The 144179-nt window shown below is 44.5% G+C and overlaps 1 pseudogene; it reads right to left on the bottom strand.

Annotated features, from left to right (window-relative positions):
* Nucleotides 1-33409: 33409 nt before the first annotated feature.
* Nucleotides 33410-117346, bottom strand: LOC125085569 (serine/threonine-protein kinase ULK2-like; annotated as a pseudogene).
* Nucleotides 117347-144179: the final 26833 nt, after the last annotated feature.

The following is a 144179-nucleotide window of genomic DNA, read 5'->3' as shown; positions in this document are numbered from 1 at the left end:
GGAGCAGCACATCACGATGTGTGTAGGTGGGTATGGGTGCAATCGAACCAATTGAATCTTTTCATTCGAGTCTAGAAACCTTTGACCTTTCATGAAATGACTGAGCTCCTCAATTTTTGTCCGCGATCTTGCCATTTGTTTGCCTCATCCCTTTGTAGATCCCTTCTTACAAATACATTTTTCGCGTTCAAGGTATTTAATTTACATTTTAAATTTTAAATGTAAATTAAATGTACTTAAATTAAATTAATTTAAATTTAATTTAAATGTTTTTCTTTTAAATGCTGATCAATGCTGTCAGTCCCCAAATCTCGGGGCACTTTACATACGTACAAAATGAGAAAAAGGGATGTAGACGTACAAAGAACCATGTCGCTTTGAGAGGTCCTTCTTTTAAAGGACTAGAGAATTTCCTTTCCCAAAAAGAAACAAATTCAGAAGGAAAGAGGAGGGTGAAAGTCACCTTCATCAGCCTATGAACAGATACTCAATACCAAAAAAACTGTAAACTCCAAAAAGATGCCAACTGTTTTTCAAAAAACGGCAGACGACTGTAGGTAACAATCACTTTTATGGAGATTGAGGAGGTAGAGGTGGTCGAATTGTTCCCCAGGCACCAAAAGCATGCGAATAACCTTGTAATGAAAGGAAGGAAGACTGAGATTCTGAACAAAAATATTTTATTATGGAAAAAACTTTAAATATATATATATATGTATATATGTATATATATATACACATATACATATATATACATGTATATATGTGTGTGTGTTTGTGTGTGTGTGTGTGCGCATTTAAAATATCCCATTCCTAAAGCCCAGGACCTGGGAGCGTGTCCTTATTTAGCAATAGGCTCCCTGGAGATTGAACTAGCTAGGATAAAGTCCTATTTAAATAGACTGGGCACCTAATTCGGGACGACTTGTTTCCTTTTAAGAGGGGAAACTGGTTATACACAGATCAGCACTGAGGGAAAAGTCCATATGAACAAGCCCAAACCGAAGGCAATCGTTGAAGCTGGGAGAGGGGCCTGGAACAGATCCTTCCTTAATACCTAAAAAAGGAGCATGGCCTACCAACATTGTAGCCTCTATAAATGTGACACTTTGCACTTTTCCTTTTTAACCCCCCTGCTTGTAGTATCTTATAAAAGCACCCTTAGAAAACAAATACAAACCTTATTAGGAGAAAAGAAACCAACCAGAAGCCCTTGGGGAATTGGAAAAAAAAATCTATCATTTAGATATAGATATAGATATAGTTATATCGAACTCTTTAAAACATTGAAAAGGAACACATATTTGTGAACCCTGTGAAAGGGAAAAAAAAAGGAACCGAAAAAAACTGATCCCCAGGATTCACTCTCCTTTTCACCTGGAAGAGTTCTGGATGGTGCGGATAGGGAGGAGATTTCAAGGAAATGATGGGAGTCTCACTGCTGTGAGGAAAGAGATATTGGATTTCAGGAAGTCTAGAGTGATGAAAAGGCCTTGGGTTCCAGAAAGCAGGAAGGCAAATAGAAAACAAGCACTTGGAAATCCACACTGAAGTCCTCTTGAGTCCTTGCTCAATACGAAGCAGTGTGTGTCTAAGAAAATTCCCCAGGTTCTAACAAAGTGTCAAGGCAACTGGAGCAGATGGCTGCCAAGACTCATACAAGCCTCCAGGTCATTGGAGTTCCCACCAGCCACGGGGAAGAGTTCTCTTTGCATAGTCAGAGTATTCAGTAGAGACCCATTAATGGTCGTGAGTTAGGAGCGGGATGAAATAATCCCTCCAAGAAAGCTTCCTCCACAGATTCCCTCAACCAGTAGGAGTACAATTTGAGAAAGAGTCCGAATTACCTACGACTATCTCACTGCCCGTGGGACAGCCAAGAAGAGAAGGCAGAGAGCAGCCTCCAAATGACTCAGGTCATCAAAAGGAAGGCAGTTGATATGGGAAGGAGGCAGAGACGGGAAAAAGAATACACGACTAGTAAGGGAGTAGACTTCAACTTCCACATTTCGACAAGGAACTTCCAAATGAACGACTAAAATTCTATTGAAAGCCTAGACCTAAATAGGTCAGTGAAAAATAAACTCTACCTAGAAGGATGCAGAGGAGAGTCTAGATTATGGGAAAAGCAAATTGACGACAAGGGCTAGACCTTCCCCAAACAAATCCTAAAAGGCTGCTTTTCCTAGGTCTTGACAAGAGACGATAGAAAGACACCCGATAGAATGAACAGAGAAAGGAGACATTTCAGAACCACCAAGGATCCATTGAGAAAGACATGACCATCCTCAAGTTGTCTGCATCCGCTGAGAAAACTCATGATTGAGATCACCCACACTCAAGCCCCTAAACCAAGGCTCAAGAAACTTCTTGGAAAGATTATCTTTCTTGATTGGAGAGAGAATGTGTGAAAGAGAGCATGAGAGAGGAGAAGGTCAGAGGGAGAAGCCGACTCCCCACGGAGCTGGGAGACTGAAGCGCGAGGAGATCCTGCAAGTCTCGGGTCATGACCTGAGCACAAGTCAGTCATTCAAACAACGGAGCCACGCAGGAGCACATCTCTGGAAATTGGTCAACAACAGCTGAGGGGCACCTGGGCGGCACACTCAGTGAAGTGCCCAAGTCTAGGTTCTGGCTCAGTTGGTGATCTCATCCTCTTGAGATTGAGCCCTGAGGCAAGCTCTGGGCTCAGGGCAGAGTCTACTAGGACTCTCTCTTGAGCCTGCCCTTCCCACCTCCCCGGATCCTGTGTGCTCTTTCCCTAAAACAAACAAGGAAAGCCCTTCCCAGAAATCAACAATGGTTGAGAGCGGGAGGGGTGAAGAGAGAAGCCACTAGCCCTGGGGCGAGGGGGAGGAGCCCGAGATGCTGCCAGCCCTCCAAGGGCCACACTCCCTCATCCGCCTTCTCAGCCGCCGCCGCCGCCACCATGGAAGGGACCAGCTGAGGCCGGGAAGCCCTGTGTCTAGCAGCGAGTAGCGACTCCAGTGCCAGCTGAGCCTGCTTGATTTTCGGTGTGGGGCGCGCAGATCAGTCCAAGGAGGAGGCAAGGGCGGTGCTCAGGCACCCGCCTTGGGGGGAGAGGCAGGCAGGATTTCAGGGAGATACTGTTGGGACTGTCATAGCTGCTGTAGGGCTTCACGGTGGATGTGGCGAGGCACCAGCCTGTGACCCAGCCTTGCATCTGGCTCTTGCCTCGAATGGAGCCTGTTTTCCCCTCTCTCTCTGCCTGCCTCTCCCTACCTACTTCTCATCTCTGTCTCTCAAAGGAAGAAATGAAATCTTAAAAAAATAATAAAACAACCCTCAATATTCTTGTCCTTCATGAGGACCCCATGTGTCAACATTTTATTTTTCCTTATTGAATTGAAGGAATTGGTTGATTGATTGACAGATTTGATAGAAAGAGAACGACAGTGATAAAGAGAGCCCAAGTAGAGAGGAGGGAGTCCAAGCAGGGCAAGTGGGAGAGGGAGAAACAGGCTTCCTGCTTAGCAGAGAGGTCTAGGCAGGGCTTGCTCCCAAGACCCTGGCATCAAGACCCTAGCAGAAAGCAAATGCTTCACCTAGAAGCCACCCAGGTGCCCCACTCCATGATTCAATCAATTGTTCACTATTCAATCTTTTGGATGAAGCAACACTGTTTAGGTACTGCCTTCCCTGTGTTAACACAAACACCTTGTGTTTTCCTTTGCTCTTTTCTGATCCCTGAGGATGTTAGGAATCTTTTAATTTGTTTCTTGGCTGATGGTTTTCTCTTTGGGATATTTCTGTTCCAGGTTTTTCATTGTTTTAAATTTACCTAGCTTTCTTTTTGATTCCTAGTTATCCTATATAGATTTGTATACAGTTTCTTAGCTGGTATCCCCATAGAGCCTTTCTTGGTGTTAGTCTTGTCATTTGGTGGGCAAGATTTTTTGTTTTGAAACTTGGAATGAGTAGAGTCCAACTTCACAAACTTTCTTGTGCTTCCCATTTTTGGGGTCCTGTTACACCCATCTCTGCCCCCTCCCCCAGATTCTACAAATATTTTCCTATTGTATCTTCCAGAAAACTTCGGATGTTCTCTTTCATATGTAGGCTACATCATTCTGGAATAGCGTTTGAGGCTCTTATGTTCCATGTGGATATTCACGTCGTTTAGCACCACTTTGTCAGAGTCTGCCCTTTTCTGTTTGTCTGTTTTCTCGGGTCATTTCAAGAGTCCTTTTGGAATCAATCCTATCCCGTCAGATTCTCCTCTCACTCTCTTTCTACCTCACTCTTGCTCTCGCTTCTTTCTTCAGATTTGCTGGGGAATGACTAGTCATTTTCATGTCCATGGAAATAGAAGAATTGGCTTATCCTCGTACACAGGCACTTGCTAGCTAGGAAACTGGGACTGCATTGAATCTCTCCATCAAGGTGTGGTCAATTGGAAACTTTACAATACCGATCATCCAATCTCTGGACCTGTTCTCTTAACCTAGGTAAAATATGATCCTATTGGACATCCCATTGATTTAGATCCTAAATTCCCCTTAGTCATCTTTGATGGTTTTCTGAGTGGAGACTTGCTGGGTAGAGACTGTATAAAGTCTTTGGATAGATGAAGTCCTCGTTTTGGTGCTCTCATCAATAGGATTTTCAAACTTTGTTCATGGGTAACAGAATTCCAATGAATTTTTCTGAATTTTTAACTTCTATCCAATGACTTGGAGGAATTCACTTCCTGATTCTAAGCCTTTGTACATTCTCTTAGAATACCTTTCCATACAAATTTCACTCATTTTTTCCAGCTGTTATACTTTCCATGTTTCCTCCTTCACTTCTTAGACTCGCTAGGACTTCCCCTTCTAGGTTGGTAGAAGAGTTGTTCCATTTTAGCTGTTCAATACGACCGAATTTGGTGAGCTGATTCTGTATCTCGTAGAAGCAGCACATCATTATGTGTGTATGTGGGTATCGATGCAATCTAACCAATTTAATCTTTTCATTAGAGTCTAGAGACCATTGACCTTTTATGAAATGACTGAGCTCCTCCATGTTTGTCTGTTGTCTTGCAATTTCTTTGCTTCATCCCTTTTTAGATCCCTTCCAAAAATGCATTTGTATTCTTTAAAAGTATTTAATTTAAATTTTTAATTTTACATTTAAATTTAAATGAAATGTATTTAATTTAAATTAATTTAAATTTCATTTAAATCTTTTTCTTTTAAATGCTGATAAATGCCTTCATCCCCCAAATCTCTGGTCACTTAAAGTACATACAAAATGAAGAAAAGGAATGTAGACTTACAAAGAAGAACCATTTAGCTTTTATAGGTCCTTCTTTTAAAGGACTAGAGAATTTACCTTCCCAAAAAGAAACAAATTCAGAAAGAAAGAATAGGATGAAAGTCACCTTCATCAGCCTATAAAAAGTTAGTCAATACCAAAAAAGCTGTAAGCTCCAAAAAGATGCCAACTGGTTTTAAAATATATGGCAGACGACTTTAGGTAACAATAACTTTCATGGAGATTGAAGAGGTAGAGGTGGTCGAATTATTCAGGAGGCACAAAAAGCATGCGAATAACCTTGTAATGAAGGGAAGGAAGACTGAGGTTCTGGACAGAAATGTTTTATTTAGCAAAAATAAAATAAAAATTAAAAAATAATATATATATATAGTATATATATATATATATATATATATATATATATGTGTGTGTGTGTGTGTGTGTGTGTGTGTGTGTGTGTGTGTGTATGCATATAAACCATCCCAGTTCTAAACCGCAGCACCTGGGACCGTGACCTTATTTGGAAATAGGGTTCCTAGAGATGTAACTAGCTAGGAAAATGTCATAGTAGAATAGACTGGGCCCCGAATTCAGGAGGACTTGTGTCCTTCTAAGAGGGGAAACTGGGGATACACAGATAGGCACTGAGGGAGAAGGCCATATGAAGAAATCCAAAGCCAGGGCAATCCTTCAAACTGGGAGAGGGGCCTGGAACAGATCCTTCCTTAATACCTACAAAAGGAACGTTGCCTACAAACATTGTAGCCTCTATAACTGCAATACTGTCCATTTCTGTTGTTTCAGCCACTAGGCTTGTGGTATCTTGTAATAGCACCCCTAGAAAACAAATACAAACCTAAAAAAAAAAATTAAAAAAAAAAAAAGAAAACAAATACAAACCTTCTTAGAGGAAAAGAAACCAACCAGAAGCCCATGGGGAATTGGAAAAGAAAAGATATATATCTATCAATATATATAGATATCTATATAGTTATCTATCTATCTATCTATATCTATATATATATATATATATCTAACTCTTTAAAACATTGAAAAGGAATGCACATTTGTGATCCCTGTGAAAAGGAAAACAAGCAACCAAAAAAAAAAAAAAAAAAAGAAAGAAAGAAAGAAAGAAAGAAAGAAAGAAAACTGAGCGCCAGGATTCACTCTGCTTTTCACCTGGAGGAGTTCTGGATGGTGGGGGTAGGGAGGAGATTCCAAGGAAGAGATGGGAGTCTCACTGCTGTGAGGAAAGAGAGATTGGAATTCAGGAAGGCTAGAGTGATGAAAAGGCCATGGGTTCCAGAAAGAAGGAAGGCAAGTAGAAAACACGCTCTTGGAAATCCACACTGGAATCCTCTTGAGTCCTTGCACAATAGGAAGAAATGTGTGTCTAAGAAAATTCCCCAGGTTCTAACAAAGTGTCAAGGCAACTGAACCAGATGGTTGCCAAGACTCACACAAGGCTCGAGGTCATTGGAGTTCCAACCAGCCAGAGGGAAGAGTTCTTTTGCCTAAGTCAGAATATTCAGTAGAGACCCAGTAAGGATCATGAGTTAGGAATGGAATGAAATGATCCCTCAAAGAAAGCTTCCTCTACAGACTCCCTCAACAAGTAGGAGTACAATTTGAGAAAGAGTCAGAATTACCTACTAATATCTCACTGCCCGTGTGACAGCCAGTAAGGATGGGGCTGGCCTCAGTGGTAGCATGAAGGTTTCTCTCCATCCGAGCCTTGTCCATTTCACAGAAATGCACCATTGGCGCCGGGGTAGGAGGGGGAGGCGTGGTGCTGGACACCAGGTTCCCCTGCTTGAGGGCCCAAGGGCAGTACCCTCAAATCAGAAGAATGGCGAATCAGGCCTGGGTTCGTTCCTGGGCCTCGGGTCAAGTCCGGCCCCTTTGGACAGCGTCAAGGAGGGGACCCCTGGAGGCTGAGGAGCAGGAGGCATCGGTCTCACTGGAGCCTGCCTCCTGGAGGACTTTCTGTCCGGGTTTGGACGCCACCGCTCATGCTGCCGGCCAGGCCCAGGGGTCGGGCCTGTGGACATGAGTTGTCCAAGCACGTTCATCGTGTGATTTTCAGCCTATTCTCACGAGCGTTGTGCCCAAACCGGGATCAGTTTAGGCTGAACACTCGTGAGAATTTGCCAGCGTTTGGCAGCCCTAGTGACCGCCCTGCTCCTTGTGGCCGAGGGCCCTTTCTCACTAGGGTCATGTCAAGGCCACCTGGGAAAATGCTCCAATACGACGTGGCCCAACTGTGGGCCCTGGGAAGCATTACTGGAGCAGAGTTGAGGGACAGGTTGTGGCCGGGCATCCGCCTCCAAATTTTCAGGTGGCTGGGGTGCCCAATGATGGGGCTGACCTCAGTGGGGTCACGAAGATACTCTTGCATCGAGGGTTGTCCGAAGCGCGGAAAGGCACCGTTTGCACCGGGGTGGGAGGGGAGGCGTGGCGCAGGAATCAGGGTTCCCCAATTGGAGGCCCCGAGGGACAGGACCTTGGAAACAGAAGGCTGGGGAAGCAGACGAGGGATGGTTCCCGGGCCTCAGGTCAGGCCCGGCCCCATCGGAAAGCACCAGGGAGGGGACCTGCATAGGATGAGGAACAGGAAGCGTCAGCCTCACAAGAGCCTGCCTCCCGAAAGGCTTTCTGGCGGGGTTTGGACCCGAACGCTCGCGATGCCAGGCCAGGCCCACGAGGTGGCCCTGCAGATGTGCGGTGCTCAAAGAGGTTTTGCCGGGCGTCTTCCGGCTAATTCTCATGAGCGTTCTGACCAAACTGGGATCGGTTTGGGCAGAATGCTCGTTAGAATTGGCCGGCATTTGGAAACCCTGCAGACCGCCCTGCTCCACGTGGCCAAGGGCCCATTCTCACTCGGGGCATGTCCCAGCCACCCGGAAAACGCACTGAGACGATGCGGCCCTCCCGGGGACCCTGGTGCACTGGAGAGTTCCCAGAGCAGTGTTGAGGAATGGGTTGCGGCCAGGGATCGTCCTCCAACTTTTCGGGCATCTGGGGTGCCAAAGGATGGAGCTGGCCTTAGTGGAGGCCCGAAGGTTTCTCTCGCTCAGCGGCGTGTCCGAAGCACCGAAAGGCACCGTTGGCTCCAGGGTGGGAATGGGATGCGTGGTGTGGGACAGAGGTTTCCTCAGTTGGAGGCCCCGAGGTACAGAACCCTGGCATCGGAAGGCTGGCAAAGCAAGCGAGGGTTCGGCCCGGGCCTCGGGTTAGGCACAGCCTCATTGGACAGTGACAGATTTGGGACCCCCAGAGGCTGAGGAGCAGGAGGCGTTGGCCTTACCAGAACCTGCTTCCCAGAGGCCTTTCTGGTGGGGTTCAAACGCGACTGCTCTCGATGCCGGGCCAGGCCCAGGGGGCAGCCCTGTCAAAGTGCGGTGCCCCAAGCGGGTTCGCCAGATGTTTTCCGGCAAATTTTCTAAAGTGTTGTGCCCTAACCGGGATCAGATAGGGCAGAACGTCCATGAGAATTGGCTGGCTTTGGGCCACCCTGCGGACCGCCCTGCTCCCCGTGGCCGAGGGCCCTTGCTCCTTCGGAGTGTGTCGTGGCCAACCGGAAAAAGCGCCACAACTACGCAGCCCACCCTGGTGCTTCTCTGCAGGGAAGCATTCCCGGATTAGAGTTGAGGGACAGGTTGTGGCTAGGCGTCTGCCTCCATCTTTTCGGGCGGCTGGGATGCCGAAGGATGTGGCTGTCCTCAGCGGGGACATGAAGGTTTATCTCGCTCCGAGGATTCTCTGAAGGGCCGAAAGGTACCGTTTGCGCCAGGTGGAAGGGGGAGGTGTGGCGCGGGCCTCAGGGTTCCCCAGTTGGAGGCCCCAAAGGAAAGGACCCTGGAAACAGAATGCCAGGGAAGCTGGCTATCTTTTGTGCCCAGGTCTCAGAGCAAGTCCGACTCCATCGGATAGCGCCAGGTAGGGGACCCCCAGAGGCTGAGGAACATGAGGCATCAGCCTCGCTGGAGCCTGCCACCCGGAGGGCTTTGTGGTGGCGTTTGGTCGCGACAGCTCGCAATGCTGGGGCAGGCCCAGGGGGCGAGACTGCAAACGTGGGGCACCCGAAGCGAGTTTGCCATGCCTTTTTCGCCCAATTCTCACAAGCATTGTGCCCAAACTGGGATCGGTTTGGGCAGAATGCTCGTGAGAATTCGCCGGCGTTGGGCATGCCAGAGCTCTGTCTGGCTCCCTGTGCCCGAGGGCTCTTTCTAGCACGGGGCATGTCACGGCCACCCGCAAAACGCACCGAGATGACGCGGCCCACCCAGGTGCCCCGGCAGAGGGGAGCGTTTCTGCAACAGAGTTGAGGGACGTGTTGTGGCTGAACGTCCGCCTCTGACTTTACAGGCGGCTGGGGCGACCAATGATGGGGCTGACCTCAGTGGGGGCATGAAGTTTTCTCTCACTCCGAGGCTTGTCCTAAGAACCAAAAGGCACCGTTTGCACCGGGTTAGGAGGGGGAGTTGTGGCTCCGGATCAGGGTTCCCCAGTTGGAGGCCACGAGGGACAGGACCCTGGAAATGGAAGGTTGGGGAAGCAGGACAGGGTTCGTGCCCGGGCCTCAGGGCAGGCCTGGCCTCATTGGACAGCGCCAGTGTAGGGACACTGGGAGGCTGTGGAGCAGGAGGCATTGTCGTCAATGGAGCCTGCCTCCTGGAGGGTTTTCTGGCGGGGTTCAGACGCGACCACTCGCGATAACGGGCCAGGTCCAGAGGGTGGCCCTGCAGACGTGTGGCTCCCGAGGCAAGTTCGCCGGGTGTTTTCCGTCCAATTCTTACGAGCGTTCTGCCCAAACCGGGATTGGTTGGTGCAGAACGCTCTTGAGAATGGGCCGGCATTGGGGAGCCCTGAGAACTGGCCTGTTCCCCGTAGCCAAGGGCCCTTTCTCGCTCAGGGCCTGTCTTGGCCATGTGGAAAAAGCGCCAAGACCATGCGGCCCACCTGGAGGCCCCGGCGATGGGGCGCATTCCCGGAGCAGTGCTCAGGGACCTTGGGGCCGGTCATCTGTCTCCGATTTTTTGGACCGCGGGGGTGCTGATATTTGGGTGTGGCCTCAGGTGGGTCATGAATGTTTCTCTAGTTCTCAGGCTTTTACCCAGCTCTGGAAGGCACCGCTTCCGCTTGGGTGGCCTTTGGACTCTTCAGGTTGGCCTAGAATTCCCATTCTGGAGGAACTCTGTTAGTGTGGCTTTAGAACTAGAGAGGGTTTTCAGAGCTGCATTAGGTGTCTCTGGAATGCTCGGCAGTACCGATTCATGCCACTGGAGGGCGTGGTGAGCTGTGATGCCCAAGAGCACGGTAGGGTGCAATGCTGCTTGCCACCACTGGAGGCAGCGGCGAGCTGCCGTGGCAAACACACCAGAAGAGGTGACTGTGATGCCTGCTGGTTCTGAGAGCAGTGGTGAGGTGCTGCAGGAAACGTGAGGTCCTGCAGCTTGTTTTTCCAGGACAGAGTGTTGGGCTGAAGACTTTGTTTCCCCAGGCTCAAGAATGGTGGTAAGAATTGCTAGAATCAGGCCCCCACTCAGTCAGCACTGTGAACCGTTGCCCCAGGTTGATGGGAATGTGCTGTAGGATGGCTCAGGAGGGTCCTCCCGGGGGAGGTCTGGAGCCAGGGGAACCAAATTCAACCCATGGTGCCTTTGGAACCGAGGAGTTGAGCGTCTGTTTGGAAGAGTCTATTTGCTTCTCCAAAAAAGGACAAGGGCATTGGCCGGCTTGAGAAGGAAGTGGATGATCACTTAAGAAACAAGCATGTGTCTCTCCTTCTCCCAGGAATCAGAGCAGGTGTGTAGGCTTTAGGTGGGAGGCCCCTCCATATCCGCACCTGACAACCCTTCTTCACCTTGGCTCCACGAGACCTGAAGTTTGGAAAACAGCATCTGAATCCGTCTGCAGCTTGTCCCAGGATGTCTGCATTCAAAGAAAACAGCAGGCCTGTGGGGCACAGTGGCACATCCATGCCAGCATGGGAGGTAAAACTTCTCTTTCACCCCAAACATCCTGGGTATTCTCTCATCTCCAGTGGAGCCAAAAAGTCCCACAAACGCAGCTGTCAGCCATGGAGCATGGGTGCTAGGATTCCTGAGTTTCCTTGCAGGGAGCACCTGGCAGGTGATCTCATTTTCTCTGCTTCTTTCTGGCTCACAGAGGTATTTGGAACATCTATTTCCTAGGCAATCCCTTGGATTCGAAAAGGAAGATGAGATGGACTTGGTGTGTGTTTGGGACCTAGAATGCATCCCTTCATCGAACACTGTTGATTCCATGGGTCCTAGGCTGTGGTGGAATGGCCAGCATCTAGAGTGAAGAGGCTGTTTGTGGTCAGATAGAGGCTTGGAGGATGGCTTCTCCTTTGTCCAAGGGGATGGATCTTAATGGATTTGTCTTTTTTATCCAAAGAGTTCTGAAGAGGGCAGAGGGAACATTCAAAAGGATTCCAAGGAGCCTTGGACGATTGAAAAGGGAAGCTTGACTTTCTAGTTTAACTCAGTGGACCCTCTAGAGGGTTGGCCATGGCATCTTTTCTCTGCAGTTCCATGGGTGGTGAAGTCAGAAGGAGAGACGTTGGGAATTCCACAGGATAGAGACATTCTGATGGCTTCCCAGGGCATGGCATCAGGAACCCTGGGGTGAATATCTGGGGCTGCTTGCCGGACGCTGTCTGAGTCATGTTATCCCCCAGGTTTTCTGTTTTCTCCTTAGGAAATTGTGGGCAGGGAATATTCTGCATCCAGAGGAACACACCTGCACTGTCGGTGGGCGTGCAGGTTGTTGCAGCCACTCTGGAAAAGAGCACGGTGGTTCCTCCGAATGCTAAAAACTGAACAACCCTTGGATACAGCAGTTGCCCTCCTAAGAATTTCCCTCAAGGGCACAAAACTGCACATTCAATGAGGTACAAGCACCGTGATATGGACACCAGCATTATCAACCATAGCAAAACAAAGGAGGTGGTCCCAATGTCCATTAGCTGATGAGCGATATATATATATATATATATATGTATATATATATATATATATATATATATATATATACATATATATATATATATATGAATGTATCTACTCTCCCACATATTCTCAATGGAATAGGAGCCAGGTTCAAAAAGAATGAAATCTTACCATTTGCAATTATGTGGATGGATCTAGAGTGGATTTAGTGAAGGCATTTCAGTAAGAAATGACCAATAGCCTATAATTTGACTTCTATGTAATTTCAGAAAGAAAACATGAACATAGTGAGGGGAGAAAATAGGTCAATAGGAAGGAGACTCAAACATAGAGCACCAACCGAGGGCAGCTAGAGAGCAGGGGTGTGGAGGGGAAGGATTCAATGGGTGATGGCTCTTAGGGAGGGCAATCGTTGTGATGAGTTCTGGGTGTTCTGTGCAGGTGAGGAATCATGAAATCCTACCCCTGAAGCAAAGGAACGAACACTGCATGGAAACGAATTGGAACTGAAGTGAAGGAAGGAAAGAAGACCATGTTCTACTTCATGAAGAGGGAGGTAAAAATGGAGTGATTTTCGCTCTCTTGTTCTCTTGATGAACATTTCCAAACACACTGTGTTATGATACACTAGATTCTGTTTGCATAAGGAGCCCTCAAAAAGCTGCCAGGAAGATTCAGATGTCAGAGCATGTCCATGTTCCATGGATATGTTCCTTCCAGTGTGCCCAGGTCCAAAGGTAAGTTGAGAGATAAGGAAGAAGAGGAAAGGAGGTGTTAAGCAGTAAAGAGGTAGCCTTCCCCCTTTGTCAAGGAAGCCTTGGGCCGATGTCCATCGAGAAGAAGGAGAGGGGATCCCAGAGATTTTCGGCAGGCAGGGGAATTCCAGGTCTGCCTAGAGCTGACAGGGGTCCCTGAAGAGAGCTGAGGTAGGGGTGTGTCATGCCTGAACAGCTTATCTGGAGGTTGGATCTCCGAGAAGCGGAGTTGAGGATGGTGGTCAGGTGTCGCATCATGCTCCAGGGGGCAGCAGAACGTGGGGGAGTACTCATGGGGACACGCAATTTTTCACTGGCTCTGATGGCCCCGTGCAGATCCAAACAGGTTTCCTGCTAGGTGGCAGGCAGACTCCTACGGTGTGACTTCAGGGTTCCCACCCAGAGAGTTCACGGGACAGGTCTCTGTAGAAGGAAGCCTGAAAATGCAACTTAGGGTTAGGGTTATGGACTTGGGGAATGGCTGCTTCGATCTACCAGCACCAAGAGGGCTCCCCTTGGGGTTGAATTCAGGAAACGGGTCCTGCAGTGCAGCAGAATCTGGGTTTCCTTGCAGGGAGACCAACGATTGTGATGGTGGTTTACAAGAAAGACCAGGTTAGTTCCGCTCCAAAATCGGGATCAACATGGAGAGGAAGCTCGTGAGAATTGGCCAGTTTGGCAGCCCTGAGGACTGCCCTGTCCCCCATGGCCCAGGTCGCTTATTAAATTGGGGCATGTAGTGTCCAAGGGGAAAATGCGCCGAGATGAAGGCGCAAGGGAGCTTTCCAGGAGCACAGTTGAAGGAGGGGATGTGGCCAGGCATCCTACACGGACTGTCTGGGCCGCTGGGGCACCCGAGTATAGGTTTGCCTCAGTGAGGTCACGAAAGATCCTCTCACTCCGAGGACTTTTCCAATCTCCAAAAGGCACCATTTCCACCGGGTTGGAAGCGGAAGTAGAGGAGCGGGACTCAGGATACCCCAGTTGGCCGGCGTTTGTGCATCCCTGCGGACCACCCTACTACCCGTGACCAATGGCCTTTCTCGCTCGGGGCATGTCGCGGCCACCCGGAAAAAATGCCGAGATGACGTGGCCCACCCGGGGGCCCCATCGCAGGAGAGAGTTCCCGGAGCAGAGTTGAGGGATGGTTTTCGACCGGGTATTCGTCTCCATCTTTTCGAGAGGCTGGGGTGCACAAGGATTTATCTGGCTCTGAGGTTTGTCTGAAGCGCCGAAAGCCACCATTATCGCCAGGTTGGGAGGGGGAGTCGTGACACGGGACTCACAGTTTCGCATTTAGAGGCCCCGAGGGACAGGACCCTAGAAAAGGAAGGCTGAGGAAGCAGGCGAGGGTTCATGCCTGGGCCTCGGAGCAGGCCCGGCCCCCTCGGACATCACCAGGCAGGGGACCCCGGAGGATGAGGAGCAGGAGGCATCAGCCTCTCCGGAGCCTGCCTCCCAGAGGGCTTTCTAGCGGGCTTCGGATGCGACCACTCGCGATGCCGGGCCCAGCCCAGAGGGCGGCACTGCAGATGTGGGGCACCCAAAGTGAGTTCTCTGGGCATTTTCAGGCCAATTCTCACAACCGTACTGCCAAAACCATGATCTGTTAGGGCAGAATGCTTGTGAGAATTGGCCGGCGTTGGGTAGCCCAGTGGACAGCCCTGTTCCCTGTGGCCGAGGGCCCTTTCTTCCTCAGGGCACATCGTGGCCACCCAGAAAATGCGATGAGATGACGCGGCCCACCCGGGGGCCCCCTCACAGAAAAGCGTTCCTGGAGCAGAGTTGAGGGACGGTTTGCGACCAATTGTCCACCAACACCTTTTTGGGCTGTTTGGGTGGGCAAGGATGGGGATGGACTCAGTGGTGGCATGAAGGTTTCTCTCGCTCCAAGGCTTGTCCGAATGGCCGAAAGGCACTGTTTGCATCAAGGTGCGAGGGGAAGGTGTGGCGCAGGACTCAGGGTTCCCCAGTTGGAGGCCCTGAGGGACAGAACCCTGGAAAAAAAGGCTGGGGAAGCAGGTGAGCTTTCGAGCCTGGGCCTGGGGTATGCCCGGCCCCATTGGACAGTGCCAGGGAGGGAACCCCAGGAGGATGAAGAGCAGGAGGCATTGGACTCACTGGAGTCTGCCTCCTGGAGGGCATTGTAGCCTGGTATGGACGCGACAGCTCGAGTTGCCAGGCCAGGATCTGGAGGCAGCCCTGCAGATGTGTGGCACCCAAAGCAAGTTCGCCGGGTATTTTCCGGCCAATTCTCCCGAGAGTTCTGCCCAAACCGGGATCAGTTTGGGCAGAATGCTCGTGAGAATTGGCTGGCGTTTGGCAGCCCTGCAGAACACCCTGCTCCCCGTGGCCAAGGGCCCTTTCTCGCTCGGGGCTTATCGCGGCCACCCAGAAAACGTGCCGAGACGACACGGCCCACCCGGGGGCCCGGTGCAGGGGAGCGTTCCCAGGGCAGAGTTGAGGGATGGGTTGCGGACGGACGTCCGCCTCCAACCTTCGGGCGGCTAGGGCGCCCAATGGTCGGGCTGATCTTAGTTGGGGAACGAATTTTTCTCTCCCTCTGAGTCTTGTCCAAAGAGCCAAAATGCATGGTTTGCACCGGGGTGGGAGGCAGAGTCGTGGTGCATGACTCAGGGTTCCCAGTAGGAGGCCCCGAGGGACAGTACCCTGGAAGCCGAAGGCTGAGGAAGCAGGCGAATGTTCGTGTATGGGGCTCATGGCAGACCCGGCCGCAAAAGACAGGGCCAGGTAGTGACAACCACAGGCTGAGCAGCAGGAGGCATCACCTTTGCCGGATCCCGACTCCCAGAGGGCTTCATGGCGGGGTAAGATGCGACCACTCGCGAGGCCGGGTGAGGCCCAGGGGGCGGCACTGCAGACGTGCGGCACCCAAAGAGAGTTTGCTGGGTGTTTTCCGGCTAATCTCACAATAATTCTGTCCAAACCGGAATCGGTTTGGGCAGAACGCTTGTGAGAATTGGCCGGCGTTGGACAGCCCTGCGGACCGCCCTGCTCTCTCTGGACAAAGGCCCTTACTCAATTGGGGCCTGTCACGGCCACCTCAAAAACGCGCCGAGATAATGCAGCCCACACGGGGGCACCGGCGCAGGGCATTGTTCCTGGAGCAGAGTTGAGGGCCGGGTTGCCGCTGGGCGTCTGCCTCCGACTTTCGGGCGGCTGGGGCGCCCAAGGGTGGGGACGACATCAGTTGGGGAACGAAGGTTTCTCTCCCTCTGAGTCTTGTCCAAAGCGCCGAAAGGTACAGTTTGTGCCGGAAGGGTAGTAGGAGTCGTGGCACGGGACTGAGGGTCCCCCAGTTGGAGGTGCCGAGGGACAGGACCCTGGAAATGGAAGACTGAGGAAGCAGGCGAGGGTTCGTGTCCGGGGCTCGGGGCAGGCCAGGCCCCAACGGACAGGGACAGGTAGGGGACCACCAAAGTCTGAGAATCAGGAGGTGCCGCCCTCGCCGATGCCAGACTCCCGGAGGGCTTCCTGGCAGGGTATGGACACGACCACTCCCGAAGCCGTACCAGGACCCGGGGGCGGCCCGGCAGATGTGCAGCGCCCAAAGCGAGTTGAACGAGTGTTTTCCAGGCAATTCTCACGAGTGTTCTTCCCAAACTGATTCCCGTTTGGGCAGAACGCTCGTGAGAATTGGCTGGCATTGGGCGGCCCTGCGGACTGCCCTGCTCCCCGTGGCCCAGGGCCATTTCTAACTCGGGGCCTGTAACGGTCCCCGGGAAAACGCGCTGAGACGTCACGGCCCACACACGGACCCGGCGCAGGGGAGCATTCCCGGTGCCAAGTTGAGGGACAGGTTACGGCGGCGCGTCCGCCACCGACTTTCAGGTGGCTGAGGCGCCCAAGGGTGGGTCTGACCTCAGTTGGGGAACAAAGATTTCTCTCCCTCTGATGGTTGCCTGAAGCTCCAAAAGCACGGTTTGAGCCAGAGTGTGAGGGGGAGTCGTGGTGTGGGACTCAGTGTTCCCCAGTTGGAGGCCCCGAGGGACAGGACCCTGGAAACAGAAGGCTGAGGGAGCAGGTGAGGGTTCGTGTCTGGGGCTTGGGGCAGGCTCGGTCTCAATGGACAGGGCCAGGTAGGGGACCACCACAGGATAAGGAGCAGGAGGCGTCACCCTTGCCAAAGCCTGACTCCCTGAGGGCTTCCTGCTGGGGTTCGGACGCCCACGGGGCGGCCTTGCAGACGTGCTGCACCTGAAGCCAGTTCGTCGGGCGTTTTCCAGCCAATTCTCATGAGCGTTCTGCCCAAACAGGTATTGGTTTGGGCAGAACGCTCGTGAGAATTGGCCGGTGTTGGGCAGCCCTGCAGACCGCCCTGCTCCCCGAGGCCGAGGGCCCTTTCTACCTCGGGGCCTGTCGCGGCCACCCGGAAAACGTGCTGAGATGACCCGGCCCCCACATGTGCCCCGGCGCCGTGGAGCATTCCCAGAGCAGAGTTGAGGGACCGGTTGCGGCCGGGCGACAGCCAAAAACATTTTGGGTGGCTGGAGCGCCCATGGGTCAGGCTGACCTCAGTTGGGGAACGAAGTTTTCTCTCCCTCTGTTTTTTCTCCGAAGTGCCAAAAGGGGGACGCAAATGCTCGTGAGGCCAGGCCACGCCCAGGTCGCAGCCCTGTAGATGTGCAGCACCAGAAGGCAGATTGCCAGGTGTTTTCTGGCCAATTCTCACAAGCGTTATGCCCAAACCGCTCGTGAGAAATGGCCGGTGGTGGCGGCCCTGCGGCCGCCCGGCTCCCCATGGCCGACTGCCCTTTCTCACTTGGGGCCTGTTGTGGCAACCCAGAAAACACCCCGAATCACTTGGCCCACCTGGGGTCCCCGGCATAGGGGAGCGTTCACAGAGGAGAGTTGAGCGACAGGTTGCGGCCGGGCGTCCACCTCCGACTTTCGGGTGGCAGGGGCTCCCAAGTTTGGGGTTGACTACAGTTGGGGAATGAAGGTTTTTCTCCCTCTAGTCTTGTCCGAAGCGATGAAAGGCACGGTTTGTGAAGGGGTGGGATAGGGAGTCGTAGCGCAGGACTCAGGTTTCCCCAGTTGGAAGCCCCGAGGGACAGGACCCTGGAAATGGAAGGCTGAGGAAGCAGGAGAGGGATCTTATCCGGGGCTTGGGGCAGGCCCGGCCCCAACGGATATGGCCAGGTAGGGGACCACCATAGGCTGAGGAGCAGGTGGCGTCGCCCTTGCCTGAGCCTGCTTCCTGGAGGACTTCCTGGCGGTTTTCGGACACGACCGAATGCAAGGCCAGTCCCGGCCCAGGGGGGACCCTGCAGATGGCAGCTCCCAAAGCGAGTTCGCCGGGCATTTTCTGGCCAAATATCACAAACTTTCTGCCTAAAATGGGATCAGTTTGGACAGAACGCTCATGGGTATTGGCTGGCGTTGGGCAACCCTGCGGACCGCCCTGCTCCCCGTGGCCGAGGGCCATTTCTCGCTCGGGGCCTTTGGCTGCCACACGGAAAACGCGCCGAGAAGATGCAGCCCACCCGGGGACCCAGCACAATCGAGTGTTACTGGAGCAGAATTGAGGGACGGGTTGGGGCCAGGCGTCGGCCTCCGATTTTTCGGGTGGCTAGGGCTCCCAATGGTGGGGCTGAACTCAGTTGGCGAACGAAATTTTCTCTCCCTCTGAGTCTTGTCCGAAGCACTGAAAGGCACGTATTGTGATGGGGTGGGATGGGAAGTCATGTTGCGGGACTCAGGTATCCCCAGTTGGAGGCCCCGAGGTACAAGACCCTGGAAACAGAATGCTGAGGAAGCAGGTGAGGGTTCGTGTCCGTGGGTCATGGCAGGCCTGACCCCAACGGACAGGGCCAGGTAGGGGAACACCACAGGCTGAGGAGCAGGAGGCTTCGCCCTCGCCAGAGGCTGACTCCCGGAAGGCTTGCTGCTGGGGTTCGGACGCGACCGATCGCGAGGCCGGTCCTGGCCCAGGGGCCGGCCCTGCAGACGTGCGGCTCCTAAAGTGAGTTCGCTGGGCGTTTTCCGGCCAATTCTCACGAGCGTTCTGCCCAATCCAGGATTGGTTTGGGCAGAACGCTCGTGAGAATTGGCCGGCGTTGGGCAGCCCTGCCCTCTGCCCAGCTCCCCAAGGCCTAAGGCCATTTCACAATCGGTTCCTGTCATGGCCACCTGGAAATCGTGCCAAGAAGACGTGGCCAACTGGGGGGCCCCAGAGCCGTCGCACCTTCACGGATCAGGGTTGAGGGACGGGTTGCTGTCGGGCATCCTCCTTGGACTTATGGGCGGCTGGGGCGCCCAAGGGTGTTGCTGACCTCAGTTGTGGAACAAAGGTTTCTCTCCCTCTGATGTTTGTATGAATCACCAAAAGGCACGTTTTGCACCGGGGTGGGAGGGGGAGTAGTGGCACGGGACTCAGGGTTCTCCAGTTGGAGGCCCGAGGGACAGGACCCTGGAAATGGAAGGCTGAGGAAGCAGGTGAGGGTTCGTGTCCCTGGGTCGGGGCAGGCCCGGCCCCAACGGACAGGGCCAGATAGGGGACCACCACAGGCTGAGGAGCAGGAGGCTTGGCCCTCATCAAAACCTGTATCCCTGGGTGGTTCCTGCTGGGTTTCAGACGTGACCACTCGCAAGGCCGGGCCAGGCCCAGGGGGCTGCCCTGCAGACGTTCAGCGCGCGAAGCAAGTTCGCCGGGTGTTTTCCGACCAATTCTCATGAGCGTTCTCACCAAACCAGAGAGGTTTGGACACAACGCTCATGAGAAATGGCCGGCATTGGGCAGCCCTGCGGACCGCTTGGCTCCCCGTGGCCGAAGGACCCTTTCTCTTTCGGGGCCTTTTCGGACACACGGAAAACACGCCGAGGATTTCCAGCCCACACGGAAACCCCAGCGCAGGGGAGGGTTCCCAGAGCAGAGTTGAGGTTCGGGTTGTGACCGGGCGTCCACCTCCGTCATTTCGGGCGGCTGGGGCGCCCAAGAGTGGGGCTGAGCTCAGTTGGAGAACAAGTTTCTCTCCCTCTGAGTCTTGTCCAAAGCGCTGAAAGGCACGGTTTGCACCGGGGTGGGAGGAGAGTTGTGGCGCGGGACTCAGGTTTCCCCGTTTGGAGGCTCCCAACAACAGGACACTGGGAATGGAAGGCTGAGGAAACAGGTGAGGGTTCATATCCGGGGCTCGGGGCAGGCCCGGACCCAACAGATAGGGCTTGGTAGGGGACCACCACAGGCTGAGGAGCAGGAAGCGTCGCCCTCGCCCTCACCTGACTCCTGGAGGGCTTCCTGGCGGTGTTCGAATGCGACCGCTCACGAGGCGGGCCAGGCCCAGGGGGCGGCCATGCATACATGCGGCGCCTGAAGCAAGTTCGCCGGGGGTTTTCCAGCCAATTCTCACGAGCGTTCTACCCAAAACGGGATCGGTTTGGGAAGAACGCTCGTGAGAATAGGCCGGCATTGGGCAGCCCTGCGGACCGCCCTGCCCCCCGTGACCCAGGGCCATTTCTCGCTCTGGGACTGTCGCGGCCGCTGGGAAAATGCTCCATTAGGACGTGGCCCACCCAGGGTCCCATCGCAGTCGAGTGTTCCTGGAGCAGAGTTGAGGGACGGGTTGCGGCCACTGACATTTTGGGTGGCAGGGGCGCCCAACAGTGGGGCTGAACTCAGTTGTGGAATGAAGATTTCTCTCCCTCTGAGTCTTGTACGAAGTGCCGAAAGGTATAGTTTGCTCCAGTGTGGGAGGGAGAGTCGTGTCGTGGGACACAGTTTTCCCCAGTTGGAGGCCCCGAGGGATAGGACCCTAAATCGGAAGACTGAGGAAGCAGGCGAGGATTCGTGTCCAGGGCTCGGGGCAGGCTCGGCCCCAACGGACAGGGCCACGTAGGTTCCACCAAAGGCTGAGCAGCAGGAGGCATCGCCCTCGCTGGAGCGTGACTCTCGGAGGGCTTCCTGGTGGGGTTTGTACGTGACCGATCGCGAGGCCGGTCCCGGCCCAGGGGGTGGCCCTGCAGACGTGCAGCTCCCGAAGCGAGTTCACCAGGTGTTTTCTGGCCAATTCTCACGAGCGTTCTGCCCAAACTGGGATCGGTTTGGGCAGAACGCTCGTGAGAATTGGCCGGCGTTGTGCAGCCCTACCCACCGCCCTGCTCCCCGTGGCCAAAGGTCCTTTCTCATTTGGGGCCTGTCGTGGCCACCTGGAAAACGTGCCAAGACAACATGACCCACCGGGGGGCCCCAGAGCAGTCGAGCTTTCCCGGAGCAGAGTTGAGGGACGGGTTGCGGCTGGGCGTCCACCTCTGACCTTTCAGATGACTGGGACTCCCAAGGGTGGGTCTGACATCAGTTGGGGAACGAAGGCTTCTCTCACTCTGAAGCTTGTCTGAAGCACCGAAAGGCACAGTTTGCGCTGGTGTGGGAGGCGGAGTCGTGTGCAGGACACATGTTTCCCCAAATGGAGGCCCCGAGGGACAGGAACCTGGAAACGGAAGGCTGAGGAAGCAGGCGAGGTTTCGTGTCCGGGTCTCGGGGCAGGCCCAGCCCCAATAGACAGGGCCAGGTAGGGGACCACCACAGGCTGAGGAGCAGGAGTCGTTGGAGATTGACTCCCAGAAGCCTTTTTGGTGGGGTTCGGACGCAACCGCTCGAGAGGTCAGGCCAGGCCCAGGGGGCAGCGCTGGAGACGTGGGGCACATGAAGCCAATTTGCCGGACATTTACCGGCCAATTCTGACGAGCGTTCTTCCCAAACCGGGATTGGTTTGGGAAGAATGCTCCTGAAAATTGGCCAGCATTTGACAGCCCTGCTGACAGCCCGGCTCTCCGTGGCCGAAAGCCCTTTCTCGCTCGGGACCTGTCACGGCCACCCGTAAAACATACTGAGGCGATGCAGCCTACCTGGGGACCCCAGCGCAGGGGAGCGTTCCCAGAGAAGATTTGAGGGACACGCTACGGCCAGGCGTCCCACTCCGAATTTTAAGGCGGCTGGGGCGCATAATGGTGGGGCTGACCTCAGTTGGGGAACAAAGGTTTCTCTCTCTATGAGTCTTGTCCAAAGTGCCGAAGGCATGGTTTGTGCCAGGGTGGGAGGGAGAGTCGTGGCTTGGGACTCAGGGTTCCCCAGTTGGAGGCCCCCAATGACAGGACCCTGGAAACGGAAGGCTGAGGAAACAGGTGAGGGTTCATGTCCGGGGCTCGGGGCAGGACCGGACCCAACAGACAGGGCCTGGTAGGGGACCACCACAGGCTGAGGTGTAGGAAGCGTAGCCTCGCCTGAGCCTGACTCCCAGAGGGCTTCCTGGCGGGGTTCAGACTAGGATCGGTTTGGGCAGAAAGCTCGTCAGAAATGGCCGGTGTCTGGCAGCCCTGTGGGCTGCCCTGTTCCCAGTAGCCAAGGGCTCCTTCTCGTTCGAGGCCTGTCTAGGCCATCAGGAAATGGGCCCCCGTCTCCCGGGGGTCGGTTTGGGCAGAGCGCTCGCGAGAATTGGCCGGGGTCGGGCAGCCTTGCGGACCACCCTGTTCCAAGTGCCCGAGAGCTCTTTCTCGCTCAGGGCCTGTCTCGGCCATTGGGAAATCACGCTGAGACGACGCGGCCCAACCGGTGGCCCCGGAGCAGGGGAGCTTTGCTGGAGCAGAGTGGAGGCTGGGGTTGTGGCCGGGCTTCTGGCTGTGACATTTTAGCCTGCTGAGGCGCCCCACGGTGGGACTGAAGTCATTGGGTGCAGGAAGGTTTCTCTTGCTCTGAGGCTTGTCCAAAGCACTAAAAGTCATCCCTTGGAACAGAGCAGTAGGGGGCGCCATGGCACGCCAGGGCGAGGGGGAGGAGCCCCAAATGCTGCCCTCCTTCCCAAGGCCAAGCTCCCTCAGCAGCTGGCGCCACCACCGCCAACTTCACCACAGGGAGCACTGAGACCCAGGAGCAGGACACAAGCAACCAGTAGCACCTCCACTGCCATCTGAGCACGCTCGCTTGGGGAGGGGGGCTTGGCCTAATATCGGTAAACGGTGGAGGCGAGGGTGGTACACAGGCGCCCGCCTGGGGAGGAGGGGCAAGCAGGATGTGCAGGAAGATCCTCAGGAGACTGTCTGAGCTGCTGCAGGGCTTCAGGGTGGACGTGGCGAGGCACCAGTCTGCGGACCCAACACTTCATCTGGCTCTTGGCTTAGCAGGGAGCCTGTTTTCCCCTCTCTCTCTGCCTGCCTCTGTCTACCTACTTCTCAGCTCTGTCTGTCAAAGGAAAAATAAAATCTTTAAAAAAATAATAAAACAACCCTCATTGTTCTTGTCATTCATTAGGACCCGATGCGTCAACATTTTACTATTCCTTATTGAATTGAAGGAATAGGTTGATTGATGGACGGATTTGACAAAAAGACAGAGACAGCGAGAGAGGGAGCCCAGGTAAAGAGGAGGGACTCCAAGCAGGGCAAGTGAGAGAGGGAGAAGCGGGCTTCATGCAGAGCAGAGAGCCCCAGGAAGGGATGGATCCGAAGTCCCTGACATCAGGACACTAGCAGAAAGCAGATGCTTCACAATGAGGCAACCAGGTGCCACACCCCAGGTTAAACCTGTTGTTCACTATTCAGAGCCTGTCTCGGCGACCCGGAAAACGCGCCGAGACGACGCGGCCCACCCGGGGGCCCCTGGGCACGTGAGCGTTGTCGGAATCAAGTTGAGGCAGCGGCTGTGGCCGCGCGTCCGCCTCCGACATTTATAGGCGACAGGGGCGCCCCATGATGGGGATGACCTGATCTGGGGCACGAAGGGTTCTCTCGCTCCGAGGCTTGTCCGAAGTGTCGAAAGGCACCGTTTGCACCGGCGCGGTAAGGGCGTCGTGGCCACGGGCTCAGGTTTCCCCAGTTGGAGGCCCCGGCTTTCAAGACCCTGGAAACGGAAAGCTGAAGAAGCTGGCGAGGCTTCAGCCGTGGGCCCCGGGGCAAGCCAGGGCCCATCGCATAGCGCCACGGAGGGGACCGCCAGAGGCTGCGGGCCAGGAGGCATCGGCCCCGCCGACGCCTGAATCCCAGAGGGTTTTGGGGGCGGGGTTGGACGCGACCACCTGCAAGGTCGGGTCTGCCCCGAGGGTGGCCTTGCCGACGTGCGGTGCCCGAAACGAGTTCGCCGGGCGTTTTCCGGCCAATTCTCACGAGCCTTCTGCCCAAACCGGTCCCGGCCCCTCGTGAGAATTGGCCGTTGTTGGGCAGCCCATCGGACCGCGCTGATCCCCCTGGCCCAGGGCTCTTTCTCACTCAGAGCCTGTCTCGGCGACCCGGAAAACGCATTCATATATATATATATATATTTCATCAGCGAATGGACATTGGGACCCCCTCCATCATTTAACTATGGTTGATAATGCTGGTGTCCATATCACGGTGCTTGTACCCCATTGAATGTGCATTTTTGTGCCCTTGAGGGAAATTCTTAGGAGGGCAACTGCTGTATCCTAGGGTTGTTCAGTTTTTAGCATTCGGAGGAACCACCGTGCTCATTTCCAGAGTGGCTGCACCAACTTGCATGCCCACCGACTCTGCAGGATTGTTCCTCTGGATGCAGAACCTTCCCTGCCAGCAATTTCCTAAGTAGGAAACAGAAAACCTGGGGGATAACATGACTCAGACAGCATTCGGCAAGCAGCCCCAGAAATTCACCCCAGGATGAATCCTGACGCCATGCCCTGGGAAGCCATCAGAATGCCTCTATCCTGTGGAATTCCCAAAGACTCCTTCTGACTTCACCACCCTTGGAACTGCAGAGAAAGGATGCCATGGCCAACTCTCTAGAGGGTCCTCTGAGTGAAACTAGAAAGTCAAGCTTCCCTTTTCAATCGCCCAAGTCTCCTTGGAATCCTTTTGAATGTTCCCTCTGCCCTCATTGGAACTCTGTGGATAAAAAAGAAAAATCCATTAGGATCCATCCCCTTGGACAAAGGAGAAGCCATCCTCCAAGCCTCAATCTGACCACAAACAGCCTCTTCACTCTGGATGCCGGCCATTCCACCACAGCCTAGGACCCATGGAATCAACAGTGTTCGATGAAGGGACGCATTCTAGGTCCCAAACACACACCGAGTCCATCTCATCTTCCTTTTCGAATCCAAGGGATTGCCTAGGAAGTAGATGTTCCAAATACCTCTGTGAGCCAGAAAGAAGCAGAGAAAATGAGATCACCTGCCAGGTGCTCCCTGCAAGGAAACTCAGGAACCCTAGCACCCATGCTCCATGGCTGACAGCTGCATTTGTGGGACTTTTTGGCTCCACTGGAGATAAGAGAAAACCCAGGATGTTTGGGGTGAGAGAGAAGTTTTACCTCCCACGCTGGCATGGATGTGCCACTGTGCCCCACGGGACTGTTGTTTTCTCTGAATGCCGACGTCCTGGGACAAGCTGCATGACAGATTCAGATGCTCATTTCCAAACTTCAGGTCTCATGGAGCCAGAGCAAAGAAGGGTTTTCAGGTGCGGATATGGAGGCGCCTCCCACCTAAAGCCTACACACCTTCTCCGATTCCTGGGAGAAGGAGAGACACATGCTTGTTTCTTAAGTGGTCATCCACTTCCTTCTCAAGCCGGCCAATGCCCTTGTCCTTTTTTGGAGAAGCAAATAGACTCTTCCAAACAGACGCTCAACTCCTCGGTTCCAAAGGCACCATGGGTTGAATTTGGTTCCCCCGGCTCCAGACCCCCACCAGGAGGACCCTGCTGAACCATCCTGACAGCACATTCCCATCAACCTGGGGCAACGGTTCACAGTGCTGACGGAGTGGGGGCCTGACTCCAGCAATTCTTATCACCATTCTTGAGCCTGGGGAAACAGAGTCTTCAGCCCAACACTCTGTCCTGGAAAAACAAGCTGCAGGACCTCACGTTTCCTGCAGCACCTCACCACTGCTCTCAGAACCAGCAGGCTGCACAGTCACCTCTTCTGGTGTGTTTGCCACAGCAACTCGCCGCTGCGCCCAGGGGTGGCAAGCAGCATAGCACCCTACCATGCTCTCGGGAACCACAGGTCACCACGCCCACCAGTGGCATGAATCGGTACTGCCGAGCATTCCACAGACTCCTAATGCAGCTCCGAAAACCCTCTGTAGGTCTAAAGCCACATTGACACTGTTCCTCCAGATTGGGATTACTAGGCCAACGTGACGAGTCCACAGGCCACACAAGCGGAAGCGATGCCTTCCAGAGTTGGGTAAAAGCCTCAGAACGAGAGAAACGTTCATGACCCACGTGAGAACACACCCAAATATTGCCGCCCCAATGGTCCAAAAAATCTGAGTTAGATGACCGGCCCCAAGGTACGTGAATTCTGCTCAGGGAATGCTCCCCTGTGTCGTGGCCCCCGGGTAGGGGGCGTCGTCTGGGAACATTTACTGAGTGACCGAGACAGGCCCCGAGCGAGAAAGGGCCTTCGGCCACGGGGAGAGGGGTGCTCCGCAGGGCTGCCTAACGCCGGCCAATTCTCACGAGCGTTCTTCCCAAACCGATCCCGGTTTGGGAAGAAGGCTCGTGAGAATTGGCCAGAAAATGCCCGGCGAACTCGCTTCTGGCGCCGCTCGTCTGCTGGGCCGCCCCCAGGGCCTGGCCCGGCCTCCCGAGGGGTCACGTCCGAACCCCGCCAGGAAGCCCTCCCGGAGTCAGGCTCCAGCGAGAGCGACACCTCCTGCTCCTCAGTCTGTGGTGGTCCCCTACCTGGCCCTGTCCGCTGGGGCCGGGCCTGTCACAAGCCCTGGACAGGGCCCTTGACCACGGGGAGCCGGGCGGTCTGCAGGGATGCCCAATGCCGGCCAATTCTCACGAGCGTTCAGCCCAAACCAATCCTGCCCCGAGCCCCGGACACAAACCCTTGCCTGCTCCCTCAGCCTTCCGTTTCCAGGGTCCTGTCCCTCGGGGCCTCCAAGTGGGGAACCCTGAGTCCTTCACCACACTTCCCCCTCCCACCCCGGCGCCAAGGGTTCCTTTTGGCACTTTGGACAAGCCTCGGAACGAGAGAAACTTCCCCCACTGAGGTCAGCCCCATCCTTGGGCACCCCAACTGCCCGAAAAGTCGGAGGCAGACGCCTGTCTGCAACCCTTCCCTCAACTCTGCTCTGGGAACGCTCCCCTGTGCTGGGGCCTCCAGGTGGGTGGCATCATCTTGGCGCATTTTCTGGGAGGCCACGACAGGTCCCAAGCTAGAATGGGCCCTCGGCCACAGAGAGCAGGGCATTCCCCAGGGCTGCTCAACACTGGCCAATTCTCACGAGCGTTCTGCCCAAACCGGAATCGGTTCATGAGAATTGGCCGTAAAATGCCCTGCAAACTCGCTTTGGGTGCCACACATCTGCAGGGCCACTCCCTGAGCCTGGCCCGGCATCGTGAGCAGTCGGTTATTTCATATTTTAAACCTTTCAAGAAAATAGAGCTAGAATGTTTTTGGATGACCAGCTCTGCAACAAGGAGTGGGGGGTTTATTTTTGTGGAATGAGCGTGCCCATGCTCCTTGCTGAGAGGAGGCAGGGGCCCAGGGACAGGCTCTCTGGCCTGTGTCCATGCTTGGATGCTAACTTTAGCAGTTAGAACAACTCTAAGCACCTGTTTCTAGGAATAAGGCCTCTAGCCCAGTCCAAGGGAGTATGGCATTGAATATTTTTAGTATGAAAAGCAAAACGACCCCCATTTATCGAACACTTGCTAAGTGCCAGTCATGGTGCAAAGCGCATTTTCCCCACAAAAACAGCTTTAGCAGGTACCCCTTGGCAGGCTCGGGAAGGTGAGGTAACTTGCCCAAGGCCACACAGCAAGACCAAGAAGCAGAAAACACCGTTTGTTGAAGAACCAAGAAAAACCAAATCGCTCCATGAGAATGTCCCAGAACTAAGAATCGTGCAAAACATTGTGCCTTCTGTATGTTTGCTGACGTTTCATGAATCGTTCTAAAGCAGCGGGGTCACCTGGGCTTGGCTTCCGACCCACGGAGATCAGTTCACATCCATGTGAGCTGGGTCCACCGGACACCACGGATTCGCGAGGAAAACTCATCCTTCGTTGGGCACCACGGGCGTCTCCCGGTCGTTATTCCTTGCCCGCCTCTTGTGCCATAAATCGACACGCCAGTGACCAACAAACTACTGCCTACGCATCAGGCCAATATGTTAAGAGTGCTTTTTATTTATTTTTTTTACATTTTTAAATGGATGGAAAATGTAAAAAAAAATTATGTAATCTATGAAAATTCCACAAGATTAAAGTTTCAACATCTGTATAGAAAGTTCTATCAGAACAGATCCGTGTCTGTGTGCGTATGGTCTGTGGCTGCTACTGGGGGAGGTAGGGTTGAGGAGCTGCAGGGGAGACCCCATTGTCCTCAAAGCCTGAAATCCTTACTCTCTGGTCCTATCCAGAAGGTTCGTGAATGCCTAGTATCTTGGACCACCCCGGCCCAGATCTAGATGTTTTTTGGACCCTGTGAGAGGAAACCGTGGTCTCTCCAACACGCTGCTTGTGTCCTAAACATCCCGTTTCCAGACGCGCCAGTTTTTGTATTCTGAGCTGACTTGCTCCTGTCCCCCACTGGCTTGTTTGCGGGTTAATGTTGGTGTTCTAGGTGGAGGGCAGGGCTCATGTCACCGAAACACAGACGTGCCGAAGAGAACACAGCACAGGACTGACAGGGGAAGAAAGAGAAGTGGCTTCGGGGATGGCCTTGTTGGTCCAAGGGGAAGGTGTAGCCAGGAGTTCTAATCCCACTGCAGCCCTGTACCCAAGGGAAGGAGGCAGAGAAACTAGCGTCCAGGGGAGAGGACACCAAGGGCTCTTGGATCCACTTCCCTCTTCAGAGCTGGGTGACTCGGAACATCTGTGCCCCCAGACGCCTCGGGCTCATTTATTCCGCTGCTCCCCGGCAGGCTCCTGACAGGTCACAGGGAGGGTGTGTGGTGGGTGCAAAGGGAATGTCCTTATTTCCCATTAGCCTTCCCCCCGCCTTATCCTCCCTGCACTCCTCCTGGTGCCCTGAGAGGCTTGCAAGGTGTGAACCGTACCCTGGACAGGGCCATGTTGAGTGTGTGAGGCCATGGTGGGGGGACACTAAGCAGTTCCTGGGGCAAGGGAGTGGAGCGGGAGTCCCCTGGGCAAGCCTGGGATCGAGGCTTCTCTCATCTGGGATGGGACCGATTCCCCACTGTCCATTCTCTCCGGCACATGTGGAAGTGAACAGGGAAACTGCAAAATGGGTCTAGCAGGACTGGTTTCTGAAACCTACTGCTCTCGTGCTTCAGCTCCAGGCCCAAGAGGGGCTGGCACAGAGCTGCGGGCTCACTGACTTCTTGCAATCTGCGGCCTCCTGTGACGCAGAAGATGTGTCCAAACCACACAGAAGCCTGCCTTTCCCCCTCCTCTTGGACATCAACGGAAAGGTGTTACAAGGACATGAGGGTGAGCAGGTCTGGGGCACTAGGCACATCACACAGGGAGGAGAGGCCCCTGCACACAGGCCCCCCATCCCAGCCCCCAGCCTGGCCGTCCAGCCCCTACCCCAGCCGTGGGGCCTTTCTGTTGGGCGGGGTTGGGTTACTCCCCAAGTCTGTTTTTTCATCTGAAAAATGAGGCAAGGGTTGATATGAGGATGGGATAAAGCAATAAATATTAGGTTGAAACAGACATTTACCTAAAATGACAGATTGCCAGATTTGCCAGATTGACCCAAAAGGGTAAATAAGGGACGTGTGAACGCAGCTTGCCCGGTGGGTCTGCTGGGGAAGGAGCCGCACCCTTTCAGAAGTCGTCCAGCTGGAGCAAATGTGGTTCTAGTGAGCCCTAAGGCCAGGCCTTGCCCCGAGCAAACACACTCCTCCCCAAAACCAAACGGCAAGGGGCTGTGGACCTCCAGCACTCACCCTAACATCTAGTGTTCCCAAGGGTAGGCACAGGCCCAGGGTGGCTCCAACTTCATGCTCAGGAACTTGTTCCATCCTCGCTGTGACTCCCTGAGCTCTGTGCCCTTGACCCCCCGCTTGCAGATAAAGACACATGAGCCCAATGGCACACGGCTGTGCACAAGGCAGCTGGAGGCCCAGGGCACCCCCACGCCCGGGGAGGTAGAGAGCCGTTTCCAATGAACAAGGGGCGAGCTGGCCTCTCCTAGAGACAGACGCCAACTCCAAAAGAGCAGGACAGTCCCAGAGCCGGATGGTGCCAGGTAGCCTCCCCGAGGGCAGACTTTGGGGAGCCTCTGTGCCAGGGTGGGAGGCGTGGGGCTCCAGGAAGCCCCAGTGTAGAGTCACCTCTGCAGGCTCCTCTGCTCAGACCCATTCCCGAGAGGGACCCTGGAAGCTGTTGAGAGGGACACCCTGAACAACGAGAAAGATCTTCAGGGCACACCGAACACTGAGCTAAAAGCAGAGGCCCTCTGGGGAAAGGGGGTCAGCCTCGGATGAGTTCCATCTGCAGGGCACGGATGTGGGAGCTCTTGCTCTGCTCAGCCCCTTTGGGGACAGCAGGAACTCTGCCTCCGTGCCTTCCTCTACCACAGTCAGCTCCTGATCACACCAACCCATCAGCTGTGTGGCTCTGCCTCTCTCACAGGAGCTGGGATTTTGGGGGCTGACTGCCCATTTCCCAAAGGAGTGTGGTGCTTTCCTAGGCGGATGGCTTCAGATGGGGCTCCCTCTGGTTCCGGCAAGGAAAGGACCATCTCCACACTCTCCCGGAGGTGTAATCTCACAAGGGATTGGGAGAACCAGGAAGGGGCATGAGTAGGTCCTGAGAGCTTCCTCGGCTGAAGATTCAAGGGTCCAGGCCCCAGGGGTAAGTTGTCCCTAGGCCCTGTAGAGGTCATGTTCCACTCAGCTTCTTCCTTCTCACCCTGGGGAGACTGAGGACGCCCCAGCCCTGACAGTAAACTCCTCTCCGGGACTCTGTTAGTCCTCTGGGCAGGGAGAAGGGAGTGGGACCGCAGGATGCACAGGGTCCGGTACTGGGCGCACTTTGGGCAAACCCTGACCGCACGGATACCCGGTCGGCTGATTCACCGGGCACTCCTCTCCTTACCTCTGTGTGGTCGCTGACTTCCTGTGTTCTGGCTCGAACCTGGGTGGCAAGCCATGAGTGTGCTTGTGAAATCGAGGCCCATTTCTGCCTTGTGAAATCGAGGATACGAAATTAAAAAGATACTCATGGAAACATAAAGCACTTATTATTACTATAGTCAAGGCAAAATCTCTAGAAACAATTGGCCTTGATAATGGGGGTAGAATCAGAACCACTATTCATGAGTTTACAGTCTGTTCTCTGCCGTCCACATGTCACAGTTTCACACACGGCATCTACCACAGGACAGACCTTTGTTACACAAGAGGGAGAAGAACGAACTTGGGAGTCACAAAGCATGGTTTACCTACCTCCCTTAGTTACATGACTTCAGACCATTCACTTGTGGTGAACCTGTTTCATCCTGTGCTGATAAAAAAAAAAAAAAAAAAAAAAAAAAAGATGGGACGGGGCAGAGGGGCCTGAATGAACCCAGCTGCTGGGAGGGCCTCTTGAGATAATGTAGGTGAGAACCAGGAGGACATAAATGAAGTTGCCCAGGATGCTTGAAAAAAATGATACAAAACAGAGTATTCCTAGTAACAGTGTTTGGAAGCCCTGCAGAGAAAGGTGGGAATCCCATCACGTAGCCTCTGAGCATGGCAGAGGGTGGGACAGTCACCGAGCATCCGAAATCTTGGGGCAGGACAAAGGACATTGATGCCCAAGCCTCCAGACTCACAGAGGAAGGAGATGGCTTGACAAGCCATGTAATATGGACCCAGCTTTACCCTAGAAAGACTTTGTCAGTTTTATTTTACCTTAATATACATCTGTACACGCAAGAATAAAAATGCTATTACACAACGATTCCATGAGTTTTACCTAGTTTCAAGAATAATGCATGCAGTTACAAATGAGAGGTAGAAACACTGTATTAAATACCTAAGAATACAAACATTGTATAAATAAATGTTCAAATTAACTGCTGGAATTTCGTACAGATAAATAAGGTAAAAATTACATTACTTCGTCAAAGTAAAGGAAAAACCATGTTTTTGTCTGTCTGCATCAGTATCCTAAAATTAGATTAATGCCAAAGAGCTTCTGTGCAATTTGTCAGAGTTTGGATTATGTTACCTAAAAGGGCAAAAATAAAAGGATTAAAACTGGAGAATGGTTTATTCAAGTATTCAAGCAGGTGTGGAAAAGAAACGAAACCATACATGATGCAGGAACCATTTCTGGAGGGAAGTGACCTGCCCGCGTTCTCCGTCACCAGACTTTGGTGGACGGTCAGGACGGACACAAACCATGCACGTTAGGCTTCAAAGAGCCCCCCGTCTTCCTAAGAGAAGACAAATCTCATTTGTCACTAACTTCATGGAGAAACCACATCACCAACAAGCCTTTAGGTCACCAACCTTGTTTTCGACCTATTAAAATTCTTGAGAGGATCCCGAGTTGGTATTTTTCTCTAATACTGCCCAAATAAACCTAGCCTTTAGAAAACCTAGAGATCATAGGCATCGATGCACACTCTGCATGCACAATAAAAAATACAAAGGAAGATGTGGTCCATATACACTATGGAGTATTATGCCTCCATCAGAAAGGATGAATACCCAACTTTTGTAGCAACATGTACGGGATTGGAAGAGATTATGCTGAGTGAAATAAGTCAAGCAGAGAGAGTCAATTATATGGTTTCACTTATTTGTGGAGCATAACAAATAACATGGAGGCCATGGGGAGTTAGGAGAAGGGAGTTGGGGGAAATTGGAAGAGGAGGTGAACAATGAGAGACTATGGACTCTGAAAAACAATCTGAAGGGTTTGAAGAGGTGGTGGGGTGGGAGGTTGGGGGAACAAGGTGGTGGGTATTAGAGAGGGCACGGATTGTATGGAGCACTGGGTGTGGTACAAAAACAATGAATACTGTTATGCTGAAAATAAATTAAAAAAATGTTTTTTAAAAAAATACAACTGAAAGCAAACAGCCAGCAACTCAAAAACACCACTGAGAAAATCTGTATGTGTAGATGGATAGGTTAACAAAATGCAAAGTTTCACATGAACACAAGTTTTTACCATTTAAAAGTCCACTAGAGGTTACATGTGAATTCTGGAAAGGGTGTGTGTATGTAACATAATCAAGTAAAATATTTTAAACAAGTCCATTGTGCCTCAGTTAGTTTTAAATTGCAAAATCCAATACATGGTTGTTTTAATAAATTAGTGCAATATGAAAGAGTTTGGAAGATGAACATGTGTCCATATTTGATCAAATGGAAGAGTTCACCACTTCTGCCAAGAGCCTTCTCTCAGCTCGTTCTCGAGCTCGATCTTCCTGGGCTGTCAACGGATGCGTGCTCAGGTTCAGACAAACTGACCCCAGTTATCACACTGCCTGGATGAGATGTCGATTTTTATTTTATTTTTACTTTATACCTCAGTAAACTCGTGGAATTTCACACACTGCCCTGGTGAACTGAGTACAGAGCCACCTATTTTGTTCTGTTCTTAATTATCCTTAGGAATAACTGCATTGATCATTCTATTTCTAATGTCCACTTATTGACCCCGTCAAAACTGAGAGCTAAGTGGAATACTTCTGCTTCTGCTTCTACAAAGAAAAGGGAAGGGCTGACGCCTCCAATAAGGCAGATTTCCTACAAGTCTGTAGTTTTTTGGGGTGGTTTTCCTTTTTGAAGTCATGCTTGTTCTTTGGGTGTCACCAGGTGGGAGACTAGGGTTTCCTGGGGTTGGGAAACAGAACCCAAGCTGTCATCCCAAAACTCTCTCCTCAGTCCCACTGCTGGTCCAGGGACGAGCCTGCAGCTACTCACAGGGTCGTGGAGCTCCAACAGAGTGCTGACAATCTTCTTTCAATACTGGTCTTATCTAGAAATAAAATAAATTCATAATGAAAATCATGTGTATTGTCAAAACCAAAGCAAGAAGAACTAATGGGGAAAAAAACCCAAACCTATCACCATTAATTCTCCATGTGAACCCTTGCCCCTGACCTTTCTTTGGCCCAAAGTTGGCCATTCTGAGTATTTTGTCTTCCTTCTGCCTGATAATTGTTTGGATGTAATTTCCAGCTCGGTGACACGCAGTGGCAAAACTTAGGCTGGCACATAAAACACAGGACATTTAGGTCTGAATGGCCAGCTTGCTCCCAAATGCAAGTCATTTCAGAACTGGCATCCCTTCGAGGCTGTGTGGTGTGAGCACATAAACTCCGAAGGGCCCACTCCTCAAAACCCAGGGCTTCTTTCTGATAATGATACCATCACCTAGCAGCCTATCGATCCCCACTCTGCTGTCTATCCTATATCTACCCTGGAGTCTTCATAAAAGTCTTCAGTCACCAATAAGCTCACGAGGCTTAGAATAGTTGCCTTTATTATTATTAACAATAAAACCAAAGCTCTCTACAGACACAAACACACATCTGCCAACACGGTCATGCAGTGTGAAAATCCGAAGCCACCAGGTTTTCACGTGCATTATCTCGAGCCCTCGAACAACTCTCCCATCTTCCAGAAGAAGAAACAGACCATGGGAAGGGTAAGGGATTGCCCAAAGCCAAGATCCAAACCCAGGCTGTATGGTGCCGAACTCTGCTCACTCCTCCTGCTGCACCTGTAGGAAACAACTAGGTTGTCTGTCTTCTAAGTCGACTTACATTTATGTACATTTTCGATGTTAGCAGGGTCCTGGAGAATCTTAGTGAGGCCTTCCAGACGAAGGGCTGCCTTATGGTAGCAATAAACGATGTCTTTGGTCTGCTGAAACATCTCATCCAGGGCAGCAGACTGAACCTGAAGCTAAGTCGGCAGAAATGAGAAGAGTCTCAACTTTTCCCAGAAAATATGAATCTATCTGGGCAATGCAGCTTTTAATGGAATCTATCTAAAATTAACACATTTTGACAAAATAATATCCTCTACCAAACTATATAAAACTCAAAAATTCATCAGAGAGGCAAAATAAAACAGGAGCTTCTTGATGAAAGAGTTCGTCTGCCCTCTCACGTCATCTCAGACTCAGACGCAGGACTCGCAAAACTTACGCTCCTGAACTAGCTCTTCTAGGACTGCACTAAGAAGCTTCTTTTACACATACACTTTCACACTAGTGCAGCCTGACACTTGATTAAAGTACATTTTGTAATAATAATGGGGCGTCTGGGTGGTTCAGTGGGTTAAATCCTCTGCCTTCAGCTCAGGTTGTGATCCCAGGGTCCTGGGATAGAGCCCTGTGTCGGGCTCTCTGCTCTGCAGGGAGCCTGCTTCCTCTTCTCTCTGCCTGCCTCTCTGCCTAATTGTGATCTCTCTCAGTCAAATAAATAAATAAAATCTTTTTTAAAAAAGTACATTTTGTAATAAGATAATTAAGTGGTGTTAAAAGTCATCTCTTTTTTTTTTTAAAGATTTTATTTATTTATTTGTCAGAGAGAGAGAGGGAGAGAGAGCGAGCTCAGGCAGACAGAGTGGCAGGCAGAGGCAGAGGGAGAAGCAGGCTCCCCGCTGAGCAAGGAGCACGATGCGGGACTCGATCCCAGGACGCCGGGATCACGACCCGAGCCGAAGGCAGCCGCCCAACCAACTGAGCCACCCAGGCGTCCCAAAAGTCATCTCTTAACTTGTTTTAACTAAAGCATTTTCAAAAGGGTGTAGTTGTTCATTCGTTCAGAGATGTGTGCTGAGCACCTTCCCGTGTTCCCGGTGCTCTGCACATGGTGAAGGAGAGCGCACCATCTAGAGGGACACGCGGGGCTGGGAAAAATGGCATTCTAATGCCAAGGGATACGTGGTACTAGAGAGGGAGCCCCGGAATGGTAGGGAATACACTCTGGGTGCGTCTAACCCAACCATGGATGGAGAGAAGATCAGGGAAAGCCTCCAGGAAGTGGTGTTTAGGTTGAGTCTGGAGGAGGAGAAGGAGATGGCCAGGTGATGGGAAAGGTGGGGAGGAGCTTTCCAGAAAGAAGGGACAGCAAAAGTATTCACATGTTGTGAGTATTCCATAAGTTTTCTCAACATTATTCTGAAATGAGGGCCCAGATGGCATCACTTAGGGTGAGTCAGCAAACCAGGACTTAATGCCCAACCTGAACGCAGTCTTGGTCACTCAGGAATGTGACGTTACCCAGTCAACATGGCATTTCCTAGTCAATGGACACATTCTGCTCCCCTGTAGGAGGGCAACTTTGCCTGAACAATGCACTTCTGACTAATAAATTCTGTTCTTCTTTTTTATGACCTCTCCTTCCCTTTTAAAAACCTTTGTTTTAGGGACGTCTACACTAAGAGCTACACTGCTCTTATTATCAGAAAAGAAAGAAGCGCCATAACTGCTTTGGAGAGAACATTTTTCCTGGCAAACTTCTAAAAATCATATACCATTGAAGTCTTAATTCAGTACAGAGTGACAGAATGCATATTATTCATAGCAATAGTTTAGAGCAAAATAATATCTGTTATTTTTATCAACAGTTTATATTCCAAAGTTATTTTCCTATGACTTGATAATGGCTTTCCAAATGAGGCCAAGGGTAATGTAACAGTACAATTCCAAGTGGACAAATTTGGAAGGGAGGTGGGAGAAAATAAGATTGGTCTATAATTCCCCCCACTTAATCACTTCTTTAAACAGTCCCTAATTTCATCTCTACCTCAGAGCAATTTCCCCCCCATGAGACAGAAACAATATTTCCAATAGTACAATACAGTTGGAAAAGCAGATTTTACTTTGCGTCTTTACTCAGGTAAGGTCAGTAAGCAGAGTCGGTGCACATGCGCTGGTGAACAGCAGGATTTCTCCTAATGTTTTACTCCCAAATTTCTGAAACAGTAGAAAATGCAGAAAATGCAGATCTAGCTAAAGCCTTTAGATGCAAAGTATAAAAAGATTAGACTGTGCCTAATGTGAGCAATTTTTAAGAGGTACAATAAAATGTCACCAGGTGTGGTAGCCAATGTCACTTAATGTGTTAACTTGGGCTAATGACATCCAATTACCCCTGTCGTCAAGAGGGAGTCACAATGTTTGGGGCTTGGGAATGGTTAAGGGCAAAAACTTTTTTTAAAAAGGATAACGTCAAAGGGTGCCTGGGTGGCGCAGTTGGTTAAGCCTCTGACTCTTGGTTTTGGCTCAGGCTGTGATCTCATGGTCGTGAGACTGCATCCTGCATCGAGCTCTGTGCTGAGCACAGAGTCTGCTTGCAACTCTCTCCCCCACCCCACTAGTGCGCTCTCTCTCAAAATAAGTACACCTTTAAAAAAATAATAAAGGGGGATGCCTGGGTGGCTCAGTTGGTTAAGCAGCTGCCTTCGGCTCAGGTCATGATCCCAGCGTCCTGGGATCGAGTCCCACATTGGGCTCCTTGCTTGGCAGGGAGCCTGCTTCTCCCTCTGCCTCTGCCTGCCACTCTGTCTGCCTGTGCTCACTCTCGCTTCTCTCTCTATGACAAATAAATAAACAAAATCTTAAAAAAAAAAACACACTAAAAAGTTTATCTAAAAAAAAAAATAATAAAGGGAAAATGCCAAGTAGGTATTCAACTCAGAAGATCGGCCTATATAATATTCAATATTTAAAAGTGTTACCATTTCGACAGCACAAGTATAGATGAGTTTTTCTTCAGTCACGCTGTTGATTTCATCAATAAGTCTCTGTCAGAGAAGAAGCGATTCAGCTTTTCTGTAAGTTTCTTGCACATGGTGATGCAGAATTTGTATCGTTCATTCAGATTTTTGACTACCAGAAAGAAGTTGAGATGAGAACTAATTTTAATTTTCCTCCCAAAATAAAAATAAAGTCACAGTGACATGCACCTTTTCTGCCAATTTAAGGAAAGTGGCACTAAATGATCCTTGGGGGGAAAAATGACCAGAAATCAGGTTCTTTCATGGGTTCTCTTCCAGTTAAGGAAAAGTTGAGAATAAAGTCCTTTTGGCTGTTCTCTGTATCAATTAAATGGCAAGAGCACCACCCAGAAAAGTCAGCATCTTTGCCCATCTAAGAGTTTTTACTAGCACAGACTCCACATCAAACTCTCTCTTGGTGTAAAGGGGAAGAGTGCGCGAGGGCGCGGGCGTGGGCGCAGGTACTGTCGCACACCCCCCGTACCTTGTTTCACAGCCTTGGACGGGATCAGCTTCCCGGACTTGATCTGGGCTTTGGTGAGATGCAGAGAGGCTGCTAAGAGCTGTGCAGCTTTCATGTATAACACCAGCTGCTCCACGTGCCTGCGCCAGAAGGAAGGCAGAGAGTGATATCTGCGAACCAATGCCCCCACTCCACTCTCTATGCATTGGGTCACCAGAGAGAATTTCTAAAGGAGTATCATCCTCCTTGACATTTTTTAAAAAAATATTTTATTTATTTATTTAACAGAGAGAGAGAGAGAGAGAGAGATCACAAGTAGGCAGAGAGAAAGGCAGAGAGAGAGGGGCAGGAGGCTCCCCACTGAGCTGAGAGCCCAATGTGGGGCTCGATCCCAGGATCCCGAGACCATGACCTGAGCCGAAGGCAGAGGCTTAACCCACTGAGCCACCCAGGTGCACCCCCCTTGACATTTTTAATGCATAAATAACTCCTGAAGGAAAATGTTCAGCACAGAAAAAAGCGTGTGTGAAAAGACTCAAGAACCAAAACAACCTCTTCATCATCAAATACCTTCAACAGTATAAGTCACAAGGAAGAGGCAATACTAAGGCTACAGAATCTTTGAGTCTTGGCTCAGAAGTGGAATCTAGGCCAGTGACATAACCAAGAGCTCCCTTGAAGCTCTTCATGAGACACAATCTCTAGTGTCTGACAGGACCTCCATCTCAGACACAAATTTACAGAAAGCAGACAGAATTTGGAAGCGAACAACAAAGGGGGCACGTACCCCCAGTCTTTGCTCAGCTGGCTGATCTGGTCCACGGCCACACTCTCCTGGATCTGGTACAAGGAGACAGCAGATGTGCACAGCTCCGGGTGGCCGCCCTGCACGGCCGTCAGGTCCAGCACTCACTCCGTGAACATCAGCATCACATTGAGGTGGCGTAAGGTGTCTGTTTGTTCTCTCTGTGGCAAAGCCAAATTGTCTTAGAAACTTAGAAACTAAGAAGGCGGGCATACTTGTTTCTGTATGTACACTGCGGCCAAAGCTACTGTGTTTTTATACTTACAAACATCAGAATGAGTAGAACAGACTACAATTTTTAAATTCCCCAAAACTAGTAGGAAAATAAGCACAGGTGAAACACAATGTGGGTGTGTGGGTGTGTGCATGCATTTGTGTGTATGGATGAGAGCAGCCACAAAATTAAGTTTCAAAGATATAATGTCACGTGCTTTTACTAGAAACAATAACGACAACAACAAAACTAAACAATAAAACCAATATCTGAGACAAAACGTGACAAAATAAATATCGGGATTGAAAGGCTATCCCGTACACTAAACCACACTTTTTGACAGTTCTGCAAATTCTACTGACTTATAGTTTGAGAGATGCTTTATTTTAATTTCCGGTGGGTTTTCAGTTCACAGTGATTCCTGACACCAAAGCTCTAAATCTTGGTGAGCTGCCCAATTAGTTAAAGAGGGGAGTAAGCATAGACATAATAGCATGCATTAAAAATGGGTAGTCTAAAATTAGTGTTTTTTGAGATCCGTTTTTAGCTATAAATGTTTCTCAAAATCTCAACTAAAACTAAGCTTCTCATTCTCCTTTTATGATTAAAAAAGGATGAGAATCATTTCCTCGAGAAAGGAGAATAAACCAATTAACTTCTGAAGATCTCCCTGCTCTCTTACAACATATAGCACTATATATTCTAATATACTGTTAAATGTACTAGAAAACAATTTGTGTCTAATTTGATTGAAAATACTCTGACAACTGCTTTTCCAATGTTAGCCCTGGGTTAAACATATGTTCAAAATTACGACTAAATTTACTAGGAAATCACTGATGTATTTTACATGCACCACTTTATAACTTCTATGTGAAATACCTAATTCTCATTCACACAAAACAGAAATGCTAGAGGTCCAGCATAGAGAGAGCATCTGTTCTCTGTTGGTCTGGAGAACTGATCATTTTAACTGGAAACGCAAGCCAAGTCAGCACTGTAATCAGCAGGAGGACACAGTGTGGGCTCCCGAATGCTGTCTTGGAGGCAGGACTGAGGAACTGAACTGGCACAGCCTTTGCAGTCACCGAATGAACCTCGCCTGTTCTCAGTCTGTGTTCGCATGATTCTGATGCGGGTCTCCCTGCACAACTGGCTCCAGGAGGGCAAGGGCTGGTCTACCAATGCGAGCATCTGCCTGCTAGGGTTATTTCTCTGGGTTAGTGATGCATCTAATTACACTTGATTACTTTTTAAGCCTAAGTGTGTTTCATTTTTATGTTATAAAGAAAAGCAAACACTGAAAATAAAAAGTTCTGGTTTCAGGACCAAGATTATGCTTTCCAAGTCCTATCGATGGAAAGAAACTAAACTTCAGATGAAAAATCTGTATCTGTCACTTCCTATCAACCAAAGCTTGTTCTGGTTGAGTGTCACTGTCCACATTATTCTGAAAACGTGTCAGCAGTGGTTTCCAAATAGAAAAGACAAGGCAAGATAAAGAAAAGAAAAACAACAACAACAAAAACAAAAACCATGGGCACTTCTGGGAGCAGTCTGCTCCTCGCTCTCCGGGGTTCTTCTCACCTCCATCAGCGTCTCCTCCAGCAGCTCCGGAGATTTGACAAGCCCCTCCAGGCTGGGGGGTGAAGCACTATATGGCATGTATCTCAGTCTGGGAGGGGCCTCGGCTCCCGGAGTGGAAGCCCCCCAACCAGCCCCGGCGGGGAGCCCACACACATGCGGCCTCTGGCAGAGCACAGGGAGGCCCCGGGGCTGCTGGACCGGGCTGCAAGGGGACAGGACGGTGAGCACGTGGGCAGGTGGGCTGCGTCCGCCCCTCCCAACAGCCCAGCAACAGTCACGGACCCCCCAGTGGAGCCTATGAAAGGTTTTATTTCTCCAAGGTCAACTTTATTCCTTGTTTTTACATCTATTTCATCAACATCATCATGGTTAGGTTGTTTTATTTTTTTAAAGATTTTATTTATTGATTCGAGAGCGAGTGAGCCAGAGAGAGAGAGAGAGAGAGAGCAAGAGCAGGGGAGGAGCAGAGGGAGAGGCTGACACCCCACGGAGGAGGGAGCTGGATGCAGGGATCCTTCCTGGGGCTCCAGGATCATGATCTGAGCTGAGGGCAGTGGTTTCAAGGACTGAGCCGCCCAGGCGCCCCTTCATGGCTTGTTTTAAACAAGTTTATAGTGTATACATTTCTCCCAGTAGCCCCATAGTCCTCCTCATCATAAAACGCAGCAGAGGCACAGCAGTTCCCTAAACTTCTGTATGTGATGACTGTCTGGAGAAGTTACACTACTTCCGGTTTTTTAAGCCACAGATAACACTGTAATAAAATCCAAAGTTTTCCCTTCTTTTGGATGATTCATTTATGATTAAGTACTCTGAAGTGGTATTATAAACAGGAATGGGGTTACCACAGGTCAAATGTTACATCTTCACAGCTCTTGTGACAACTGCCGCACTACTTTTGACCCCAGGTGTGAGCACACAGACCCTACCACACCTCAGCAACGCTGGGCACCTCCATCTTCTAGCGCTGGCTTAGCTAACAGGTATAAAATGTCACTTTCTGAAAATGACATTTTACTATTATTTAATACTTTCAATAATCTGAAGAACAAGATTATTGACTCTACTTCCTCTCTCGCTACCTGTTTATAATCCTTTGCTTATAAATCTCCCGACATTTTGATTGGTAACTTACATAGCAGAAGAAAATTTAAAGAACACAAGGCACAATACAGACGACAATGCTAAATGATAACTCATTTCCAGTCCAAGCTGAATACTTCCTTAATTTGGGGTATTAATAACCTATTTATAGAGAATGGATGATAAAACCAATTTACTGGTCTATCGAAATGCAGGTAGGGCTAAGTGCAAAGATTAGGACCCGAAGTATGAAAAAAGGTGAAACTTAGGTTTCTAAGAACAAAAGCAAAGATAAACAACCATCTACCATTTCAAAAAATTTACAGAGGTAATGAAATATGCCTTTAATATAAAGACATAATGAGCACGGCAGATGCGCTACTCCTTCATCATGGAGAAGTCACAGGTACATTATACCACTATAATACAGTGTTATCAACATGCAGTACTCTTATCTTACAAAGTTTCCCCCGTACAAATAACGTCCCATTTATGCCTTATAACCCCTTTAAGGTCAAGAAAGTGATGATCTCAATGTCACTGGTAAGGAAACTGAAGTCCAGAGAGGCTGAGGGACTCGCCCGAGTCGCATCATCAAGTCATCAACAGAACACTGCACTCCAAACACAAGCCAAAATGATAATAAGACAATTCTTAACCTGAGGTTGTTCTTGTTTGAAGGACCATATGGGTACAAGTGGGGGCCGTGACACTGTGTGGAAGAGATCCTACAGTGAACAAGACAGCTCTGGAACTTGCTGCTGTTCCTATAGGAGGTGCCAGTCCACCACCACAAGCTCCTGCAGGAGCTACAGCGAAAAGTTCACACAATGTTACGTCGCTTCCACGGTGTTTCGATTTGGGGATGGGGTTAAAGGGAGACCATTACTTTTATAGTTGGGTTTCTGGGGGCTTTTTTACATTAGGTACTTATTACTCTTAACATCAGAAAGTCAACACAGATCTGCATTAGTAGTATTTTAGAGTACTCTCTTTTCAGCTGTGAACCTTCCTTACACCAAAAGCCACCTACTCAGAGTCACTTCATAGACTTCTAAGGGACATGAGCTGCTGTCACACCTGTTAAGGATCATTTGAAAAAGTGGAAACCAAGAACTTAGGATAAAAATATGAGGGAAAGATGAAGGGAGATCAGGATTCTCCACAGTGTAAGAGCCAGAGAAAGTTGAGTCAAAGTACACATGGGCCTTGGAATTGCAGCCATACATCTGTCAGGAAGAAATGGGGTGGACCCAATGTTGGGGGCCCTGGTGGGCTGGTGTGGGTTAAAGGAAGTGAAGGTGGAAAGTCCCTCTCCACCAAACTACACAGAATCAATAAAAGTTGTCCAAAGCCTTTTCACTCTCAAGCATCTCAAAAACATTACATTTCTGAGGACACAGAATGGAGGTGGGAGTTAACAACACAAACCACAAATTTAAAACCAGATACAGAAAAAACCTACCACCAGTGTCCATCCTATCCACAATAGAGCAAAACAACTTGAAGCATCTAATTAACAGAACAGAGAGTTTATAAAAATCTTCTAGGAAGCCACGAAGAGTAAGTGGAAATTAATTAAACAGTATCTATTTGTAGGTATTCGTGTATTTAAATATGGTCATGGATGTATTTGAAGAGACAATGACCCATTTCTTTTAAGGTCTTAAGTTTTTCCTATTATCAGCAGTTTTTATTTTCAGAAATGGAGACTTCATGATTAGAAAGAGAAATCTGTGATTTCGAATGATGATAGTAAAGTTCATGTGGAAAAGAGAAGGGAAAAAGAGGATAAAAATGATCAAAGATGCATTTTATGCTTAAATGTTGTTTAGGGAGAAAAATCTGGTTTCATACACACAAACTTGGACTTAAATTACAACACATATTCATGTAGAACTTACAAACCCTATAAATTTAAATTAATTTGTAAAAGGGGATGAGACATAATACGGTTTTTCAAACAAGCTAATTCCAAAAACTGACTTTTTTGGAGTAGTAGAGTAGTGACTGACTTCTGGAAAACAGCAAACAGAACGACGACTTTCAGAATGGCAGTGTTAAGTGTGAGCAGCATCAGAGAACTGCTTCTCAGTGAAACAACTGTAACTGGTGAAAATTAATTTTCTTATTCATTTAAGGAAGAGAGTGGGGAGTAGGGGGTGAGAGACAGAGAGTCTTAAGCAGACTTGGCACTGAGCAGGGAGCCCAACAGGGGGCTCGATCTCACAACCCTGAGATCACAACTGAGCAGAAACCAAAAGTCAGATACTTAACTAACTGCATCACAGAGGCACTGTGGTAAAAATTCCTTTTTTAACAAACAACCACTTAGGGGCACCTGGATATATGCACCCTTATGTTCAATGCAGGATTATTTACAATAGCAAAGATATGGAAGCAACCTAACTCTCCATCAACAGATGAATGGATAAAGAAGATGTGGTGTAGGTGTTTTACATATACAGTGGAATATTACACAGCCATAAAAAGGGATGGAATCTTGCCCTTTGTGACAACATGGATGGACCTAGAGGGTATTATGCCCAAGTGAAATAACTCAGACTGAAAAAGACAAAACCATGTGAATTCACTCACATGTGGAACTGGAAAAACAAAATAAACAAAAAGCAGAATTAAACCTATAAATACAGAGAACAAATGGATGGTTGCCAGAGGGGAGGGGAGGGGAAGGGAAAAAGGCAAAATGGGTGAAGAGGAGTAGAAGATACAGGCTTGCAGTTAAGAAATGAGTAAATCATGGGAATAAAAGGTACAGCACAGGGAATACGGGCAATGATAGTGATGTATGGGGACAGATGGTAGCTACCCTTGTGGTGAGCACAGCGTAATGTATAGAAATGCTGAGTCACTATGTCGTACACCTAAAACTAATGTGAACTTGTATGTCAACTATACTCAAATAAGAAAAAAAAATTAAACTATGATTATAATGTCTCATCAAATAGAGAATATCATTAAAGAGAGAGATTATAAAAAAGAACCAAGTGCAAATTCAGGAGTTAAAAAGAACAATAACTGAAATTAAAAATTCACCACAGGGGTTCAAAAGCACATGTGAACTGGCAGAAGAAAGAAAATCCATGACCTTGAAGATAAATTGATAGAGACTGTACAATGTGCAGCACAGAGTGAAAAGAGAGCCTCAAAAGAACTAGGAGATACCACTAAGCGTACCTATGCATAATGTGGATTATAGGCATGCTAGGGGTGCCAGGAGGAGAGGAGAGGCAGAAAAAAGCAGAAAAGAATACCCAAATAAATAAGGGCTGAAAATTTCTCAAGTCTGATGAAAAATATTAATCTGTATATCCAGGAAGCACAAGAAACTCAACGGAAGATAAACTCAAAGAGAGCCACACCCAGAAACATCACAGTAAAACTGTAAAAGCCAAAGACTAGGAGACAAGCTTTGGAGCAGTAAGAGGAAAATCATGTGTCACATATAGAGGTTTCATTCAGTCTACAGCTCATTTGGAAAGTACAGCCAACTTAACAATATTAAGTCTTCTGATCTATACATACAGGGTTTCTTTCCATTTATTTATGTCTTTAATTTATCTCATCAGTGTTTTGTAGTTTCCAGAACCAAAGTTTTATAGTTTACAAGTATAAATTTGTTCCTAAGTATTTTATTATTTCTGATGGTATCTTACACAGAATTGTTTTCTTAATGTCACTTTCAGATTGTTTCTTGCCAGTGTATAAGAAATACAGTGGGTTTTTGGGTGCTGATCTTGTACTCTGCAATGCTTCTGAATTTATTAGTTCAAATAGTTTTTTAGTGGATTACCTAGGATTTTCTACATACAAAATCATGCCATCTGTGAAGAGAGGTAGTTTTACTTCTTCCTTTCCAAGCTGGGTGTTTTGTTTTTTGTTTTTGCTCCATTGACCTGGTTAGAGCCTCTGGTACAATGTAGAATAGAAGTGGTGAGAATGGGTATCTTTGTCTGTTTCGTGATCTTAGAGGGAAAATATTCAATCTTCCACCTTTAAATAAGATGTTAGTTGTGCATTTTTCATAGATGTTCTTTATCAGGTGAGTAAATTCTATTTCTAACATATTGAGTATTATGTATTACATTATCTGATTTTCATATGTGAAAGCAACTTAGCAGCCCAGGGAAAAATTTCACTTCATAAAATTTCCATTTCACAATGGAAACTCAAGGACCCAGAATAACCAAAACAATCTTGAAAATGAAGAACAAAGGACTCTCATTTCCTTGGTTACTATAAAGGTATAATAATCAAGGCAGTATGGTACCAACACAATAAAAGACATATAGATTGGTGAAATAGAATTAGGATCCAAAAATAAACACATTTATAGTCGACAGATTTTTCTGACAAGGCTAACAAAACAATGCAATATGGAAGAAAGAATAATCTTTGCAATAAACGGTGCTGGCACCACTGAATATCTACACACAAAAGAATGAAGGCAGACCCCTACATCACATCATCCACAAGAAAGTCAGTTAAAGTGGATCACAGGTCTACATGTAAGAGATAAGATACAAAACTCTCAGGAAAGAATACAGAGTTAGGCAAGGGTGTCAGATGTTATTTAAGAAGGGGTATCTAGGGAAACCCAAAAAGAACACAGAGAGGTTTAGCCTGACACCTACAGCTACTGCAAACACTAAGCATGGCCTAACTCCTAGCCAGGAAAACAAACAAACAAACAAACAAAAAAAAAACTTGTGATATTTAATTCAATTCCTTCTATCCAATATATCAGGTCAGGCTTTCAAAAAAAAAAATTTAAAGATATACTTAATGGTAAAAACAGTTTGATGAAACAGAGCAATCTTCATAACCAGACTCACATACAGCACAGACTGGAATTATCAGACTAAAAATTTAAAATAAATATGGTTAATATGCTAAGGGCTCATTAGGGAAAAGTAAACAACATGTAAGAAGAGATTGGTAACATAATCAGAGAGAACGGAAACTCTACAAAAGAATCAAAAGGAAACATTATAAATCAAAATCACTGAAACAGAAATGAATAATGCATTTGATGAGCTCCCCAGTAGATGGACATGGCTCAGGAGAGAAACAGCTTGAAGATGAGCCAATATCAACTTCCAAAACTGGAAAGCAAATACAAAGAAAAATGAAAACAAAGACGGAATAGTCAAGAACTGTGGGAAGCTACAGAAGTATAGCATATATGTAAAGGGAATATCAGAGGGGAAGAGAGAGAGAAAGGAACAGAAGAAATATTTGTAGTTGTAATGATCGAGAATTTTCCAAAATTACTGTCAGAACCAAACCACATATCCAGGAAACTCAGAGAACACCAACAAGGATGAATACCAAAAAAAAAAAAAAAAAAAAAAAAAAAAAAAAAAAAAAACTACACCTAGACATATATCAAACTGCACAGAATCAAAGACAAGGAAAAAATCTTGAAAGAAGCCAAAGAAAAAGTACCTCACCTATAGAAGAACAAGAGTAAGAATTACATTGGACTTCTCTTCAGAAACCATGCAAGCAAGAAAAGAGTGGAGTAGTCTCTTTGGATTAGAAACCATGTTCAATCAGATATTTGATGGTCCAGATTATTTCCTTCTTCAGATGCTAATGGGAGAGTCAGTAAAAAATTATAGAGAAAATGAGAAAAGATAACAATGGTGAATCCCAAATTTAAGTGTATATAATAATCATGGGGAGAGTATTTTTTTTTTGAGATTTTATTTATTTATTTGAGAGAGCATGAGTGGGGGTGGGGAGGGGCAGTGGGAGAGGGAGAAGGCGGCTCCCTGCTGAGTGGGGAGCCCAATGTGGGGCTCGATCCCAGAACCCTGTGAACATCATGTGAGCTGAAGGCAGACACTTAACCAACTGAGCCGTTCAGGAACACAGGAGCTGTTAAAAGTACTCATTCCCAGAATCCATTCCCTGAAAATTTGGTTAAATAAGTCTAGGTTATGGTCTGCAACCGGCCCTTTGTTTTACTTTTTGACAAGCAGTAATCCAATTAATCTAGTTGTGGATCTGTAGACATAACTGTCCCTGAAACAACTATGAAAAAGGCTAGGGGATCTCAGTGACCTATGGTGTTTTTTATAGGATCTACTCACTCACTGTATAAGAAATGCTCAAGACTACAAGTGTATTTAAGCTAACTTTGGTCAGTATTACCCGACCAATAAAAACCAGTCTTGGGTCAGAATTCCTCCTAACTCAGAACTGGTGGTGATTAAGACACCCCACAAGCATCTGTCTTGATGTGCTAAGAAAAAAGATGAAGTGGTAGGGAGTGGGTGAAGAAATCTCAGGGAGTGTGTGAACAGTCAGCAGAATCAGACAGGTAAAACAACGACTTTCTCCTGCCCTCCAACCCAGCCAAAAGATGTCCATGGATTAACGTCTGGAACCTGTAAATAGGCTACATTACATGGCATAAGGTAATTAAAGTTGCAGATGGAACTGGCTTAAATATAAAGAAATTATCCTAGATTATCCAGCGGGTCCAATGTAATCACAAGGATCCATTAAATGTAGAATAGGGAGGCAGGAGGTCAGAGTCTAGACCGGCCATCATTGGCTTTCAAGATGGAAGGGGACCCCAAGCCAAGGAATGAGGGCAGTCTCTAGATGCTGGAAAAGCCTAGGAAATGCATTCTCCCCTACAACCTCCAGAAGGAATGCAGCCTTGTCAACATACTGATTTTAGCCCAGAGAAACTCACTGCAGGCCTCTGACCTCTGAAACTGTACAATGCTATGTTTGTGTTGTTTTAAAAACAGCACACTTGTGCTAATCTGTGGCAGCAATAACAGTAAACCAATGCACATACTAGCAAATAACCTACCTAGAAAGAAACCCCATTTTCTTACCTGTATCCATTGGTCGCTCTGTATTTAAACTGTCTGTGCTGCCCTGGTGTCCACCTAAAGGTATCTTCGCTTGTTGGTCTGATAATTTCCCAGCACTGACAGATCTAGAAAGAAGGCATGATGTTCATAATGGAAAGTATACTTTATTTAATTTTATTTATTTATTTATTTATTTATTTACTTACTTACTTTCTTATTTGTCAGAGAAAGAGAGAGCACAAGCAGGCAGAGAGGCAGGCAGAGGCAGAGGGAGAAGCACACTCCCTGCTGAGCAAGGAGCCTAATGTGGAACTGGATTCCAGGACCCTGTGATCATGACCTGAGCTGAAGACAGAGGCCACCCAGGCATCCCTGGAAAGTATACTGTAAAAATCCCAATATTTAAAATAATAAGGGAGATTAAAGCCAAGCCACAAAAGGGTTAAAGGGAAGTCAGAGAATAAGGAGACAAAAAATAGGTATCAGACAATTCAGGGTAGAGATGAACTTCAATAACCCAAACAAACAAAAAGCATACATAGAACATTCAGGAAATTCAGTGAGGACTCTGTATTCAGTCACAGGAAGCACCTGTGGTTTTCACAGATTCTAAATGTATACAGTTCATATCATTACCCAATGGTGTAGACCAGCTACTAAACTAATTTGGTCTGGTTTGTCCTTATCATAGAAATAGATGTGCTATTGCAGTTTTCACACTGAAGGCTGGGAGGAAATGGTGTCTTTTACCTGCCAAACACCATTTTGTTCTGCTGCTCAGGCTTCTGCCTCTCGCCGCCTTGAGCTAGGAGACAATGAGGGTACTCCCGTGGCTCGCTCCTGTCTTTAGTCTGCCCTTCAGAGGGCCCGTGGTGAGTCACCATGGCTAGCTGGTTGGAAGACGCTTGCGTTTTAGGTATTTGAAAGGAGCTGTGGTCTGAGGAATCACATGCAAACTGGTTACTACCCTGCGTGCAGCATTCGGAATCGTCAGATCTAAGTCAGACCTCGATTCACATCCTGCCTCTTCCACTGACAGCCTCTGCGGCCATGGACAGCTCACTCGTTCTCTCTGGCCTCAACTTCCTTTCTTCAGGAATCAGTGGGATCATGTATAAAAAGCATTCGGCATGATGTACTTAGACTGTGCCTGGCTCATGGCAAGTCCTCCTTAAATGGTAGCTATTCAATATCACCATGAATCTTTTCTATCAAGCACAGTAGCCCCCATCGTAGCTTTGCTTTCTGTGGCTGACCCTGGTCTAGAAGCAGGTGATCCTCCTTCCGATACACCAGCAGAAGGTCAGTGGTAGGCTAACGCTGGGTCACATGCCTACATCACTCCCTCACTTCATCTCTCCACACAGGCCTGCTCCCACCTCACATCCTCTGCTTCTCCCTCTCCCAGTGCCCCTCCCGCCATCACTTGTGCTTTTTCTCTCTCTCAAATAAATAATTTTTTAAAGATGTTATTTATTTATTTATTTATTTATCACAAGCGGGCAGAGTGGGAGGCAGAGGGAGAGGGAGAAGCAGGCTCCTCACTGAGCAGGGAGCCTGATGTGGGGCTTGATCCCATGACCCCAGGATCATGACCTGAACTGAAGGCAGATGCTTAATCGACTAAGCACCCAGGCACCCCAATAAATGAAATCTTAAAAAAACCCTGCCCCATGATTATTATATATTATATATATTCTGGGTGTATTTTGAGAGAGAGAGACCACATTCACTTAACTTTCATTGTGGCCTATTATAACTGTTCTATTTTATTATCAGTTATGGTTATTAATCTCTCACCATGCCTAACTTATAAATTAAACTTTATCATACTATCTGTGGTTTCAGTCAACCGCGGAGAGTCTTGGAGCATATCCCCGGGGGACAAGGGGACTAGTGTCGTGAGCTCAGCTAAGCTACCCTACAGCACTGCGGACTCCGCATCACTCCATGTGGCCACGCAGCTGCAGGGCCTTAAACGGACACCGGCCCCACATGCAAGTGCAGGCCCTTGAGAGCAGACTGCGGTCACAAGTACATTTAAATTCTGGAGATGACTCCTTCAACACCCCTGGTGGTCTAGTTTCCCCCATCCCCCAGGCTTTCCCCTTGGATGTTGCACACACAAAGACTCCTGTGGAGCTTACTAGAATCCCATTATTTTTTGGCTCAAACTGACCAATCCTGCTTTAGCTCAGGAACCCCAAAGTCCTCCATCGCAGACCCTAATAAATGCATGTGCCTTGGGTCCTGTCTCTGTCTGCACCTGCCTGGACGTCCCCGTGTAGTCTCTTGAGGCATGCCAGGTACTTCTGCCAAGACACGTGAGCAACAGACTTCTCTGTTCCAGTCTCTCTGTGGTGGTCTGCTGCTGGACCTGAACTCACCACACAGCACCCCGTGCTCCATGTAACGAACGTTAACTGAACAAAGTCATCATGCCGACTAAAGAGCTTAACGAACACACCTTAGTAGCAGAGCCAGTGATGGTTGGTAAAGGAGTTTTAAAGAACCAGTCTGAACTGCAAGGAGAGGACCCCATGTGCTTGGTGGGAGAGGTTCCGAGGCTGCCGGGCCGACTGGGCTGAGGTGAATTGCTGTACCCAGCCCCGGCGTGGGATGGGCACATGGGGTCTGAGTGCTGCTTTCTGAGTTTCTGCTTGTTCTGGTAGATGTCAGTGAGGGTCGGGGTGTTCTGCAGCCTAGCGCTCGACAGGAGAGACTGTGGTGATGGAACCAGTGGCACTGGGGAACCTGCCACGGACACACATGCAGGTTAACCCAGAGCGCAGGCAAACACTGAAGAAGTCAGAGGACAGTACTTGAAATGGGAAGTCTAATGAATGTCATGTTCTTCAGGAGTTATTTTTAAAATTGTGTATTTGGCAAGAGATGATTTTGGGGATAGGTGGTAATGGTAGTGGGTACGTTAGCCGCTCTTAGCAGCAGCTAGCAGATAACTCTAATTAGCACAAGAGAACTACATCATAAATGATCAATGTCAATAAAAACTACAAAAACCTGGGTGCCTGGGTGCCTCCATTGGTTAAGTGACTGCCTTCAGCTCAGGTCATAATCCTGGAGTCCCGGGATTGAGTCCCACATCAGACTCCCTGCTCAGCAGGGAGTCTTCTTCTCTCACCGACCTCTCTCCTCTCTTGTTCTCTCTCTCTCTCTCTCAAATAAATACATATAATATTAAAAAAAAAAACTACGAAAACCTCTGTTGAACTGAAACCAAATGATTTCTACTTATGTGAATGCATACTTGGGGATATCAATGTATTACTCTCTTTTCTCACCTAGCAGCTAAAAGAAACTTTTCAAACCAATCCAGAATAACCGTTTATCTAATTAGATAATACACTTTTTTGGGATTTTATTTTACTTGCCTAAAAATCACAAGCATATATGGATAATTTAATTATTTTTATTAGTCTCATGAATGAAATTCATTTGCAACCTAAAGCGTCCCTGTTCTCCACAAAGAAAACCCTCGTCCACAGGAACCCTTGCCTCCTCAGGGGACACCGCAGTAAGAGCCTGAGAAATAGGGTCCTGATACGGTGAACAGCTGGAACGGCAAGAGGACTGCCCTGCACAGACCTTGTTGCCAACTTCAGGTCTACTAAGCCAGCCCGGAGCTCCAGATACAAATTCTTTTGAGCTTGTTGCAAGCCAAACTACCACCAATAATTTATAGGTATGGACCTATAACCATAATCTTCCCAAAAAGGAAACTGGAGTTTTTGCTACTGACCACTTCTAGCCTAATCTCATCCTAAATCTGGTATTTAATCTTTCAGAACTGGGTTCTGCCATCTCTGTGTGTGTGTGCATGTGTACGTGTATATATGCATAAGTATGCACATAGAAATAAATAAAATTAGTAGCAGAATGTTATAAATCTGGAGAAAGTCATCTAAGGTTTATTTTTAGGGAAACACAAAATATGAAAAACTGAAAAACTAAGAAAAGGTGCTTTTCTCAGTGACACAGGATTCCTTTAATTAGCCAACTCCTCAAATTCACATATAAAATTTGACTAATAAAAGTGTGATTTGCACATATCTTTTATATATTTTATATTAAAGCAAATAAACTATATTTCTTATTTATCTCATGCTAACTAGCAGCTGTTATCAAGAACAGTATTAAAGGAATGAAATTTCATTTTCTAGATTGGTTTTATTTCCTTTTTTTTCCCCCCAAAGATTTTATTATTTACTTGACAGAGAGAGAGAGACAGTGAGAGAGGGAACATAAGCCAGCAGGGTAGGTGGGAGGTGGGAGAAGGAGAAGCAGGCTTCCTACCGAGCAGGGAGCCCGACACAGAGCTCAATCCCAGGACCCTGGGATCAAGACCTGACCCGAAGACAGAAACCAACTGAGCCACCCAGGTGCCCCTATATTGGTTTTTATTATCTACACGACAATGACCAAAATTTTGCTCAGTTAATTAACTACTTGCAAGAGAAAAGATACCCAAAGGAGATACCTGATTAACTATATGATATGCTAAAGCCTATTAGACCAAGATCTTAGAAAGTAGGACAACAGATAGAGTATTTCCTATCAGTTCTATTCCTCTGGTAAGGCTAGAAAAACAACTCAAATCCACTTATAACAGGATTAAAATTATTAATATGCCAAGCAGATCTCCTACCTGATAAGTTTCTACTCCTGGATTTGTGACCCTGGGGATGCCCACAGCAGCACTGACTCAGCTGCTCCGGAATGGTTCCAACTGTGAGCAGGGAAACGGGGAAAGGAACAAGAGGTGATTCAAAACCAGTGCCGGAAGGAGCAGGTGAGCCATGCACCAGCTGCACCATGCATGACAGTTGACAAAGCCAGATGAGCAAAGCTTTATTTCAGCGGGCACTTACTGACCAGCGTGCTGGGTGCTGGGTGCTGGGCACACAACAATCTAAAGAACCGCAGAATCAGCCTTGAAACAAGAGCAGCAGGAAAGAGAGCCACGGGAACAAACCAATGCCTGCAACCGGTTGGTGACATCAGACCGAGAAGGAGCTCGTGGTGTTGGAGGCTGTGGAGCTGCATGGGTCCCAGCCAGTGGACAGCACAGCCGGCGGATGGCCCAGCTTCTGTCCTTCTGCATTCACCATGCTCCTGCCGCCCGTCCCAAGCCTTGCTCCCCGAGGCTGCACGCAGCCAACACCTGCACATGGACGCAGCATTCGTACAAGCTGGTTCAAGCAGGTCAGGAAATTTGGACTATCTAGAGCTTGGGGACACCCCTGGGGCCTGGCTAAAATGTCCTTAGAATTAATTCACTCTAGTCACTCTAGTCAAGGTTCCCTGACAGGGGTCAGGGCTGCAAGGAGGTCTGAAGGGGCTCCTCCAGAGCCCTCCTCTCCCTGCCCCCCGCACCCATCCCAGGCACCTCCCCCATCGTTCTGGCATGTCTCTGTGGCTCCCTTCTCTGCATCCACCTCTGAGAACCCAAACCAACCAGAGGAAGAGCTGGGAGAGCTCAGGGAGATGAAGCAGACAGGAGACGTAGGTCTGTAGCCAGGTGGTTACACAGGCAAGCAAGGTTAGAGCCCGAGGAGGGGCCTTTTCCTTGAGGGCAAGGACAAGGCTTGGCTCTTGTCTCAGGAGACCCTGAGGTGCCTCAGGAACTGCTGAGGGGGTGAGGGAGGGCCAGGATTTTGCTTGGGGAAGATTTTTCAGATAAACAGCAGCTTCGGAACCACTATAATAGGTGTGGTGATACACATTTTTTAAAACTATCATTATGGTGGTGTTTTTTTGAATCAGGTCTCCTGGGCATACTTCAATCCTTCGCACTCTGCCTCCTCTTGGAATTTCTTCCGTTCCCTACTCCTACCTCGGCAGTTTTGCCTGAGAGTTGAGCCCTATACAGGGGTATAAAAATTTACCTTTTAGAAGTAAATATATATATATATATATATATATATATATATATATATATATATATATTTATATGGGGCACCCAGTTTGAGACCTGCTGCCCCAGGGCCCTCTCTGCCCCCAACCCTGCTCTGCCCCACGACACTGATGCCATCTCCCTCAGATTCTGCAGTCTCAGCTGCTTTGGCCTGACTTGCATGTTTTCTGAAGTTGGAGCATTTTGTCTCTCAGTTCATGAAAATTGTGGTTTTAGGTTCGTTTTTCTCTTTGTTTGGGGTTTTGTTGCCTGGGCTGTGGGGCTGCTCATGCAGGGATCCCCCCTGTGCCTTGCAGACTTCCCAGGCGAGGTGGAAAGACCCAGGCTGAAGCTGCCACCATCTTCCTCCCAGAGCTGGAAGGCCCCCAGGGGACCCAAGCCAGCGCTGCTGTACACACGAGTGTCTCTTAATCCTCACAAATCTGAGTGGTCAGTAGGTTAGGTGTTTCATGCAATTATTATCTAGGGTTTCTGATTTTGTGCGTTTGGAGCCCAAACCCAGTGGAGATACTTTTTATCCATGAGATCCATTTTACATTTCCAACAGCGGTCCCGACAAAGACAAACGTATCTGGGGATGCTGACACAGGCCGGGGAGAAGGTAGAGAGTGGGCGGGGTATGATATGGCTCCCCGTCAGCTGAAACTCACTGCCATCATGAGCTCCTAAAGACAGTGTCATGTCAGATCTGTCTGTCAGATCAGGTGAAAACAACAGTTCCACTCTCCTTACCCAAAGGGGAAGGTGAGTAAGGCCTGGAAGACCAGTGGAGAGTCTTCATCCAACTGTCTGCACTGTGTCTGCAGGCACTGGGGAGCAGGATCCCAGCCGGAGGAAGCCCAGTGGGCTGGTGTTGGACCTTCGTACCAGTGCAGATCTGAAATGAAAAATAAAGTGACTCCCTCTCTGGCAGGTTCTGGGCTCTCCTTCCTTTTTTTCTAAAACTTCCTAACAACATGTCAGGGAGTAGAACTTTTAAAAATATGTAATATAATCACATGGAACAAATAGAAAATGTATAAAGTTATATGACATGAAGTCTCCCTCCCATCCTTATATTCTGTCTGCCTACTTCTCGACACTCCCTCAGTCCTACTCCAAAGGTTGCCACTATTTTTAGTTTCTAAGATATCCTTTCAGAATTCCTTAAGTCATATACAAGCAAACAAACTGAAAATATAATCTTATTTTCATCTTGTTTTAACAAAGGTAATGTATACCATACCAGCTATTTTTTTTTGTTTGTTGTTGGTTCCCTTTATACACTTAAAATTACTGAATAGCCCAGAATTTTTTTTTAAGAGAGGGAGAGAGAGGGGATTGCGGGTGGAGGGGCAGAGGTAAAGAGAGAATCTTAAGCAGGTTCCACACTCAGCACAGAGACCAACACAGGGCTTGATCTCACGACCATGAGATCATGACCTGAGCTGAAATCAAGAGTCAGATGCTTAAATGACTGAGCCACCCAGGTGCCCTTATCCCAGAGTTTTTATTTATAAAACTTGTATCTGTTGAAACTTACTGTATGAGAAGCTAAAACTGAAAAAACTGGTAATTAATAATTCATTAAAAGGAATAAACTTATTACATGTATTGTAAGATTATGAAAATTAATTATATTTTCCAAACAAAATAAATTTATGAGAAGCACGACACTGTTTTACATTTTTTAAAATCTCTAATGTCTGGCTCAGTAGTTGGGTTCTCAGAATTGTTTGTGCATTCAATCTTTTCTGTAGCACATATATGGTGGGACACACATAGAGAAAATCCAGCCTTACACAGACATGTAGCCAGAAAAGGGAGGAATATTTTGGTAGTCTTTTCAGATTTTTGTGAAGCTTGTCTTTGAGACTACACCAAAACTCACCCATTGGACTCCTGGATGATCTAAAAGAATCATTGCAATGTGGAATCTGAAACCATGCCAATGAAATTTTGTTTTATACTAGGATATCATGTGCTTGGACCAGATTTTTTATCCATGCAGGATTTTTAAACACTTGGCATTTTGAATGAGTATATGCAGATATTCCAAATGTTGACATATCACACAATATCAAAAAGTCACATCCATAACAAAATATCACCACAAATCTTAACAGAAGTGGCCATCAAGGCATAAGAGAAGATGTCAAGATCACAGTGGTGAATATGGTGAGTATATTTTAAAAAATTCTAATTCTTGCTCAAGAGCTCAAATTTTATGTCACTTGTTTTCTAGGAATGGCAGACTTCGTTCAACTGTTTTCAACAAAATGGCTGCCCAATGCCCACAACTGATAGCTTGTCAGCTGTTCTTCCATGAAAAAATGGTGTTCCATGAAAAACAGGGTGAGTTCAACTTGCAACTGAAACAATCATGCAAGTGCTTTTCCTTAAGAGAACTACTCCAATGTGCACCAAAAGTGCTTTATGCCCATAAGCTACTCAAGGTTGTGATTTTCAAAGAGAAATAGTAACTTTTACTGCTTCCTTAAAGACATTCTTTGGTACCACTACTGTGTGGTGGTAAAAGATATGAAATACCACAGTGCATTTGGGTGCCACTACCTTGATGCATTTTAAGGCACTAGCAGTTTGCACGTCATTGTTTCTGTATCATAAGTGCATATGTCAACATAGTGAAAAAAAGCCAATTGTGTCCCAGTATCTTTATGAAAATAGTCTTGACCTCATGAACCTTTCAAAAGGGAGTCACACACAAACCACACTTTGAAAACCACTGCTAATTCTGCTATCACTTTGCTTTTCTTATTTTATAATATATTTTGGAAATTTTTCTACCTCAGTACAGAGAGAGTTTCCTTCCTCTTCAAGGAAGGTTCTCCACTGTCAGACAGATGTTAAGGACTCAGTTGCTTACTGGTGGGCACTTGGCTTATTTCTCATCCTCTGCTATTATCAAATTAACAACCTGTATATGTGTAGCTTCATACACAGGCAAGGACTGTATATCTACAGAGCAAGTTATCAGAAGTTCAAGTGCTGGCTCAAAAGATACATGCATTAACAATTTTCACAGGTTTTGCTCCAAAACATCCTTTGTAGAAAGCTCTCATGAGTTTTCATCTCATCCTATGACAGCGTGAATCTTTTTCCATTCATTGAATTATGCATTTGGAGAGCCCTTTTAATCTAAAATCTTCTACTCTCCAATTCTAGAAAATTTTTCTTGATTATTTCCTGGAAATTTTCTTCTTCAACTTGTTCTTTCTGGAATGCCCACCTTCTCTAATGTTGAAAGAATATTTTTTATTCATAGTTTCCATCTTCTTTATTTAATTGATCTATTTCAGATACAGCCTCAACTTTGTCTTTCAACATTTATTTTTATTTTCTTCAGTTATATTTTGGAATGTCCAAGAGGTCTTTTTGACATTGATTGTTTTCAACAGCATTCTGTTCTAATTTACAAATGCAGTCTCTACCCTACTTCTCAGGGTACACATTTTCTAAATAAGTTTTCTTGTCTTTGCATTCTTGCTATTTAGTCCAGATTGCACTTTTTTGTCTTCAGCCTTATGCTTCACTTGCAGCCCTGCCTTCCCTGAGGTCTGGTGGCTGAGGTCTCGGGGGCACCACAGGGCACTCTGACACTGGCCCTACTATAGTGGGACCCCCTTTCATCTTGTTTCTGTTTTCCAGAAAGGTGCTGAAACCTCCCATCCACTGAGCATGTGTTCTTACCTGACTTACCTTTGTGGACTTAGACCTTTTCATTCTTCCTACCTTAGTGGGGTTTCAGGATGTAGAGGAAATAAATAATATGTAAATGATCTGTACAACCAGTGAGGTTTCATCTTTAATAAGTTCTTCCTTAATTCTTAAGAATTACTATATATACATATCCTACTATATCATCCAGCTAAGCTTAACCACCATTTAAATAGAATTATTATAGGGGCGCCTGGGTGGCTCAATGGGTTAAGCCTCTGCCTTTGGCTCAGTTCATGATCTCAGGGTCCTGGGATCAAGCCCCGCATTGGGCTCTCTACTCAGTGGGGAGCCTGCCTCCCCACCCCCACCGACTGCCACTCTGCCTACTTGTAATTTCTGTCTGTCAAATAAATAAATAAAATCTTAAAAAAAAATAGATTCATTACAGAAGATTTTTATTCTTCAGTTTTGTACACCTCCATGATACACACAGGTAAGAGATTATGTTAAACCATGGAAAGTAACAGATCTTTCAAAAACAACAAATTTTTTAAAAGAAAAAGAAGGAAAAAAAATACTCGCTTACCTTGGAGAACCATGTAGATTTGTGCCAGAGCTGGCAGGAGATGTGAGATTCTGTTCTATGCGCTGATAATTCCTTATCTGCGTAGGAACTGGAATTGGTGCTGTCTCACTCTTAGGCGACATAGTGGGCTGACACTGACTGCAACGATCATGGATTGAGAAAGGAAAGAAATCCAAGTGACTGTTTCTCTTTCATTTGACACCTTGGTGATATTTAGAGAAAATTCTAGAAGAGACCAAATGATCACATTCATGTGAATAAAAAATGACACTCTCAAAAATAAGGCAAAAAAAAATCACACTGGAACTCTTCAGGCATTTATAAGCATTTTGGGACTAACAATCATAATAAGAACTAGAAAAACATTCCTCTACAACAGTAGAAGTCTGTAGGCTGGCAAATTTCTATTTCATCTGCTCATGTTCTGCTATTCATTATTATGTGAGGAGAAAAAAAATATTTCTAGGAAAATATGCTGGGTAAAAGAACAGGAAGTTCAAGAGCAAAGATGACTAGAATGTTTACAAAAGTCATGAATGCAGTAAGCATTCCCAAAGAACTCTGACTTTTAAAAAGATGAAAATAACACTGTACAACTCTCAAAGCACATGACCGGTCTGAGGTCCAGATGCTGAAGTGTTAGTACTGGGTTTCTGTAATAGCCTCTCTCCTTGCTTTTCATAAATTTGGAAACAGTATGTCCTTTCAATTCAATCTACAACCTATCAAAACATCAGGGACAATACTGGACCTTAAAAAAGATGATTTATTTCATTCTTCTGTCTGTCTATAATACTAAAAAAGCCCCATGAATCTAAAATTTTTTTCTCAAATTACACTGCAGATACAAAGAGATCAGAGATCTAGTTAGCTAACAAACAGTATGATTATCTTTTAAAGTGTGACTTTAGGGCTTTCTGAACCATTAGAGTATCTCATACTTAAATAAAAAGAAAAAATCTCATCATAGAGATCATAGCTGCTTTCCCCAATAGCCATTCACCCACTCTTTCTTACTAGCAGAACTCAAATTTTATGGAAGGTGGTGATTTGCTCAGTGAAATTATAATACATCCCAGACTCCTTTGCAGCCATCTCTCTCTCTCCGTCAGTAAGGTCTAAGTAGAAGCCTTCTATCCATTCTTCCTCTTTCCTCCTACCCGGAACGTGGTACACTTGCTGGAGCTTCAGCAGCTACCTCTAAACCATGAAGAACTTGCCAAAAGAACTGGAGACAAATTCCTTGAGCCACAGAAACGAAGGCAACAACCATTTATTTTGACTTCTCATCTTGCGAGGAAACTACATCTTTGGTGTTAACCACGCTGTGGTCGGGACTGTTGTTTCTAGTTTTTAGTCTATCAGCTCTACTCTTCATTTAGGTAATTCCCATTAAGTATCATATATTTATTTATCCACCCATCCTTCGGTACTAAGGTACAGTCGGCACCCAATGTTATATTAGTGACAAGTGTAACATTAACTATCTTTTAAATACAATGATTTGTGCTTTTAATATTTATATACCTGATTGTGAAGTTGATCGATAACCTGAAAATTAAAAAAAAAAAAAAAAACAAAAAAAACAAAAAACTTCTACTACTGGAAACTAAACAGCATTACAAAACTTTACTCGCCAACCACAGTGCCTGCAACCCAGAGCACACAGGCCTTAGAGCCCAAGTTCCACTGAAAGGCCAACCAGTAAGACCATCAAGGATCAGAATGTGAAGGAAGAAATATCATCTTTCTACAGTCTCACTTCAATGAGTAAGTACACTGTTGGTGTACATTGAGGGCTTTTAAAAAATATATACATATTCAAGCTCTGATATTTTTCCTGTACTAGTTAATCACCAAAGGAAAATTAGAGTGGAATAAAACTACCCCAAGAAGTAAACTTAGCAACTTCATACATAATTCAAAGCCCCTGTCCAAGGGAATCTCAGGCAATCCTCCCCCAGCATGTGAGGATGTGAGCAGCCATGCCAGGTGTCCTATAAATCTGGTCTGTCCAGACAGAATCTCCAAGCAGACTTGCTCCATCTACACGGTCTTCCCTGGAGAAATTCCCAGAGCTCCAGCTAGCTAAGACCACTGCAGCCACTTTTCTGTCTAGCTTTATATTAATAAAACGATTCAACCACCACCTGACTCCCTAAGCCCAAGGTGAGGAGAGGGCAGGTCTATGTAGGCCCCGAGTCTCCAGCACGAGTGGAAAGTCATCTTTGACCTGCATTGAATACTAGAAAGACTAAGCAGTCTGCCCAAAATACAATATGCTGTTATTTTATTGAAATGAAGAATTTTTGTCTAGAGGTCAGACATTTTCCTAAAAGGAAATGCAGTGAAATATTTCAAAATAATTTCAGTAAAAGTGAGGTTCTAAGGGAAGAATGAGATATACTACCACTAACATTATAAAAACTGGCCTACAAGGTGATAGTTGTTGGGACATGGAGCTCCAGGATTTTAATGGCTCTGCAGAGAATATATCTTGTTCCTGCATCAGACCATTTTGATTTTGCATACAGCATAATTTTAATGTATTTGTAATAATCTGTTTCCACATGCACTTAATAGCCTGTGGTAGAGTGTATGATTTTTTTTCAAACTACTCACTACCTCTCTCTAAACCCCTTTCTACAGCCCCTAGTGTGTGTACTCCTGCCACAACCCCTGGGCAGCAGGCTGAGAGAGCAGCTCCCATGGGGGACATGCTGTTCCCTCTGCAGAACAGAAGCTGTCAGAGCCATTATACAGTTCTGCTATCACTATTGTTTCCCTCTCTTGGAAGACCGGTATGTCCCAATTCTTGTATAGAGTCTAAGACAAAAGTAACAAAAAAGCTATAGATCTGTGTGATTATTAGGAACACATAAACATGCAATTTGTGACATCAGGAACATAAGGGGGAAGGGGAAGTAAACTTCCATATTCTCTAGAATTTTTGTATGCAACTGAAGTTCAGCTTAAAATGGATTGTTGTAGCTTTTTTTTTTTAAGATTGTATTTAATTATTTGACAGAAAGACAGACAGAGAGTACAAGCTGGGGAGCAACAGGCAGAGGGAGAAGTAGACTCCCTGCTGAGCAGGGAGCCTGATGTGGGATTTGATCCCAGGACCCTGGGATCATGACCTGAGCCAAAGGCAGATGCTTAACCAGTGGAGCCACTCAGGACAGGTGCCCCATGGACTGCTATATCTTTTTTTTTTTTAAAGATTTTATTTATTTATTTGAGAGAGAGGGAGATCACAAGGAGGCAGAGAGGCAGACAGAGAGAGAGGGTAAAGCAGGCTCCCCGTTGAGCAGAGAGCCCAACTGGGACTCGATCCCAGGACCCTGAAATCATGACCTGAGCAGAAGGAAGAGGCTTTAACCCACTGAACCAACCAGGCGCCCCTTAATTTAAATTTTAAAAAATACTTTATTTATTTATTTGAGAGAGAAAGAGAGAGAGCATGAGGGGGTAAGGGTCAGAGGGAGAAGCAGACTCCCCACTGAGCTGGGAGCCGAGAGCAGGACTTGATCCTGGGACTCCAGGATCAAGACCTAAGCCAAAGGCAATCACTTTACTGAGCCACCCAGGCACCCAATAAATCTTAAAAAAAAAAAAAAGATATTCCATGCAAATAGTAACCAAAGGGCAACAGGAGTGGCAATATTAATATCAGACACTTTCAGCCAAACACTGTTACAAGAGACAAAAAAAGACATTACTAAAGGGTCAATTAATCAGGAAAATATAACAATTATAAATATTTATGCATCAAACATCAGTGCTCTGAAATATATGAAGCAAGTATCAACAGAATTGAAGGGAGAAATGCACAATTCCACATTAACAGCTGAACAATTCAATACTCTGCTTTCAATAATGGACAGAACAACCAGATGAATGAGCAATAAAGAAACAGGACTTGAACAATGCTCTAGACCCTGTAGACATATACAGAACACCCTTCCCACCACAAACAGAAGAATATACATTCTTCTCAAGTGCCCACGAAACATTTTCCAGGATAGATGACATATCAGGCCACAAAACAAATCTTAAAATTTTAAAAGACTGAAATCAACAAAGTATCTTTTCCAATCATTATAGATAGAAAGTAGAAATCAACAGAAGAAGGAAAACTAGAAAATCCACAAATACATAGAAACTAAACAACACACTCTTAAACAAACAAGAGGTCAAAGAAGAAATCACAAAATAAATCAGAAAATATCTTGAGAAAAATGAAAATATAAACACAATATACCAAAACTTATGGAATACAGCAAAAGCAGCACTAAGATAGATGTTTATGGCTGTAAATGCTAACATTTAAAAAAAAAAAAAAAAAAAAAACCTCAAGTCAAAAACTTAACTTTACCCCTCAAATTATAAAAAGTAAAAACTTGGAGCACCTGGGTGGCTCAGTCAGTTGGGCATCCAACTCTTGCTTTTGGCTCAGGTTGTTATCCCATGGGTTGTAAGATCAAGCCCCACGTTGGGCTCCATTCTCAGCAGGGAGTCTGCTTGAAGATTCTCTCCCTCTGCCGCTTCCCCCACTCACACACACTCACTCTCTCTCTCTCCCAAATAAATAAATCTTACAAAAAAAGTATAAACTTAACCCATTTCCTTAAAAAAAGGAAATCATGAAGATTAGAGCAGAGATAAACAAAACTGAGAAAGCAGAAAAATTAAACTAAGAGTTGGCACTTAAAAAAATCAACAAAACCAACACTTAGCTGGGTTAAGTAAGAAAAAGAGAAGACTCAAAATCAGAAATGAAAGAAGGAATGACGACTAATGCCACAGAAATAGAGAGGATTATAACAGAATACCATGAACAAACAAGTGCTTGCCAACAAGTTGGATAACCTACAAGAAACTGATAACTTTCTACAAACACACAGCCTACCAAGTTTGAATGATAAAGGAAGAGAAAATCTGAATGGACCATAACTAGTTAAGGAGATTGGATCAGTAATCAAAAGTTCCCATTACCAAAAAAAGCCCAAGACCAGATGTTTCACTGGTGAATTCTACCAAATATTTAAAGAATTAGCATCAACATATTTCAAAATCTTTCAAAATATTAGAGAGGAGGAAACACTCCTGAACTCCTTCTGAGTTCAGCATTACACTAGTACCAAAGCCACGCATAGATACTACCAAAAGACAAAAACAAAAACAAAAACAAAAAACCAGAACAGTTCCTCTGATGAAATTTGATGTAAAAATACTCAACAAAATACTAGCAAACCAAATTCAACAATACATTGAAAGTATCATGTATCATGACCAAATGTGATTTATAATATACCTACATTAATGGAACGAAGACAAAAACCATATGACCATGTCAATTCATGCAGAAAAAGCATTTGACAAAATTCCAACATCCTTTAATGATAAAAAGTATTCAGCAAACTAGGAATAAAAAAAATTACCTTGACATAAAAAAAACACCATATATAAAAAGCCCATAAGTAGGGGCACCTGGGTGGCTCAGTGGGTTAAAGCCTCTGCCTTTGGCTTGGGTCATGATCCCAGGGTCCTGGGATCGAGCTCTGCATTGGGCTCTCTGCTCAGTGGGGAGCCTGCTTCCCTTCGTCTCTTTCTGCCTGCCTTTCTGCCTACTTGTGATCTTTGTCTGTCAAATAAATAAATAAAACCTTAAAAAAAGCCCATAATTAATATCATATTCAATGGTTAAAGACTGAAAGCCTTCTCTCTATGATCAGGAATAAGACAAGGACGCCTGCTCTCACTGTTCCTACATAGAATTCCTAGGCAGAGCAATTAGGCAAGAGAAAGAAATAAAAGGCATTAGAACTGTAGTGGAAGAAGTAAAATTATTTCTGTTCATGGATAACATGATCTTAAATGCAGAAAGCCCAAATGATTTCACACAAAAAAAGCCATTAGAACTAATATATTCAGCAAAGTTGCAGTATATGAAATCAACAGACAGATATAAGTAGCATTTCTATACACTAACAATGAGCAATGAAAAAAGGAAATTAAGAAATCAGTGCTATTGGGACACCTGGGTGGCTCAGAGGGTTGAGCCTTTGCCTTTGGATCGGGTCATGATCTCAGGGTCCTGGGATCAAGCCCCACATCAGGCTCTCTGCTCAGCGAGGAGCCTGCTTCCCCCTCTCTCTCTGTCTGCCTCTCTGCCTACTTGTAATCTCTGTCTGTCAAATAAATAAATAAAATCTTTAAAAAAGTGCTATTTACAATAGTATCAAAAAGAATAAAATACACAGGAATAAATCTATTTACAATACTTTTTGTAATACTATTTTTTCACAATTTTTATAATACATTTTACAATGCAATACTATAATACTTTTTTGATACTATTTACAATAGTATCAAAAAGAATAAAATACAGAGGAATAAATCTAACCAAGGAAGAGAAAGTCTTGTATATTGGAAACTACAAAACACTGCTGGAAAAATTATAAATGACACCCTGTCTTCATTGACTAGAAGATTTAATACTGTAAAGATGTCAATAGCACCCAAAGTGATCTATACAGATCAATCCTATCCCTACCAAAATCTCAATGGCATTGTTTCGCAGAAATAGAAAAATCTATTCTGAAATTCATAAGTAATCTGCAGGGACCCTGAATAGTCAAAGCAATTTTGGAGAAGAAAAACAAAACTGGAGGTTTCATACTTCTTGATTTCAAATCTACAGTAATCAAAACAATATGGTTGGCATAACGACAGACACAGAGACCAACAGAATGGAATAGACATCCCAGAAACACACCCTTGCATATATGGACAAATGATCTTCAACAAGGATGCCAACATCACTGGATGGAGACACAAAAGACAGTCTCTTCAGAAAATGTGAAAACTAGGTATCCACAGGCAAATAATGTAGCTGGACCCTTACCTTATACAATATACAAAAATTAGTTCAAAGTGCATTAAAGAGCTAAATATAAGACCCAAAATTATATAACTTATAGAAGAAAATACACGAGAAATGATTCATGACACTGGATTAGGCAATGACACCAAAAACACAAGACAACAGAACAAAAAAATAGACAAATGAGACTACATCAAATCTAAAACTTCTATGCTCAAAGGACACATCAACAGAGTGGTTAGAATATCTTTGGGATGGGAGAAAACATCTGTAAATCATATATCTGGTAAAGGGTTAATATCCAACATATATAAAGAACTCCTACAACTCAACAACAAATGATAGACAAATGGCCAATAAGTATATGGAAAGACACTCAAAGACCACTAGAGAGAATAGCAAATTAAAACCACAATGAGATATCACCTCACACTCATTAAGATGGTTATTATAAAAAAAACAAACACTTGTTATACAAGTGTTGCTGAAGATGTAGAGAAACTGGAACACTTGCTCATTGTTGGTAGGAATGTAAAATGGTAAAACCACTATGGAGAACAGCATGGCAACTCCACAAAAAATTAAAAATAGAAATATCATATGATCCAGCAACTCCAGTGTTGGGTATATATGCAAAAAAATTGAAAGCAGGATCTCAAATAGATATTTACACATTCACATTTATAGCAGAATTACTCACAATAGCCAAGAGGGAGAAGAAATCCAATTGTCCATTGACAGATGAATGGATAAACAAAACACAGTATATACACAGAATGGACTATGGCTCAGCCTTAAAAGAAATTTTGACGAATGCTACAACATGGGCCAACCTTGAAGACATTATGATGACTGAACTAAGTCAGTCACAAGAAGATACATATTATGTATTCTACTTATGTGTGGTAGCTAAAGCAGTCAAATTCATAGAAAGAGAAAGTAGAACAGTGGTTACCAGCACCTAGAGGTGGGAGAAATGGGGAATGCTACTACATAATGAGTACTGAGTTTTAGTTTTGCAAGATGAAAAAGTTCTGGAGACTGGTTGTACAACATTGTGAATATACATAAAGCTACTGATGTGTAAACTTAAAAATGGGGAAGACAACAGATTTTATGTGCTTTTATCTATAATTTAAACTGTTTGAGCCCCAGACTGAGCTGGGGGCAGGGAAATACCCAACCCTAATGCCCTAGAGCCATCCTGTCCCACCTTCAGGCAGGAGAAAGAAACTGGAAACATGTGTGAAGCCCACAGACCAGAAACCTAGGCTCACTAAAGTACTGAGACCCAATCACAGAACACTTCCCCCTGCCCCCACAGCTCCCCATCACATTTCCATAAAACCTACTTACGGCAGTTCTTTTTACCCAGGACATCCTGTATGACGATCAAGAAAAAGTCACAAGGCATACCAAAAAGCAAAAAACGCAGATTGAAGAGACGGTGAGCCTCAGAATCAGATATGGAAGGTATGTTAGAATTATCAGACTGGAAATTTAAAACAACTATGATTAATACGCTAAGAGCCCTAATGGACGAGGTAGATCACGAGCAAGAAGAGATGAGTGATATAAAGAGAGAGACGGGAATCCTAACAAAGAACCAAAAAGAAATGCTAGAGATTAAAAAGCACTGTAAAGGAAATGAAGAATGCCTTTGGTAGCCTTATTAGTAGACCAGACACGGCTGAGGAAAGATGCTCTGATCTAGAGAACATTATTGACAAAATCCTCAAAAACTGGAAAACAAAGCTTTTTTTTTTTTTAAGATTTTATCCATTTATTTGACAGAAAGCACAAACAGGGGGCATGGAAAGGAGTGGGAGAAGCAGGCTTCCCAATGAGCCCCTGATGAGGGGCTCGGTCCCAGGTCATTGGGATCAGGACCTGAGCCAGATGCTTAACCCACTGAGCCACCCAGGTGCCCCAACAAAGATTTCCTTTAAAAAACAACAGAATATCCAAGGTCCGTGGGACAACCACAAAAGGTGTAACATGTGTAATGGGATTACTAGAAAGAGAAGAAAGGACAAAAGGAACAGAGGGAAATACTGGAAACAATGACTGAGAATTTCCCCCAAATGAATGGCAGGCACCAAACCACAGATTCACAGAGCTCAGAGAACTCCAGGCAGGATAAATGCCCAGAACAACTACACCTGAGCAGATCATTTTCAGATTAACAGAAAAACTAAAAGTAAAGAAAATTCTGAAAGAAGTAAAAAAAAAGAGAACACTATACTTTCAGAAAAACAAAGAACTGCATTAACTTCTCAGTAATTGCACAAGCAAGAATGAAATGAAGTATTAAAAGTGTTAAGAGAAGTAAACCACCAACTTAGAATTCCGAACCCTGCAAAATTATCTGTCAAAAGTTAAGGAAAAATAGACTTTCTCGGACAATAAAAATTGACGGGATTTGTTGCCAAAATAATAGCAATAGTATATTCAGTTGTGTATGCTTAATGTTTGTGTCTTATGTATACAGGGATAGGCTTATGTACTCTTATATTCAACTAGAATGAATGACAGCAATGATACAAGGGATGGCAGGAAGGAATTAGGATTTTGTTACTATAAGGTACTTGACACTACCATGAAGTAGTACAGTTTTGTTTGAAAGTGGACCTGGAGGGCATGTGGGTGGCTTAGTCAGTTAAGCGTCTGCCTTGGGCTCAGGTCATGAAGCCAGGGTCCTGGGATCGAGCCCTGCATTGGGCTCCTTGCTCAGCAGAGAACCTGCTTCTCCTTCTCCCTCTCCCTCTGCCTGCCATTCCCTTTGCCTATGCTCTCTCTCTCTCTTGCTGTCAAATAAATAAATAAATAAAATCTTTAAAGTGGACCTGGAATGGGGCGCCTGGGTGGGTTAGTTGGTTAAGTATCTGACTGCTGATTTTGGCTCAGGTCACGATCTCAGGGGTGTAAGACTGAGCCCCTTGTTGCACTCCACGCTTGGCTGGGGTCTCCTTGAGATTCTCTCACTCCCCCTCTGCTCCTCCCCACTGCTTGCACATGTCCCCTCTCTAAAATAAATAAATAAATCTTTTAAAAAATAATAAAGTGGATCTGGATTAGTTACAAATATATATTGCAAACTCTAGGACAACCAATAAAGAAAGAAAAAAAAGTGCAATTGATATGCTAAGAAAGAAAGAAAATAGAATCATAATAAATGGTCAGTTAAAACCACAAAAGGCAGAAAAAAAGTGGAAGACAAAAACAGGAACAAAGAACAAGGACAATGAAGAGAAAACAGTAACAAATGTTAGATATTAATTCAGGTTTATCAATAACACTTCTAATGTCTCCGGTCTAAATGCAACAATTAAAAGGCAGATTTCAGAGCGGATTAAAACACACACCCCAAATACATTTTGTCTATTAGAAAATTACTTTGAATATAAAGACACACAGATTAAAAGTAAACAGATGGAGAAAAATAGACCATGCTAACACTAACATGCTTACATTAATCAAAAGAAGGCCGGAATAGCTATATTGATTTCAGACACAGCAGACATCAGTGTAAGAAAAGTTAGGGATAAAGAAGGGCCTTATGTAATGATATATTTATATTTACATAAATATAAATTCTCCAAGAAGACATAGCCATTCTTCCTTAACATTATGCATGCCCCTAACAACAAGGCGCCAAACTATGCAAGGTAAAAACTTACAAGTAGAAACAAGTGAAACCACTAATGTGGCTGGAGACTTCAACACCCATCCCTCAAAAATGGACAGATCCAGCAGGCAGAAAACCAGTAAGGATACAGTTGAACTCAGTAACACCATCAACCACCAAGATATAATTGACATCTACAGACAGCTTCATCCAACAACAGCAGGATACACATTTTTCTCAAACTCACATGGAACATTTGCCAAGATAGACTACATTCTGGGCCATAAAACACATCTTAACAAACTTAAAAGAGGTGTGCCTGGGTGGCTTGCTCAGTTAAACGTCTGCCTTCAACTCAGAGCCGTGCATCAGGCTCACTGATCAGAGAGGAGTCTTCTTTTCCCTCTGCTCCTTTCCCTGCTTGTGCTCCTTCTCAAATAAATAAATAAGATCTTTTAAAAAGAAACAAAACAAAACAACCAAAAATTTTTTTTAAAAGAATAGAAATCAGTTTCTGCTTGCAGACGATAACGGAATTAAACCAGAAATCAGTAACAGAAAGGTAACTGAAAAATCCCAAAATAGAGGGGGACTGAAAACACACTTCTGAATAACAAATTGGCCGAAGAAGAAATCTCAAGAGAAATTTTTAAAGATTTTGAACTAAATGAATTTGAAAACACAACAATCAATAAGCTTCTAGCCAGGTTAACAAAAGGGGAAAAATAAAACAGAAAGGGAGATACAAATTACTAATACTACAAATGAAAGAAGAGACACCAGTAGAGATCTAACTGAAAAGGATAATAAAGGAATACTGTGAACAACTCTATGCCTACAAATTTGACACCGTAGATGAAGTAGACCAATTCTGTGAAAGACACATCTGCCAAAATTTACTCAGGAAGAAATAGGCAATTTGAATATAGGTCTTTATCTATTAAAGACCTTGAATCAGTAATTAATAGGCTTCTAAAACAGAAAGCATGAGGCCCAGATGAATTCTCTGGTGAATTCTATCAAACATTAAAGGAAGAAATTATACCAAGTATCTATTTTCAATCTCTTTCTGAGGATAGAAGCAGAGAGAATATTTCCTAATTCATTCTATGAGGTCATAATTACCCTCATACCAACACCAGAAAAAAGACATTACAAGAAGACTGCAGACCACCAGTATTTCTCATGAACACAGATGCAAAAATCTCCAACAAAATATTAGCAAACTGAATTCAGCAATGTATAAAAAGTATTATACACCATGACCAAATGGGATTTATCCCAGGTATACAAGGCTGGTTCGACATTCTAAAATTAATGTGATCTATCCTATTAATAGAACATCACAGAAAAAGCATTTGACAAATCCAACCACCATTCATGATAAAATCTCACAGTAAACTAGGAATGGAGGGGAACTGTCTCAACTTGATAAAGAATATCTACAAAAAGCTACCACGAACACCATACTAAATGGTAAGAAACTCCAAACTTTTCCACTAAGATTGGGTAAAAATATAAGGATGTCCTCTCTCATTTTTTCCTTCCAGTGACTTTTCTATTGGCTGTGGTTATTACAGTTTCATAATCTGAAGGAAGTCCTCTTTCTCTCGCTACTTCTTTTCAACACAGCTCTCGAAGTCCTTGCTAATACAGTAAGTTAAAAGGAAATGAAAGGGGGGTGCCTGGGTGGCTCAGTGGGTTAAGGCCTCTGCCTTCGGCTCCGGTCATGGTCCCGGGGTCCTGGGATCGAGCCCCACATCGGGCTCTCTGCTAAAGCGGGGAGCCTGCTTCCTCCTCTCTCTCTCTCTGCCTGCCTCTCTGCCTACTTGTGATCTCTCTCTGTCAAATAAATAAAAAAATCTTTAAAAAAAAAGGAAATGAAAGGTATACAGCTTGGAAAGGTAGACATGAAACTATTATTCGAAGATAACATGATTACCTATGTAAAAAAAAATCCAAAAGAATTGATCAAAAAAACCTCCTGGAACTAATAAGTGACTAAAGCAAGGTTGCAGTATACAAGGTTAATACTGAAAATTATATAGCTTTCCTATATCTCAATAATAAACAACTAAAATTTGAAATTAAAAATCACCATTTATATCAGGACCCAGCAAAATGAAATATTTAGGTATAAGTCTAACAAAAGTCATACAAGACCTGTATGAGGAGAGCTACAAAATTCTGATGAATGAAATCAAAGAACACATAAATGGAGAGATACTCTATGTTTTTGGATAGGAAGACTAAATATTGTCAACATGTCAGTTCTTCCCAACTCAATCTATAGATTCACTACAATCCTAATGACAATCCCAGCAAGTTATTTTATGGATATCAACAAACTAATTCTGAAGGCTCAATGGAGAGGCAAAGGACCCACAACAGCCGATAGAACACTGAAGGAGAAGGACAAGGGGCTGATACTACCCAACTTCAAGACTTACTATAAAACTACAGTAATCAAGACAGTGTTATGCTGGCAAAAGAAGAAAGGAATAGATCAATGGAACAGAATAGGGAGACCAGAATGAGACCTTCAAAAAATATAGTCAACTGATCTTTGACAGAGGAGCAAAGACAATACAATGGAACAAAGACAGTCTTTAAAAAATAATGCTATAAGTAGACATCCATAGAACAACAACAACAACAAATGCATCTAGATACAGACCTTTCAAAAATTAACTCAAGGGGCACCTGGGTGGCTTAGTCGTTAAGTTTCTGCTTTTGGCTCAGGTCATGACTCCAGGGTCCTGGGACTAAGCCCTGCTTTGGGCTCCCTGCTCCGTGGGAAACCTGCTTCTCCCTCTCCTACTCCCCCTACTTGCGTTCCCTTTCTTTTTCTGTGTCTCTCTCTGTCAAATAAATAAATAATGTCTTAAAAAAAAGTTAAAATGGGCCACAGACCTAAATATAAAAGAAAAAAATCGCAAATATTGTAGAAGACAACATAACCTAGAGGACCCTGGGTATTGTGATACCAACACCAAACACGCAATCCGTGAAAGAAATTCATTTAATGATTGAATTAATCATTAGTGATGAACTTATTGAAATTAAAAACAACTGCTCTGTGAAAGACCATATCAAGAAAATGGAATATAAGTTACAGACCGAACAAAGATATTTGCAAAAGACCCATCTGATAAAGGACTGTTATCCCAAATATACAGAGAACTCTTAAAGCTCAACAAGATAACAAACAATCCAACTGAAAAACAGGCCATAGATCTTAACAGACAGCAAAGAAGATATACGATGGTGAATAAGCACATGAAAAATGCTGAATATCAGATGTCATCAGAGAAATGCAAATTAAAACGAGACTCCACTGCACATCTACCAGAACAGCCCACCCCAAAGCACTGATATCACCAAATGCTGGTGAGGATGTGGAGCAACAGGAACTCCACTCGTTGTTGTTGGGAATGCAAAATGGTAGAGCCACTTGAAGAGTTTGGTGTTTTTTTTTTTTTTTACAAAACTAAACATGCTCTTACCATACCAGCCAGCAGTCATGCTCCTTGGTATATATCCAAAGGAGCTGCACACTATATGTCCACACAAAAACCTGCACACCGATGTTTGTAGTAGCTTTATTCTTAATTGTCAAAACTTGGAAGCAATCAAAGTGTCCTTCAATAGGTAAATGGACAAACTGTGGTACAGAAATATAGAGACAATAAAAATACTGGTGGTTTCCAAGGGACAGGTGGGGAGCACAGAGGATTTTTAGGGCAGTAAAAATGCTTTGTATATTATAATGATGGATAAATGTCATTATACCTTCCTCCCAACCCACAGAATGTTCAACACCAGGAATGAATTCTAAGTAGACTATGGACTTTGGGTGACTGTGATGTGTCAATGTACGTTTATCCTCAGCAACACATGTACTGTTCTGGTGAGTGATGCTGAGAATGGGGAGGCAAGGGATATGTGGAAACTTGTACCTTCCTCTCAGTTTTGTTGTAAACCTAAAACTGCTCTAAAAAAATAAAGTATTTGGGTCACCTGGGTGGCTTGGTCAGTTGAATGTCCAACTCTTGATTTCAGCTTGGATCATGATCTCGGTCATGAGATCGAGCCCCACGTTGGGCTCAGCACAGAGTCTCCTTCGGATTCCCTCTCTCTCCCTCCACTTGCTCTTACTCTCTCTAAATAAATAAAATGTTTTAAAAATATATGCATGATTTATTTTACAATAACAAATTTTTTAATAAAGAGAAGAGTGTGGAAACACCTGCCTTTGGCTCAGGTTGTGATCCCAGGGTCCTGGTATCCAGTTCTGCACTGGGATCTTTGCTTGGCAAGGAGACATTTCTCCCTCTGCCTGCCTCTCCCCCACTGCTTATGCTCTCACTTTCTTTTTCTCTTACAAATAAACAAAATCTTTTTTTAAAAAATAAAAAATATGTACCCTCTAGTTCCATCCAAGTCGTCGCAAATGGCAAGATTTCATTTCTTTTGATGGCTGCATAGTATTCCATTGTGTATATATACCACATCTTCTTTATCCATTCGTCTGTTGATGGACATCTAGGTTCTTTCCATATTTTGGCTATTGTAGACATTGCTGCTATAAACATTCGGGTGCACGTGCCCCTTCGGATCACTACGTTTGTCTCTTTAGGGTAAATACCCAGCAGTGCAATTGCTGGGTCATAGGGTAGTTCTATTTTCAACATTTTGAGGAACCTCCATGCTGTTTTCCAGAGTGGTTGCACCAGCTTGCATTCCCACCAACAGTGTAGGAGGGTTCCCCTTTCTCCGCATCCTCGCCAGCATCTGTCATTTCCTGACTTGTTAATTTTAGCCATTCTGAATGGTGTGAGGTGATATCTCATTGTGGTTTTGATTTGTATTTCCCTGATGCCGAGTGATATGGAGAACTTTTTCATATGTCTGTTGGCCATCTGGATGTCTTCTTTGCAGAAATGTCTGTTCATGTCCTCTGCCCATTTCTTGATTGGATTATTTGTTCTTTGGGTGTTGAGTTTGCTAAGTTCTTTATAGATTTTGGACACTAGCCCTTTATCTGATATGTCATTTGCAAATATCTTCTCCCATTCTGTCAGTTGTCTTTTGGTTTTGTTCACTGTTTCCTTTGCTGTGCAAAAGATTTTGATCTTGATAAAATCCCAATAGTTCATTTTTGCCCTTGCTTCCCTTGCCTTTGGGGATGTTCCTAGGAAGATGTTGCTGCGGCTGAGGTCGAAGAGGTTGCTGCCTGTGATCTCCCTGATATGAGGGAGAGGAGATGCAACATGGGGGGTTGAGGGGGTTGGAGAAGACTAAATGAAACAAGATGGGATTGGGAGGGAGAGAAACCATAAGTGACTCTTAATCTCACAAAACAAACTGAGGGTTGATGGGGGGAGGGGGGTTGGGAGAGGGGGGTGGGGTTATGGATATTGGGGAGGGTATGTGCTATGGTGAGTGCTGTGAAGTGTGTAAACCTGGCGATTCGCAGACCTGTACCCCTGGAGATAAAAATATATGTTTATAAAATAAAAAAAAAAAACTTAAAAAAATAAAAAATATAAAAAATATAAAATTTAAAAAGGGTTTGGCCAATGATAACAAATGCTGTAAATACATCAAAAAGCTGAAGACTGAGAAATGACCTGAGATTTGGAAGCACAGAGACCTCGACAGGAGTGGTTTCGAAAAAAAAAAAAAAATTATCAAATACAGTATTTACACAAGGGAAAAAAAACAAAGGTAACTAGAATAAGACAAAAGATGTGAATGTCCTTTATGTAGGAAAATATAAATATTTATCAAAACACATTAAGGAAACCTAGATAAGTAGAGAAACACATACGCTTTTTTATTATTTAAATTCAAATTACTTAATGTATAGTGTATTACTAGTTTCAGGGGTAGAATTTAGTGGTTTATCAGATGGATAAAAGACCCAGTGCTCATTCTATCAAGTCCCTTCCTTAATGCCCGTCACCCAATTACCCCATCCACACACCCATCTCCCCTCCAGGAGCTCTCAGTTTCTTGTCTAGAGTTAAGAGTCTCTTATGGTTTGCCTCCCTGTCTATTTTTATTTCATTTTTCCTTCTCTTCCCCTATGAACCCCTATGATTTTGTGAGAAACACATATTCTTGATTTGGCAATTTAATATTATAAAGATCATTAACTGTTCCTGTATAGGTCTAACAAAATCAACCAATCAAATTCACATCAAAATCCCCAAATGTTTTTTTGTAGGATTTGTCAAGCTGATATTAGACTACATGGGGGTAAAAGCAGTCAAGAGTAGCCAGGGTGATTCCAAAGAATACTAAAATGCTCTCTACCATCACCCCCCCCCTCTCTCTCACACACACACACACACACACACACACACAAATTTAAAAATGATTATAATACAGACAAATAGATTAACAGAATAGAACACCTTAAAACAAACCCAATTCTTTATATAAACCTAACAGGACAAATCTGGAATTGTCTATCAACAGAGAAAGGACAGAATATTCAATAATACGAAGATCCCTACCTTATTCCATCTTCAAAAGAGAATTCCAGGTAAAGTTAAAGATGAAAAAAAATCTTTAGAAGTCACCATTATTCCATTGGGGCAGCATGGCACAAACTACTGATTGCCTACAACTTGTCTGTACCAATATTTTATAGATCTGAAGTTGAAAATTTCTAGAGCATCCATGTGGAAGAAACTCTGATACAAGGACATCTGTTACACTTTGAACAGTGAAAAGATAGAAATTATCCAGGTCACCCTCAGCAAAAAATGGAAAAATGTGTGGTTTAGTTGTATTATAAAATACAGTTAAACTGTAAATTTCAGATATTAAAATAAACTGCATGCATATCTAGGTATGTATCTAGCAATGTAACAAAAACATGAATAAAAAACCAAGCTATAGAAACGTTCCTTATACCATTTACTTAAAACTGTAAAAACACAAGAACACCATAGTTATTTATAGATATAGGATATGCGGAAGTATAAAAAAATCTACAGTAAGAATTAACCTCTGGCAAGAGTGGAACAAGGAAAAAGACTTTGGCTGTACCTATATAGCATTTTTTATCCTTAAGAAAAGACATATAAAACAACATGGCTAAACACTGACATAAATAAAATTAGAATGGGGGTGGATTTGTGAATCTGCTGTATTATTTCCTGCTTGAAATACTGCATAATGTTTAAAGTCTTAATTCCTTTTTTAAAATAGAAGAAAACCACTGTATGTTCGATTTTTATAGGGAACTCCCAGCTGTTGGAGCACCGATGGTGAACCGACCCACCTTCTCCTGCAGCCTTGTCCCTGCTCCCCCCTCCCCAGTGGATACATCCCCAAAGCACATGCTCTGGGGATGATGGAATTCACACCTGGCATGATGCCTAACAGTTGCAGCTGTGCCATCAGTATCTGACAACTACACAGACCTCTGGACACGAACTTCTCCAACCATCTGCACACGGTCAACTTGATACTATTCAATTACCGAAGGAACCCAATTTCTAGGTTTTCTGATCCCATTCCTTCACCATGAAACCACAGTTCCTTCTTCTTGACAGTTTTGTCTAACTTCTTTTTTGTAGGTTTTCTGGTGCCCTTTGCTGCTCCTCACAGCCCTGACCATATTTAGTCAACTTGGATTCTGCTTCCTTTATAAAAATTCTCCCCATATATTTGTGAAACTCATTCCTGACCTCATGCCAGTCTCTTCTGAAGGGCATCCTGACTGGTTTTAAGTTCCCTTGACTCTTAAGGTGGTTTTTGCAACAGAGGTCTTCCTTTAATTCTGCTGACTTTTCTATTTCTTTCTGTGTGGATACAAACAGAATTTGAGATCATTTCCTGCAAACTTCTCATCTACCTTCAGAATCCAAAGTTACTGCTTCATGGAAGATGACTGAGCAGATTTTAGAATGGTAGGTATATAGTTCTGGGAATTCACACAACTAAATAAAGTACCCCTTTGAAAAGGTGCCCTGCACGAGCGAGCATGATATAAAAGTTAAAAATAAATGCTAGTCTAGTAAATTAAGGAATATAATGTGTACAAGTAGAAAAGATTCTCACATGAGTGGTCTGACGAGATGTTGTGTGGAACCAAAACAATGTCATCCGTGTCACAAGAAGAGTTCTTGCTACTAGTACTGGCAGAATCTTTGGACGCCTGTAGATAGTTGGGAGGAGCCAATGGTGGGGAGGATAAGTTTTCTTCCTGAATATGCTGCATATCTGGAAGGGACTAAAATTAACAACATAAAATTAAAACTGGCCTAGTAATAAAATGCACGTCAGAATAGCCATTAGACTAAGGAATACTGTCTTCATAAAAGTGGGCATAAAGTTAATTCCATCTTAAAATTTTGGAAAAAAAATCTCTTTGGAAAATCTTTCCCTTAGAAAAGCACAGTTTAAAGTGTCTTCATATAAAGACTTCTAAAATGTTTTCCAAAAATGATACTTAAAAATATATCATACCACTTATCACGTACATGTCTTCCTCTCCTGAAATTTCTGAGGTGTGTTTTCATCATCCCAACATGCCCAGTTTCAGCTCTTGGCCCAGCAAAGCAGGTACTCAATAACTATTCACTCGATGACTAAAACACTATGTCCAGGGACTTTAGACTAATAACCTCCTGCACACATTTTAAAAAGTTTTAAACCTCCAGTGAAGAAAATATTCTAAACAGGAGCAAGAAACCATGTTATGCAAAAAAGTAAATAAATCGATAAGGATAACTATGTTCAAGCCTAGATATTTATGTATGCTCACAGAAAGCAAGATCTGGAAAACCTTACAGGCTGTGGGTACATTCCTTTTGTTCTTCTTTTGTTAGGGGGAAGAGAGGGTTTACAGGAGATAGGACAGGAAGGAAAGGAAAGCATATAAAGGGTATATAAGCATATACACAGATGTAAGCAGTTGTATGTCCTGTGGCATTTGCCTGGTTCAAGGATTTAAGTGACACCTCTAATTAAATGTCTTGGTTACACAATGGTTTTCTGAAACAATGAACTTCCTAATTTGTTGTGTTAAGTCCTCTATGACCTTGTTTAACCTTCGTTTCTATTTAAGAAAAGGAAAAATACTACACAATGCTCTTTAATCTTAAACCCATGTCCTAAACACCTAGCACTCCTTCGAATGTCACTGTGAAATGAAATTTGTATCAGATCTCCTATCGTGTGTGTGTGTGTGTGTGACACACATGACATACAATCCCCTCATCACTTTTTAAAGAGACCTTGTGTGTCTAGGTAATAAAGGGAAGGGACAATGGAAAGACTAACATGACCGGCTATCTACCATGGACTAGACACCGCTGGGTGCTGTCCATGTCTTACCTAACCCCAGTCCTGTTCTGAAACCCATGTCATACATGGATCCAAACAGCTCAGCTCAGAAGTTTGGGAAATTTGCCTGAGATCACACAGCTAAAAAGTGCTCAAGCTGATTCCAAGCATCTAACTCCACAATTTCTTTCCAGTGGTTTAGGCAGGCCCTTTCTCAAGCTCTTCCATGCCTTCATCAAACTGTCTACAGCCAAAGCATCTGAGTGGAAGGGATCTTCTCCTTGCTCATCTCTCCACCCCATGCTCTAAGTCCGGTCCCCTCCACCTCCTCAGAGACCTGGACCAGCTCCCTCTGCCCCTGACGGTCTCATCCTCTCCCTTTCCTCTGGTTTTCTTCCCCTCTGTGCATAAACACATTCCATTTTCTCACACCTCAAATCCCTGCAGTCCTTTTAATCACCGTCTTCTTTCACTTCTTTACTTTTTAACGATGTCTCTGGAAATTATCAATCTTCACAGACTTGAGCTGCTCACCTCCTACGTATTACTCAACCCACCATAACCCGCTTTCTGCCTTCTCCTGTGCAGTCACATGTTCTTCACCAGGCTGGCCAGCCTCCCCCCGCCACGTCGTGGTACCCGCGCTCTGCTTCGCCCGCCCTGCAGACCACTTGATGCTCAACCCCTTCGTTCAGTGAACTGGCTTCTCCTCCCACTTCTTAGTCTGTTCTGTGGGTGCCTGCTTCTCTTTTCTCCCTTAAAGGAGAGGGATGGAGTGTGGAGTTCCCCAGGGTGCCACTCTGAACCCTCTATGCCTCACATTTTAAAAAAATTCTGTTCAGTTAGCTGCTGCACCGTACGTAATTAGTGTCTGATGCGGTGTGCAGTGACTCACTGGTTACGTGAACACCCAGTGCGCATCACAGCCCGCACTCCTCACATTTTTATATGCACCGCAGTGACCACTCTCACCCACCAAGTACCCCCTCACTTCTGCGGCCTAGATCTCTCCAGTGAGCACTGGACTAACTCACCAACTTTCTGCTCCAAAAGCATTGCTCCCTGCGCTCCCTGCCCGAGTGACTTCACCATCATCCATCCATTCGTTCTCCTGGTCAAGCAGCTCCAAGCTTGGTGAACTCTACCTTTCTCTTACCTGGCCTCCACCTTCCCTGGAGCTCAGGCCCTCATTCTCAGAAAAAGAAAAAAAACAAAACAAGAAAGGTGCAACAGTCTGCAGGGTTCTCTGTGCTCTAAAGGAGAGATCACTCTACTCTCCACTGCTCTCAAGCCCCGGCTTCCACCCTGCAGTGGCTCACAGCACACCTCCACCTAAAAGCACTCTGATGGCTCCCACAGCCAAATCCCTTCAAGAGACAGCAGTCCCCTGCCTCTCTAGCTGCACCTGACCCTCCCCATGCCACCAGAGCTCTGCGTCCCCCAGCCTGTACTGCTCCAAGGAGCCTTGTCCACAGAACTTCCAGCAATGATGGAGACAGTCTACATCTGAGCGCCCGGTGTGCTGGTGACCCACTAGCCACAGACGTCTACTGAACACTTGAAATGTGGCTAGCCTGACTAAGGAACAAAATGTTAAATTTCACTTAATTGTAACAAATTTAAGTGGGCCCGGAGGGGCTCCAGGTTTCCTTCAGGGCGTCATGCTTCCAGATTTCATGAATGGGAATTCTTCTCCCTATAATACCATTCTTTTACTAATTCACCTTGCTAGGTCTTTCTTCAAAACTCAGCTCATTGCCCTCCCCTGAGCAGGCTTCCTGAGTTCTTGGTCTGATTTCATGCTCCTCATTCATGTTCCCACAGGCAATAATGAGACACACACATATGCTTCCAACAGTGGTTGCTTTACCTACCTCATCCCCACACAACGAAATTAAAAGCTCCTTAACATAAGGGACCTGGTCGTTTCATTCATTATTATCAACCAGAACCTTACACAAACTAGGTGTTTAATAAATGTTATGAAACCAAGAAACATTATCTAAACAGCACTTAACCTATAGCCAATATCGTAACTAAAAGACTGATTTGGATTTTTTTTTTTCCTTCCAAGATTTCTCTGGAATCAAGTAGCAGCTGGGTATTTGTGTAAAATGTAAAAAGAGAATGTTGTATGTGCATGCCTGTGTGATTTAACCCTCCACATGAATCTACTCCAGCTGTAGGAAGGAAGGGGAGGCATGCATAAAATCATCTTATTTTTGGCAGTTTACATTAAAAACAAGGCCTATTAAACAAAAAAACCATCCCCTTTCTCACTATCTGGAAATTATACAGAAACATTCTGGATTTCCTTTTACTCCTCAGCTTTCCTTTTTGCCTTTTTATTTTCATTTCAAGCTGCCTTTATTTTTTGCCTTTTTCTTTTAAGTCGGCTCCATGCACAGTGTGCACAGCCCCACATGGATCTTGAACTCTGGCCTGAGACCAAACCCCGGGTGGAGATCAAGAGTTAGACATTTCATGGACTGAGCCACCCAGGTGCCCAACCATTAGATTTAATAAAAGCCTTCTAAAAATGGTTTTCCCGCCAAAGTTTCTAGCATCTAAATATGCTTCCTCTCTCCCCCTGGCATGTCCTCACCTCTCTTAGCACTCCATCTCTTGGCCAGCAGTCTGAGCCGAGCTCCGAGCTCTCTCCCCTTCAATGCTGCCCCACCCAACAGAAAACCCCAACTGGCTCTCTCCAGTCAAAGCCATCTCCCAATTCAAGGAACCTCCTACTGGACCCTCTCATTCTCATTCCTTGGTCATCCTACAAATAGGCTCCTCTCTTCTGGCTCTCTCCCACATCTCTCTCATAATTAGATTCTTCCCTGTGGTACCTTTCTCAAGCATAAACTTCACTTTTCACATCTCACACGGCATCAAATATAGACTTCATAATAATAGCTACAGTTTATCAAGTGCTCCCAAGGCTGCTGTTCAAGCACAGGTTCACGAAGCCTGCCTTACAGAGGGGGCCATGGCTCAGCGCTGGAGCTGAGCTGCTCCAGGTGAAGCATGAGCCAGCGACCCCACCAGCACTGAAGCCAGATGGGGCCTGGCCCCAAATAGCCAACTGTCTTTCCATGCCAGTACACTTCCTCCGCGTTTCTCCCCAGTCACTCCAATTCCAGTGTCTTCTTATATTCCGGACTGAAGCAGGAATGCACAACACTTTTTTTTCCCCTCTTAGCTTTAAAAAAAAAAAAAAAAAAAAAAAAAAAACAACAACTTAGGGGAATATAATGTCTTATTAGCCCATCTGCTTTTTCTAACTTGGTTTAAGTCTGGAAAGTTAGGCAAAAGGGTTTTCTTGCCGGTTTTCAGACTACTCTGTTTGGGATCAGCTGCTTCAGCATCTGCCTTAGCCATGGGCTGTTAGGTTTTCCTTGAAAACAATAGTAACAGCAGTTGCCACTTACTGAGTATTCTGTTCCAGACATTATAGTAAAGTGCTTTTGCTCATTTACGCATAAAATAACCTATGAAGTAGGTCAATTACACTCGCTTTCCCTATGAGAATCAGGCTCAAAGAGATTAAGTCATTTGTCCTGGTTAATGCGGCAAGTAAGGGGTGCAGAGCTTCCAAGTCCCATGTTCTTAAACCTCTAAGGTGAACCCACTAATTACACTATCACTTCCTCTTATGACTACCCGACCCTCCACCGGCAGAATTCAAGAAATTCCCATCTGCCAGGCTAATCTGGAAAACAGTCACCAGAACTCACACAAAGAGCCCTTGGAACTTCTGCTGATGGGAAAGCTTCAAGGTCACAGCCCACAGCAAGGAGTGGGGGAAGGGTCGGAAGAGGGCAGAGTGAAACCCTGGGAGCAAAGAGCAGAAATTCTCAGGATCTAGAAGCAGCACTTAGATTGGAGGGAAGAGAGCCACAGAGAAAATGGCCTGGGAAGACCAGGGGAGGGAGGCAGCTGGGGTAGAGCAAGTCCTGAAGGGCTGGGCACAGCATTCATGGAACTGAAGTGCGAGGAATGTGGCTCCTACATCACTCACCACCACTGGAAATTCTACATACAATAAGTATCCAAACTGATGCAATGATAGTTGGAGAAAGTAAAGTTACTACCTCCCTGCCTCTGATGGGTACTCTGCAGCTGTCATGCTTTCAACCCACGTGGCATGAAAAGTCACGAGTACTCTACTCGCTGTTGAGAGGAAAATGGCCCAGGGGGTGACAGTTCTTGCTGAAGCTTACACAGCTACAGAGGGCAGAGTGCAAATCTGGGTCCATCTGACTCAACAATAATGTTCTCTGCCCAAAGCTCAGCAGTAGCCCTGGAATGGGCATGTCAGAATGTAAGTTCTAGTAAACACTGCACGTCAGAAGGGAATCCACAATGTATCCCAGGCTCCCTTAGGGACAGAGGCAATAGCACTCACTCTGAAATTATAGTTAATAAAACCAAAACTTATGGTGGAGAGGCAAAGCAACAGATGGAGAGCTGTCACAGGAGCTCCCAGAGATGGAGCCAGCATACACGGGCACTGGAACTGGGCAGGCTAGGGGGAGAAACACAGGTGAAGAGAGATGTGCAAGGCAGAGACTTACACAGTTAGTCTAAGAGAAAACCTGTTGAAACGACGACATCGCTGTGCTGACCAGATTCATTTACCTACTTATTACAGCTCCTGTGGGTAAAACTAAACCTGCAGCAATTACTACAACTATTTCAACTGGGACTTGGGGAAAAAAAAAATAACTGGAATTCAATAAATAAAGCTCAATGAAATCTTGAGAAGCACAATCAAAAATTAAGTTGTGACACAAAATACTAATTTTTCCTTAAGTCTCCCTTCACTCTTCAAGTAAAAATGCAAAAAAAAAGGTACTCACATTTTTTCACTGGAACTTGTTCAAGAAAAGGATGGCTAAAAAATGCTTCTGTAATGAAAAAGGAGAACGCAACCCGTAAGCTCAGGTTGAGTAGCAGACGGGTTAATCTTGTTGATGTATTTAACAGTGTCGAGATCATAAATAATTATTATTAACTTCTTTATGTAGCCTCCATCTCCTTCCACTGTAGAAGCCTATGATTTTTATAAATCCTCTATAAAAATTATCAGATTATAAATAAATCTTAATCCACGAACAATTTAAAATAATAATTGTGAGTTTTGCAAACACGCGTTACCAATGCGGCAGGCTCCACAAAAGAAGGCATGTGCGGGGACCTGCGTTGTCCTCCTGCGGGGGGCAGGGGGCTGTGAGCAGACCCCCTGAAGTGTATATGGAAGCATGACTGGGGTTAACTGTCCTAGAGGCAATCCAGGCAGCTGATTTATATAATAAATCCCATCCTTCTATCCCAGAAGAGATGTTGCTGCAGTTGGTTTCACATTTTTTTAAAAATATGTAAGACTGATTTAATTTCTTTGGCTATCTATCAAAGATAAAATCTACATAATAAGCCTGCTGATTAAAGGTAAATAAGTCAGTTAGGACATGGCCGCTCATTATTTTACTTTACCTTCCATGTGTTTAAACTATTTCATTAATTCTTTAAAAACCCATAAAGCTAATCTCATGTGTCATGACTCTCATGGAGTCCCAGACCTGTATGCTAGTAAATATCAGAGAGCAGGCAAGGAGGGCGGTGTGACACCAGCATGGGGTTTAAATGACGAGATATGAGATCAGGAAAAGCTTAACTCAGGGTCAGTCTAGCATATCTTCTACTCTGGTGGGCCCTGGGGGTCTTACCGAAATAAATTGCCAAAAGCCACTCAGTGTAAATATCAGTTACAAGACTTGCTAAGGAATAGAAGTGCAGAGGGTTTTGAAGAAAAATATGAGTTTTCTACCAGAGATCATTTTTAGAACAAAAATTAATATACATATACGTAAATTATAGTTTGACATATAAGATTTTTAATGCTAATTTTTACAATGAACATCATAGGGATGAAACAGAAAAGATATCAAAGAACTGAATGCAAATGCTCTGAAATCACATCCCAAATCCATTGCTACAGCAGGGAAAATGTACAAATATTTAATATATAATCTAGTATTTTAAAACTATTATTGATGAGTATGTTGTCATACTATTGACCCCTATTTCTCATGGTTACAGAACAACTCTCAATTTAATTTCTCCCCCTGAAAGATATTTACCAAGTCCATGTGCTGAAATTTTGTTCCAACTTTACAAAGCTTTAAGAAAATACATGTTCAGACTATTTCACCTTGTCCCCTATATGGAAACTTCCAGAGCTATCATCTACTGAGGACATTTGCTAGGACAACAAACTGAGTGCTTCACATACCAGTTTATTTAATCCTCACAAACTTAACACACAGCATTATCTTCCTTTTACGGACTAGGATAAAGTGCATAAAGGCCATGTATCTTCTCCAACATCAAAGCTAGCAAGCTGAGGGACTAGAATTTCAAACCCTGGTCTGTCTTATCCAGGAACCTATATGGACTTCCATAACACACATGAACAGACCAAAACTCTGGACTAAGGTTTTGCAAATCTCTATTAATATTACAACTAATTACTATAGGAAAAATCAAACACTTTTTTTTTCTTTCTAAAAATGTCAAGATCAAGGTTAATTTAAAAAGCATGTTCACTGTACAGTCTTACAGCTTTTCTGGTCTGACATTTAAGTTGTGCTGTTTTTACATATGACTGTTAAGAGTAAGATCAAAAAGAACAATCTTTTACATGAGATTGACAAAAACAAGTTAACAAACTGCCCCCAAAGAGGAGCTGAGACCCAGACAATTTCAGGGGAAAATGTTCTTTCAAAGCCTTCCAGAACTGGACAATCCCTACAATATTAAACATTCCTAGACCATGTAAAGTTAAAATACTTAGAAATTTTTAGCTTTAGGGGCACCTGGGTGGCTCAGTGGATTAAAGCCTCTGCCTTCGGCTCAGGTCATGATCCCAGGGTCCTGGGATTGAGCCCCACATCAGGCTTTCTGTTCAGCGGAGAGCCTGCTTCGCCCCCCTCACTCTGCCTGCCTCTCTGCCTACTTGTGATCTCTCTCTGTCAAATAAATAAAATATTTTAAAAAAGAAATTTTTAGCTTTAAATGATTATATTATAAAGAGAAGAAAGGCTCAAGATCAGTGACACAGCTTTCGCCTTCAGAATGTAAGAATCTGAACTCATGGCCTTGCGGAGCACCGACAGCCCATTCTCCCACAGCCCTCACACTGCCGTGAAAACCAAACTGCCACGGAGCGGCCCCTGCCTGTCTCCTGAAACCCATCTTCAAGGCCAGGGACTTTCCACCAGGATTCTGGAGTGTTTCTCCTCCCTTGCTTCCTCCCAGATCTCCGAAATACATCCCCAGCCTAGACCTCTCCTCTGGACTCCAAGTGCACTTTGGTCATCTGCACACTTCCATTAAATGCGTGTCTTCAGTTTAACAGATCCAAGCTGAACCCCTGATTTGCCCCAGAGCCTACTCCAACCACAGAGCCTCAAGCATGTCTGTAACAAACAACTCAATTCCTTCATGCACCCAGTCCAGACACCCTGGAGGCATCTTTGAGTCTTCTCTCTCTCACACCCCACATCCAATTCATCTGTAAATACTACGGTCTCTACCTCCAAAAAGATGCAGAATTCAAGGGACTCCCCACCACTTCCATGGCTGTTATTCCAGCCTAAGTCCCTTCATCTCTCACTGGGGTAACTGCTGTAGTCCCCAGATAGGTCCCCGGGCTCCTGTCCTCACCGCCCTGCTCCACAGTCTGTTGGCAACAAGCAACCAGAATGATCCTTTCAAAAACATCGGTCAGATCCTATTATTCCTGAGCTCACACTCTCCCCATCACACTTTGAGCAAAAGCCCACATCTTTAACTGGTCTTCTAACTGTTCCTCCAGCTGACACGGCACTCCCAGCCCTGGGCGTTTGTACTGGCTGTTCATTCCGCCTGGCAAGCTCTTCCCACAGACATGCACACCGCCCACTGTCTCACTATCCTGCTGTCCATCAATCAAGTCTTTACTCAAAGGCCACTTCCTCAGAAGGGGCTTCATGGAATTTAAACTTTCAATCCCTCCCCCATGGGTATTTCCCTTCCCTCTTCTTTCCCAGAGCACTTATCACCTTCTTTATGGTGCATTGATTAAACTTTACCCTTTGTTTGCCTCTCCTGCACAAGAATATGTGCTATGTGATGACAGGGATTTTCTTTATTATTTATTACTCTATCCCCTATATCTAGAACATAGTGAGCACTCAATAAATATTTACAAAATAAGGGGAGAAAAAAGATGAAGAGAAAGAAAGAAACTGACTTGAATTTTCTCCTGAAATCTCTATAGTATCTTTTTAAAAACAACTTTTTGGGGGATGCACAAAAATCAAATTAGAAAGCACACAGAATTTGAAAATATTACTTACCAAAGTCCATTCTATCTTTCTGGTTTCTCTGAAGCAAACCCAAGAGGAGATTAGCCAAGTAAGGTGATGTTTCTCTGGGAATACTGGGGAAAGGAAGAAAAAGACTCCAAGTGGTGAGTTTATATAGATTAACCACATGACTTTCGCCTCCATGATGGTAAGTGAGAATGTATATGCAGATTCACAAACACATCTTAAACCAAGAAGATCATGGTAAAGCCTCATTCCTTACAGAAGAAAAAGAAAACAAAAAGCAAAACACTAAGCAACTGCCTTTGAGAAAGGGCATCCATTCGGGAGGTTCCTGCATTGTGCTTATTGATATTATCTGAGTATGTGCAGGCATAAAGCACTTCTGAAGCACAATCAGCCTGGCACTCATATTTCCCAGAACTCTCTATTAGAAGAAGAGCCACCTCCCGTTGTCTGGAAAAGGGCACAGCTCCAATTCGAGTGAGAAATAATACAGCTTCCTAAAATCCACTAAGAAAAAGACAAACCAGTAGAAAAATGAGTAATAGGATGGTGCAAGTCGCAGAATAAAAACTACAAAAGGACAAGAGACAAATGAAAGAGTGCCAACTTTATTAAAAGAGAATAATGCAAATTAAAGAGCCAATTGGTCCCCTTCTGTTTGTGAGGCACCTGCTGTGAGAACATCCCGTGTTGGTGAAACCGTGGGGGAAACAAGCACTCGTTGTGGTGCTGCATTAGCTAATTGGGAGAGCATCCCTTGTGGTCTCCTAATTCCATGTCCAGGAGTCTATCCTAAAGAAATACACAGGAGTGTACACCAACACACACACACTTCACTAAACACTGTTTGGAGAAACCAAAAAATGAAAACAAGGATCTGATTAAACAAAATATGACACATTTAGCCATGGAACTCTATGAACTGTTTAAAAGAATGAAGTAGTTCTCTATATCCTGACACTAACTGGTGTCTATGATACACTGTACAGTAAAAAAAAGTTGCAGAACAATTTGCCAAGTATGATGTAATTTTTATGAAACATGTACGTGTACATATCTACAGGAGTTACAGAGCCAGCTCATGTCATCCTGGAGAGCAGGGAAGACCGAGGGAGGGACTGACCTCCTAGTTCATGCACATCTGTTCTGTTTGCATCTCCCTTCCCCCCAAGAACATGTAAAACTTCTGTAGTTTTTTTTTTTCCTTTTAAATATACTTTACATTTTAAAAAAAGAAAAAAAATGGTACAGCACTATCCAGGTACCTATGATGCACCAGTAATTTTCGGATTTCTAGTTAAAATGAATGTTCTCCCATTAATGTCAACTGAAGAAAGATTCAAGACTGGAAACTGGTAACACGAGTTCAAATAATGCTGCATTCACAGACAGTAAAACCCAGCATAACCAAACATGAACCTAGGTATTAAGCTCCTGTTTTTTTCATAAGACATCCTGAGGTCTTGAGGACTATTGGCCTGTTTAAAAAAACAAAACAAAACAAAAACAACAAGGTTTTATTCCCTAGACAATGGGGGCAGAAAGTTCAAATCACGTGATCCATGCTCAAATGCTTGCTATAAAGCTCATATTCTGAACCTGAAAGTCCTGGGTTACAAAAGGGGCCACAGATGGGCACCAGGAACTTAAAAACCTCTGGAACTTTGTGCGAATTCTGCCTATCTGGACTTAGGGTATCTTTGCCGAGGTCAGCCTCCCAGAGGAGCCGAAACTTAGGAAGAGTTCTGAACCACTACTCTGGAGGTCACCCAGCCAACCCAACACCTACATTTTTATTGTGTAAAATCAGGGTATGTTTTCTCTTAGGGCTGCCAAGGGCACAAGGAAGGGAAAGAAACAAACAGCTACCTCTCAGTCCCTCCTGGACAGCAGATGCCGCCCTCCCACACAGTAAGAGCTGCAGGATTAGTGGCGCGCCCACCTGCCCCTCCCGCTGCCCCTCTGTACCCAACGGGGCTGAGAGGGTAAGTGTCTAAACCAGGCGGGGCACTGATTTTACATCATTTTTTACTCTGTTTACTCTGTTCCAGTTTTCAGGTTCAGAAAAACCTCTCTGTAACCGGGCAGTATGAACTCATCATGATTAGTTCTAGAGGGCCTCTTTCTGACAGGATGTGAGGGGAGTGGAGAAGAGGGAAGAATAACCCCAAATAATGTCCACCAAAACTAAACCATCATCCTTCTCTCACCCAGCAGTGCCAGGACCAGGAAGCTGGAGGCGGTTTCCACTCATCTTCCTAGACCAGGCCTAGCCCTCATGTGGAGTGCAGGGCCTCCCACACCCAGCTAAGCAGGAAGTGCGGAACATCCCTGTTCACACCACTTCCCACCAGGGTGTCAGTCCTGTCCCTGGCTAGTTGTCACCAGCCTGGGAAACATAAAGCGAGCTTTATGCCCAGGCCAATGACAAAGGGAGGGCAGATAAAAAAAGGAAAAGCAAAAGATGTTCTGGCTCACTATAGCAGTTTCTGCCTGTAACAAAATCAAAACAAGTCACAAGGGAACCAAAAACACCATTTTCAAAGTATTCCCTGTTTTCTAAGTCAAAGGCAACTGCAAAATGAGAAGATCCAAAAACTGAGCACAGATATAAAGTCAGGCTATCTGAAAAGGTGGTTTTCCAACTAGGCATTGATATATCACTGTTCCTATGCTCCACAGGTCTGCCTTAGCATCATAATGTTGAGACATAATAACTTCAGGAGCCTGGGGATAAAAACATACCAGACACATGCATGATGATATTTAACTTACTAATATTGATGAATTAACTGGTAAAGTTCACACTCCTAACAAATACTAAAATGAGATCACACTAGGACACTTTCCTAATCAGGTGATCCTGCTGTGAGCTTAAACCACACTCATACACTGGGATTTACTAGTAAATCTCAAAAACAACATTGCATGAAAAGAAGCAATTTATACAAACAAACATTTCTATGTATTACTATGGGACAGCAATGCAGTAAGAGTATTAAGGTTATAATTAAGATACACACCAGCTATAATACAGAGGAGACTTCTGGGGTAGAAGAGTGGGATATGGGAAGAGGGAAAGATTTAAAGGACTTGGGCTGTTGCTGAAATATTTTACTTCTTTCTTGGGGAAAAAAAAAGATCAAGGCACACATGGCAAAATGTTACCTTTGTTAAAAATGGACAATAAGTACACAAGTGTTTGCTGTATTACTCCCTGTTTTTCTGCTCATTTGAAAGCTTTTAAAATAATACACAAACTATGATGAAAATACAGTAAGGACTGTCTTAAAAGCAAAGGCATTTGTCTTCTCTGCTGCTTTGTTACAGCTCTCTTCCCACCTCTTACTGGATGTTGCTTCTTTTTTTTTTTTTTTTTTAAAGATTTTATTTATTTATTTGAGAGAGACAGTGAGAGAGAGCATGAGCGAGGAGAAGGTCAGAGAGAGAAGCAGACTCCCCATGGAGCTGGGAGCCCGATGCGGGACTCGATCCTGGGACTCCAGGATCATGACCTGAGCCGAAGGCAGTTGTCCAACCAACTGAGCCACCCAGGCATCCCTGGATGTTGCTTCTTAAAAATGCTAGTAATCTGGACAAACATTAAACAGAAATGTCAAACATACTCAAAGCCAGGGAAACTTTATTTTCCAGGAGTACCATTTTTAGCTGTCATCCCTGGTAAGCTTCTCACTGACTTAGATCAGAGGAAATCCTTACTGAACATGAGCCCATTTTACATTTAGAACTGAGACAGGTACATGCATTTACTTGGCAGAATTCTGAAGCTCCAGAATTAAGCTACTTCCAGGCCTGATGCTTCCCACTGGTCCGGAATTTCCATAGCCTTCCCTTTTCAGACATGACAACATCCGTACGGAAGGATGAAGACGGAACTACAATTTTTCAGCTTTATCTCTAACACTAACTGAAAAATCTTCTATGACCCAGGGATCTTGTCAAGAGAAACAACATCAAAAGATGAGCATGTTCACCCTAAAGATGAGGAAATGCCCAAGAGGCTTTTTGTTGCTGTTGTTGTTTTCCCTAATATCACACACCAAGTACAGCATGACCACACTTCATCAATATGTATTTTCAATTTACTGTAACGAGGAATTTTTTTTACCACTAATAACTAATTTTTAAAAAAACTTAAGCTAAAAGAACTCCATGCTGGGCGTGGAGCCTACTTAAAAAAAAAAAAAATCAGCTAATGGGTAAAAGTGACCTTTATAGTCCACTATTTTTTTTAAAGATTTTATTTATTTATTTGACAGAGAGAAATCACAAGTAGGCAGAGAGGCAGGCAGAGAGAGAGGAGGAAGCAGGCCCCCCGCCGAGCAGAAAGCCTGACGCGGGGCTCGAACCCAGGACCTGGGATCACGACCCAAGCCGAAGGCAGTGGCCCAACCCACTGAGCCACCCAGGCGCCCCTATAGTCCACTATTTTAAAGCAAAAGATGACTTAAAGCATTATTAGTAATACAATCACTGTTAGTAATACAAAAATTTGAGCTACACACAAAATCACACTTGAACTGGAAACCAGCATGATACTTAAAATCTCAGTGCTAATGGCACCACACTATATACACAGGCAAGGACAAAAAAATTCACTCACCATGTACATTGGGGACCCACACAGTGTTTTAGCCATCATGTTACTCTGCAGGTAATGGGCAAACTCAAAATCCACTAGTCCACAAAATAAAAGGGAGAAAAACAAAAGATACCTTTATTCACATTTCACATAGATCACACCTTCAAGACACAAGAGGGCACAAAGGAACTGTGAGAAATTTGCAGCTTATTGGGTAAGCCTGCTTGCCAAGGAAGAAAATTTCTACCTCAGTTTCAACAAGCTAAGAACGGGTAATGATCACCAACTGTACAAGTACCTACTCTGCCGGTTTCGTACTCAGGGAGCGAGCACCAAGCTATGTGAGAGAAAACGCTAATTGCAATAAACGATTCATTAATACTGCTCTAAGTATCAGTGCCAGGTGGAGAATTAGAACTTCTTTTTTTCCCTTCTTCAGATCCAGATGTAAAATTCATAAAATCAGAAACTTCCTTATTTTTTTTTAAAGATTTGATTTATTTGAGAGGGAGAGAACGAGCTGGGAAAGGGGCAGAGGGAGAGGGAGAAGCAGACTCCTGGCTGAGCAGGAAGCCCAGGGCGGGGCTCCATCCTTGGACCCCAGGATCATGACCCAAGCCAAAGGCAGATGCCAAATCAACTGAGCCATCCAGGTACCTCCGGAAATTTCTTTCCATACTGGTTAAAAAAAAAAAAAATTCTAACCACACGAAGAAAAGCTTAAAAACATACCTAGGATTACAAACTGCTTCAAATAATTGTTAAAAAAATTAAAAAAAGAAAGGTTGATATAAATGTTCTCTTAGATCCCTTGTGTTACAATTCCACGAGCCGTTAAGAGCCCGAGTACTTCAACTGCATCTACGATGACCATACATCAGCTTCCCGCTGATGAGAATCAGAACAGCGTTTGGTGATGGGAGCTGTGTTTGGAGTTCCCAACATGGGCCCCTCGGTTCTGAGACTAAGGGTAGGCTGCCAGTAAGGTACAAGGTTCCCATATCCAAATGCCCCTTGCTGAATTCAATAAAATTTCAAAATTGCATCAACAGAACCCATCATTCCAACAAAGTTGAGCTAAAATTTTCTAAAACTACAGAGTCCCAAGACTGTCCTTTGCATGAAACACTACATGGCCATTTACCTATTTTGATGAGAATACCACTGACGGTGGATTTTCTGTGATTCACATATGACAGCAAGATGTTCTGGGGTTTGAGACCCCGTGGATTATTCCTTTGCTGTGCAGAATCCGCATGGCAGCTGCGATCTGATGCAGAAACACTCTAATAGTATCTTCACTGAGAGTTCCTTTAGCTTGTAGAAAAGGAATCACATAAATATTTAAGCACACAAAATCAAATACCATCTGCATCTCCCATCAACAGAATCAAGTTAAGAACAGAGAGGGAATGAGGAACCGGGAGTCACATTATTTTTTTTCGTTTTACTCTAATAATTTAAGTCTATGAAAAGAGAGCAGACACCTTAAATGTTTCACTCGATCTGTTGTAAAGAGAACTGATTTAATTTGCATCTCTTGTTTTCGCTGGTGTTTTTCTTTCCCCCGATTTTTACCGGTGAAGGTGACCACATGATTCTAAGCACAAGGTGACCACGTGACTCTAAGTACTCTGCAAATGGGAGGCCCCTCAGCAAACTAAAATAGAAGTGCCCCTTGTTATCAGCCAACAGTCTGGGATAAACGTCCAGATTTCATTCCGGGCATTATGTGAGCACAAATTAAATGCAGGTGGGCTCAATGAATGGAGACTGGGACCCTTTTTCCACCACTTGTAGCTCTGAGAGGTCTGCGCTCCCACAGAGCTCTCCCTCGTCTTTCCTGCTGCAACACTCCTGCCCCACCACAGTATCTCTCATCACTAGGCACCTTTAAGAAGGAACACTTCTACTTGTTTTCAGTACTATAGAGAGACGGTATGGATGTTACTGGAGGGCAGTCATAAGACAGTGGCCACTCCAGTGTGTCTGTGTGTATGCCGGGGCATACATAATGTTAACAGCTTGATCGGGAGTCAGGCAGCCTCTCTCCAAATCCCAGCTCCTCCACCTCCCCACAGCATGACCCTTGGTGATGAACCCTCTGGGCCTACCTACTTCCTCATCTAGAAAAGCTGGAAACAGACTAACCACATGGGGTTGTTGTGACAGTCAAACAAGATAGCACCTTTAGCAATGAAGACTTTGGAAAAAGCCTAGCACAGAGTAACTATTCATATATAGTCAATACACAAAGATAAACTTTTTATTACAATGGATCTAAAAGTCACAAGTGTGATTCCTTGAATCTACATTAGGGATTTAATATCCATGACCCTCCCTACTAAATCCTTTGTGAACATACTTCTGTATGTGAACATACAACTCTAGAATATGCTCCACATAAACTTTCCATAAGCAATTAAGAAGATAAAAACAATGTTATACTTGGAACAAATGAAATATTAGTTTTAAGATCATTTTAGGCATCTTATAATGACATTTTTTGTCTTTAACGTCTTCAAATAAGATGTCTCCATGGTTTATAAATAGTTTTTTTTGTTTTACTTATTTTTTAATCCTTTGGGTCTCTTTTCTTGATGTTCACTGAAAACAAAAAGAAATATAAATACACTAAAATATATAAAAAGTGGTATCTTCTATATGCCATCCCTTGGAAATAAGCACTGCTAAAAATATGGAGAGTATTCTTCCAGATCTTAGTGGGTGGGTCAAACCAATGATTAGATATTTAGTTTTGTAATGTTTTACTTAAGTTACTTTGCAAAAATTAGAATGAATAGTTTTCCATTTCATTCATTTACATTTTCATTCTAGGGCTACTATAAATGACTGCAGCTGCTCAGAACTTGAATTTTTTGCCTCATTACATACAATTGAGTATACTTAAAATTTATTTGCTTCGGAGTCTAAATTCTAGCACTGTTCTTGGGGGAGGGGTATGAGTGATCTAGTTTAAGCTGGTTTTGAACACAAACTATAGTAAATATTCACATAGTTCTATGAACATGGAATGCATACTTCTCAACACAACACCATAAACTCATTTTCCCATGTCAAAAACTTAGTATTTTAAAGGCACGGCCAACATCAAAATTGTTCCAAATAAATGAATTCTTGAGCAAGTTAGCTCAGAGGGAGGAGACCCAGCACAGCTGCCACACTCAATGAATCCTGCCAGAATGCACGGTAGAGTACACCTTGCTAATTAATTTAAAATGCTTTTAACTTACAATCCATAGAATTTGCTTTCTGTCCTTTGAAAATGTGAATGGCATTTTACTTATCAAAGCAAATAAAAGGACTAAATGATGATGTTGTGTTAGAACAGCATTAGATCATCCAGACCAGTGCTCTCCAACAGAAATACATGACCCACATATGTAACTTTAAATTTTCTAGTAACCACATTTTAAAAACTAAAAAGAAACAGGTTTAACTAACATATATTTAATCTAATACATCCAAACAATTTCACTTGTAATCAACATAAAATCCTTAGTGAGATATCACTGTTTTCTTCCTTGAAGTGCTCAAAATCAAATATATTCACATTTGCACGTTGTCTTCGGACTAGCTCCATAGCCCCATGAGGTTGGTGGTTATCTTACTGGATGGTTTAACTCTGGATAATTCCTTGAGGTCCGGATTTCTTTTCTATGTCTTTACAAGTGTTTTCAAACAACAACAACGGATTCCATTAAGGACTGTGGCAGAGAAGGACCAGGGAGTGAGCAGTTCAAGGACTTGAACAAAACCACAGCAGTCAAGCGCTGTGAAGGGGGCCCTGCTGTAAACCAGCTCGTCTGACTCCAACACTCAATCCCGTGAAGGCCTCACTTGCAGGTCCCCTGTTCTAACACTCCTGCTCTGTAATATCAAATAGGAGTTCAACATAACACAGGAAACTGCTGCGAAGCTAACCTAAGTCTGGGACACCAGCAGCAGCGCCTGCATCAGCAAGGAGGACTTCTGTTACTGAGGGAAACTGATACTCTAATGAGGGCACTGAACTGATAGGGAGCCACTCAATCTGACCCCAGTGGAAAATGCTTTTACCTGGATCATTGAGACTGGCAAGGAACTCGAGATTCTCTGACTGGGCAGGCAGAAGCAGGGTGTTTTCTAACTTGAACTTCTTTGCACCAGTGGTCAATGAAAGTGCCTGCCTCACTGCACTCTATCTACTAGAAACTGACATTTGGGGGGAAAAAATTATATATAGATACAGATCTAGATCTAGATCCATAGATATATATGGATCTAGATCCATCTATATATATAGATATAGATATAGATATCCATAGATATGGATCTAGATTTAGATCCATATATAGATATATAGATCTATATCTATAAAGATATAGATATAGATATATATCAAATAAGGATTAAAAAAAAAGAATCTTGGTTGGAAAAAACACAAAACTACACATGCAATAAACTCCGAAATTCAAGGTAACAGGGTAAGGACGGGAGTGGGACTAGGGAAGGACTCAGGCAGAGTTTCCACTATTTATATATTTTTTTTTAAATGGGGGGAGGGCTACCAATTTCCTTCCTTCGTTCCTTTCCTTCTTCTCTTCCTTTCCTTCCTTCCTTCAGTCACTCACTCCCTCCTCTCCTTCCGCAACAATCAGTCAAAAACCAAGCTTCCAAACACTGTCTCTGTCCCCAGTGCCTCCCTAAAGCATGCTGGCTCCGGAGGGGTCCTGCTGCTCTTGCTCGGCTACTGCAGAGGGCCCCTAGTGGGCAGGGCAGGCGGGACTGGCCAGGGTAAGCAGGAGCCTCGGAGCATCGGTCCCCTCAGGGCAGGAGAGCACGGGACCAGGTGGGGTCTCGGCTCCCCTTGGGCCTGCCTCTCGCCCATCAGGACGAACAGGATGCCCGGTCTGCTCCTTCTCCAAGGTGGCACTTGCACTGCCCAGCTGGCCAGCTGATGTATGCGGACTGCGGGAGCTCTGCTGGCAGTGGACCGTGTGGCGTCCATGGTCGTCGGTGTCCTAGGGTCGCCGCTGTCCCCTATACACCCAGGCCCGCCACCGCCATGGGCTGCAAGGAGCTTGGCACCCAGGGGCCACCTCACACAGCACCACACCAAACAGGCACGGGGGCAACATTCCCAGGGCTCTTCCTATTAATATCTATGCAGCTTTTGAAAGCCAGTGATGTTTCATATTTCAAAGATTTTTCAAAGCTCACTTTCAATTGCACTCCCTAATTACTAGGTGAAATTGAACATTTTAATTATGTTCTCGTAAGCTGTCCACACCCTTTGTAAGTCTTAGGGTCACCACCAACTGCCATGACCAGTTTAGAGGTTGAGATATTTTTTTGCATATTTCCCTTGCATTTTAAGGGATCAACAGCTGGCCTCATATAACACAATTTTGAAACATACTTGTGGGAGACAGACACATTTTGATCTGAATGCCTTATATCCATCCTCCTATACACATTCTGGATACAGAATTTCAAGCACCATCTAGTACTAAAATCTTACCTCTGCCACGAAAAATTTCAATGTTACTTTTAACTAATCCTTTGTAACTTTTTAATTTATAGAAAGAGTCACATTGATAAACACATTCTTAGATATATTTTTTGCATTGTGATTTTTTTTTAATTTTGAAAGAAATGAAAGGGACTAAAGGTTCACTGCTGGCAACCCAGGAGAGTCTCTTGAAGATGAGAACCATCTGGTCTTTTTCTCTCTTGGGGAGAGGACCCATCTCTCCAACAGTAACAGAGAGAGTGAAGCACTTATCCGCAAGTTTAGGGATAAAACCACAATAAACAACAGTTGGTCAGCAAAGCAATCACACTTAAACAAATACACAAATATTTATTGAACGTTTCTGTACAAGTGCAGAAAACAGGGTCGGCATTATTTCGGAAGTAACTCTGAGGATTCAACAGACCACAGCACTATCTTTATTGAACACTGACAGACAAAAATTACCTTGCAAATAATCTGCCAGGTCTCCACCATTTCAGTACTGATACATAAAAGAAAAGATAATTACAATAAGGAAACTGATTCAAGATTAATTCAAATCATGATCAGCTAATTTTAATTAAAAATAGTTTCTATATAATGTAAATCTAGCCTGAAAAATCAAGAATTATAGTATCAAGATTTTTAATTATATATTCCTTATAAAGTAGAATCTAAGTCACTAAATGGACTTTATTAATTCAAAATTTCAAATAACAATCTACAGTCCACTTTAAAGTACATATTAACCAGAAGGAATTTGAAGTAAATTAAACAGCACATATACTACCTACCTCCATCACCAGAAAGACAGAGTTGGGTAATTCCTGAAAAGTAAACATTAAATAGAATTTAGAGAAAGAATGAAGCACAAATTAAAAAAAAAATAATGGCAGCATTTTAATAAAATACTATACTTATTAATTATTAAACAAGTAAAATAAAATCACAAAATCTATTAGTAAGTGAAATTTAAAATCCCAACACAATAGTTTAAGCATCCCAACTTCAAAGCCAAGCCAAGTTTTGATGACACTAATATAGTTATTTTGTTCAATTCTGTTTATGGAAAGAACTAAGGAAAGATTCATTGTTCGGTCATAGCTATGGTAAATTTGTGGGGGGCAGGAAGGAGTCTCTGCTCCTCAGAAAAGCACTTCCACTTTGTAAAGTTTACGATTTGAGCAATGATTTGATAATCCTATCTAGCAATGCTAAATGCACAATTTGATTTCTGCAATAAGTGACCCAGGATGATTAGTTTTTTGTTTTTCTGATTCTTATGTTTATTTGGAAGCAATCATGTTATCTGGGAATTGTTGGCAAAGGAAAGACATTTATTTCCTCACATGTCTTGGTAACAGACTGATTTTTAATGAACTGATTTCAGAAGTTTTACTACATCTCTCAAAATCATATACTATATGATATCCAGATCCGTTGCTTGGGTAATTCAAAGACTGGCTTCTTGATTCTTCAATAATAATTTTTACAATGTTAATTAAATTTTAAATTGTGCTTCCTATAGCCTAACTGGAGACAGTGTTCAAATGTGATTCAAGATACAGCCCTTCCCAAAAGCAGTTGGCTTCACTTATATCCTAAATGTAAGAATGAGGAGTTCTGGCAGAGGATAAGAGGATAAGAGGATAAGGTAAGACAGTATCCCTCAGAGTGTAATTCAAAAGCCAGCGCCAATCAGGGAATTATTTGGTACTAGCCCACATGAGATAATTATAGAAACTAAACATAAGAAATTTTAAAAGGCTTAAAACAATTTAACAAAATAATTTTATGTCTGTTAAACCTAATAATAACTTGGGACAGCTGTTTGTTGGTCTTTCTTAACTTCATTTTTAAAACTATTTGTTTTTATTGGATTTCATCAATGAAGTTATCAGTTCACACTGATTGGAAATAAAAACTGGCATCTCAGTGCTTCTAGTCTAGAGCTCTTCTGTGCAATGAGAAGCCATACAGTGATGGCCAAAGAGTGGTTTCACGGAGTTCGCCAAGGTTCTGGATGCCACAAGTCAAGAGCTAAATTACGTTCTGCAAGAGACTCTGTGACTTGGGATGATTTACTTCACTTAATTCTCCAGAGGACTAGACAAAAAATTCAAACAGACTGTACCCAATTCTTTTATTTAATTTTTTATTTATTTTTATTTTTAATTTTTTATAGACATATAATATATTTATATCCCCAGGGGTACAGGTCTGTGAATCTCCAGGTTTACACACTTCACAGCACTCACCATAGCACATACCCTCCCCAATGTCCATAACCCCACCCCCCTTCTCCCAACCCCCTTCTCCCAACCCCCCTCCCCCCAGCAACCCTCAGTTTGTTTTGTGAGATTAAGAGTTACTTATGGTTTGTCTCCCTCCCAATCCCATTTTGTTTCATTTATTCTTCTCCTACCCCCTTAACCCCCCATGTTGCATCTCCACTTCCTCATATCAAGGAGATCATATGATAGTTGTCTTTCTCTGATTGACTTATTTTGCTCAGCATGATACCCTCTATTTCCATCCACATTGTCGCAAATGGCAAGATTTCATTTCTTTTGATGGCTGCATAGTATTCCATTGTGTATATATACCACATCTTCTTTATCCATTCGTCTGTTGATGGACATCTAGGTTCTTTCCATAGTTTGGCTCGTGTAGACATTGCAGCTATAAACATTTGTGTGCACATGCCCCTTCAGATCACTACGTTTGTATCTTTAGGGTAAATATCCAGCAGTGCAATTGCTGGGTCATAGGGTAGCTCTATCTTCAACTTTTTGAGGAACCTCCATGCTGTTTTCCAGAATGGTTGCACCAGCTTGCATTCCCACCAACAGTGTAGGAGGGTTTCTCTTTCTCCACACCCTCTCCAGCATCTGTCATTCCCTGTTAAATTTAACATTAAATTTTGTTAAATTTTGTTAAATTTAACCATTCTGACTGGTGTGAGGTGGTATCTCATTGTGGTTTTGATTTGTATTTCCCTGATGCCGAGTGATATGGAGCACTTTTTCATGTGTCTGTTGGCCATCTGGATGTCTTCTTTGCAGAAATGTCTGTTCATATCTTCTGCCCATTTCTTGATTGGATTATTTGTTCTTTGGGTGTTGAGTTTGCTAAGTTCTTTATAGATTTTGGACACTAGCCCTTTATCTGATAGGTTGTTTGCAAATATTTTCTCTCATTCTGTCAGTTGTCTTTTGGGTTTGTTAACTGTTTCCTTTGCTGTGCAAAAGCTTTTGATCTTGATGAAGTCCCAAGAGTTCATTTTTGCCCTTGCTTCCCTTGCCTTTGGCGATGTTCCTAGGAAGATGTTGCTGCGGCTGAGGATGAAGAGGTTGCTGTCTGTGTTCTCCTCAAGGATTTTGATGGATTCCTTTCATACACTGAGGTCCTTCATCCATTTTGAGTCTATTTTCGTGTGTGGTGTAAGGAAATGGCCAATTTCATTTTTCTGTATGTGGCTGTCCAATTTTCCCAACACCATTTATTGAAGAGGCTGTCTTTTTTCCATTGGACATTCTTTCCTGCTTTGTCGAAGATTAATTGACCATAGAGTTGAGGGTCTATTTCTGGGCTCTCTATTCTGTTCCATTGATCTATGTGTCTGTTTTTGTGCCAGTACTGTGCTGTCTTGATGATGACAGTGTTGTAATAGAGCTTGAAGTCCGTAATTGTGATGCCACCAACTTTGGCTTTCTTTTTCAATATTCCTTTTGCTATTCGAGGTCTTTTCTGGTTCCATATAAATTTTAGGATTATTTGTTCCATTTCTTTGAACAAAATGGATGGCATTTTGATAGGAATTGCATTAAATGTGTAGAATGCTTTAGGTAGCATAGACATTTTCACAATATTTATTCTTCCAATCCAGGAGCATGGAACATTTTTCCATTTCTTTGTGTCTTCCTCGATTTCTTTCATGAGTTCTTTTTTTTTTAAAGATTTTATTTATTTATTTGTCAGAGAGAGAGAGAGAGCACGAGTGAGCACAGGCAGACAGAGTGGCAGGCAGAGGCGGAGGCAGAGGGAGAACCAGGCTCCCCACAGAACAAGGAGCCCGATGCGGGACTCGATCCCAGGATGCTGGGATCATGACCTGAGCCGAAGGCAGCGGCTTAACCAACTGAGCCACCCAGGCATCCCTCTTTCATGAGTTCTTTATAGTTTTCTGAGTATAGATTCTTAGCCTCTTTGGTTAGGTTTATTCCTAGGTATCTTATAGTTTTGGGTGCAATTGTAAGTGGGATTGACTCTTTAATTTCTCTTTCTTCTGTCTTGTTGTTGGTGTAGAGAAATGCAACTGATTTCTGAGCATTGATTTTACATCCTGACACTTTACTGAATTCCTGTACAAGTTCTAGCAGATGTGGAGTGGAGTCCTTGGGTTTTCCACATATAGTATCATATCATCTGCGAAGAGTGATAGTTTGACTTCTTCTTTGCTGATTTGGATGCCTTTAATTTCTTTTTGTTATCTGATGGCTGAGGCTAGGACTTCTAGTACTATGTTGAATAGCAGGGGTGATAATGGATATCCCTGCCGTGTTCCTGACCTTAGCAGAAAAGCTCTCAGTTTTTCTCCATTGAGAATGATATTTGCAGTGGGTTTTTCATAAATGGATTTGATGATATTGAGGTATGTGCCCTCTATCCCTACACTTTGAAGAGTTTTGATCAGGAAGGGATGCTGTACTTTGTCAAATGCTTTTTCAGCATCTATGGAGAGTATCATATGGTTCTTGTTCTTTCTTTTATTAATGTATTTTATCACATTGATTGATTTGTGGATGTCGAACCGGCCTTGCAGCCCTGGAATAAATCCCACTTGGTCGTGGTGAATAATTCTTTTAGTGTACTGTTGAATCTTATTGGCTAGTATTTTGGTGAGAATTTTCGCATCTGTGTTCTTCAAGGATATTGGTCTGTAGTTCTCTTTTTTGGTGGGATCCTTGTCTGGTTATGGGATCAAGGGGATGCTGGCCTCATAAAATGTGTTTGGAAGTTTTCCTTCCATTTCTATTTTTTGGAGCAGTTTCAGGAGAATAGGAATTAGTTCTTCTTTAAATCTTTGGTAGAATTCCCCTGGGAAGCTGTCTGGCCCTGGGCTTTTGTTTGTTTGGAGATTTTTGATGACTGTTTCAATCTCCTTACTGGTTATGGGTCTGTTCAGGTTTTCTATTTCTTTCTGGTTCAGTTGTGGTAGTTTAAATGTCTCTAGGAATGCATCCATTTCTTCCAAATTGTCAAATTTGTTGGCGTAGAGTTGCTCATAGTATGTTCTTATAATTGTCTGTATTTCTTTGGTGTTAGTTGTGATCTGTACTCTTTCATTCATAATTTTATTTATTTGGGTCCTTTCTCTTTTCTTTTTGATAAGTCTGGCCAGGGGTTTATCAATCTTATTAATTCTTTCAAAGAACCAGCTCCTAGTTTCGTTGATTTGTTCTATTGTTTTTTTTTTTTGTTTGTTTGTTTGTTTCTATTTCATTGATTTCTGCTCTGATCTTTATGATTTCTCTTCTCCTGCTGGGTTTAGGGTTTCTTTCTTGTTCTTTCTCAGGCTCCTTAGGTGTAGAGTTAGGTTGTGTACTTGAGACCTTTCTTGTTTCTTGAGAAAGGCTTGTGCTGCTACATATTTTCCTCTCAGGACTGCCTTTGTTGTGTCCCACAGATTTTGAACCGTTGTGTTTTCATTACCATTTGTTTGCATGATTTTTTTCAATTCTTCTTTAATTTCCTGGTTGACCCATTCGTTCTTTAGAAGGATGCTGTTTAGTCTCCATGTATTTGGGTTCTTTCCAAATTTCCTCTTGTGATTGAGTTCTAGATTCAGAGCATTGTGGTCTGAAAATATGCAGGGAATGATCCCAATATTTTAATACTGGTTGAGACCTGATTTAGGACCCAGGATGTGATCTATTCTGGAGAATGTTCCATATGCACTAGAGAAGAATGTGTATTCTGATGCTTTGGGATGAAATGTTCTGAATATATATGTGTTGTCCATCTGGTCCAGTGTGTCATTTAAGGCCTTTATTTCCTTGTTGATCTTTTGCTTGGATGATGTGTCCATTTCAGTGAGGGGAGGGTTAAAGTCCCCTACTATTATTGTATTATTTTTGATGTGTTTCTTTGATTTTGTTATTAATTGGTTTATATAGTTGGCTGTTCCCACGTTAGGGGCATAGATATTTAAAATTGTTAGATCTTCTTGTTGGACAGATCCTTTGAGTATGATATGGTGTCCTTCCTCATCACTTATTATAGTCTTTGGCTTAAAAGCTAATTGATCTGATATAAGAATTGCCACTCCTGCTTTCTTCTGATGTCCATTAGCATGGTAAATTGTTTTCCACCCCCCTCACTTTAAATCTGGAGTTGTCTTCGGGTCTAAAATGAGTTTCTTGAAGGCAACATATAGATGGGTTTTGTTTTTTTATCCATTCTGATACCATGTGTCCTTTGATTGGGGCATTTAGCCCATTAACATTCAGGGTAAGTATTGAGAGATATGAATTTAGTGCCATTGTATTGCCTGTAAGGTGACTGTTATTGTATATTGTTTCTGTTCCTTTCTGATCTACTAGTTTTAGGGTCTCTCTTTGCTTAGAGAACCCCTTTCAATATTTCCTGTAGAGCTGGTTTGGTTTTTGCAAATTCTTTCAGTTTTTGTTTGTCCTGGAAGCTTTTAATCTCTCCTTCTATTTTCAATGATAGCCTAGCTCGATATAGTATTCTTGGCTGCATGTTTTTCTCGTTTAGTGCTCTGAATATATCATGCCAGCTCTTTCTGGCCTGCCAGGTCTCTGTGGATAAGTCTGCTGCCAATCTAATATTTGTAACATTGTATGTTGCAGACTTCTTTTCCTGGGCTGCTTTCAGGATTTTCTCTTTGTCACTAAGACTTGTAAATTTTACTATTAGGTGATGGGGTGTGGACCTATTCTTATTGATTTTGAGGGGGGTTCTCTGCACCTCCTGGATTTTGATGCTTGTTCCCTTTGCCATATTAGGGAAATTCTCTCCAATAATTCTCCCCCATATACCTTCTGCTTCCTCCTCTCTCTCTTCTTCTTGAATCCCAATTATTCTAATGTTATTTCGTCTTATGGTGTCACTTATCTCTTGAATTCTCCCCTCATGGTCCAGTAGCTGTTTGTCCCTCTTTTGCTCAGCTTCTTTATTCTCTGTCATTTGGTCTTCTATATTGATAATTCTTTCTTCTGCCTCATTTATCCTAGCAGTGAGAGCCGCCTCCATTTTTTATTGCAACTCATTAATAGCTTTATTTATTTCAACTTGGTTAGATTTTAGTTCTTTTATTTCTCCAGAAAGGGCTTTTATATCTCCCGAGAGAGTTTCTCTAATATCTTCCATGCCTTTTTCAAGCCCGGCTAGAGCCTTGAGAATCGTCATTCTGAATTCTAGATCTGACATATTATCAATGTCTGTATTGATTAGGTCCCTAGCCTTTGGTACTGCCTCTTGTTCTTTTTTTTTTTTTTTTTTTTTTTGTGGTGAATTTTTCCGCCTTGTTATTTTGTCCAGATAAGAGTATATGAAGGACCAAGTAAAATACTAAAAGGGTGGCAAAGACCACAGGAAAATATGCTTTAACCAAATCAGAAGAGATCCCAAATCGTGGGGGGGGGGGGGAGAAAGGAGATAAAAAGAGGTTAAGGAAAAAAAAAAGAAACAATTAAAAAAAGAAAACGAATCAAGAAAAAATATAAAAAAGAAAAAAATATATATTAGATAAACTAGTTAAAAACTTTAAAAAAGAAAAGGGTAAAAGTTAAAAAAAATTTAGCAGAAGAAGAAAAAATATTGAAATAGAAAAAAAAATTAAATTAACTGCAAGACTAAAGAATCATGGGGAGAAAGTCATGAGTTCCGTGCTTTGCTTTCTCCTCTTCTGGAATTCCACTGTTTTCCTTGGTATTGAAACTGTACTCCTTGGTAGGTGAACTTAGTCCTGGCTGGATTTCTTGTTGATCTTCTGGGGGAGGAGCCTGTTGTAGTGATTCTCAAATGTCTTTGCCCCAGGCGCAATTGCACCGCCCTTACCAGGGATCGGGCTGAGTAATCAGCTTGGATTTGCTTTCAGGAGCTTTTGTTCCCTGAGCGCTTTCCGTAGAGTTCCGGAGGATGGGAATGAAAATGGCGGCCTCCCAGTCTCCAGCCCGGAGGAGCCAAGGGCTCGGGGCCCCACTCCTCAGTGCGCCCTCAGAGAATAGCGCCAATTGCTCCCGTCTCCCTGGCCTCCGGCCGTGCTCCAAGCTCACCGAACCTGCGACAGGTTCAAGGTAACCCCGAGCTGAGAGCTCACTCCTCAGCTCTGTCTCTGTAGCCGGCTTCCCTGTTCTAATACCTGCAAGCTCTGCAACACTCAAACACCCCTGAACCTTCTGTGGCTCTGTGGGACCTGAGGCCACACTGACCCCGCATGGGCTTCACCCTGGTTTAGCCTCTGGAGTGATGTCCCTTAGAGGAACAGAATTTTAAAAGTCCTGGTTTTGTACTCTGTTGCTCCGTCACTTGCCGGGAGGCGGGCCCTCCCCCTGCAGTCTATCTTCCCGTCGCTTTGGATTCACTTCTCCGCCAGTCCTACCTTTCAGAAAGTGGTTGATTTTCTGTTTCTAGAATTGCTGTTCTTCTTCTCTTCGATCTCCTGTTGGATTTGTAGGTGTTTGCAATCTTTAGATAAGCTATCTAGCTGATCTCCTGCTACCTGAAGTAGTCTCAGACTGCTACTTCTCCACCATCTTGACTCCTCCCCCTGTACCCAATTCTTTGAGCCCCAGCCCCACCGCCCTCACACAGAGGCATATGGAAGTTCAGAAGAATGGCAGCGCCTTCTGCTCTGTGCTGGGGAACCAGGAACCACAGTCCTGCCCAAGCGGGATCACACCCAGCATGGAGAGCCAAGCCAAAAGCCTAAAACAGCTCATTTCCCTAAACAGCAGCACTCCATGAGCAAGAAGGAAGTGGAGAGCTGTCAGCTCACAGCAGGCCAGAAAAGCAGGTCTGCAAAAAATACTTATTTCCTTTTATCATTCAGGGCAGCGCTGTCTCGTTCGGCTTCCAGGCCCCTGCGTGGTACGACCGTGTCCCCCTGAAGCCTGCTGTCGTGCCACAGGTGCTGGCGGCACCCACAGGTCCCTGCAGTGGAGTGTGTGTTCATCCGCATCTGAGAGAAGGCTTTGGGCTTTAGGGGAATGCGATACTGACAGGGCCCCCTGCTTTAAACTCGTTCGAGGAGCCGAGGGGTTGGCGCCATGCTCTGTGCGTCTAGGTGTCACCACCACTTCTCTCTTCACAGGACAGAGTGGGGCTTGTTGGGTAAATGCGTCATCCTGAAGCCATCCCGTGGCACTGGCTCTGTGCTGCCACCGCCCGTTTAGGGCAGGCCTCCGGGCTCAAGGCGCCCCCAGAGAGGTCTGCCTGAAGGCCGGCATCACCGTCCTGTCCTCTGCGTGAGCAGAGGTGTGCAGCACAGTGCTTTGCTAAGCCTGCTCCCGTAGGGCAGACCTACGGCGGGCATCAGGCTGAAGGAAGCAGGGCTGCTGTAAGAGGTCCACCCGTGCCCTCAGACCTGGAGTGTGTGTTCGGCTGTGAGTCCCGCAGTCATGGTAGCAGCAGGAGCTGGTTTCGACTCCCTTCTGTGGGGCTTCTGTGAGGCCGAGTGAACCAGCTTCTCGGAGGTCCTCTGACCCGAGGGCCAGGAACCTTCCTCAGGCTTCCCTACCAACACGAGGGTGCCACTCTTTCTATCTCCTCTATAGAGGCCTGCACGTGACAGGCAGCTCAGCTTCAGCCTTGTTTCTTGGAGGTAAGGCTCTGGTTCTCTCTCACATTGTGCAGGCTCAGGATTGAGAAGGCATCCTTCTCCGTGGAGCGACGTGTGCAGGGATGGTGTTGGCATTCCTCACTGACTTCTCTCTTACAGGGAGGCAGAGGGACTTTACCTCAAGCGTTCACACACACTCAGAGTTAGCAGACCGCTTCCCCATGGACGGCGCCAGGTGCTGAGCTGGCAGAGACCGGCCCCTCAACCTGGGTGCTCAGCCCTCAGGAAGGGGGCCACTTCCTCTCTCATCTATGCTCTCTCTTCTCAGACACTGTTTGGGGGAGGACGCTTTTCCTGGAGAAGACAGTTGCTCTGAATTCAGGGCCCCGCTGCCTCCTTCAGCTTCCAAGCTGGCTGAGGACGCCAGGGCGTTCAACAAGGTGGCAAGAAACCAATTCAAAGGGGTGCCTGGGTGGCAGAGTGGGTTAAGTCTCCTGCCTTTGGCTCAGGTCATGATCCCAGGGTCCTGGGACCCAGCCCTGCATCTGACTCTTTGCTTAGCAGGGAGCCTCTTTTCCCCTCTCTCTCTGCCCGCCTCTCTGCCTACTTCTCATCTCTGTCTGTCAAAGGAAGAAATAAAATCTTAAAAAAAAAACCCTAAATATTCTTGTTGTTCATTAGTACCCCATATGTCTCCCTTTTATTTTTACTGATTTAATTTAAAGAATTGGTTGATTGATTGACTGACTTGACAGAAAGAGGGAGACAGGGAGAGAGGGAGCAGAAGCAGAGAGGGAGCACAAGCAGGTAAGTGGGACAGGGAGAAGCAGGCTTCGTGCTGAGCAGAGAGCCCCAGGCAGGGCTTGATCCCAAGACCCTGGCATCAGGACCCCAGCAGAAAGCAGATGTTTCACCATGGAGCCACCCAGGTGCCCCACTCCATGATTAAATCAGTTTTTCACTATTCAATCCATTGGATGAAGCAACACTTTTTTGGGTCTGCCTTCTGTGTGTTAACACTAACACATTGTGTTTTCCTTTGCTCTTTTGTGATCACTGAGGATGTTAGGGATCTTTCATGTGTTTATTGGCTAATGGTTTTCTACTTGGGATATTTCTGTTCAAGGATTTTCATTGTTTTGAAGTTACCTACCTTTCTTTCTTGATTCCTAGTTATCCTATCTAGGTTTGTATACAGTTCCTTAGCTGGTATATCGATAAAGCATTTCATAGTTTTAGTCTTCTCATTTGGTGGGCAAGATTTATTTTTTAACCTTTCAATGAGTAGAGTACAACTTCCCATCCTTTCTTATGCTTCATGGTTTTGGTGTCCTGTTCCACTAATCTCTGCCACCTCCCAGATCATAAAATGTTTTCCTATTTTATCTTCCAGAAAACTTGTGATGTCATCTTTCGTATTTAGGCTACATCAGTCTGGAATAGCGTTTTAGGCTCTTATGTTCCATGTGGATATTCACGTCGTTTAGCACCGCTTTGTCCAAGTCTGCCCTTTTTTGTCTGTCTGTTTTCTCTGGTCATTTCAAGAGTCTTTTTGTAATAAATTCAATCCCATCATATTCTCCTCTCACTCTCTTTCTCCCTCACTCTTGCTCTCGCTTCATTCTTCAGATTTGCTGGGGAATGACTAGTCCTTTTCATTTCCATGGAAATATAAGAATTGGCTTATCCATGTACACAGGCCCTTGCTAGATAGGAAACTGGGATTGCACTGAATCTCTCAATCAAGTTGGTATAAATTGAATCTTTACAATACCGATCATCCAATCTATGAACCTGTTCTGTTAACATAGGTAACATATTAACGTATTGGACATCCCATTTCTTTAGATCATGAATTCCCCTTCGTCATCTTTGATGGTTTTCTGGGTGGACACTTGCCGTGCAGAGACTGTATAAAGTCTTTGGATAGATTAAGTCCTAGTTTTATTGGTCTCATCAATAGGATTTTCAACCTTTGTTCGTATTTCACAGAATTCCAATGAATTTTTCTTAATTTTTAACTTATATCCAATGACCTTGATTAATTCACTTCCTGATTCTCATACTTTGTATGTTCTCTTAGAATATCTTTCTATACAAATTTCACTCATTTTATCCAGTTGTTATATCTATAATGTTTCCTCCCTAATTTATTATACTGGCTAGCATGTCCCCTTCTAGGTTTATAGATTAGTTGTTCAATTTTAGGTATTCAATAGTCCAAAATTTTATCTTTGCCTTGGTGAGCTATTACATATCTCCTAGAAGCAGCACATCATTATGTGTGTATTGATGCAATCTAACACATCTAATCTTTTCATTAGAGTATAGAACCCATTGACATTTCATGAAATGGCTGAGCCCCTATTTTTTTCCATTGCCTTGCAATTTGTTTGCTTCATCACTTTTTATATCCCTTTTAAAAAATACATTTTTTTCCTTTATGTCTTTTAAATGCTGATAAATGCTGTCAGCCTCCAAATCTCTGGTCACTTAAAGTACATACAAAATGAGAAAAAGGAATGTAGACTTACAAAGAAGAACCATTTAGCTTTTATAGATCCTGCTTTTAAAACACTAGGGCATTTACTTTCCCAAAAAGAAACAAATTCAGAAGGAAAGAGTAGGATGAAAGTCACCTTCGTCAGCCTATAAACAGATGCTCAATACTAAAAGAACTGTAAACTCCAAAAAAATGCCAACTGTTTTTAAAAAAGATGGCAGACGACTTTAGGTAACAATAACTTTCATGGAGATTGAGGAGGTAGAGGTGGTAGAATTGTTCAGTAGGCACCAAAAACATGCAGATAACCTTGTAGTGAAAGGAAGGAAGACTGAGATTCTTAACAAAAATATTAGCAAAATTAGCAAAAAAAAAACCCACAAAAAAACTAAAAAATAGAATATATATATGTATATATGTGTGTGTGTGTGTGTGTGTGTGTGTGTGTGTGTGTGTGCATATAAACTACCCCAGTCCTAAACCCCAGCACCTGGGAGCATGACCTTATTTGGAAATAGGGTCCCTGGAGATGTAACTAGCTAGGATAAGGTCATATTTGAGTAGGGTGGGCCCCTAATTCAGTAGGACTTGTGTCCTTCTAAGAAGGGAAACTTGGGATACACAGATATGCACTGAGGGAGAAGGCCATGTGAAGCAGTCCAAAGCCAGGGCAATCCTTCAAGCTGGGAGAGGGGCCTGGAACAGATCCTTCCTTAATACCTACAAAAGGAGCATGGCCTACCAACATTGTAGCCTCTAGAACTGTGAGACTGTCCATTTCTGTTGTTTAAGCCACTAGGTTTGTGGTATCTTGTTAGAGCAGCCCTAGAAAACTAATACAAACCTTGTTAGAGGAAAAGAAACCAACCATAAGCCCATGGGGAATTGGGAAAAAAATATATATTTATCTAACTCTTTAAAACATTGAAAAGGAACACACATTTGTGAACCCTGTGAAAAGGAAAACAAGCAAACAAACAAACAAACAAAAAAAAAAAAAAAAAAAAAACTGAGCCCCAGGATTCACTCGGCTTTTCACCTGGAGGAGTTCTGGATGGTGGGGGTATGGAGGAGATTCCAAGGAAAAGATGGGAATCTCACTGGTGTGAGGAAAGACAGATTGGAATTCAGGAAGGCTGGAGTGATGAGAAGGTCATGGCTTCCAGAAACAAGGAAGTCAAGCAGAAAACAAGCTATTGGAAATACACACTGGAGTCCTCTTGAGTCCTTGCTCAATAGGAAGCAGTGTGTGTCTAAGAAAATGCCCCAGGTTCTAACGAAGAGTAAAGGCAACTGAACCAGATGGTTCCCAAGACTCATACAAGGCTAGAGGTCATTTGAGTTCCAACCAGTCAGAGGGAAGTGTTCTTTTGGCTAAGTCAGAATATTCAGTAGAGACCTGGTAAGGATCATGAGTTAGTAGTGGGACTAAATGATCCCTCAAATAAAGGTTAGTCTACAAATTCCCTAAACAAGTGGAAGAACAACTTTAGAAAGAGTCAGAATTACCTACTAATATCTCACTGCCCGTGGGACAGCCAATAATAGAAGGCAGATAGTAGCCTACAAATGACTCATTTCATCTAAAGGAAGGCAGCTCACAAGGGAAGAAGGAACAGACGGGAAAAAGAAAACACAACTAGCGAGGTAGTACACTTCAACTTAAACATTTCAACAATTATCTTAAGAAATAACTACTAAGATTCTATTTAAATAAAAGACCTAAATATGTCAGTGAAAAATAAACTTTAAATAGAAGGATGCAGAGGATAATATAGATTTTGTGAAAAAGAAAAATGATGGAAGGGGCTATCCCGTACACATACTAATCCTAAAAGGCTGAATTCCATAGGTCTTGACAAGAGACAATAGAAAGACAACAAATATAATGAACAGAGAAAGAAGACAATTCAGGACAACAAAGGATCAATTTAGAAAGACATGGGCATCATAAAGGTGCCTGCATCTGATTAGAAAGCTTCAAAATCCATGAAGCAAAAACATCCTGAAAAAAAGAAATGGACAGGGCGCCTGGGTGGCTCAGTGGGTTAAGCCACTGCCTTAGGCTCAGGTCATGATCTCGGAGTCCTGGGATAGAGTCCCGCATCGGGTTCTCTGCTCAGCAGGGAGCCTACTTCCTCCTGTCTCTCTGCCTGCCTCTCTGCCTGCTTGTGATCTCTCTCTGTCAAATAAATAAATAAAATCTTAAAAAAAAAAAAAAAGAAATGGACAAATCCAAATTCAGTTGGGAGAATTCAACACTCCTCTGTCAATAATTCATAGAAGAAGGAGATAGAAAGCTGGGAAGTAAGTAGACCTAAAAATCCATTCAAACTACTTGACCTGTTTGGCACTCGAACACGACGCCCAACAAAAGCAGAATGCCCAAGGATGCAGGAAATACTCATTGAGATCAACCACATTCAAGCCCATAAAACAAGGCTCAGAAATTTTTTTTAAAGATTTTATTTATTTATTTATTTATTTATTTGAGAGAGAATGAGTGAGAGAGAGCATGAGAGAAGGGAAGGTCAGAGGGAGAAGCGGACTCCCCAAGGAGCTGGGAGCCCAGGCAGGACAAGATCCTGCAGGTCCGGGGTCATGACCTGAGCCAAAGGCAGTCACTCAACCACTCAGGCGCCAGTTTCAAGAAATTGGTCAACAACAGCTGAGGGGCACCTGGGCGGCACCCTCAGTGAAGTGCCCAACTCTTGGTTCTGGCTCAGATGGTAATCTCAGGCTCTTGCAATTGAGGCCTGAGGCAAGCACTGGGCTCAGGGCAAAGTCCACTAGGACTCTCTCTTTGTCCTGGCCTTCCTGCCTCCCCCACTCACATGTGCTCTTTCCCTAAAAAAAAAACAAACAAACAAACAAAAAAAAAAAACAAAGTCCTTCACAAAAATGAACAATGGTTGAGAGTGGGAGGGATGGGGAGAGAAGCGACCGGCCCCAGGGCAAGCAGGAGGAGCCCGAGATGCTGCCCGCCCTCCTGGGCCTCGCTTGCTCAGCTGCCACCACATGTAGTAGCCAAGCGTGGGGATCTGCTGCACTCGCCAGCCGAGCCCCTGGGGCCCAGGGTGCTGCGCTAGCAAAGAGTGGTGCCTCCAGCGCCGGCCTAGCGCGCTCAGTTGGCAGCCGCGGGGCTGCAGGCCCGTCCAGGGAGGTGGTGAGGGCGGCACCCAGGAGCCCTCCGGGTGGCAGGCAGGATTCATCGAGACCCCCGGCGACTGACTGAGCTGCTGCAGGGCTTTGCACGGTGGAGGTGCGGAGGCACCAGCCTGCGGACCTGCTGGAATTCTCGCTGCTGCACTTCAGGCGCCTGCAGCAGAACAGGGCAAAGGCGCCGTGGACTTTGGCCATGAGGGCAGGACCTGGGGGGACGCGGGCACCGCCGCCTGGGGCGGCACCCCCAGTAAGGGGGTCAACTTTGCGGAGGAGTCCAAGCACACGGACTCTGAAAACGGGGAAAAGGAGGAGGAGGAGAAGGAAGATGCTGCGGTAGACGCCAGGGTGTTCAAAGCACTGGTAATAAACCTATTCACAGGGGCGCCTGGGTGGCTCAGTGGCTTAAAGCTTCTGCCTTTGGCTTGGGTCCTGATCCCAGGGTCCTGCGATCAAGCCCCTCATCTGGCCCCCTGCACTGTGGGGAGTCTGTTTCTCCCACTCCCTCTGCCCCTACCCTCTGCTCTTGCACTCCAGATCTCTCTCTCTCAAATACTAAGTAAAATCTTTAAATAAAGAGACTTTGGGGTTAGCTCTGACTCCCCCCAACTCAGAGCTCTTGGGAAAAGTGTGAAGACACAGGCAGGGCAGGGCTCATGCAAACAGACAGCTCGCCAGGACCCACCCTGCTTCCCTGTGGATACGGGTCGGTGCTGGTATCAAGGAGGGGACACTGGAGGCTCCCCACCTGATGCAGGGGACATGGGGTCACATGATGGCACCGTTTCTCAACCTGAGGTGTGAGCTCCAGTAGCTTCTTCTGTAGTTGGACGAAAGGGACACCTGAGGCCAGTGTTCATGCCCTATTTCCCTGGAAATAGTTAAAGAAGCAGGATTCAAATGACTTGTATTCCTTCTATTCGTTTTCCAATTCTACTGTTCAATAATGTAATCGTAACTGGTTTGGTCGCGTGTTACCGGCTCCTGTTTCAGGAAGCCTGGGTGGCCAGGTCCACTAGCATCTGCCTTGACCACCTGTCATGATCTCAGGGTCCTGGGATGGAGCCCCAGTTTGGGATCTCTGCTCACCAGGAAGTCTGCATCTCTCCCTCTTCCCCACCCCTCCTCTCTTCCACAGAGGCTCTCTCTTCAAATAAATAAATAAATAAATAAATAATAAATAAATAAATAAATCCTTCAAAAAATAAATAAATAAAAGCTCATGTTTTGGCAAGCTTTCATGTTGGAATACACCAGAGAGAAATGACATGTTTTCATTAGCATAGCATAATGCCTTTTATTTTAAGCACCTTCAGCTTTGGCTCGGGTATTAGAAAGGAAAGGATTCACAGAAGGAAGGGGGAGCTCCATGAACTGTGCACTTTGACTGTGTTGGTCTCATGATGGGTCTTTGTGTGTGGCAGGGGACGGAGGCAGGGGCAGGGTGACCGTTCCCACCCTGTGTCATCAGGGCCACTGCTGCTCATGGGGCTCAGGGGTGGGACTGAGCCTGTTCATCCTGAAGCCTAGAGTCTCCCCTTTCCTGCACATCACATCACTGTCCAGGGGACCAGTCCCTTGAAGTCTGCCCAACCAAATGCCTAGGTGAAGTCTCTCCTGGGGGACATTTGTAGACACTCTCAGCTACAGAAAACACAGTGAGCTGAGACCAGCAAGGGCCCTGGTGCCCTTTGGCTCTGTGCCCTGGGGATGTCAGGGCCAAGGTCCCCTTCTAGGATCTATGGGGCCTTCTGGGTCCCAGACACCCAACCCAGGGGGCCTCCTCCATCCGTCTCTGTGCCTCCCCCATCCTTGCAGCACCTGTGTGTGCTTTCCAGGTTCTGGTTGGACAGCTGGGTAGGAGGGGCCCTGCAGTTTTTAAAATGGATGTGGGTCTTCAGAATCATTGAGACCTATTTTTATTCGGTATTTAAACCCCATTTCCTCTCTGAATTATTTTGGTCACATCAGTCCTTCCATCTTAGAGTGACTACTTTCTAGTGCCTTCTGCTTTGTTTCAGTCATGACATGCCTTTGCTTTTTGATATTGATGTTTGAGTCATTTGACTTTCCTGCTGTTTGTTTTCACTTTATTTTTGGAATTCTCTATTTTCAGAGGGATCTGCTTTTAGCTCTGGGAAGGTAGTTTTAGTTAGTCAGTGACCGTTCCTTATTTCTGATTCTTTAGGTCCCCAGATACATGTCCAGAGGGCCATTTCCACCTCGGCCTACAGTTCTATCAGCAAATGTTCCTATTTACAGTCCCAGACAGCAGGCTCATGGGGGGCCTGGGTGAGTGTCACAGACTCCCTAAGCTTGTCCGTAAATAATAAATAAATAATAAAATAAAATAAATACTAAATAATAATAATAATAAATATAAATAATAAAATAAATTAATTTAAAAATAAAATTAATACGGGAAAAATTAATAAAATAAAATTAAATTAAAAATTAATAAGAATAATAAATGAAATTAATAATAAATAAATAAATTGATAATTGCCAGGTTTACAATTCAAACAGAAGTTTTGGGACCCCTGACTGTCTGTGTGTGTTAAGCATCTGCCTTTCCTCAGGTCATGATGCCGGGGTCCTGGAATGGAGGCCCACATCAGTTTCCCTATTCAAAGGGGAGTCTGCTTCTCCCTCTGCTGCAACCCCTCCCCCCTGCTTGTTCTCTCCATCTCTCTCTGGCAAATATGTAAATAAAATCTTAAAAAAATTTTAAGGCAGAATTTTAGAAATACTCAAAAAAGACTACACGCCTGGATGGCTCATTTGGTGGAGTGTGTGATGCTTGGTCTCAGGGTTGTGAGTTTGAGTCCCACCCTGGGTGTAGAGCTGAATTCAGGTATGAGAAATAACCTCTAAAAACAAAGAATTTTGTCATTTGACTCTATGGATAGATAAAAATCTATACCCACATACGAAAATATGTGAGCCACGTTATGTTGGGACTCCCATTACTGAACAATTGGAAAGCATGTTCAAATACAGAGGATCTTTGGTCAAAGCAAACTGTGGGACTATTACCGATGGGATTACAGTTCAGGATTTCAGAAACCCACCTCCCAGGCTTCCCATATGGAGTGGGGGGGCGTCCTGCTGCTCCATGGCTACAGACTATCCAAGAACACAGCTGGCTCCTGGCCTGGGGGGAATTGTTTTCAGCAGCAAACTGCCAGGGAAAGAAATTCTCTTCCCAGGCCAAGTTTTCAGCCTACCAGCTGGGTGACCTGGGACAGGCAGTGAATCATCTGCGTGTCTCAGCATCCCTAACTATGGAACAGGGAAGAGAAGACTCCCTCCTTCTTAATGTGCCTCTGAGGACTGGATAGGGATGAACAGACATGAAGAATACGGCACGGCAGTTGCCGCAGTCAGTGGTGAGAATTCGGTTCTGAGTGGCAGCAGCAGCAAGAGAGAAAAGCCCAGAGACCACCAGGATCGCAGCTGTAGCTGACCGGGGGGCTTACCACCCCTTGCTGTGTGGACCCACAGGCGCCAGGGGACCGCTGGGGTCTCTGTGAGAGGGTGTTACCAGAAACAATTGCCCTTTGGGTTTCAGTGGGTGCTTGTGGGGACTGTCCAAGGAGACTCCACACCGGGTGCTGTCAGAAAGTAAGGAAAGTTCTGTGAATGGAATCCAGTCCGTGGGATCTTCAGGGAGAGTAGAGGAGAGACTCAGCTGTAGGTGTAACCGCAGACGTGGGTGTGCCAAGTGTACACGAAGAGCATGGCAAGGGCAGGCCAAGGACACTGGAACAAGAATGGTGGACAAAAGGCAAGATGAAAAGCCCACTTGGACCTTCACTCTGTTGCTGGATTAATCAAAATGGGGAAAGAACCCTAAAGGTCTTCAGAGCATCTCCTAGAGGCCAGAGCCCCACAACACTGTGAGCGCACTGTCCAGGATGTCACTCAGAACCAAAGGGTCTGACACCGAGGGAAGAAGGCAATGCGGGCACTTGCCAAGAGAAGAGAGGATGCATGCAGCCCTGCCATGTCTGACTGACGGGTCCGCAGGGGCGCCGATATGGGACCAGCTCTTGTCCCTTAGTGCTTGGGGCCCAGCCAGGGGAGATGGCTGGCACCCACAGCACCCCCGTTCCTCTTCCTCAGTTCAGCCTTCAAGCCCGAGAGATCTGTGAACCCTTGAGGGTGGGGAATGAGGGAGTCAACCCCTCCACAGCACCTCTGCAGGCCTGATTCTTGCACTGGGCGGCAGCCCAACAGAAGCTGTGCACGTGCACAGGGGTTCCTGCAAGCGTGCTCGTTCCTCAGATTCCAGGTTCCAAAGCTGTGTCCTGGCAACAGGCCCCGCATTGTGCTCTAGGCCTTCTGCCGTGACTTGGCAGCTGAAGGAGAGCGCTGTGAGCCTAGATCGCCATCCTCAGCATCTGGCCTTACCCAACTGCTCTATGGGCACCTCCTTGAGCAGGCCATGCCCCTCCCCCCAGCCCTGGTCTCTGCCGGGTCCACACCTGCCAGGAGGGCTGGTCTACCCCCACCTGGCTCACTGTGCCCGCAGACTACTCTTGGCACCCAGGGCTCGCACAGCGGTCCACGCCCCGGGGTCCACTCGCAGGCTCTCCTCCAAGTACCCCGCGAGCTGGCAACCGAGCTCAGTCCTAGCAGCTTGCAGAAGGTACTCCAGGATCCTGGAGACCCCGCGCTTTCTTCTGGGACTCCTCTCCTCCTCCTGCAGGTGGGGCTGCCTGCTGAAGGCCATGCTGTCAGCTTCCGGATCACAGGTGTCCTGCCGCCACTGCTGCGAATCCATCGTGGACACGGTCAGCCCCAGTGTGCTGCAGAGGCGGGTTGTCACCGGGCTGCCGCCCTCAACTCCCAGGAATGTCCACGATGTCTCCACAGCGGAGCGGGTGTGCAGAGACCCCAGAGAGAGCGGCAAAGGGATGGCCCAGCTAGAGACTCAGACAAAGGACCCTAAAAGCCCTGGGGCCCCACAGGGGACATTTAGGCCCCTGGGGGTCCACGGAGGCCTCTCTTCCTTTGTGCCCAGGCCTGGGCCTCTGCTGAGAGCCCTCCCCCGGGAAGAGAGCTCAGAAGAACCATGCAGTAAGAAGTCCCCAGCTCCCATAGGAGCTCCTGTCCCACTCGAAATGCCATCACAAGTTCCTACAGTTCCACCAGGTGCTGCCACCTGGTGCAGTGGAGGAGGGGTCTGGCCACAAGTCAGGCGTCATGGCCCCCGAGGTCCCCCAAAAAAGTCAGCCAAGAGAGCCCCTTATGTCCTGCCGGAGTGCCTGCACTTTGCCAGAAGAAGAACCAGCTGAAAAAGGATGCCGATACCACCACTGGGCAGACAGCAATGCAGAGGAACTGCTCATCCCCAGCTGACTGTTCCCGAAAAAGGCCCCGAAAACGCAAGGTTTGTCTGCTGCCACACAGGCGAGGTGAGCCTCTGAGGCTGCCGCCACCCCCTGAGCTGGGGTTTCGAGTGACTGCTGAGGACCTGGACTGGGTAAAGAGAGCTGCTCTCTAGCACATCCAAGATGCTCTTCGAGGTGACACAGAGGTCACCTGCAGCTGTGGCCCAACTTGGCCCTCCAATGCCTTGGCCCTGTCTGCTGCAGTGGCTGCTCCCTTGCCAGCCTCTGACACCCAGGTCACCTCCATGGACAGCTCCCCTTCTTCTCAGCCTCCCCTCTTGGGGTCTCACCCTGGCTGCAGTGGGAGCAACTTTGCATCTACCCAGGCCCTCTCAATGCCGCCCAGGGAGAGCATGGCCTCAGTCACAGTCCCCCCAGGGCTGCCTGTGCTGCTGCCTGGGGGTAGGGGCAACCCCGGATCCACTGCCCAGACCCCACTCGGGGCTGTTGGTGGGCAGTGGCCTGGAGCCAGCACCCTTCACAGCTCTCCCCCACATGGACAGCTGGCAGCTCAGGCTCCGGACCCACTCCAGGCCCTGAGCACAGCTCTAGCCCAGCTGTCCTTGGGCATTGGCACCCAGGCGTTATGTGGTTCCCTTACCTGCATCTGCCTCCCAGGGCACCCGTGCCAGTGCCCAGCCAGGTTCAGCTATCTCCCCTGCTGTACTCGCCCCTGGAGCGGCCGCTGCCCCTGGCTTGGCAGCAGCCCCCCAGCTGTCGGCGCTGTGTTCCATGCTGGGCCCAACAGCCAGCAGCCCTGCCCCCCAGGTGGCAGCACAATGCTGGCCCCCATCAGCATGGTGCTTTCGGCAGCACCCGCAGGTTTGGGGAGAGGAGATGATGTTGCAGATCTGTGCTCCAGCTTTGGGGCTCTCAGCATCACAGCAGGAACGAGCAGGGCCCCAAGTGGCCCGCAGGGCTCCAGGGCAAGCCTGGGCCCAAACACAGGGGGTCGCCCATGCCAGAGCACCCTGTCGGGGATCCTTGGAGCCAGCACAATGAACCACCCTGTGTCGGGAGCCCCGAGTGCCCCTCCCTTCAGTCACATCCCCAGGCACCTGACCAAGCAGAGGTCTAGCTCAGATGGCTGCAGCACTGACAGCAAGGCCACCTGCGGGGGCGGGGGCGTCCTGGCCTCTCCTCCTAGCGGTCACGCCTCCCTGGTCAGCAAGGCCCAGAGCAGCCTTGCCACCACGACCCCCTCAGCCCCTGCCCAGCACTTGATTAGGCACAAAAAAGCTGCACCGTGCAACAAGCCATTTTCCTCCACATCATAGCCCACTTCCTTGGGGCCCAAGAGGCAGAGGCTCAGCTGAGCCAATGGCTTCCTGGAGATGTAGCCGGTGTTACACTTCCTTCCAGGTGCCACCGGTGCAAGACTAGTGTGGAATGGGAGACACAAAGCAAGCCTGCTCCTGGAGCAAAACTGTGCTCCCAGCCTGCCAGCCAACATTGGGGAAACTTCCCAATCCCTGACCCACCATTTTGAAGGAAGGTGGAGGCTTGAGGCCTTGTCTGTGATCCCAGGGGCCATGGGCCTTGGGACAGTACACAGAGATCCATGTCCTTTTGGTCTCCAGTCCCATAGCTCCCAGAACTCGTGCCACTGCCCATAGGTTTCCCCTCCCCTCTCCCCATGTTCTTCGTAGAACCTTTAGGTAGTGTTCATTTCATTAAATAAAGCCTTGTTCTAGTTTCTCTGCATAGCTCTACTGAGTCTCTTCTGTGGGTCAAGTGTGCAAAAGTTGGGAGTCGAATGGATGCTGGCATGGGAAGCCAGACGCCATCGTTTCCAGGTTCCCATGGCCCAGCAGAGCGGGTAGGGCTAGAAGGACGGTCCCTTGAAGAGTGAGTGTAGGTTTTCAGTTTCGGGGATGGGCCTGGGAGAACACTGGCCTGCGGAGGGCAAAGTGGGGAGACTCACCCTTGCCTATTGGAAACGCTGCTTCTCTCCCACTAGGGACCCCATGGAATCTTTTTGCTTCACAGCCTAGGGCAATGTAAAGACACTCCTGGCCTAGAGTATGGGTCTGGCATCAAAGATTGTGGCTCAGGGCAAAGGAGGACAGCTTTGCCCTGAGGGTGTGACAGCTCCCTGAGCGCTGAGTGACATCCCACTTCACACAAGCACCAGGCCTCCCTCCGTGCATTGCTTCCCTCTGCCAGGCATTTGGGGTGCTGCTTCCTCGTTGCACTCAGGAGAAGAATGAGGTGCAAACACGTCACCTGGGAGAGGGAGGGAGCAGGGATGACAGCTGAAAGAACTGTCACCCCAAAAAACTCCTCAGTCCCGTATTTATTCGACACAAGATCACAACCAACAAAGGAGGAGGTTATACATTAGTCATGGGTCTTGTAGGTCAACCAGAAGGAATGGGAGTCCTATGTCGACCATAGTCTTGTAGGTAAACAGAGAAGGTTGTGCCTGGCCCAGCAGCATGGAATTTTTGGTTGAGCAAGGGCACATAAAGGGATTATTCTAACAGCAAGCTTTAAGGAGGCAGGGGAGACAATGGAAAAGGGAAATAGGCGATGTTCCACCCTGAGCTGCTGGGAGTCAAGGACGTGTATCCTCTTCTCCACCGGAGGCCTGCTGCTAGTACAGGTTTTCTCAAGGTCATCAAGCATGCTTACGTGACCAGTACAATTTCTCATTAATGATATTTTAAGCAGCCTATCCTTCCGAGGGATGGTTACATTCCCCCCTTTTTGTTAATGCAGAAGCAGCAAAATCCATTTTGCAAGTTCTCGAACCATTAGTCGTCAGAAAGATTTCGGTGAGCTTCTGAGGACTAAGCGTAAAATGATTATAGCAATGAAAAGTGTCATCATTCCACCTATAATGCCAAGACCAGTGTTTTGATCCAAGCAAAGGGGTTTACATCAGACGGAATATCATTAATACTTTGTGTGAAACTCACGCTTGGAACTGATTGTAAGGATAGCAAGGAATGCCCTGAATAGAATCTCGAAGCTGTTTAATATCCACAGTTAAATTACCGCCACAATGACTAGTAATATGGTGAAATCTTGTTCCACGGTATTTCTTATTCATTATAGGTGTAGGAGTAACACAGAAGGAAGAAACATTCTAATCACACAGAAGGTGAAGCCTTATATTTGAAAGATCCTCTCTCCTATATATATTAAGAGTTCTTCTAAATCAGAGATTCATGAAATCTTTGATCTAGGACTATTTGTTGATTCCAAGCCTTGCTAGCATTCTCGTGCCCTTTTTGCACACATTGTGTGGTTTTTACGGTCTGATGCAAGGCCATTCCTGCAGTGGTAGCTGTAACAGTAATGGCTATAATTCCTAGAATAGATCGGTCGGAGGCACAGGTGACAACCCGGATTTGTGATTCTTGTCTGAAGTGTGTAATATGTGTGTGGTGGGGCAGAGATTGGGGGGACATTTTTGTGGGACTGATCCCCTGCTATCTCCAGGTATCTATGTCCACATAGATAGTGTCAGATTTGAGTTACATTGTAGCACACCTAGCTGGCATCAGAGAATTGTTGGTGAGTGGAACACCTCTCCCACACCCGTGGTGGAATTGGGAACAGAACCTTATAATTTCAAATATGAGAATGTACAAAAAACAAAACAAAAACCTCGCACTTTTTGCTAGTTTGGCTAAAACAGAAAGTCTAAAATCAAAGCCTGGTTTACAAATGCATGATGTTATGAGAAATATTGTTTTATGAAGGTTTCATTTCATAGGCATGATTGATTACACTATTGACTAATTTCCATTGACCTTCATGTCCAGCTGTCTTCTTTCCCCAGAGGTCTGGCTGGTGGAGCTCAAGGGTCCATGCCTCTAATCACAAGTTGACCCCACTGCCACCAGCCCCAGTTCCTAGGTGAGGGCCAAAAGCCACCTCATTAACATAACAAAAGAAACCTTTATTGCTATGCTCATTGGAAATTACAGAGATTTTGTGCCTGAAATGGAGACACAGAACAAATAGTTCTGTTATATTTCTATTTCAGAGAAATAGAAAACAAAGGAATAACTTAAAGAATGTAAAAAAAAACCCTAGATCAGTGAATAAACTTGATGTATTTTTCTAAGTTTTCAATAACTTTCTTTTTGTAGCGTGCTTATAACATATTGTAAATGTAAATATAATCTCATTTGGTTATCAGTGATATTTAAAACACAGGGATATGAAGACAATATTAATTTAAATATTGTCTTAACTCTCCAGATATTTTAGTCCAAGAACATCCATTCTTAATTATATACATTGTTTTGAAAATTTAACAACTGAACTAAGAAAAGAACTATGAGTTCTTTCAACAAAGTGAATATTTTGTTGGAAAAAAAAAAAGACTAGAAAAGGTGTATAGTATTATATACCAAAATCTTATCTCATAGAACTTACCAACTTAAAAATTCTTAAACCATTAGAAGATTAAAAAAAAATTTAAAAGTGCGCCTGGGTGGCTCAGTGGGTTATAAGCCTCTGCCTTCAGCTTGGGTCATGATCCCAGGGTCCTGGGATCAAGCCCCACATTGGGCTCTCTGCTCTGCAGGGAGCCTGCTTCCTCCTCTCTCTCGGCCTGCCTCTCTGCCTACTTGTGATCTCTGCCTGTCAAATAAATAAATAAAATCTTAAATAAATTTAAAAGATATCTTTGATACTTTTATTTGTAGCTTCTTTTTATGAAAAATTAATTAAAAGTTACGTGGAGGGTTTTTTCATATGTACTTTTAAAATGACAGAGACTCCAGAAAATAATTATTTGTGATCTCCCATTCAAAGATGTTTAGATTTCAATTTTCCTGGGACCAAATGAGAGAAGAAAGCAAGATCCTTATGTTTCGGAAAACCATCTTTGAATCTTCTTATTCTCTTAACAAAAATATAAATAGACTGAGTCCATCTCAAATGGGAAAACATAGGAAGATGGCAGAATTTTCTTCAAATATTCAGAATTAACCAGAAATGTCAAGACTGCTAAGCAACAAACATTGAAATGAGTCAGTTTTAGAGATCTAATTGGTTTTATCATATGATTCATGAATCAGCCAACATCCTATCTAACACTAGAAAGACAACCCAAAGTCTATAGATAGGGAAAGGTTTTTAAAGACAAGTCAAGTAAGTCATTATTATTATTTTTTTAAATAATTGCTCCGGGTGAAGTCACCTTCCTTTTGAGGATAAAAGGGTATATTATGGGGATTACTTCATTTTCTTTTGGAGGATGGAAAGGAGCCATGTGGCAGATTACATTATTGGTGCTGACCAGAAAATTCCACACTGACCAGTTAAGACTACATTTCTGAGGGAGGTTGAAACAGGAATTAGCTTAAGATATTAAGTCTTGGTGGGTCTAGCACAAATGACTCCATTTTGGGCCTGCTATTTTTTTTTTTAAACAAAACCTTTATGTGTGCATTCTCAAAGCATGTAGTAAACAGTATACAATAATGAATTTTCTCCAGGAAAGATTGTTTCTTTTTACAGATAAAAGGCCTTTGAAGAAATAATTAAGCCTCATTGTTGTTACCTTAACTGTATCTGTGACAGTAAATAAACACAAAATCCCACTGGTTGAACAAAATAGATGTTAGTCTCTGGATGCTGCCTTCTGAGCACAACAGAAACTTTCCCCATCCTCTCTCCTCCCCATCTAGGTCTCTCGTCTCCTCCTCCTCCTCCTCCTCCTCCTCCTTCTTCCGCTTCCTTTTCTTATTCTTTTTCTCCTTCAGATTTATTTACTTATTTGATTGTTTATTTATTTATTTTAGAGAAGGTCGGGAGGGCCAGAGGGAGAGAGACAGTCTCAAGCTGACTACCTGCTGAGTGGAGCCCAACTTGGGGCTCCATCCCAGGACCCTGAGATCACGACCTGATCCCAAATCAAGAGTGGAACCCTTAAACAACTGAGCCACCCAGGTGCCCATCTAGGTCACTCTTTTGGAGGAGAGAGTGAGAGGAAATCTCAGAGAGCTGGCTTCAGTAAGATACCAACAGTGACAATAATAATGCAAATAACAACAAGAGGACACTGAACTGTCATCTTGCCATTTTAAGCACTTCATGTATATTAATTCACCCCTCTCTTATGTCTACTCTGGGAGGTAGATACTATTATTATCAGCATTTTTCAGTTATAGAAACTGGGGCACTTAAATTGGGTAGCTAACTAAGGTCACAAAGGAAATGATGGGGCCAAGATTGGAATCCTGGTGGTCTGGATCTACAGTCCATTCTCCTAGTCACTATGCAAATGGCGCCACTCGGGGGAACAGTTGGCCTGGGTCACGCGTCATCCTCAGGGGCCTCTGGGTCTCTGGGGCAGCGAGGTGGGAGGAGGCTCAGGTTATGTCTAATATATTTTCACCCTTTATTGTCCTTTTATTTCTGCCTGTGCAACTATTAACCTACCCTATACCATTTGATATGTTCTTGAAATATCTCTGCATTCCTCTACTGAGGCTTTTTCATAATCTCTTTTAGAATTTTAATTTACTGCGAGATGATAGCTGCTATTATTGTAGTGAGGACATTGGAGTCTGCATTTACGAGTGAGGTTGGGGGAGGGAGTCTTTCTCTACTTGGCTGTGTCCCACAGCCTTCGTCATCCATGCTACAGGGTTTCATTCAAAGAAATCGGGGGGCAGCTGGGTGGCTCAATGGGTTAAAGCCTCTGCCTTCGGCTCAGGTCATGATCCTAGGGTCCTGGGATCGAGCCCCGAATCAGGCTCTCTGCTCAGTGGGGAGCCTGCTTCCCCTTCTCTCTCTCTGTCTGCCTCTCTCCCTACTTGTGATCTCTGTCTGTCAAATAAATAAAAAAAAATTTTTAAAAATCAAAGAAATCAGGAGGATTCCTTCCTCCTCTGGGTCTGGAATGTATCACATAGCACAGCATGGCCTGGAACTTGAGCATAAGTAGAAGTACTTGACTGTGACATTTAGATATGAGGAATGTGGCAAGTCTATGGATTTCAATGATATTTCTATATCCATCATTGTCATATATTCTCTACTCAATTTTAGTTAATATCTAAATCTGCACTCTCATTCTATCAGTCCTTTTTTTTTTTCCTTGAGATTTCTTTAGATTGAGATCCTCTGTTTCTTGGTCAAATAAATAATTTGAATTTTTTGTTTAATCATCAGTTAAAAGGGATTTTAACTTTCCCCAGTGCAAGTTTCCCGTCTTCATAAGAAAAATTTTAAAATACCCTCTGCCATATTAAATTGCTGATTTTATCTGAATTGCAACCAAGATTTCCTAATTTAAATGAGAATTGGTTGAACAAGCATTTTCTCATTTCATTTTTCATTCAATTTTTCATTTCATTTCATTTTTCATTCACAAGCAGTCTGCTCTTTGGGTTCATCCACTTGTTGTTCTGCTCTATTTCTCCTGTAGCTGATATAGGATGTGGCCTCTTATCAGTCCACTTGGGAAATAATAAGGGCTTCTTGTGGCCCTGGGGGAACATGGCAAACTACCCAAAGCTACCCTAGGACAGAGCTGTGACAATGCAGATCCACCATCTGGACCACAGAGTGGTGTTTCCATTCACTGGGGTGGGAACTGTGGATCAGTGTGGTCTAAAGTTGTTTAGGTCAGAAAGGGCATCTAACTTGAATCCTCATTTTCCAAAGAAAGGAAGGAGTTAAATCAATGGAACTAAGTCAGGAGGAGGATTGAATGTGTACTAGTCGGCATTCTCCACAGAAACAACTGACTGTTTATACCTACATCTCCATGTCATCTCTCTCTAGAGAGGGATTTATTAGAAACTGGATCACATGGTTATGACCCAGGCAGGAGAATACCAATGTCCCAGCTCAAAGACAGAGGGTTAGAAAGAGGGGCGTCTCCCTTACTCAGCCTTTTGGTTCTGGCTCAAACAGTTGGATGAGGCCCAGCAGCATTGGGGTGGCAATCTGTTTTACTGTGTAACCAATTCAAATGTTATTCTCATCCAGAAACACTCTCATATGCCCAGAGCAAAGTTTCACCCAGTTGGGCACCTTGTGGTCCAGCGAAGCCAACACAAAAAAGGAACCATCACAGCATCTTCCACAAGAGTGAATGAAGCTTCTGGGTCATGGGGAAATAATACCAAATGAGGTCACAGAGGAAGAAAAGAGAGATTCCCATCTAGGAGGCTGTGCAAATACATTTGAGGACCTTTTAAGTGCTTTGAAATTTCATGAAGAGTTTTATCCACATTTTCCATGTTCTAATCCTTGTGGCATCGTTGAGAGTACCTTCAAATCTGCCTTCCAGATAATTAATTCCTCGGCATCTTCTTAGCCCTCTAGCTGAGTTTATAATTTTAGTTATTTCATTTGTCAATTCTAGAAGTTTTGCCTGGGTTCCTTTCCAATGCCTGGACATTTTTTGTAATCTTTCATCTTGATGCCAATACATTTTTTTTTTTTTGAAAATATGCAAAGTTTGTCATTTGCAGTATGTGGTCTTTGCAAGCTTTTCTTCTCTTTCTCCCGCCCCTCCCCTCCCCTCCCTGCCCCTGTCCCCTCCTCCTCCACCACCTTCTTCTTTGGTTCACATTCTTCACTGTTGTGTGGGTTCTGATTATTTCCTCAAAAGTTTTTCAATAGGAATATATTAATGCCTGGCTTTAAAGCACATTCCTGTAGAGTAAATTTTATACGTATTCCTCTACGTACCTCCAATGCGAGTAGATGTAGTAAACTCACATTTTGGGTCAGATTTCTCAGTCCACACAGGCAATGTGAATTTCAGGCTATGAAAATTAATAAAGGGAATTTATAAATAAAATGAATGGAAATTGATATGTAAGGGCTTAATTGTTCTTGTTAAAAATACCATGCTTTGGGAGAGGTGTGGTTTCCCAGTGCATTTAAGGGGATGACCTTAAGCATCCCATCTTGCAACCTGGAGATCTTGTCTACTGGAAAAGAACTCCAGAAAAAAAAAAAAAAAACTTCTTCAAGCCCTTTGGAAAGGCCCATATCAGGCCTTGCTAACCAACCCTGTGCTGCCAAACTCCAGGGAATAGTCTCTTGGATCCACGTGGCACATTTAGGCAAATCTCCAGATTCTGTGGGACCTGCACACCATGCAGTAACCTAAAAGTACAGATTTCCCAGCACCAAAATGGATGGCATCTCAAGAGACAGCTTTGCCACGATGCCTGGAAGAGACCCAGGTACCTTTTCTCACCTTTGCTTCCTCTGTCCTTTGTGGAAAGACAGTGCTCCATCCCACATTTACCAAACCCTTGCAGAAGGGGGCAACATTTTTGTTGTTGTTGTTATGATCTTTCAGAAACAGCCTCCTCATAATGCCATGACAAGTCAAAGTTTTCCCTTGTTTTTGCTGGAGGGCAGAAGTTACTGAATCCACAAAAGTCTTTCTTTCATTGGAACCACTAACAGATTCTGGGTTCTTAGCCACATTCACGGTCTCCGCATTTGCACACTTACAGACTGTATCATTGGATGACATTGGTTTCTAAACAGTTCTTTGAGATAATACAATTCTAATGCAGCTTTGACATCTTGCTGTTTTGCAAATAGCTGTCCACCTGCTGTGTCATGTCTATACCTGCGCTGCATCTTTCCGAGGGCACTCGGTTAATTCTCTGACAGGCTGCTTGCAGGGCCCACTCTTCTGTTTTCATGACTGTTTGAAGCAGGGACTCCAGGAGGCATGCATGGCTCTGTCTGGGTTGGCCTCCATAGGGAGAACTGTTCTCTCCTAAGTCACAATAAGTGCCAATAACCATTTTCAGTTGGCTACTTTCTGACCTAGGATCCTGATTTAGAACCACAATACAATTTGGAATTTTCATGTGAATTGTTATTTTTCTTACAGATTTTATTTATCTATTTATTTAAGAGAGAGAGAGAGAGAGAGAGAGAGAGAGAGAATGTATGCAGTGGGAGCAGCAAGCAGAGGGAGAGGGAGAAGCAGACTCTTCTGTTGAGCAGGGAACCCATGTGGGGCTCTATCTGATCTCGGGACCCCAAGATCATGACCTGAGGTGAAGGCACATGCTTAACCAACTGAGCCACCCAGGGATCCTGTCTTTATTTATTTGAGAGAGACTGCATGTGCTAGCTCTTGTGTGAACAGAGGAAGGTGCAGAGGGGGAGGGAGAGGGAGAGAGAATCCCGAGATAATGAACGATCACCCATGACAGAACAGGAACTACTTACTGACAACAGGAGAGTGAGTCAGGGGGGCACTTGGCAGAGACTCAAGTCAAAGGCAGGCAGAGGAGCAGGAACGCTTTTGGATGGTGAAAGGGGAAGGTCAGATGACAGGATGTTGGGGTAGGGGAGCAGGACAGGAGCTGACAGAAGAGGGCTGTTCTATGTTATAGACCATATCTGAAGAGCCTATCTATTTCCCCTCTTGGTCTCAAGCTCAGGAGTGTGTGTGCGAAGTTGGGAGCAAGAACAAGAAAAGCTATCTGGGGCCAATCACTGCAGAGATGTGGCTTGGCTTTCCAGGAGGGCCTCTGCAGAGCTTGTGGGTCCAGTCCTGCCTGGTTTCTTGGAAGATTTAGAAAGTTCTGTAGGCTGGAATCCCTCTCCAAAGCTGTCTTCAGACAACTGAACACTTCTATGGATAGAGAAACTGTATTTCATAACAACTATGATCAGTACTGTACATAATAATGACAATAATGATCAATAATAATTATAATCATCTATATATCATTCAATGTATAAGTATTAATATGTATAAAATTATATAATCTATATATTATGCTTATAGCATGCATGTAATTATACATATTTATAATAATTATGATAACATAAGTGATAAACTAAATTAAAACATAATAAAGTAATACATTAACAAAGTATTAAATAATAAAAATTTTATGATAAAAATGATTGGCTCACTGGGAGCCAGAGATGCTCCTTTTCCTTATTGTGAGCTGGTTGCAATGCTTTAGGCTGCCAGGTGTCTGATCTTCAGATAACCAATTGTTTCTGTATATGGATTATCAGTGTTTTAGAGCACTTTGTGCAAGGGACCATCACCTGCATGACCAGACTATGATCTGCTTTGTGTGAGCCCCACGAACTCTGGCAAGACTCTTCTGATGTCAAAGGTCCTCAGTGAAAGCCCTGAGAATTTGATCTCAACTTGAAAAATTGTGTAATGAAAAATCAATGCACAGAGGCATGAGGGACAATGTTGGATTGACAACAGATTTTAGTATTTAAAAGCACTGGTATTCTAGAATGCCATCTTGAGGGGTGTCTGGCTGGCTCATGGGTATAGCATATGCCTCTTGATCTGGGGTTCATGAGTTCGAGCCTCACACTGGACGTAGAGATTACTTAAAAAAAAATGCCATCTTGAATGTAAAAGAACTTGAAGAGACTGATAATATCTGGAATACTACCACGTATCTCAAGGGATCTGGAAATGCTAGAAAAGGACTGAAACTCAGCTCTCCAGCACCCATGGTTAAGCGCTGTATCCTTTTTACTTTTTTTTTTTTTAATTTTTAAAATATTTTTTTAATAAACATAATGTATTTTTACTCCCAGGGGTGCAAGTCTGTGAATCACCAGGTTTACACACTTCACAGCACTCACCATAGCACATACCCTCCCCAATGTCCATAACCACACCTTTTTACTTTTGCACGTCATCAAGAAAAGCCATCTGCTCATTAGTACAAGAGACCAAAAGCTACTTGGAATCTGAACCACTTGCATGTGGAAAATGCTAGATCCTCATCCTTACTTGCTGGATGACTCGCATGTCCTCCAAGACAGCTTCTCTCAGGTGATGAATTCGTTAGAAGGAAAAGACAGGTGAGGCTTTGAGCAGATGAAATCTAATGAACACAATGGTTTCCCAAAGGCCTTGAACCTATCGTGATCTTTTCTCACTGATATTTTATTTTGGCATCAAGTCTATAATAGCTCCAATATTCCTCTAGTTGTCTCAGATTCTCCTTTCTAGTCAAGTGAATATTCGGTAAATCAGAAGAATGATCATTGGCATCCACATCACGCACACACAACTGAGAGAGAATGGATTCTCTGTTTACCACTGGATTCTCTGTTTATCCTCAAACCCTGCTTCCTCCTTCTGTTCTAACTGTTTCCTCTATATTCTGTGTGAAAGTGGATGGAATTCATGGCTCAGGGAAATCAATCCCTTATGAAAAACTCAGCCTGAGTCTGTGGGCAGAGTGTTGTGTCACTGGTACTTTCCCTAAGATCTCTATCAGTTCCAAGATCTAAGGATTTTATTTTATTGTGTGTGTGTGTGTGTGTGTGTGTGTGTGTGTGTGTGTGTGTGTGTGTGTGTAGGGGTGGTGTGTTTGTTTGTTTGTTTGTTTTTTTGTATACTGGCCTTATACATTGGGGAAAAAAATAAGTACCAAAAACTTCAGTTAATCTCTTTAACAGAAAGGAGTAACCTGCCATAGTAAAATTAACCTAAAAAACTTAAAAACAACATGTATGTTTCTTTGATGACATCTGAAGCCTCATCCCACTCTTAAGAGCAAAGACATTGTATTAGTTTTTGAGAGGAATTAGATGAAATTTAGGCACAGTGCAGACATCACTAATTACTATTCTATCATTTTCAAATATTTTTAATCGAAGATTACTGTATAAAATCAAGATACAACATAACATAGGTATATTTTCCTAAAAGTCTTAAGTGTTTGAAAAAAAGAAAAGCAAATTTCAGGTAATAGATACAAAATTTTCAAGCCAGCCAAAGAAGTGTAGTTTATACCAGCTAAATGCAAGCTGACATGGATTTCACAAGATAACAAAGCCCAGAATCATCTGTATATTCATCCATTAACGGCTCATGTGTCTTGAGCTCGCCTGCCCACACCAGCCATAAAGATACAACCCCACACACAGACAGAGCCTTGGAAAATTTGTCCACAGGACTCTGGGCCAGGGATATCCATCAGGTGAAGGATGAGCTCTCCCAGGCACATCCAGGGCCAGGCTTGGCCAGTTCTGGGCTCCAGAGTGGAGTTGAAAATTTCACTAGGGGCACCTTGTCTGGGCTCCTCTCAGCCAGTGTGAGCGCTGCCGGTCTCACAAGTACGATTCAGAAATATCTGTGGACAAAATCCCATCCTTCTTTTCTGGTCCTCAGTCCATTGGGCACCCTCTGTGGATAGAGGAACTATTCAAAAAATATAAAAGTGGGGCACCTGGGTGGCCCGGTCTGTTAAGCATCTGCCTTCTGCTCAGATCATGATCCCAGGGTCCGGGGATTGTGCCCCGAGTTGGGCTCCATGTTCAGCAGGAAGTCTGCTTCTCACTCCCACCACTCATGTTCTCTCTCTCTAATACATAAATAAAATATTAAAAAAATAAATAGGTCAACTAATCTTCAACACAGCAGCAAAGATCACCCAATGGAAAGAAAGACTGTCTCTCCAACAAATGGTGTTGGAAAAATTGGAGAGCCACATACAGAAGAATGAAACTGGACCATTTCCTTTCAGCAGACACGAAAATAGACTCAAAATGGGTGAAAGCCCTAAATGGGAGACAGGAATCCATCCAAATCCTGGAGCAGAACACAGGCATCAACCTTGGTGATCTCAGCTGCAGCAACTTCTTGCTAGACAGGTCTTCCAAAGGGAGGGAAGGAAAGGCAAACCTGAACTACTGGGACTTCATATAGACAAGATGGCGGGGAAGTAGGAGGAGGCGTCTTTTCAACCTGTACCCTAAACTGAGCTGATTACCGACCAAAGAACTCCGATCACCCATGAAATCAGCCTGAGATCAGAATTATACACATCTGGATCTCTACAGGGGCAGAAGATGCCAGTGAGCATGCAAAGTGGAGTGGGAAAGGCGGACTGATATCTGAAGATAACAAAAGGGGGAGGGAGCCACCAGAGGTGACTGGTTGGAAAGTAATACCCCTAACGAGCTAGAGTGCCCAGCGTCTTGGGACCAGCATTAACTTGGAGACTGGTTGAAAGCACTCCAAAAGAGCAAAAGATCGCTGGGAGGGGGGAATTGTGGGAATCGGGGTGGCTAGGGACAGGGGCTTAAGTCCCAGGTCCCAGGACAGCCTCCCCTGGCATGGAGCCAGAGAGAGTGCAGCAGAGAAACCAGGTCTTGGTCCCTGAGCTGCCAGCGCTCCCAAGATTGCATGGGTTCTGGTCCCTGTGAGGGGATGGGAGCCACGCTGGAGGGCAGAACGCGTGAGCCCTGCTACAGAGCCTGAGATGCGCGCGCCCCTCATCCTCCCCTGAGAGAGGTACAAAGGCCCAGCCGGCGCTCTTTGACTTGCACCATTGTCTCAGAGCCTAAGACACGTGCCCCAGACTCTCCCCTGAAAGAGGTGCAAGCAAGCCCGGCGCTCTTAGACCCAGAAAGACCAGGCATTCCCAGCCCGGGCCAGCGGGAAAATCTCATTGTGCGATCACTGCTTGGAACCTCTCTGGTGGTCTGGAGCTGCCCAGACAGCCGCCACTGCTGCCATGGTTTTGGGTACAAGCAGAAGATCCTGCATCCCCAGGGACCTCAACTCGGGACCTGCTCTGCCAGCGGCCAAGGGGGGATTTATATGGGATCTGCAACACCCACAGAAGAACAGACTGAGGCTTCTCTCTGAGAGGGAGGTCAGGGTGCAATTTTCTTTCCTCTAAACCTACAAAATCCATCAAAAGCAGTCAAGGCGAGAGGAAAGAAAAAAATAAGGTGAGCAAACATAAAAACCTCCAGAGAACAAAAGCCTGAATAAACTGGTTTCCTCAGAGCACACCCCCTTGAGGGGGACTGGAGGACTTAACTCAGGGAACATCATTGCCTGAAAACCCACGTGGCAGGCCCCTCTCTCAGAAAACCAACCAGGAAAGAAAAAAAAAAAAAAAGACTACAAGAGAACCACCACCACTATTTCAAAGGACAACTTTTATTTTTAATTTGTTCCCACTATTCTGGCTCATTTTTTATATATAGATAATTTTTTAACCTATTAACCATCACAACGAGCTGTCCAGTACATTAAATTCCATAATAACCTTCTAACCTGAACTTTTTGATACATACACCTGTGTTTTACTTTTGCATTTCTATTTTTTGATTTTTTTTTTAAATTTTAGTTTAGTTTAGTCTAGTTTATTCCTTTTTTATTTTTATTTTCTAATATTCATATAGAGTTAAGCTTCAAAGTAATCCCCTTTCCCCAATCAATACTACCCCTATAGGTAAACCAATTTTTAATCCCCCTTTAGCCTAGGAAAGTTGAGTCCTTTAACAAAGATATCAAGATGCATCCAGGAAGAATCAAAACAACCTTCCTCGCCCACACTGAGAATTTATAACCACTCTCCCATCTTTTTCTTTCACCAGTGTTTCTGTGTTTTTGTGTTTGCCCTGATAGTATATAAATCTTACACTTGGGGTTCTTTTTGACAAGGTTCTTCCTTTATTTGCATATATATAATTTTTTTCTCTTGTCATATACTTTTATCAGTCTTTTTGTTTGTCTGTTTTTGTTTGTATACCTCATAAATCTTACCGTGGGGCCCATTTGGGCTGAACCTTCTCTTTTATCTTCCCTTTCTTTTCTATCTCTCTCTCTCTCTTTTTTTCTTTTTCCTTTCTTTTTTCACTCATTTGGGTGGGGAATCCTGATTGCTAAGAAACGTTCCAGGGTGCACCCAGATTGCACCACGGTCGATAAAACCAGCTACATCTGTTCAGTCATCTCTCACCAAAATGACTAGGAGGAGGAATGCCCAACAGAAGAAAAATACAGAGGATGGACCTTCTGCAACAGAGCTAACAGCTATCAACATAGACAATATGTCGGAAAGAGAATTCAGGCTAACAATTATCCAGGAAATAGCTAGGTTGGAGAAAGCCATGGATGACCAAATGGAATTGATTAGGGCCAAGATGAAAGCGACCAGACAGGATGTTCACAATGTTAGGGCAGAGCTAAAAGCTACCAGGGCTGAGGTTCACAATGCTCTCAATGAGTTCCAATCTAATCTAAATTATCTCAAAGCTAGGGTAACTGAGACAGAAGATAGAATTAGTGATCTGGAGGACAAAGAGAGAGAAAGGATCAAGAGGAAGCCTGGAACAAACAGCTCAGAAACCATGAAAACAGAATCAGGGAAATAAATGATGCCATGAAACGTTGCAACGTCAGAATCATTGGAATCCCTGAAAGGGAAGAGAAAGAAAGAAGTCTAGAAGATACAGTGGAACAAGTTCTTCATGAAAATTTTCCCAATCTTGTGAGTGGAACCAGTGTTCATGTATTAGAGGCCGAACGGTCTCCACCCAAGATTATAGATTCCAGAAAAACATCAAGGCACCTGATAGTCAAATTGAGGAATCAAAATTGTAGGTATAATCTCTTGAAAGCCGCTAGGACAAAGAGGCTCCTTACTTACAGAGGAAAGCCCATCAGAATAATGTCAGACCTGCCCACAGAGACCTGGCAAGCCAGACAGGGGTGGCAAGATATATTCAGGGCATTAAATGAGAAGAACATGCAGCCAAGAATACTTTATCCAGCAAGACTGACATTCAAAATGGATGGAGAGATAAAGAGTTTCCAAGACCGGCAAGGCTTAAAAGACTATGCAACCACCAAGCTGACACTGCAGGAAATATTAAGGGGGGTTCAATAAAAGAGGAAAAAACCTAAGAATAGCATTGAACGGAAATATGGAGACAATCTACAGAAAGAAAGACTTCAAAGGTAACGCGATGTCAATAAAAAAGTATCTATCAATAATCACTCTCAATGTGAATGGCCTAAATGCACCCATAAAATGGCACAGGGTTGCAGATTGGATAAAACGACAGGACCCATCCATATGTTGTCTACAAGAGACCCATTTTGAACCTAAAGATACACCCAGACTGAAAGTGAAGGGATGGAGAAGCATCTTTCATGCTAATAGGCCTCAAAAGAAGGCTGGGGTAGCGATTCTCATATCAGATAAATTAGATTTTAAAGTAAAGACTGTAGTGAGAGATACAGAAGGACACTACATCATTCTTAAAGGGACTATCCACCAAAATGATCTAACAACTGTAAATATCTGTGCCCCCAATATGGGAGCAGCCAATTACATAAGAAAACTGTTAATCAAGATAAAGAGTCATATTGATATGAATATTTTAATAGTAGGAGATCTTAACATGCCTCTCTCAGAAATAGACAGATCATCGAAGCAGAAAATCAATAAAGAAACAAGAGCATTGAATGACACATTGGACTAGGTGGACCTCATAGATATATACAGAACATTCCACCCTAAAACAACAGAATAGTCATTCTTCTTAAGTGCACATGGAACCTTCTCAAGAATAGACCACACACTGGGTCACAAATCAGGACTCAACCGATACCAAAAGACTGAGATTATTCCCTGCACATTCTCAGATCACAATGCTTTGAAACTGGAGCTCAATCACAAGGAAAAGTTCAGAAGGAACTCAAACACCTGGAAGCTAAAGACCACCTTGCTTAAGAATGCTTGGATCAACCAGGAGATCAAAGGAGAACTGAAACAATTCATGGAAACCAATGAGAATGAAGACACTTCGGTCCAAAACCTATGGAATACAGCAAAGGCTGTACTAATGGGGAAATACATAGCCATCCAAGCCTCCCTCAAAAAAATTGAAAAATCCACAACACAGCAGCTGTCTCTACACCTTAAAGAACTGGAGAATCAACAACAAATCAAACCAACTCCACACATAAGAAGGGAAATAATCAAGATTAGAGCTGAGATCAATGAGGTAGAAACCAGAGATACAGTAGAACGTATCAATGAAACTAGAAGCTGGTTTTTTGAAAGTATCAATAAGATCGATAAGCCATTGGTCACACTAATCCAAAAGAAAATAGAGAAAGCCTAAATTAATAAAATTATGAATGAAAAGGGAGAGATCACAACTAACACCAAGGAAGTGGAAACAATCATGAGAAGTTATTACCAACAGTTATATGCCAATAAGCTAAGCAACCTAGATGAAATGGATGCATTCCTGGAAAGCTATCCACTCCCAAAATGGAACCAGGAAGAAATGGACAACCTGAAGAGACTGATATGTAGTAACGAGATTGAAGCAGTGATCAAAAACCTCCCAAAATACCAGAGCCCAGGACCTGACGGATTCCCTGGGGAATTCTACCAAACTTTCAAAGAAGAAATAACACCCATTCTCCTGAAGTTGTTTCAAAAAATTGAAGCAGAAGGAAAACTTCCAGACTCTTTCTATGAAGCCAGCATTACCCTGATCCCCAAACCAGGCAAAGATCCTACCGTAAAGGAGAATTTCAGACCAATATCACTGATGAATATGGATGCTAAGATTCTCAACAAGATCCTAGCAAACAGGATCCAACAGCACATTAAAAAGATTATCCACCATGACCAGGTGGGATTCATTCCTGGGCTACAAGGATGGTTCAACATTTGCAAATCAATCAATGTGATAGAACAAATTAATAAGAGAAGAGAGAAGAACCACATGGTCCTCTTAATTGATGCAGAAAAAGCATTTGACAAAATCCAGCATCCATTCCTGATTAAAACGCTTCAAAGTATAGGGATAGAGGGAACATTCCTGAACTTAATAAAATCTGTCTATGAAAGACCCACAGCAAATATCATCCTCAATGGGAAAAAGCTTGCAGCCTTCCCATTGAGATCGGGAACACGACAAGGATGCCCACTCTCACCACTCTTGTTCAACATAGTATTAGAAGTCCTAGCAACAGCAATCAGACAACAAAGAGAAATAAAAGTATCCAAATTGGCAATGAAGAAGTCAAACTCTCTCTCTTCGCAGATGACATGATTCTTTATATGGAAAACCCAAAGACTCCACCCCCAAACTACTAGAACTCATAGAGCAATTCAGCAACGTGGGAGGATACAAAGTCAATGTACAGAAATCAGTGTCTTTCTTATACACTAACAATGAAAATACAGAAAGGGAAATTAGAGAATCGATTCCATTTACTATAGCACCAAGAACCATAAGATACCGGGGAATAAACCTAATGAAAGAGGTAAAGGATCTGTACTCGAGGAACTACAGAACACTCATGAAAGAAATCGAAGAAGACACAAAAAGGTGGAAGACCATTCCATGCTCTTGGATCGGAAGAATAAACATTGTTAAAATGTCTATACTGCCTAGAGCAATCTATACTTTTAATGCCATTCCAATCAAAATTCCACCAGTATTCTTCAAAGAGCTGGAGCAAATAATCCAAAAATTTGTATGGAACCAGAATAGACCATGAATTGCTAAGGAAATGTTGAAAAACAAAAATAAAACTGGGGGCATGACGTTACCTGATTTCAAGCTTTACTACAAAGCCCTGATCACCAAGAGAGCATGGTACTGGCATAAAAACAGACACATAGACCTGTGGAATGGAGTAGAGAGCCCAGATATGGACCCTGAACTCTATGGTCAGTTAATCTTTGACAAAACTGGAAAAAATATACAGTGGAAAAAAGACAGTCTCTTCAATAAATGGTGCTGGGAAAACTGGGCAGCTATATGTAGAAGAATGAAACTCGATGATTCTCTTAAACCGTACACAAAGATAAACTCAAAATAGATAAAAGACCTCAATGTGAGACAGGAATCCCTCAGAATCCTGGAGGAGACCATAGGCAGTAATCTCTTCGACATCAGCCACAGTAACTTCTTTCAAGATATGTCTCCAAAGGCAAAAGAAACAAAAGCGAAAATAAACTTTTGGGACTTCATCAAAATCAAAACCTTCTGCACAGCAAAGGAAACAGTCAAGAAAACAAAGAGGCAACCCACGGAATGGGAGAAGATATTTGCAAATGACAGTACAGACAAAAGATTGATATCCAGGATCTATAAAGAACTCCTCAAACTCAACACACACAAAACAGATAATCATATCAAAAAATGGGCAGAAGATATGAACAGACAATTCCCCAATGAAGACATACAAATGGCTATCAGACACATGAAAAAATGTTCATCATCACTAGCCATCAGGGAGATTCAAATTAAAACCACATTGAGATATCACCTTACACCACTTAGAATGGCCAAAATTAGCAAGACAGGAAACAACCTGTGTTGGAGGGGATGTGGAGAAAGGGGGACCCTCTTACACTGTTGGTGTGAATGCAAGTTGGTGCAGCCACTTTGAAGAATAGTGTGGAGATTCCTCAAGAAATTAAAAATAGAGCTTCCTTATGACCCTGACATTGCACTACTGGGTATTTAACCCAAAGATACAGATGTAGTGAAAAGAAGGGCCATCTGTACCCCAATGTTTATAGCAGCAATGGCCACGGTCGCCAAACTGTGGAAAGAACCAAGATGCCCTTCAACGGACAATAGGATAAGGAAGATGTGGTCCATATACACTATGGAGTATTATGCCTCCATCAGAAAGGATGAATACCCAACTTTTGTAGCAACATGGACGGGACTGGAAGAGATTATGTTGAGTGAAATAAGTCAAGCAGAGAGAATCAATTATCATATGGTTTCACTTATTTGTGGAGCATAACAAATAGCATGGAGGACATGGGGAGTTAGGAGAAGGCAGTTGGCAGGGGAGAAGAAATTGGAAGGGGAGGTGAACAATGAGAGACTATGGACTCTGAAAAACTGAAGGGTTTGAAGAGGTGGGGCGGTGGGAGGTTGGAGGAACCAGGTGGTGGGTATTAGAGAGGGCACGGACTGCATGGAACACAGGGTGTGGTACAAAAACAATGAATACTGTTATGCTGAAAATAAACTTCAAAAAATGAAAAAAAAATGAAACTTAAGTAGGACTTGATCAGATGAACAATAAAATATTAAGATCATAGTCAAGGATTTTGTCATTAGTATTTGTATGTTTGGAAAGTGATAATTATTAGGAAAGAAAGAATGACAGGCAAGTCCATAGCTATGGATTGAGAATTAGAAAAACTAGGTAAAGAGGACACATCATATCAGAGTCAGAAGGAACAGAGCTAGGATGTTGCAACCTAATGTCATAGTTTACTGAAGTAATTCTTCAGTACTGCGATGGAGTTACATCCATCAATTATACATACCATCTTATCACAGAATTCCTCTTCTTTTAAAATTTTTAATTTTAATTCCAGTATAGTTAACGTATAGTGTTCTATTAGTTTCAGGTGTACAACATAGTGATTCCACATTCTATACATTACTCAGTGTTCCATCATGATGAGTATGATAAGTATGCTCTTTCATCCCCATCACCTTGTTTAGCCATCTCCCCACCAACCTCCCCTCTGCTAACTACTCTCCTTTATATTCTGTTCTCTGTAGTTAAGAGAATTACTCTTCTAAACACAAAACAAAAAGTGTTCCTATGCCCATGTATATATTAGTGTTCTTATCAATACTCTGCAAAAGCTGGAACCAACTCTGCTCATCGACATGGAATAGATAAATAAGTTTTGTTGTAGTCACTCAACAGAATACTATGACTTTATTTTAATTTATGTTATTGTTTCTGTAGTGAGTTTCACAGCGAGGATTCAAACCCAGGCAGTCTTGCTCCCGTGCTGAGTTTTAGCCTTCACTACATTAAGTGTCTGAAAGCATCCTGAATTCATATCCTGACTCTGAAGAACACTATACAAAAATCTTTCTTACCTGTCTCCTTCCAACCTCTGTCCATCACCTTCACTAGGACATCCAGATTGAACCAGGAAACTCAATTCTGGAAGACTACATCCCATACTATACTCTGTCTTTCACAGAATTATGGTGTACTTAATTCTGGTATTATATGCATGGATGAGAGTATTTACTAACTACCCTCCCCCACCAGAACCTACAACTCACTCTCTCTCTCTCTCTTTTTAAGATTTTATTTGTTTGAGAGAGAGAGATCACAAGTAGGCAGAGAGGCAGGCAAAGAGAGAGAAGGAGGAAGCACGCTCTGTGCCAAGCAGAGAGCCCAATGCGGGACTCAATCCTAGGACCCTGGAATCATGACCCGAGCCAAAGGCAGAGGCTTAACCCACTGAGGCAACTGGCTGCCCAGAACCTACTACTCTTTAGAGAAACATCAAATCGAACTATATTCTCATACAAAGCCAGTAGATGGGAATGCAAGAAAAGCTGCACATAATAGAATCTTATCCCAACTAAATGTCTGTTCTTTAATTGGTTTAAGTTGACCCCAAGTATTTTAGCAATCAGTGAATTAGAAAAGTAACAGGTGGATGTTCCCTGTTGATTATAGCAAATCCCTGGACTTGCCTCCATTTCTCTGTACCTGCTGTTTGTTCTCACTCCCAAACAACCTTGACCCTATTTCAAATCTTTTATCTGCTGTCCAACCTCAAGTAAACAACTGGTTTTATATCTTTATAATTGCTATGGTCCTTTTACATCTCATAATGGCTTCTGATATTATGTAGGACATTGTAGAAATGGAAGAAAATCTAGGCCATTGTCCTCCATTACACTGTCTTCTGCACATTTATATTCTGATATTTCAAAGTAGTTCACAAATAACTTGAACTATTGGATAAAAAGTTAACAAGAATATGAGCCATGAGATTCTGGATATCAAGTGTGCTATCTCAGACAAAAAACTTTCAGAGGGTGTGAGGAAGTTCTTTCACAGCCTCAAGACTATAACTTCTCTGTGTCTTATCTGGTGGGTTCTGGTGATCTAGAATTGTTGGTGCAGTCTCTTAGGCATTTATGGAATCTTCAGCCTTGAAAGGTCATAATATTTAACAAATATGATCAGTTAATATGATCAGGAGTCATAGATGCTTTTCCTAAGACTTTTACATACCAGGGTCTTCTGGCTGGCATAACCTGCAAAAAAGATATACTTAGAGCCCTAAGCCTGAATATTATTTAATAGCATCTTTCAGTGCTTCTCTTTCCTTTTTCTTTCCTTCCTTTCTCTTCCTTCCTTCCTTCCTTCCTTCCTCGCTCCCTCCCTCCCGCCCTCCTTCCCTCCCTCCCTCCTTTCCTCCTTTCTTTCCTTCCTTCCTTCTTTGAAAGCATCTTTCAACTAACATCTTCTTCCATGAATAGAAATCTTTTCTTTTTCTTTTCTTTATTTTTTTTTAATTATTTTTATTTTTTTCAGCATAACAGTATTCATTATTTTTGCACCACACCCAGTGCTCCAAGCAATCCGTGCCCTCTACAATACCCACCACCTGGTGCCCCCAACCTCCCACCCCCATCCCTTCAAAATTCTCAGATCGTTTTTCAGAGTCCATAGTCTCTCATGGTTCACCTCCCCTTCCAATTTCCCTCAACTCCCTTCTCCTCTCCATCTCCCCTTGTCCTCCATGCTATTTGTTATGCTCCCCAAATAAGTGAAACCATATGATAATTGACTCTCTCTGCTTGACTTATTTCACTCAGCATAATCTCTTCCAGTCCCGTCCATGTTGCTACAAAACTTGGGGATTCATCCTTTCTTTCTTTTTTTTTTTTTTTTTTTTTTTTACAGCTTTATAAACATATATTTTTATCCCCTGGGGTACAGGTCTGCGAATCGCCAGGTTTACACACTTCACAACACTCACCATAGCACATACCCTCCCCGATATCCATAACGCCACCCCCTCTCCCAACCCCCTCCCCCCATCAACCCTCAGTTTGTTTTGTGAGATTAAGAGTCACTTATGGTTTGTCTCCCTCCCAATCCCATCTTGCTTCATTTACTCTTCTCCTACCCCCTCAACCCCCCATGTTGCATCTCCTCTACCTCATATCAGGGAGATCATATGATAGTTGTCTTTCTCCGATTGACTTATTTCGCTAAGCATGATACCCTCTAGTTCCATCCACGTCATCGCAAATGGCAAGATTTCATTTCTTTTGATGGCTGCATAGTATTCCATTGTGTATATATACCACATCTTCTTTATCCATTCGTCTGTAGATGGACATCTAGGTTCTTTCCATAGTTTGGCTATTGTAGACATTGCTGCTATAAACATTCGGGTGCACGTGCCCCTTCGGATCACTACGTTTGTCTCTTTAGGGTAAATACCCAGCAGTGCAATTGCAGGGTCATAGGGTAGTTCTATTTTCAACATTTTGAGGAACCTCCATGCTGTTTTCCAGAGTGGTTGCACCAGCTTGCATTCCCACCAACAGTGTAGGAGGGTTCCCCTTTCTCCGCATCCTCGCCAGCATCTGTCATTTCCTGACTTGTTAATTTTAGCCATTCTGACTGGCGTGAGGTGATATCTCATGGTGGTTTTGATTTGTATTTCCCTGATGCCGAGTGATATGGAGCACTTTTTCATGTGTCTGTTGGCCATCTGGATGTCTTCTTTGCAGAAATGTCTGTTCATGTCCTCTGCCCATTTCTTGATTGGATTATTTGTTCTTTGGGTGTTGAGTTTGCTAAGTTCTTTATAGATTTTGGACACTAGCCCTTTATCTGATATGTCATTTGCAAATATCTTCTCCCATTCTGTCAGTTGTCTTTTGGTTTTGTTCACTGTTTCCTTTGCTGTGCAAAAGCTTTTGATCTTGATAAAATCCCAAAAGTTCATTTTTGCCCTTGCTTCCCTTGCCTTTGGGGATGTTCCTAGGAAGATGTTGCTGCGGCTGACGTCGAAGAGGTTGCTGCCTGTGTTCTCCTCGAGGATTTTGATGGATTCCTTTCTCACATTGAGATCCTTCATCCATTTTGAGTCTATTTTCGTGTGTGGTGTAAGGAAATGATCCAATTTCATTTTTCTGCATGTGGCTGTCCAATTTTCCCAACACCATTTATTGAAGAGGCTGTCTTTGTTCCATTGGAGATTCTTTCCTGCTTTGTCGAAGATGAGTTGACCATAGAGTTGAGGGTCCATTTCTGGGCTCTCTATTCTGTTCCATTGATCTATGTGTCTGTTTTTGTGCCAGTACCATGCTGTCTTGATGATGACAGCTTTGTAATAGAGCTTGAAGTCCGGAATTGTGATGCCACCAACTTTGGCTTTCTTTTTCAATATTCCTTTGGCTATTCGAGGTCTTTTCTGGTTCCATATAAATTTTAGGATTCTTTGTTCCATTTCTTTGAAAAAAATGGATGGTACTTTGATAGGAATTGCATTAAATGTGGAGATTGCTTTAGGTAGCATAGACATTTTCACAATATTTATTCTTCCAATCCAGGAGCATGGAACATTTTTCCATTTCTTTGTGTCTTCCTCAATTTCTTTCATGAGTACTTTATAGTTTTCTGAGTATAGATTCTTAGTCTCTTTAGTTAGGTTTATTCCTAGGTATCTTATAGTTTTGGGTGCAATTGTAAATGGGATGGACTCCTTAATTTCTCTTTCTTCTGTCTTGTTGTTGGTGTAGAGAAATGCAACTGATTTCTGTGCATTGATTTTATATCCTGACACTTTACTGAATTCCTGTACAAGTTCTAGCAGTTTTGGAGTGGAGTCTTTTGGGTTTTCCACATAGAGTATCATATCATCTGCGAAGAGTGATAGTTTGACTTCTTCTTTGCCGATTTGGATGCCTTTAATTTCCTTTTGTTGTCTGATTGCTGAGGCTAGGACTTCTAGTACTATGTTGAATAGCAGTGGTGATAACGGACATCCCTGCCGTGTTCCTGACCTTAGCGGAAAAGCTTTCAGTTTTTCTCCATTGAGAATGATATTTGCGGTGGGTTTTTCATAGATGGCTTTGATAATATTGAGGTATGTGCCGTCTATCCCTACACTTTGAAGAGTTTTGATCAGGAAGGGATGCTGTACTTTGTCAAATGCTTTTTCAGCATCTATGGAGAGTATCATATGGTTCTTGTTCTTTCTTTTATTAATGTGTTGTATCACATTGATTGATTTGCGGATGTTGAACCAGCCTTGCAGCCCTGGAAGAAATCCCACTTGGTCGTGGTGAATAATCCTTTTAACGTACTGTTGAATCCTATTGGCTAGTATTTTGGCGAGAATTTTTGCATCTGTGTTCATCAAGGATATTGGTCTGTAGTTCTCTTTTTTGTTGGGATCCTTGTCTGGTTTTGGGATCAAGGTGATGCTGGCCTCATAAAATGAGTTTGGAAGTTTTCCTTCTATTGCTATTTTTTGGAACAGTTTCAGGAGAATAGGAATTAGTTCTTCTTTAAATGTTTGGTAGAATTCCCCCGGGAAGCCGTCTGGCCCTGGGCTTTTGTTTGTTTGGAGA

The sequence above is a fragment of the Lutra lutra genome, chromosome 15, assembly GCF_902655055.1.
Source record: "Lutra lutra chromosome 15, mLutLut1.2, whole genome shotgun sequence".
NCBI classification, from domain to species: Eukaryota; Metazoa; Chordata; class Mammalia; order Carnivora; family Mustelidae; genus Lutra; species Lutra lutra.
Note: the sequence above shows the minus strand (reverse complement) of the source record. Positions and strands in the feature narration are given on the sequence as shown.